At 44.7% G+C, this 144,179-nt stretch overlaps 2 protein-coding genes across 3 annotated transcripts in view; one reads left to right on the top strand and one right to left on the bottom strand.

Moving 5' to 3' along the window:
• LOC145357715 (taste receptor type 1 member 1-like) overlaps positions 1–4,142 on the top strand; it is a 15,935-nt gene extending 11,793 nt beyond the window's left edge. Inside the window, exons 6-7 of the mRNA XM_080211140.1 lie at positions 1,067–1,187; positions 3,214–4,142. Coding sequence (XP_080067266.1) covers positions 1,067–1,187; positions 3,214–4,142 — 1,050 coding nt within the window. The remainder of the gene's footprint in view (positions 1–1,066; positions 1,188–3,213) is intronic.
• A 57,530-nt stretch (positions 4,143–61,672) lies between these two features.
• fam110d (family with sequence similarity 110 member D) lies at positions 61,673–112,028 on the bottom strand. Of its 2 annotated transcripts, none has more exons than XM_080211332.1 (2): positions 111,999–112,028; positions 61,673–63,428 (listed from the first exon to the last, which is right to left on the bottom strand). In XM_080211332.1, exon 2 carries the CDS (start codon positions 63,141–63,143, stop codon positions 62,028–62,030), a length of 1,116 nt encoding a protein of 371 aa, XP_080067458.1. In that variant the 5' UTR covers positions 63,144–63,428; positions 111,999–112,028; the 3' UTR covers positions 61,673–62,027. The 2 variants fall into 2 exon arrangements, with proteins under 2 accessions (XP_080067458.1, XP_080067457.1); XM_080211331.1 differs by lacking the exon at positions 111,999–112,028 and adding an exon at positions 111,738–111,880.
• Between the last annotated feature and the right edge of the window lie 32,151 nt (positions 112,029–144,179).

The raw sequence follows: 144,179 nt of genomic DNA on the forward strand, positions 1-144,179 counted from the left end.
TCAGGAAGGCGAATGGGATGCTGGCCTTCATAGCGAGGGGGATTGAATATAAAAGTAGGGAGGTCTTGCTGCAGCTGTATAGGGCATTGGTGAGGCCGCAGCTGGAGTACTGTGTGCAGTTTTGGGCGCCGCACCTGCGCAAGGATATTTTGGCCCTGGAGGGAGTGCAGAGGAGGTTTACTAGGCTGATACCGGAGTTGAGGGGATTGAGCTATGAGGAGAGGCTGAATAAACTAGGCTTGTACTCGTTAGAGTTTAGAAGAATGAGGGGAGATCTCATTGAGACGTATAAGATGATGAATGGGATGGATAGGATAGAGGTGGAGAGACTCTTCCCGCTCAAAAAAGACAGTAGGACTAGGGGGCACAGCCTCAAGATAAAGGGGAGGCGGTTTAGAACGGAGTTGAGGAGGAACTTCTTCACTCAAAGGGTGGTGAATCTCTGGAATTCTCTGCCCGTTGAAGTGGTGGAGGCTGCCTCGCTAAATATTTTTAAGAAGCGGGTTGATGGGTTTTTGATAAGAGAAGGGATTAAGGGTTATGGGGAGAGGGCGGGAAAGTGGAACTGAGCCACGACAGATCAGCCATGATCTTATTGAATGGCGGGGCAGGCTCGAAGGGCTAGATGGCCTACTCCTGCTCCTATTTCTTATGTTCTTATTTCTTATGTAAGTTTTTCACTCAGAGGGTGGTGAGTGAATGGAATTGGCTGCCGTCAGTGGTGGTGGAGGCGAACTCGCTGGGGTCTTTTAAAAGACTTCTGGATGAGTATATGGGGTTTAATGAGATTGAGGGTTATAGATAGGTCTGTAGGTTGGTAGGTGTTGATGTGATCGGCACAACTCGTGGGCCGAAGGGCCTGTTTGTGCTGTAGTGTTCTATGTTCTATGTTAAGATATCTTCAACCCTCAAGGATCTAGTAGCCATACCTCATCGGCCAAGATAACTTCATTGTGAAGGGATTCGAGTCAAGCCTGATCCTTAACATTGGGAAAGCTGATATCTCCTTAAAGAGTAAATATTCTACATAAAAAATTTACAATCATTATTTTCTTGTTCCAAACAGATTCCTACTTCAAACTGTTCCAGCGAATGCCAACCCGGTCAGATAAAAGTTATTGTTGGCTTCCAACTATGTTGTTTCATTTGCAAGGATTGTGCTGAAGGAACGTTCCAGAGTGAAAATGGTTTGTATAAAGCAGTCTCTACCCAGGTGTTTTCTGTTATGAAGGGGTCAGGGGAGGGGAGAAAGCAATGTGAGGATCATTTTATGATGATCTGGCCAAACGTTTCCAGCCCTTTGTGGCAGGTCTCTTGCAATGAGGTTGGTGAACCACTGGAATCTCCACTCGCAATGGCGGGACTGGAAGATCCCTCTAGTGGGAAGGACTGAATAATACCAGCCTCTGTAATGACACATTCTTCTTTCCAATAAATGTCCTATCTCCAATAAATATCCTCTGGGGAATGCAGTGGAGAAGAAAGGGGGACACTCTTATATGCTCACTATTAATGGGGGCGATTCTCCCCTCCCTGATGTTTTAGCGCAGTGGGCTGGGAGATTTCAGCAGGGCTGGATTAGTAATATCCGTGTTGGGCGTAAAGTCCCGAGTGCGTCTTCCAGTGCCGGATTTCTGGTACCATCAACCCTGGGTCCACTAGCCTCTCAACCCCTCCCCCACCAGGAGAATTTTGCTCCAGTGGGGTTTACAGTAGATCCCCACTGGGCATTGGCACATTGGCAGTGCCAGCCTAGCCCCTCGCACTGCTCAAGGGACAAGGTGCCAATGCCCGGGCAGGGAGTTTGGGGGGGGGTGGTGGCGATTGGTGGGGGGTGGGGGCTCCCACTGCCACTTTTCAGTCAATATCAGTGGGGGAGGGTGGCCAGCAATCGAGGCTGAACATTGGGATGGGGGGGGCAGCCTGCTTGGAAGGGGGAGGTGGTCAGAACTGCAGAGTGGGGAGTGTCGGCACTGGGGTGGTAAAGGGGGGGTTGGAATTGCTAGTCTATGGGGGGGGAGGTGGGAGGTGGGATCTGTGAGGGAACGGGAGATCAGGGCTCTGGGGAGGGGGTAGGTTGATAGGAGGGAGCAGCGTTATGGGAATCACGGGATTGCCAGAGATTGAGTTGGCCAACAATCCGGAGGCTGGCAGTATAGTATTACTGCGTATGCACCGATCTCGGCGCTAACAGATCAGCGCATGTGCAATGACCCGCTCAGTGCTGGCCTGTCCAGTGGGAATAGGCCCTGCCCACTGATTTTTAATGGCATTTACGCTAGTGCACTTAGCGGTGCACAGAACGTGGGAGATTCATTTTCAAACTCCCACTAACAAAATCCATGTGATTTACTCCAGTTTTTACACAAATTCAACACTTAGAATTTTTTTGGGGAGAATCGTCCCCACTGTGTTTATATAATTTGCCTGATTGCAAAACCACAGTAGTTATGGCACAGAAGAAAACCATTGTGCCTCTGCTGGTGCTATGGGTGGCACGGTGGCACAGTGGTCAACACTGCTGTCTCAGAGCGCCAGGAACTAGGGTTCGATTCTTGAGTCACTGTGCGAAGTCTACGCGTGCTCTCTGTGTCTGCATGGGTTTCCTCCGGGAGCTCCGGTATCTTCCCATAGTCCGAAAGACGTGTCCGTTATGTGCATTGGCCGTGCTAAATTCTCCCTCAGTGCACCCGAACAGACGACAGAATGTGGTGACTAGAGGATTTTCACAGTAATTTCATTGCAGTGTTAATGTAAGCCTTACTTGAAACACTAATAAAATGAAATTTAATCCAGAGTCCATCAAATCTGGCATCCTAGAGACTGAGGGCAGATTTCAGATGTTGCCAGATTTCAGACTGTAGGGGTGGTTGGGGCCATGGGCAGTTCTAGACAAATTCTCAATTTGCATCCCCCCCACAACCCCTGTTCTGGCTCCTACAACATCCCACACTCTAACCCTCCCTCACCTCCACCTCTAGCTTTAATTTGTAGCTCTCAATTTTCCAATTTCTCCTGGAATTAAAATCGCTCTTTAACCCAACTTATCATCATCTAACTAACTCTTCCCTCAATCCCTACTTGATGTGAAGCAACTTTGGGATGTTTGCTACATTAAAGGTCATACATAAGTATGCATTATTGTAATCAAGGCATTGGAAAAGATCTAGCCAACCCCCATATTCTTATAGGTTTCTCTGTTTTCTTTTGCAGAGTGCATCCCTTGCGACCTAAACCAGTGGTCACCCTCAAAGAGCACTGTTTGCCACAACAGACATGTGGTGTACCTAAGATGGGATGCCAGCATTTCGATAGTGATAGCCTTGGGGATAGGGATTGGACTCATATTGCAATTGCTGATTGGCGCCATCTTTGCCATTCACCTTGACACCCCTGTTGTCAAGGCTGCGGGCGGGAAGCTGTGTTTTGTCCTTCTGTCGGCCTTGGCCGTCAGCTACAGCAGTGTGTACTCCTTCATTGGGGAACCAAGTGTTGGCATTTGTATCACCAGGAAGCTATTATTCACGGTTAGCTACACAACCTGCCTGGCGTGTCTACTTGTTAGATCCTTTCAGCTCGTGCTCATCTTCAAAATGGCCAGCAAGCTGCCGCAGGCTTACACATATTGGGTTAGATACAATGGGCAGTATATTTTTGTGTTTCTAGCCACCATCATTGAGATTGCCGTATCCTTCATATGGATATTCTCCAAGTTTCCGATCTTTGAGAGGAACTATGATCTTTCCAAAACTGAAGTAATTTTGCTGTGCGGCCCCACAAATCTTTTTCTCTCCCTCCTGTCTATTAGTGGACTGATTTCTCTCAGTTTACTTTGCTTTGTGTTTGCCTACTTGGGAAAAAATCTGCCCAAAAACTACAACGAGGCTAAATATATTGCATTCAGCATGGCACTGGTCTTGATTTCTTGGATCTTCCTGTTCTTGGTGCTTGTCTCCAGTTCTGAGAGTTACATCCCAGGTGTCGAGGCAGCTGTTGTCCTTCTAAATTCCTATTCCATCACTGTCGGATATTTCTTCCCAAAATGCTACATCATTCTCCTTAAGCCGGAGCGCAACACCACGACATTTTTCCAAACATGTATCCAGGAATACACAAGGAACAGGGTAACTCAACAACCATGACATTTACTAACAATCCAAAGCTTTGTTACTCTTCACATCATCTTCCTTTTGTTGACTGAGACCCTCGCTCCAATCTATTGACAGACACAACACCATTATTCTCGAATCAAATCACTTCCTCGCTAAACAAAATATAAAATCCCAATGCTTATCACTGCTGTACGCTGCTTAGAGCACACAGATTATTTTACCTCTCTCCCCTTGCTACCACTACAAACTCCTCAACATATGTTTAAACAAACAACACTTATCTAATAACTTCTAGCAAAGTTGTGGAGATGTCACCACCTAGCCAGGCATGAATAGGGTTTGAACTCCATCTTCAAGCTGAAAGCTTGAAGCTCTCTTCCACAATGATTCTGTCGAAAGTTTCACACTAATTTGGCTGAATCTGTGACAATAGTTACACCTTCCTTGGGATTGTGTGCCTGCTTGTGTTCCTCTGTTCCTCTTTTTGATAGATGTCCATGTTAATATAACATTGTGACAGTTTCTTCAACACCATTTCCCCTGCCTTGTAGAACTCTTCCACCTTTAGTGTCTCTTAGGCACCCCCTCTCACATACAGATCCTTAGACACCCCTCCCACATACAAATCCTTAGACATCCCTCCCACGTACAAATCCTTTGACATCCCTCCCATGTACAAATCCTTAGACATCTCTCCCACATATAGATCCTTAGACACCTCTCCAATATACAGATCCTTAGACATTCCTCCCATATACAAATCATTAGACACCCCTCTCACATAGAGATCCTTACCACCCCCCCAACCCCTCATACAGATACTTCTTTGCATTGTTCAAATTTTAGCTGGTTACATTTCTGTAAAATCCAAAATGCGAGCTATTATTGTATCTCTGCCTGTCATCTTCCTCCCTGCTTTCAAAAAAACTTCCTTAAGACCCTTACCTTAGACTATCAGACCCCATCTCCTGCCTGCTAGGTATCTACTCGACATCCAGCACCCTGTGAAACATCAATACAGGGTTTTCAGAATGTAATGAGCATTTCCTAAATATATACTGTTGCTGAAAACTTCTAATAGTGGCTATCTGTTTCTGTGTATTATTTTTATCCCAAATAAACTTGACAAAATAGTTTTAGCCTGTTTATCCTGGTCTGAATTTTGTGCTAGTTTTCTGCCTTTCAGAAGTGAGAGATAAGTATCCCTTGACACCCTCACTTCAGGTGTAGTATCTATAGAAAAGAGGAAGAATCATTTATTTAATGTTCATAACCTCAGGGCATTGCAAAGCCTCAGCTGTGCACTTATGTTTGTAATATAGGAAACATTGGTCGATGGATATAAGTTGGCCAGGACTCATGGAAGAACTCCCCTGCTATTCTTCAAGTAGAGTCATGGGATCTTTTACACTGCAGATAGTGCAATATCATACTTAAAAGATGGCATTCTTCACTGTGCAGTGATCCCTTAGAGTTGCATTGTGAATGGCAGCCATTTGCCCATGCACAGTGTCTATAAAATAGTAAAGTGCCATCCAGGGCAATTCATAGGAGCACTGTCAAAAGAAAATTTGACACTGAATGATAAGCAAATATCCAGACAGGTGTCCTAAAGTATGATCAAAGCGGTAGGTTTTAAAAAGGCAAAAGGTAGGAAGGCGGAGTGATGTAGAGAGGGAATTCTGGATCCTAGGGGCTATGGGGCTGAAGGCAAGGGCAGCAACTGTCCAAAGGGGAAAGTTACGGGCTCACAAGTCTTGGAATTAGAGGAGCATGGTGATCTCAGATCTGTTGTAGAGCTGAAGAGGTAACAGAGATATGGAGAGGTGGGAGCCATAAGAGGGACTTGCTTCATGTCAACAGCATGGCGAATGATTGGGCACTACCCACAGTACAAGATGGTGCTGGAGCGTACACTCTAATTGCATTTTTTCACCCTATCAGTATATATGGTGCTGAGCTGCCTTCTTGAATTGCTGCAGTGCCTGAGGTGTGTATACTCCCCACTAGATGCTAGGAAGGCAATTCCAGAACTTTGACCCAGTGCCGGTGAAGGAGCAGTGATATATTTTCAAGTCAGTGGAGGCGATGGCCAGTGGCATTATTGCTAGACTATTAATCCAGAAACTCAGCCAATGTTAAGGGGACCAGATTCAAATCCCTCTCCTTTCCTTCATCCCTATGAATGGTATGTTTTGTTTGTATAGCGTGCAAGAAACAATACTTTTCACTGCTTCCCAATACATGTGACGATAATAAATCAATTCAATTCAATGCAATGTAATGCACACAGCTCAACGTTCCCTCATTGTATGTTCTTGCAATTACTCTGGAAATACTCACCAGAGGAAGTCTTGATAAATATAATGAAAATCTCACTGCATAAATCAAACAGAGTGATTCTCCCCCTGGCCCCAAAGATCAGATATTCTAGAACAAGTCACATTCCAAGGCTTGTTGAGTAACACTGCTTTTGATACAAATGTAACAGATAACCTCAGTGGATTGATTGCCATCTTCAAAGAGAAGTTTGAGACAAGGTTTGGTAGAGCTGTACAAAGTCATGAAGGTCTGGGCAGTGTAGATGGAGAGAGGAACTGCTCCAGTTGGCGGATGAGCTGAGAACAAGAAGTCACTGATTCAAGATAAATGGCAAAAAAACCAAGAGTTACACGAGGAAAAATTTTCTTCCACAGCGAATAGTTAGATTTGGAACGCACTGCCTTAGAAAGTCACGAAGGCAAATTTAATCATGGTTGTAGGGAATTGAGTAAACAAACAAAGTTTTTACAGTGCTTTCAGGGTAACAGTGTGTGGAACTAGTTAAGCTGCTTTTGCACATCGAGAGCTGGCATAGATTAAATGGGCTGAATGGTTTCCTTCTATGCTGTAACCATTCTATGATCCTATACCAACAATAACTTATATCTCTTTAGCACCTTTACCATAATGAAGCATCCCAAGGAACATTATAAAATGAAGTTTATGATGCTAAGCCCCATAAGGGGAAGTGATGGCGCAGTGATATTATCACTGGATTAGTAATCCAGGGGTCCTGGGTTCAAATCCCACCATAGCTGATGGTGAAATTTGAATTCAAGTCTTTATTCAAGAATTAAAAGTCTGAAGATGACCATTAAACAGTTAAATATCTATTTGGGTAAGGATGCCCTTCTGGGAAGAAAATCTGCCACCCCTTACCTGGTCCACCTTACATGTGACTTCGGATCCATAGCATTGTGGTTGACTCTTAAGTGCATCTGAAATGCTGTCTGAAATGGTCGAATAAGCCATTCAGTTCAAGAGCAATTAGGGATGGGCAATAAATGCTGGCCGAGCCAACAGTAAGAAGTCTCACAACACTAGGTTAAAGTCCAACAGTTTACTTAGTTCCAGTTGGATTTTAACCAGGTGTTGTGAGACTTCTTACTGTGCTTATCCCAATCCAATGCTGGCATCTCCACATTGTGGCTAGCCAACATTGCCCAGATCACCTGAACAGATTTTAAAAATGTGTTAGGTAACCAAATCTTGGTCAAGGGAATAGATTTTAAGGAGAGTCTTAAAACAAGTGAGGCAGAGAGGCAGAGAGGTTCAGGAGACAATTTCAGAGCTTGAGGCATAGGCAGGTGAAAGCACGGCCACCCCTGTGATACAATTATAATTGATAATGCACAGAGAGACCAGAATTAGAGGAACACAGATATCTCAGAGGGTTATGGAGGTGGAGGAGATTGCAGAGTAAAGGAGGGGCAAGGCCATTGAGGGATTTGAAAATGAGGATGAGACTTTTAAAGTCAAGATGTTGCTTGACCAGGAACCAGTGTTGTCAGTAAGCACAGGGGTGAAAGAGGAACAGATCTTACTGCAGGTTAAGACACAGGCAGCAGGACTTTGGATGATCTGAGATTTGCAGAGGTTAGAATATGAAAGACCAGCCAGGGTGTATTGGAATAGTCAAGTCTAGGGGTAATAGAGATTTGAATGAAAGGTTCCAGCAGCAGATAGGCTGAGAAAGAGAAACAGTCATGAAATATTACAGAGGTGGAAATAGATGACGTGAATACGTGGTGAAAGCTCCTCTTGGGCTCAAATATTTTTAAAATTAATTTATGGGATGTTGGTGCCGCTGACTCAACCAGCATTCGTTGCCCATCCCTAGTTGCCCTTGAGAAGGCGGTGGTGAGCTGCCTTCTTGAACTGCTGCAGTGCCTGAGGTGTAGGTACCCCCCACAGCGATGCTAGGAAGGCAATTCCAGAACTTTGACCCAGCGACAGTGAAGGAGCAGCGGTATATTTTCAAGTCAGCAGAGGCGATGGCCTGGTGGCATTATTGCTAAACTATTAATCCAGAAACTCAGCAATGTTAAGGGGACCATGTTCGAATCCCACCACAGTAGATGGTGGAATTTGAATTCAATAAAAGATATCTGGAATTAGGAATCTACTGATGACTATAAAGTCATTATCGATTGTCGGAAAAACCCATCCGGTTCATGAAGGTCCTTTGGGAAGGGAATCTGTCATCCATACTTGGTCTGGTCTACATGTGATTCAGGAGCCACGTCATTGTGGTTGACTCTCAACTTCCCTCGGGCAACTAGACATGGGCAATAAATGCTGGCCGGCCTGCAGCACCCATGTCCCACGAATGCATAAAAAAATGAGTGACTTGGAGGGGAACCTCCAGGTGGTGGTGTTCCCAGTTCCCTGCTACCCTTGTCCTTCTAGGTACTAGTTGTGGGTTTGGAAGGTATGGCCTAAGTAATCTTCGTGAGTTCCTGAAATGCATCTTGTAGATGGTACACACTGCTGCTACTGTTCTTTGTTGGTGGAGGATCTGAATGTTTGTGGAAGGGATACCAATCAAGTGGGTTGATTTGTCCTGGATGATATCGAGCTTCTTGAGTGTTGTTGGAGCTGCACTCATCCAGGCAAGTGGAGAGTATCCCATCACAAGCCTGAATTGTCCCTTGTAGATGGTGGACAGGTTTTGGGCAGTCAGGAGCTGAGTTACTCATCGCAGGATTCCTAGCCTTTGACTTGCTGTAGCTGCAACAATAGTTATATAGCTAGTCCAGTTAAGTTTCTGGTCAATGGCACCTTGGGATGTTGATGGTGGGGGAATTCAGCAGTGGTAATATCATTGAATGTTCAAGGGGCAATAGTTAGATTCTCTCTTGTTGGAGGTGGTCATTGCCTGGCACTAGGGTGGACCAAATGACACCAAGGTCGCAAACAGACTGACTTAATTTCAGACCATTGTCAGGGACAGGGTCAGGGGGAGTCAGTAGCTGGGAAACAGAATTTGGGACCAAAAACAATGGCTTCAATTATCCCAATACTCAATTGGAAGAAATTTCTTTTGATCCAGGCTGGATGAGCAGTCTGATAATTTAACAATGGTGGAGGAGTTGAGAGAGGCGATGGTGAGGTGGACTGGGTGCCATCAGCGTACACGGTTTCGAATGATATTGCCGAGGGGCAGCACATAGGTGAGGCATAAGAGGGAGCTGAGGATCGGCCCTTGGGGGACACCAAGAAGTAAAGCTGCAAAGAGCAGAAAGAGAAGCCATTGCAGGTGATTCTCTGTCTATGATTGGATGGATAAGAATGGAACCACATGAGAAAAGCAGCCACACCCAGTTGTACGTCAGCAGAGCCATTGTTTGGCCAACCGTATCAAAGATTACATATGGGAAAGTTGAGAAGGACAAAGGAGGGTAAATTTACCTTTGGTACGGTCACACAGTGTGTTATTTGTGACTTTGATAAGAGATATTTCTGTACTTGGGCAGGGGCGGATACTTGATAGAAAGGAATCAAACCTGCATAAATATCAGTCGCAAAGTGAGGGGCTCCAGCATTGCTTTACCCTACTGTTTGATTATGGATGTGTCGTGATGAAAGAAAACCAATTTCTAACTGTAAGCAGAGTCATTGCACGTAATTCCATACACATAAAAACTGAACAATTGCCAACAGTCACCAGTAGATGGCAATGATTGGACATTTTTCTGCACCAATTCACCAAATTGGATGTGGAAGCCTAAAAGGGCAACTCTTCTCCCATTAAAATCTCAACTGAAATCAAGACTCAGTCTCTTATTCGTCCTTCCTTCCCTCAGATTTTCAGCTCTTTTTATCTCAAGAGGGAGTTCTCGGGCAAAGTCAATTGGTTCCATGTGTTCTCAAATTTCCCTTCTTGGTTGCTATGTGTGTTTGTAGTTCAGGAGACAGCTGCTTTTCCGATGTTCTGGTTTAAATTTTTGGCATTGAATTAATATATAAAATTCCTACAGTGCTGAAGGAGGCCATTCTGCCCATTGAGTCTGCACCGACTCTCTGACAGAGCATCCCAGCCAGGCCATATCCCTGTAGTCCCATGTATTAACATTGCAAATTCCCCCTAACCGACAAATCTTGGGACACTAAGTGGCAATTTAGCATGGCCAATCCACCTAACCTGCACATCTTTGAACTGTGGGAGGAAACCTGTGCGCATGTAGGAAACCCATGCAGACACAGGGAGGACATGCAAACTCCACACAGTCACCTGACACCTGAATTGGACTCGGGTCCCTGGCGTTGTGAGGCAGCAGCGCTAATCACGGTGCCTCCGCACCGATGAAAATAATGATTTTGCCAGGGCAGGCACTATTTACCTGTCAGAGACCCCCACATTGCTCTGTTCATGAAAAGACTTGGGAGTCAAAATCATCCTGAGGTACAATCCCCCCACCCCACCCCCACTTCCACCACGCCCCCTTCCATCACCCCCCCTCCCCCACTTCCACCACCACCAAGCCCCCCTCCGCCACCCCCCCACCGCCCCACTGCCCCCCCAACACCACCCCCTAAACACTTTTAGCTTTGCGAATGGTGTTGAGGTATTAATCGGGTGGATTCTCAGAGGTCTTTTCCCAGGGCTGAAATGGCTGCCACAAGAGGACACAGGTTTAAGGTGCTGGGGAGTAGGTAAAGAGGTGATGTCAGGGATAAGTTTTTCACTCAGAGGGTGGTGGATGCGTGGAATCGGCTGCCGCCAGTGTTGGTGGAGGCAGATTCGATAGGGTCGTTTAAGAGACTTCTGGATGACTACATGGGACTTAGTAGCATTGAGGGTTATAGGCAAGCCTAGTAGGTAGAGATATGTTCGGCGCAACTTGTGGGCCGAAGAGCCTGTTTTGTGCTGTAGTTTTTCTATTTTCTATGTTCTAACTGAGGATGAAGGAAACAAAGGAAAGAAAAAATAAAGAAAGGATTAATGGGGTGAAGGAGAAGGGAAAAAATAAGCACCAAATTGTTTTGTTCGTCAGTTAAACAGAGCCAAAGGCCTAAATATAAGATAGTCACTAACAGATCAAATGAAGAGCTTACCTGTAATGTCCTTAGGCAGAGAATGGTGTGAATGTGGAGCTCAGAGGCACATAAAGTGGTTGAATCAGACAGAATTGATGCACTTAAGGGGAGAAGGTTTGAAGAACACTCAAGGCAGACAGGGCAGTGCGGGGAGGTGTAATTATGTGGGAGGACGTCCGGGGGAAGCAAGATAGCAGCACGGGTCAGTTGGGGCAAATGGCCTTGTTTTCTTTAGGTACAGCTATAAATGTTGCTTTTTGCACCTTCCAGATGTCACTTGCAGTCGCACAGATTAGCCCTTCTTCTGGTGTAATGAAGGCAAATTTGTGTTTAAACACAACCACGTTGTGGAACCACGGAATCATCAAAGTGCCAATTAAACCAATTACTACAGGATCATCCTGATGAAAATAAACCAACTGATCACTTGGTATTTCAGTTCCAGACATAATCCACACAAACTCCAGATGAAGATTTTATAAAGAGCCTTTCATGTGCTCAAGACATGCCAAAGCACTTAGTACCTAATTCAGCGCAATTACATCGCCAAATGATAACTGAACATTTATACCAGGTCCATTCACCCAACACCCTTGTGCTGCATTGGCTCACAATCTGAAAAAGCCCCTCAATTTTAAAATTCTCATCTTTGCTCTCAATTCTGCCCCCGCCTTGGCTTCACCCCCTTTTCATTTCTGGAACCCCCTCCAGCCCCACCGCCTTCTGCGTTTCTCTAATTGTGGATTCTTATGCATCTCCGATTTTCCTCACTACACGACAGGTGTCTTCAGCTGCTGAGGCCCTGCGCTCTGGAATTCCCTCCCTAAACCTCTCCATCTCTCTCTCTCTCTGTCCTTCACGACACTCCATTCAATTTATCGCTTTGACCGAGGTCGAAGAATCTCCCAACATCTCCTTGTGTGTTATAAAATTTTGTTTAACAATGCACCCATGAAGTACCGTGGGAAATTTTACTGTTAAAGGCGCCGGCTTTCGGATGAGACATTGGGTGGGATTCTCCGGCCTCCCAGCTGTGTGTTTTATGCCGATGGGAGGTGGTGCATTGTTTGCTAGCAGCGGGATTCTCTGGTTCCACCGCAATCAATGAGAATTCCCACTGACATCACCCCATGGGAAACCAGCTGGTGGGAGTACACTTTGGGCAGGATCAGAGAATCCCGCCGGCGTGAACAACCAGAGGATTCGGCCATTAGGTTTGCCTTTGCTTTGATCAAGAAAATTCCACAGCACTATTCAACAAAGATCCCAGGACTGTACCCAGTGACTTGGCAAGAAAATAATTATTTGGTCATTGACTTTTGCTGTCTGTGGGATCTTGCTATGTAGAAATCAGCCATCACATTTCCCACTTTACAACAGAGACTACACTCAAAAAGTGCTCCATTGGCTGTAAAGTGCTTTGGGGCACCCAGAGGTCATGAAATATATAATGCGAGTCTTTCCTTTTTACATATTAAGGCAAGTTATCGTTAATGACAAACACACTTCAGCAGCGCTGGGTTCAGAGCAGCAGCGAACAGGCGCAGAGGAAACAGACTTTGGGAAATGAGGCATTATCCATTCAGGACAATTGATTGGCCAAGGGCCAAGCATTTGGCATTTACAAAGTAGCACGGCATGGTTTGTGTCTCAGCTGCTTGTGTTGCGTATGATCCTGGATCTCTCTGAGTGCCGTAAGTGCGAAGGTCACAGAGGCCCTGAGACCTGACACCGTTGAGGCTTTCCAGGCTCCTTGAGGGCAATTATTAAGGCATCTTAGCAGCCAGTAGGAGTACAGGCGTAAACTGTACGATACATCCCAGGCAGTTCTAACTGAGGCGCAGGAGGTTAAGCAAGTGGCACGGGCTCCATCCCACAAGCTAGCTTTAAAAAACAAACCCTCTGTTAATGGATTAGAAAGCAGTCATGTAAAGTTATTGATGTTCTGGTTTCAACCTAACCAGCTCAGGGACAGCGCCTGATTTTATGCTCCACTTACATCTGACCCAAACCCAGTCCTGTTTTCTCCAGCTGGCTCGAGTTAAAATAGGAGCTAATTACACATTGTTTCCTTGTTGATTTTCTCCACTGGCTTTCCCTCTCCTCCGCTCCTGCTGCTATTAGCTTCCTGGATCCCTGTTCCTGCTGACCTACTCTGGCTCCCAGCTAAGCAGCACCTTGCAGTTTTCAAGTCCCTACGTAGCCTCACCCTCCTGATCTCTGTAACTCTTGCAGCCCCACAACTGTCTACAATATCTGCAATCCTCCAAATTAAGCCTCTTGGTCTTTCCCAATTTCCATCACCTCCATCATTAGTGGCTGTCAGGGTCTCACACAGTCTGCTGCTACCGTACATTGCTTCACAGAGCCAGGGGAGCTGGGTTCAATTCCAGCTTTGGGTCACTGTCAGTGCGGAGTCTGCTTGGTCTCTGCGTGATTCTCCTCTGGGTGTTCCGCTTTCCTCCCACAGCCTGAGAGATGTGCTGCTTAGGTGCATTGACCCGAACAGGCGCTGGAGTATGGCGACTAGGGGAATTCCACAGTAACTTCATTGCAGTGTTTATGTAAGCCTTACTTGTGACTAATAAATAAACTTTAACTTTACTTTAGGTTGAGGGTTTCAAAGTGGGCCTTAAGGGTTCCGCCTCTATGCTATCTATGCTAAGCAAGACATTGAGACTGGCAAGGGTTGGGCATAATTACATGAAGTTTATTACTTCAGGTCTGCACAGGCCTCGACCTAGCCTGGGTCCTAACAGTTACAGAAGCTGATTTTTTGTCTAAGTGCTTGACTCATACAAACATACATGACCATCTTTATAGATTTTCATGCATGAAATCTTACTGATACAGAGGCACAAACCCTATTGAACATCTGCAGTGGGGATCACAGGCAATACTGAACATTTAACATGGAGACTGTACCTTCTATTCTCTGGTCTTACACATGTCCTAGTGTTGCCACTATGTAGCTTCTGAAAGGTACATGTCATTGTCCACATTGGGTGTGCACAATATCACAAGAGTGACCTTATCTTCAGCTCTCTGGGTCATCGAATCATAGAATGTCTACAGTGCAGAAGGAGACCATTTTGCCCATTGAGACTGCATCGACTCTCTGACAGAGTATCTTATCTCAGTCCCTATCGCCGTGTCCCTGTAACCCCACACATTTCCCAAGCCTAATCCATCCAACCTCTGGGGCAATTTAGCCTGGCCAATCCACCTAACCTGCATTTCACTGGAGTGTGGGAGGAAACCGGAGCACCTGGAGGAAAATCATGCAGACACGGGGAGAATGTGCTGACTCCACAAATCACCCAAGGCCAAAATCGACCTGGTCCCTGGTGCTGTGAGGCAGCACTGCTAACCAGTGTGCCACTGTGCCACCTTGGAATTCCTTCTCTAATTCTGTCCACATCCTTACCTTCCGCCTCTAATACATTCCTTAAATCTTATCTCCTCGAACGATCTGCCTTGGTATCTCCTTTAGCTTGGTTACAATTTTCTCCCTAACCTGTCAAGTGCCAACTGGGATGCTTAATCATATTAAAAGTGTTGGGACAATTTGTTGTCATTGCTATGCTTCATTGGGCAGCCTTGCTGTACTTTACCTAAAGGGACAATTAAGCATTTATGAGTTTTGAAAAGTGAATATAAGTAAGTTGTAAAAGAATCACTTAGATCCAAAACCTTATCTCAGTTTCTCACCACAGCTGTTGCCAGACCAGCTGAAAGTATCCAGTTTTTTTCTGATATTATTAATTATTATTGTACAGATGGGCTGTTTGGCCAAAGTGAAAGCAATCTGGCCTCACCTGATGGGGATAACAGCATTCAATTCCAGCAGGGTTCACTAGGTGATGAGTGGGAGCAGGATCCCCAAAAGAACATAAGAAATAGGAGCAGGAGTAGGCCATCTAGCCCTTCGAGCCTGCCCCGCCATTCAATAAGATCATGGCTGATCTGTGGTGGCTCAGTTCCACTTTCCCGCCCTCTCCCCATAACCCTTAATCCCCTCTCTCATCAAAAACCCATCAACCCGCTTCTTAAAAATATTTAGCGAGGCAGCCTCCACCACTTCAACGGGCAGAGAATTCCAGAGATTCACCACCCTTTGAGTGAAGAAGTTCCTCCTCAACTCCGTTCTAAACCGCCTCCCCCTTATCTTGAGGCTGTGCCCCCTAGTCCTACTGTCTTTTTTGAGCGGGAAGAGTCTCACCACCTCTATCCTATCCATCCCATTCATCATCTTATACGTCTCAATGAGATCTCCCCTCATTCTTCTAAACTCTAACGAGTACAAGCCTAGTTTATTCAGCCTCTCCTCATAGCTCAATCCCCTCAACTCCGGTATCAGCCTAGTAAACCTCCTCTGCACTCCCTCCAGGGCCAAAATATCCTTGCGCAGAGCCCTCTGAGATCATCTAATTCAGCTGGGGGGAGGGGGGGTGGCAGCAGGGTGGCACAGTGGTTAGCATTGCTGCCTCACAGTGCCAGAGATCCAGTTTGATTCCCGGCTTGGGTCACTGTCTGTGTGGAGTCTGCACGTTCTCCCTGTGTTGGCATGGGTTTACCCCGGGTGCTCCAGTTTCCTCCCACAATCCGAAAGACGTGCTGGTTAGGTGGATTGGCCATGCTAAATTCTCCCTCAGTGTACCCGAACAAGTGTCAGAGTGTGGCGACTAGAGGATTTTCACAGTAACTTCATTGCAGTGTTAATGTAAGCCTACTTGTGACTCTAATAAATAAACTTTAAAAAACGAGTTCAGTGTAGCAATTGAGCCTGAGGCTTGTTGTAACTATTATTACCACCAGTCCCCAGGTGAGCTTCCCAAAATTTGCTATCCCAGGTGAGATCCCTCAATATGCTCCTTTCTAGATGGGATGCTCCCAAATGTATATGGTCCGGATGAGAAGGGATTAAATGGCACCCTCCTTTATTCAACCTCCTCGGCTGGTCACAAGAGGATCCTTCCCTCATGGCAACCTTTTCCTAACCACATATATTGGTGTTTTAAAAGGAGCTAATTTGACCAAACTTTCTTGAGTTAAAGAAAGTGTTTAGTATTTACTAAAAATGATCTAAATGATAAAGCGTCTGAATATATACTCACACAGATTAGAAATTAAAATTCATTCCAAAAGTAAGTTTAAGAAGAAGTGCGAATCAGTCTTTGGCTTGTCTGTCAGGAGTAGATGTTGGAATGTTGCAGCCATTGCGATTCGCGATTCCAATGGTGTTGACTTCAGCAGGTGAATAAAATCATAGAATCCCTATAGTACAGAAGGAGGCCATTCACCCATTGAGCCTGCACCGGCAACAATCCCACCCAGGCCCTATCCCCATAGCCTCATGGATTTGCCCTGCTAATCCCCCAAAGCGAAGGGGCAATTTACCATGGCCAATAAACCTAATCCATACATTTTTGGAACGTGGGAGGAAACCATAGCACCCGGAGCAAACCCACGCAGACACGGGGAGAATGTGCAGACTACACACAGTCACCCAAGGCTGGAATCGAAACTGTGTCCCTGGCGTTGTGAAGCAGCAGTGCTAACCACTGTGCCACCCTGTCACCCTGCCAAATTTTGAGATTCCAATGTTCCAAAACGGGAAGCTTCTCTTTGCGGCTTTGCTGACTTGTCTTGCTTCAGCAACCATGGAGAGAGAAAGTGACCTATAAACCCTTTGCATTGGTCTGTTGCTGTCTTTCCCCCGTGTCACACGCTGACACATCCAGCAGTAGTCAACTCTGACCAAGTTTTGCAGCTGGCTTTTATCCCAGTTTTTATATATGCCTGATAGACAAAAATCCAAAATGCAGTCTGGGACATTGCTCAGAGGATATCATACCTGCTGCATTAGTCAGCTCCCATTACCTCCACTGCTCAATGTTTAACCTTTCAGCTATTTTCAGTCTCGCCTTTCCTCTGCAGTAAACTCTTCAGCTTGTGCATTTCATTGTGCTGAGATAGCCTGCAAACATCTTGATATTTGCCTGAGCATTGTTCCCCTCAGCCTGAATCTTCTGTCTCCCACAGTGCTTTATCAGGGATGGAATATATAAAACCACTGAATCCCTACAGTTCAGAAACAGGCCCATTGAGTATGCACCTAATCTCCAAAACAGCATCTCACAAAGGCCCTCTCCTTTGCCAGAAACCCCGTAACCCCATACATTTACCATGGCTAATCTACCTAACCTGCACATCTTTGGACACTAAGGGACAACTGAGTATGACCAAGCCACCGAACCTGCACATCTTTGGACAGAGGGAGGAAACCCACAGGGGAACGTACAAACTCTACACAGGAGTCACCCACAATCAGATTTGAACCTGGGTCTCTGGCACTGTGAGGGAGCAATGCTAACCACTGTGCCACCCCATTATATTCTGTTGTTCTACATAGATTATGTTGTGCTCCAAGGTGCTTCATAGAACCACAGAATCCCTACAGTGCAGAGAGAGACCAATTGGCTCATCAAATCTGCACCAATTCTCTGAAAGAACATCCCACTCAGGCCCTCCCCTTCGCCCTATCCCCGTAACCCCACATTAATCAATCTAACCTACACACCTTTGGCACTAATGGGCAATTGAGCATGGCTGATCCACCTAATCTATGCATCTTTTGACTGTGGAAAGAAACCAGAGCACCTCGAGGTAACCCATACAGACACAATGAAATGCAGGAGAACATGCAAACTCCATACAGTCACCCAAGGCAGAAATCGAGCCCGGGTCTCAGATGCTGTCAGGCAGCAGTGCTAAGCATTGTGCCACCATGTCACCCTGGATAGTCCAGCCTATCGAGTCTGCAACACCTCACTGGGAGAATACTGCCCCACTCCTTCCCCATATTGCTGTAATCCTTTCTTCTTCAAGAATTTATCCATTTCTCTTTTGAAAACTATGACTGAACATGTTTCCACCACCTTATCAGGCAGTGCATTCCACACCATATGTTTCATCGTAATTTGCAGTAAAATAATGCTATCACAATCCGTCAGATCAGCAGCAACTTCCAATCTAATAATCTGATGCGTACACAGAGATTTGCCCATGCTGCAGCCAGTCACAATAGGCTACTGGAGGCTGAAATTCTCCGATCTCATGCAGCCGAAACTCGAGAGGGACCAGAGAATCCCAACAGTGAGCGAAGTCGGAGAATTCTGGCCAGAATCTCGCAGAGCTAAAATCACCCATTCAAGATTCAGTGTTCCAGTGGGTAAGTGGAGTAAACGGTATTATGCAAAGCTGCAGAGACTATTGAATCATGGAATCTTACAGACAGGAGACCACTCAGCCCATCACGCCTGACCAAACTATTGGAAAAGTGTTTTCCAATTGGATCCAGTCCCATAAATTCCTGAGTTAATTTTTGTTCTGTGTTATATTTTCAATCTTCTCGAACCCCACATCCTCTGAGATCTCTGCACTATTTCCAATTCTAGCTCTCGTGCATCCCTGGTTTTGATAAAGCCATGATGTGGGTATGCTGGCGTTGGACTGGCGTAAACACAGTAAAAAGTCTGACACCTGGTGTTGTCAGACTTTTTACTTTGATAAAGCCATCATTCAATAGGCCAAAGTTCTGAGATTCCTCGCTGAACCTCACCTCTCCTGCCTCTCTTTCCTTCCTTTAAGATATTCCTTAAAACCTACCTCTTTGGTCATCTTTGGTCATCTGTACTAACATATGGCTCAGTGTCAAATCTTCCTTGGTTTTGCCAAGTTGTGGGCAAGGTCGGAAAATTCCACCCTTACTCTTTAAAATCCAATTGATCGAGTTTCTTCACCATCTCCAATATTTTTATTTTTTAATGTTTTTTGGCTGGCCAGCATTTATTGCCCATCCCTAGTTGCCTGAGGGCAGTTGAGAGTCAACCACATTGCTGTGGCTGTGGAGTCACAGGTAGGCCAGACCAGGTAAGGTCAGCAGATTTATTTATTTCCCTAAAGCACATTAGCAAACCAGATGTGTTTTTATGATAATCAACAATGATTTCATGGTCACCAGTACATTCTTAATTCCAGATATTTTTACTGACTTCAAATTCTACCACCAGCACTGGCGGGTTTGAACTGGATCTCAAAACATCAGCTGAGTTTCTGGATTAATAATCTAGCAATTATGCCATCAGCTTCACAAAATCAAAGAGGAGAACGTGGGCATCGATTCCTCTACCTTTCACTTACTAAGTGAACTAATTACCTCAAGCTGATGTACATTTTGATTAGAACAAATAGATTGTTCTCCCCCCCAGCATTGCTCTCCACAATGCCTGGAATCATTGTGATGCCTCCCATCCATTGACTCTGTCTACACTTCCTGCTGCCTCAGCAAAGCAGCCAGCATAATTAAGGACCCTACGCACCCTGGACATTCTCTCTTCCGCCTGAGATCACGTACCAACCGACTCAAGAACAGTTTCTTCCCTGCTGTTGTCAGGCTTTTGAATGGACTTACCTTGCATTAAGTTGATCTTTCTCTACACCCTAGCTGTGACTGTAACATTACATTCTGCACTCTTGTTTCCTTTTCTATGAACGGTATATTTTGTCTGTATAGTGCACAACAGACAATACTTTTCACTGTATGTTAATACATGTGGCAATAATAAATCAAATCAAATCATTAGTCTCTGAAGATGTTGGAGGATTGACAATCCTTGGTTGAAACACTGGGTGGCTCTTTAGCAATTTTATGTGGCAACAGGTAATCTCTAAGGTAGGGACCTACTTTGTGGGCCAAAGGGCCTGTATTGTACTGTAGCTTTTCTATGTTTTCTAACAGTATACAATTGAAAAGAAAATGATGCCACGGAAGGAAAAGAACAATCCTGCAGCATAAGGTTGGCACATCAATCATTGACGTACGCTGCATTATATGATTGCAGCATTAGGAACATGGGAGCAGAAGTAGGCCACTCAGCCCCTTGGGTCTGTTCAATCATTCAATGAGATAACGTTTGATCTGATGAGGGATGAGTTTCCTCCCGTCACAAGGGACACTGTGGATGATTGTGGGACTGACGCATCAACAACTGTGCAAACCAATTCTAATGGGAGGTACTGCTCACCTTTACCCATCCCCCACCCCTGTGCATCAGCTTTGACCCCCCTCCAGGCGAGAGCCCCTGATTCTCTACAGACTCTTCACAAACAGTGTGGAATCATTCACTGCAAGGGAAAGACTTTGAAGATGATTCTTTTAAAAATAGAAAAAGTAATTAAAGGGTTTGTAGAGTTTCTGCTTTGAGCACAATTGGGAAATTACATCCAAGAAGTGCCAAAGACGCCCAAATTACCAATAGTTCCAGTTTCCACTAAAATTCAATTGTATAATCGCAACTGTAAAACCTTCAAAGAATCAGTGCGAATGAGCAACATAACAGAATATAATTGTTTTGCTTTTAAATATTCCCTGATGTATTTAAGTGTAGCAACATGATGTGTGTTTTCTTAACACAATTGAAAATAGGCCTATCACAAAAACATTTCTTAACAAAGATATCCAGTTGTCTCTGCCTGTGAATAACCTGATTCAAAATCACTGAACATGTCTTTGAAAAGGAATGCTGAACCATTGAATCATTTCATTAGTCAGTTCCATAGTAAATTATTGATGTAAGAATGTTTGAAATGTGCCTACTAGTGCCGCTGCATCATGAAAAATTAACATGATTGGAAGAATCTCCCTGAACCATTGTGGAATCTTACATTTTCACCCATGAAGTATGGCTAGTTTTGTGGAGGGCAACCGGATCCATAGAGCTATAGAATTATAGAATGGTTACAGCACTGAAGGAGGACATTCAGCCCCTCATGTCCATGCCAGCTCTCCACAACAGCAACTTAGGTAGTGCCACTTCCCCCAACCCTTTCTCTGTAGTCCTGCAAATTTTTTTTCAGATAATTATCCAATTACCTCTCGAAAGCCACAATTCAATCTGCCTCCACCACACATGCTCAGGCAGTGCATTCCTGATCTGAACCACTTGCTCCGTTGAAAAGCTTATCCTCATCTTTCCTTTGGTTCTTTTGCCATTCACCTTAAATCAGTGTCCTCTGGTTCTCATCTCTTCCACCAGTGGGAACAGTTTCTCTCTATCTACTCTGTCTAGCTTCACATGATTTTCATAGAGTCATAGAATCCCAACAATGCAGAAGGAGGCCATTCAGCCCATTGAGCTTGCACCAACAAGAATCCCGCCTAGTCCCTATCCCGGAATTCACTCTGGTAATCCCCCCAACACCAAGGGTCAATTTAGCAAGGCCAATCAATGTTAAGTTTTAAAGCTCATTTATTAGTGTCACAAATAGGCTTACTGCAATGAAGTTACTGTGAAAATCCCTGAGTTGACACATTCTGGCGCCTGTTCAGGTACACTGAGGGAGAATTTAGCATGGCCAATGCACCTAACCAGCACGTGTTTCAGACTGTGGAGAGAATCTGGAGCATCCGGAGGAAACCCACTCAGACACGGGGAGAACATGCAAACTCCACACAGTCGCTGACCCAAGGCTGGAATCAAACCCAGGTCCTTGGTGCTATGAAACAACAGTGCTAATCACTGTGCCACTGTGCCACCCATCTCTGCACTCTTCCAATTCTGGACTCTGGTGCATTCTTGATTTCCTTGGTCAGGTCTTCAATGGCATAGGCCCCAGGCTCTGGAGTTTCCACCCTAAATATTTCCACCTATCTCTCTCACCTCTCAAGTAACGATGCAATTAAAATCTACAAAAGACATCACCAATAGCTTCCTCGCACAGAAGTGCTGGGGCATCATCAAAAGAGCTCAGATAATAACAGTAATGCTGGATGCTATTATAAGTCCTGGGTTTCATCAGCCTTAAACACTTCTCCCCTGCCATTAATAAGCACCTTACATTTGTTGATGATCCTGATCACTGAAGCGGGGGCGGGGGGGATTATTACTGCTGCACATTTACACAAAACACAGCTTGTGGCCTTTACTTTACCTTTTGCTTCAGAGATCTGGCAACATGCTGAGATGGCGCAGAGATCTAACACAGGTTTTGCTGAATAAAGCAAAATGCAGTAGGAACAAAATAAGATAGAAATAAAACCAAATCCTAAAATTTCAGAATGTCTTAGCTGGAAAGGCAGCCTCTGTGGAAAGAGACAGACAGTTAATTGATTGAATTGCAGATTGATTGAATTTTCCCCAAACACAGAACTTCCTTTTTTATCTCCCCCCACCCACCCTCTACGCTCACCCCCTACCCCATATTATCTGGCTCTGAATTTGCCGAATAACTGTTAAACCTCTAACAGCTCACTATTCTAATGAAAGGGCGTCAAGTTTGAACATTCACTCTATTTTGTCTGCTGTCAGTTGGACTTAAAAGGTCCCAAGGCACTGTTTTGGAAAGGAGAATGGAACATTGTCTGGTGTTCTGGCCAATGTTTATCCTTCAATCAACATCATGGAAACAGGAGGTCTGGCCAGAATTGCTTTGCTGAGCTGTCGCAGTGAAGTGGGTAGTGTTGCTTGCCTCTAACCTGAAGCTCTGGGTTTGAGTGCCACACCCCAGAACTTAATAACTGAGAAGAAGGTTCATGATGTGGCCAGCCTTCCGGCATACACCAATGGCAGGTGGTAAAAGTGGGAGATTTTCCCGTTCAGTCATGTGATGGAAAGAAATTGGAGTCTCTTCCATAGCTGCAGGCATGTAAAAGTGTAAGTTACCACTGCAACACAGACTCATTGTGGGGGAGGGTGGAGGGGGTGGGGAGGAGGTGGTGCGGTGGCTGTCTGGGGGAGCTGATGTGGAACGGATTGGTACAAATTACCAATGACCCCTATAGTAACAATAGGATCTATGAACAAGCTTTAAAAGAACACTAATTTATCCATAACTTTCTTACAAATGTCTTCTTTTACTACAACCCTATAAAAGTGTCAATCATTCAGAGCCTTTTAAATATTGAAAGCAAAAATTACAGGCTTCATCCCCTGTGTAAAAAAAACAATATGCAATTGACAGAATAAATTGGACTGCCAGATCTGTCAATCAAACAATATATTTCCTGGGGTGCAGCTGCTTCAACAGTCTGTATAGTGGGGTGGGTTAGCTGTGGGGGTCCAGGGGTTGGGGTGTGGGGATGGCCGGGGGTGGGGGGGGGAGGGTGGATTTCTGCTGGATCGTGATTCACTCAGGGGCACACTGAGTCCAGTCGTTGGTTGGGGGTGTCAGGTAAACTTTGTGGCAGGGATGGGGGATGGAGAGAGTGTCGGGTCCGCACCAGAGGAATTGTTGGTTCTGCTCCAGGGAAGGGGGTCAGGTGCGCTCTGTGGTGCGAGGGTCACAGGTCCTCACATGGGAGGAGTGGGTCAGGTCGACTCTGGGAGGCAAGTTGTGATTAGTGGGTAATGCAGGTGGGGTGCTAGTTGGGGTTGTCGGATTGGGATGGGGGTGATAGTTAGACAGTAAGAAGTCTCACAGCACCAGGTTAAAGTCCAACAGGTTTATTTTGGTAGCAAACACCACTAGTTTTCAGAACCCTTCCCCTTTGTCAGGTGGCTCACCTGATGAAGGGGCAGAGCCCTGAAAGCTAGTGACATTTGCTACCAAAATAAATCTGTTAGACTTTAACCTGGTGTTGTGAGGCTTCTTACTGTGTTTACCCCAGTCCAATGCCGGCATCTCCTCATGGTAATATTTAGAGCCAGGCCTGCGGGTTGGACGGGCTTGGGGAATGTCCATGCTGCTGGAGATCAGCATGTGGAGGGATCCCATGAGGGTGGTGGGGGTGGTAGGGGTGGTGTTGGGAATACCCTGGAGGTTGATTAGTTGGGAGGGAAGAGTTCCGGGATGTGGGTGTATCCAGCTCGGGGTTGGGTCTGGATGTTTGAAGTACTTACTCTAGTGTTAGAAGTGGTTTTATTCCTTCTAACTCTTTCGGATTAAATATTCATGTAAAACTGGCAGAACCACCTGAATTTAGCGATTTAAATGGTTTTAGCACATGGTTTGCACTGCAGTGCAGGTGTCCAGGGGAAGTTAGCATTTCTAGACAATTGCTGCATGAACCCTTACCTGGGAACATCCAAGGGGGATTCCCCAGTGCAACTTTGGAATATTTCCCACCTCTGGCGCTGGGAATCCTGATAGCCCACTACTATTGGTGTGAATTTGCTGTGTGCAATGTGGCTATATTAACTCCCCCTCAAAAATACTCAATTGTCTGTGAAGGACTTTGAGATGTCTAGAATGCTCCATATAAAGTCAAAACTGTATTTCCATTTCCTGGTCAGTTCAATCACAAGTCCATGAAGGGATATCCAACGGTTGAGCAACTATCATAGAATCCCTATAGTACAGAAGGAGGCCATTTGGCCCATCGAGCCTGCATTAACAACAATCCCTCTGAGATCCTATTCCCGTAACCCCACGTACGTATCCTGCTCATCCCCCTGACACTAAGGAGCAATTTAACGTAGTCAACCAACCTAACCCACACATCTTTGGAGTGTGAGAGGAAACTGGAGCACCCAGAGGAAACCCATATAAACATGGTGAGAACGTGCAAACTCCACATAGACAATGACACAAGGTTGGAATTGAACTTGGTCGCTGACGCACTGAGGCAGCAGTGCTAACCACTGTGCTACTGTGCTATCATTTGAAATTAAATTGCTGATTGCAAATAGTAACGTTCTTGAACTTTATGAAATGAGTTTTATTGGTAATGACTACTAATTTGAAATCTGCTGTAGGTGACACTTAATTATTTAAACACCATAACTTGGTGTTAGTCTGACCTCAGCTAAACTCTCCCAATGCAGCGGAAAGATTTGATCGTCTGCTCTTGTGAAAAGCAGTCACGCAGTACCTGTCTGTCTGCAAGGGACAGAGATCTTGGGACTCTTTCAGCATGATACAAAGGATGAGTGACCACAGGCATAAAAGGCATGAGATGCATTTAAATCGTAAACACGCTGGAGGTCTTGGCAGGATAGAGATGAAAGCAGTGGGGATACAGAGTGCATGAATTATATCTGAAGAGAGATCCCAATTGCAGCTCCTTGGGACTGAATGTTGTGGTGGTTCAAAGGGGTAAATACTTAAAGAAGTTCTGTGCTGAATAAGCAGCCTTTGTAACACAAGGAATGGCTGGAATGCTCATTTCTTCTATTCAACAGGAGATATTCCCACCTTTTATTGACTTTGTGATCATCTCTAGCTTGGTAAAGGAGCTGGTTTGAAGTCTGGAGGGGAAGTACAATAGCAGTTTACATTTATGTAGCACCTTCAATGCAACAAAAACAAAACCTTTCACAGGAGCATTGACAAACAAAATTTGACACCGGACCTTGTAAGGAGATATTAGAACAGGTCAGTGTCCTGACCTCCCCTTCCTCAGCTGAAATCATCTCCACTTAACCATGTGTTTTGACCTGAATTGTGACAAGTGTTTGATGAACAAAAGAACAAGACTTTGCCAAGCATACTTTCACCAGGAGGTTAAAAGAAAAATTTAGAAAGCTGGGAATCTGAAACAAAGACGGGAAAGGCTGGGAGTGTTAGGACTTGGAATGCACTGCCCAACAGACTGATGGATACAGATTCATTAGTCACCTTCAAAAAGGAATTGAATTAATACTTGAGGGGAAAACATATTGCAGTGTTATGCGGAAAGAAATTGAGATCAGGTCTGATAAGATTGTTCTTCCAAAGAATCAGCACTAACTCAGTTGGTCGAATGGCCACCTTCCATGCTATACCATTCTATGAAAACTCTGCAGGCCAATCAGTTACAGAAAGAGGCGAGCCAGAGTCATGCTTTGGGTGATACTTATTCCTGATTCTTCAAATAAGATTTGACAACACTCCTGCTGTATGAATCAGACTGTTTAAAATGGATCAAGATTTGAGGGGACTCGGATGAGGTGTTAATAGATGGGGTTGAGTAGATAGGAACATAGGAACAGGAGTAGGTCATTCCATCCCATGCGCCTCTCGGCTATTCGGACAGATTATGGCTGTTCTGTATCTTAACTTCTTTTTGTGCCTTTGCTCCATGTCCCTTGAAACGCTTATAAGAACATAAGAACATAAGAACATAAGAAATAGGAGCAGGAGTAGGCCAAATAACCCTTCGAGCCTGCCCCGCCATTCAATAAGATCATGGCTGATCTGTCGCTGCTCAGTTCCACTTTCCCGCCCTCTCCCCATAACCCTTAATCCCCTCTCTTATCAAAAACCCATCAACCCGCGTCTTAAAAATATTTAGCGAGGCAGCCTCCACCACTTCAACGGGCAGAGAATTCCAGAGATTCACCACCCTTTGAGTGAAGAAGTTCCTCCTCAACTCCGTTCTAAATTGCCCCCCTTTTATCTTGAGGCTGTGCCCCCTAGTCCTACTGTCTTTTTTGAGCGGGAAGAGTCTTTCCACCTCTATCCTATCCATCCCATTCATCATCTTATACGTCTCAATGAGATCTCCCCTCATTCTTCTAAACTCTAACGAGTACAAGCCCACTTTATTCAGCCTCTCCTCATAGCTCAACCCCCTCAACTCCGGTATCAGCCTAGTAAACCTCCTCTGCACTCCCTCCAAGGCCAAAATATCTTTGCGCAGGTGCGGCGCCCAAAACTGCACACAGTACTCCAGCTGCGGCCTCACCAATGCCCTATACAGCTGCAGCAAGACCTCCCTACTTTTATATTCAATCCCCCTCGCTATGAAGGCCAGCATCCCATTTGCCTTCCTGACCACCTGCTGCACCTGCAAGCTGGGTTTTTGCGACTCATGCACAAGGACCCCGAGGTCCCTCTGCACCGTCGCCTGCTGCAGTTTTTCGCCCCGTAAGTAATAGTCCTTCCTACCATTCTTCCTACCAAAGTGGACCACCTCACACTTGCCAACATTAAATTCCATTTGCCATTTCCTGGCCCATTCACCCAGCCTATCTAGATCCTTCTGTAGACTCTCCACACCCTCCGCACAATTTGCCGTTCCCCCAATCTTGGTGTCATCAGCAAATTTCGACACCCTACACTCGGTTCCCTCCTCCAGATCACCTATATAAATGGTAAAAAGCTGAGGCCCCAGCACCGACCCCAACAACAAGAATCTATCAATCTCAATCTTTTGAGCTCCAACTTTTTTCCCCAGCCTTTTGTGGGAGAGTATTCCAGATGGAACTGGAGTGTTTTCATTGATTGAAAAGTCTAGACTGAGGGAAGATAGATATAAGATTACAAACATCAGCTTTAAGGCAGAGCGAGGAGAAACACTCTGTGAGACTGCAGAATGAACAACCTGAACTAGTGACTGGAGCAGAAATAGCGTCAACATTTAATAATAGGGTGGATAGGTAGTTGAAGGAATGGGGAATAAAGTACTGTGGGATTAAAGCCACTGATCATTTGCTTACAGAGTGATGGAGCAAAGAATTACATGTTGTTTTTACCCTCTCAAATGGATGTTCTGAAGAAGGACACATCAGTTTTTTCTGGTATCCTGGGCCAATATTTAGCAACATTAAAGCAAATTGTCTAGTTATTACATCATGTGTATCTAAACCATATTTTACCTGTCATTGAACTGTTTGATGGGACTGTGTAGAGGGAGCTTTACTCTGCATCTAACCCATGCTATACCTGCCCTGGTTTTTTAAATGCTATTCATTCTTGGGATGCGAGCTTCGCTGGTTCGGCCAGCATTCATTGCCCATCCCTAATTGCCCCTGAGAAGATGGTGGTGAGCTGCCATCTTAAACCAGTAAGAAGTCTCACAACACCAGGTTAAATCCAACAGGTTTATTTGGAATTACAAGCTTTCGGAGTGCTGTGCCGTGAGTATTGCACCTGTTGGACTTTAACCTGGTGTTGTGAGATTTCTTTCTGTGCCCAACTCAGTCCAACGCCAGCATCTCCACCTCATCTTGAACCACAATAGTCCATGTGGTATATGTTCACCCACATTGCTGTTTGTGAGAGAATTCCAGGGTTTTAACCCAGCAACAGTGAAGGAATGGCGATATAGATCCAACCAAGATGGTGAGTGATATGAAGGGGAGTTTGAAGGTGGTGGTCCTCCCATGCATCTATTGCCCTTGTTTTTCTTGCTGACCATGGTCAGGAGTTTGGAAGGTGCTGCCTAAGGAACCTTGTTCCTGCAGTGCATCTTGTAGATGGTACACACTGCTGCTACTGTGTGACAGTGCTAAAAGGAGTGAATGTTTGTGGAAGGGATGCCAGTCAAATGGGTAGCTTTATCCTGGATGGTGCCAAGCTTCTTGAGTATTGTTGGAGCTACAGTCATCTAGTTAAGTGGAGATTATTCCATCACATTCTTGATTTGTGCCTTGTAGATAATGGACAGACTTTAATTGTGTTTTGTTGTATGCAGAGCATTAACTGGATAGTCATTCGCATCTTTATAAAAATAGACCAGACAAAAATTGGTTGTTGGGCTAGGGGGTGTATGCTTGTACTATGTAACTCTGTAAATAAATATTAAAGCACAATCTATCCTGCACAAATTGGTTTTCTGGGATTGAACTCTAAGACTTATCCCTGGAATGAACAGCTTTTCCTATGAGGAACAGTTGAGGATTCTGGGTCTGTACATATTGGAGTTTAGAGAGATGAGGGGGGATCTTATTGAAACTTACAGGACACTTCAAGGCCTGGATAGGGTGGACATGGAGAGGATGTTTCCATTAGTAAGAAAAACTAAACCCAGAGAGCACGGCCTCAGGCTGAAGGGACGATCCTTTAAAACAGAGAGGAGGAGGAATTTCTTCAGCCAGAGAGTGCTGAATCTGTGGAACTCTTTGTCGCAGATGGCTGTGGTGGTCAGGTCATTGAGTGTCTTTAAGGTAGAGATAGGCAGGCTCTTGATTAATAAGAGGATCCGCATTATGGAGAAAAGGCAGGAGAATGGAGATGAGAAAAATATCAGCCATGATTGAATAGCAGAGTAGACACGATGGGCTGAGTGGCCTAATTCTGCTCCTATGTCTTATGGTCTTGTGGTGCTGTACCTGACCTGGGAGTGTTTGATGAGACAGTGTAAGATGTGGGGAGGGGGAGGGTTACTCTGTATCTAAACCATGCTGTACCTGACCTGGGAGTGTTTGATAAGACAGTGTAAGATGTGGGGAGGGGGAGGGTACTCTGCATCTAAACCATGCTGTACCTGATCTGGGAGTGTTTGATGAGAATATGTAGATGAAGTTTTATTCTGTATTTGACCTGAGCTGTACCTGCCCTGGAAACGTTTGATGATAATCATTGGGTGAAACGAGTGAAGTGGTCTCCCTGACCAGATTTCCTGGTTTAAAAAAAGGCTTGATGATTTCATCTTTAAAGCACTTTCTGCCACTAACCCGGTGATGGATGGGCATCACTACTGAACAGAGATTGTGTCTGTTCAGCACTGACTGTTCCTCTGAGCCACAGGTTCCCATAATAATGTTTCAGGAACTAACGTTCCTGCCAGCAAGTGTCCCATTAACTCTGCACATTCTTTGACATTATTCTGAAATACCACCTGTTCCTGTTTTAATAACACTGGGGGTTATTCTCCAGGGTTTGATAATTAACAGACCAATTCACCTTTATTTTCATTCCAGACCTTTGAAATGTTACGACTTTTCTTCAAACTTTGACTAATAGGTAACAGCAGTGATTAATCTTCCACTTTGCAAATGCTGACTCTGCCAAGAAAGTATTTCGAGTTTTCAATCCATTGACTTCCACAGAAATGGGCCTCGGCTTGACTCTCTCTTTGTCGTGTCAAAAACCACTTTTCCCTGGTCCGGTTGGCATATCGTCTGCTTCAGAGTTGGAAACTTTCGATGGTGAAATTGTGCTTATCCAAATCTCTGCTGACTACTGAACTCGTACCAAGTGCTCTTCATCCATTACCCCTCTGCTCACTGACTTACCCTGGCTTCCAGTACATCGATGCTTTAATTTAAAATTTTTATCTTATATCTCAGTGCGGAAGGAAGCCATTTAGCCCATCAAATCCCACCCAGGCCCTATCTCCGTAACCCCACATACTTACCCTGCTAATCCCCAGACACCTGGGTCAATTTAGCATGGCCAATCCACCTAACCCACAGATCTTTGGACTGTCAGAGGAAACCTGAGCACCCAGAGGAAACCCACAGAGATACAGGGAGAACGTGCAAACTCCATACAGACAGTGACCCGAGACTGGGATTGAACCAGGGTCCCTGGCACTGTGAGGCAGCAGGTACTGTGCCACCGTACCACCTGGTGTTATATCTTTACGTCCAAATCTTTCCAGAATCCCACCTCTTCCTCTTCCTGTCTCTGTAACCTCCTCCAGTTGTCAAACCTCTGGGAACTCTTGTATCCTTTAATTAAGCCTGTTGTGTTCCCTCTAGCCCCTCTATTAGTGGATTTATGTGGCCGTGACCCTAAGTTTTGGCATTCGTTCCACAACATCCTCACTTCACTCTCTCTCTCACCTCTTTAAGATTCTGCTTAAATCCTAGGTCCTGGACCAATATGTTGGTCCTTTGTCCTAATGCCATTATCGTGATGCCATACTATTATTGTCAGCACCCTCATATCATTATCCCTTCCCCCCTCAGTCACGGGCATCCCATAGCGAGCACCAGCAGATTCACATTACAGGATGGGACTGGCATCCAAACCGATAACCGTTTAGGAAGTTCTGCTACAATAAGATGGACCCTACAACCTCCAGAGCCAAACACTAGGAAAACTCTGTGGAATGTGATTGCGTTTGACTGGCTCATCACTTATTTGTGAATGAAAAGCTACCAGATACGATCCAGTTCTTACCTAAGGGATAAGTTGTATTGATTTTCCCCTCTATTGGCCCAACCATTCATGTCCATCGTAGCACCCTCTGTCTTATCACAGCTGAGAACACCTGAGGGGACTAAACCTGGGATTTTGTTTTTGTTCATTTTTGGGAATGTGACTGTCAAGGCCAACATTTATTCCTTATCCTTAATTACTTTTGAGAAGGTGGTGGTAAGCTGTCTTTGTGAATGGTAGCAGTCCCTGTGATGTAGTGCTTTCTATAGTAATTTAGTACAACTGAGTTAAGAGTTAGCCACACTGTAGATCTGAAGTCACATGGAGGACAGATGGACTAAGGTCAAGCATTTCAGTACCACTGCACATGTGGACGGGATAGTTCTGTTGTGCATTGTGCAGCCTTCTACTCTGCACTGTGTTTATTCAGTGAAAACATGTTCACACGTTGGACATGTTTTCCTGTGGCAGAGGCAGCTCACCACTGGCTGGATCTTCCAGTCCTGCCGATGGTCAGGTCTTTTTGCATGGCTCATCCATCCTGTTGCCAGGGAACCTGCCTCAAGGGGTTGCCTTGGGCAGAACCGGAAGAGCCTGCTGACAAGGAGGGCTGGAAATTCCCACCCGTTGTTTGCCTTTTGGATGAGGTCATAGTCATAGAGGTTTTCAGCATGGAAACAGCCCCTTCAGCCCAACTGGTCCATGCCACCGTTTTTTTAACTATTAAGGTAGTCCCAATTGCCCACGTTTGGCTCATATCCCTTTATACCCTTCTTACCCATGTAACTGTCTAACTGCTTTTTAAAAGACAAAATTGTACCTGCCCCTATTACTACCTTTGGCAGCTTGTTCCACACACTCACCACCCTCTGTGTGAAAAAATTGCACCTTCTGGACCCGTTTGTATCTCTCCCCTTTGTTGAATCAAGACCCCAAGTGCTCTCTTAGGTGCACAGATACAATTCCATGGCATTATTACGAAGAACAGGATATCCCTCAACTAATATTGCTAAAAAAAAGATCATTTTCACATTGTCCAATCTTGCTGTGTACAAGTTAACTGTTATACTCCCTAAATTAGAAGTTATTAGTCTTCTAAATTAGTTAATTGATTAAAAAATGCTTTGGGATGTCATGAGATTGTAAAAGGTGCTCGATAATACAAGTCTTTCTTCATCTATTTACAGACTGTTGCAGCTGTTCAGCCAATTCACTCTGAGCGAGTCGGAATGTATATTTCGATGACTGCTATCCCCAAAAGACAACATTTCAATTTAATCACTTGTAAAAATGAATGAAACCTATAGCATAATTTCCATGGGACTATTTAGTTTGAAAAAGGCAGTGCATGTTTGAGTATAAAAAATGTTGCTGATGTTTAATGTCTGCCTTTTACCTATTCGACTGTGCTTTCGGGGTCCTTTTCTCTTAGTTCTCCTCATGGACCAAATAGCTGGAGAGACAATATTGAGAAAGATAGGGTAACGCTTTGTTTCTTTTACATTCTAGCATTTTTCTGCCCTGGCCTCTGACTCATGGGTATATTTTGGCGGCCCCCACCTCCCCTCAAACTCTCCCTCACCAAAGGTACCATGCAAACGCCTGGCGCTCCACACCCCACTATATCTAAAAAGCAGCATTTTAAGTATGAGCTAATACTGTGAGTGATGGGCAATGGACAGTAAGCAACCAGTGTTCAGCCTGGTCCTGTTCTCCAATTGGCTCACGTTGATCCCCTGAACCAGCTTTGATCATCCAAAAGAGTCAAAGAGGAATCTCCCCAAGTCTTTTCCACCAGTGGCACAGTGGTTAGATTAGCTGCATCATAGCACCAGGGACCCTGGTTCAATTCTGGCTTCAGGTGGCTTTGTGGAGTTTGCACACTCTACCAGAGTTTGTGTGGGTTTTCTCTGCGTGCTCCAATTTCCTCCCACACTCCAAAGATGTTAATTGACCACGCCAAATTGCCCCTTAGTGTCAGGGGATATAGCAGGGTGTATACATATATATATATGGGGTTATGGGGATAGGGCCTGGGTGGGATTGTTGTCGGTGCAGGCTCAATGGGCTGAATGGCCTTCTTCTGCACTGTAGGGATTCTATGATTCTATGAAAATGGCCTGGGTTTTTTCCACATCACAGTGGACATCGCATGTATTTCTCTACATTACAAGAGTGACTATAATCCAATAGTATTTCACTGGCTGTTTAGAACTTTGGAGAATTCCGAACTCCTGAACTAAATACAGCTTCTTTTTGTTTGCTTTGCCATTAGAAATAAACTTCATCAGAATTGACACAACTGGAATGAGACCAATGAAAGAAAGAAAAAATTGTATTTACGTAACACTTTTCACAACCTCAGGTGATCCCAAAGCCTTTGACAGCCACTGAACATCTTTTTCAAGTAGAGTCCCTGTTGCGATGTATAAAACACCACTGACAATTTGTACACAGCAAGATCCCACAAATAGCAATGTGATGGTAACTGCAAGATCTGTACTTTGGAGATGTTGGATGAAGGGTAAAAATTGGGGATCTCCTTTGCTTTTCTTCAGAATAACGTTGTGGGATATCTTATTCTGTTCAGCTGAGTGGGCAGATGGTGCCTTAGTTCAACAACTCTTTTGGAACTAAGACCGCATCTTTAACTGTGCAGTACCCTCTCGATGCCACACAGCTCAGATTTGGTGCTCAAGAGCGGGATTTTCCGGCCACGCTCCCCCCAAGGCCGGAAAATCCTGCCTCAGGTCAATGGACCTTTCACCCGTGTCCCGCCTGCTACAATTCCCGTGGTGGGCAGGATGGGAAAATTCCCCCTCAATCTTTAAAGCGAGACTTGAACACAAAACAATGGCCTGGTGCAGTCATTTTGAAATCATCAATTTCCTCAGAACTTCTCCCATTTTGGGTTTCCTCCAAACACTATGTCAGAGGAAATTCCTAATTTATGCTACTATGACGGTGCAGTGGCACAGTAGTTAGCACTGCTGCCTCACAGCGCCAGGGACCCAGGCTCAATTCCAGCCTTGAGTGACTGTGGATTTTGCACATTCTCTCCCTGTCCGCGTGAATTTCCTTCGGGTGCTCCAGTTTCCTCCCAAGGTCCAAAGATATGCCGGTTAGGTTGACTGGCCATGCTAAATTGCCCTTATGTCGGGGGATCAGCAGAGTAAATGTGTGGGGTTTACAGAAATAGGGCCTGGGTGGGATTGTGGTCAGTACAGGCTCGATGGGTCAAATGGCCTCATTCTGTACTGTAGGGATTCTATGATCTCAAACTGGTGATCTGATATAGGATTTATCCAGCAATCTGACGACAGTTAACAGACTTTTCCAAAAGCCACAGGGCCCATAAACAGGACAAAGCAATAAATAAGAAATGCAGGCAAAATGGATCTGAGCTCCTCAGGCATTTATGGTCTGGATTGCCAGAGGTCACAGGTCATAGCTTGGAGACTCCTGTTCTAAAGAGAGGGAATTCTCTGTTCTTAATCCCCGAGGCAACCCAGTGTGGCTCCAGGATTATCAATCTAACATTGGAGCGAACATTAATTATCCCTGACTGATTGCATTCCAACAATGGTGTGCCCATGGTCCCAGCACAAATTAGTCCATGGAGCGTCTGATTATTTCTATCCCGTGCTAGCCAAGGCACCTTTGTTTTAAAGGTTTCATTGATATAGTGCTAACTACTGTGACTTTCTCATCCATCTCCATTACTCTGTGGGGAAAGTCATCCATTTTTAGAGAAGTTTTCAAGGAGATCCAAGAACAGACCCCATCATGCAGCCCACTTCAAATCTCCACCTTAGTCCCCACCTTGACTGCAATGTCCCCTCCATGCTGATGTTATCATTAAGAAAGTCCACCAATGCCTCTACTTTCTCAGAAGCCTAAGGAAATTTAGCACGTCTGCTATGACTGTCATCAACATTTACAGATGCACCATAGAAAGCATTCTTTCTGGTTGCATCACAGCTTGGAATGGATCTTGCTCTGTGCAGGACCACAAGGAACTACAAAGGGTCATGAGCGAAGCCCATTCTATCACTCAAACCAGCTTCCCATACACTTCCCGCTGCCTCACTTCCTGCTATCTCGGACGTACTTTCTTCTACCTTCTTCCGTCGGGAAAAAGGTATAAAAGTCTGAGGATGTGTACTAACCGACTCAAGAACAGCTTCTTCCCTGCTGCCATCAGACTCTTGAATGGACCTGCCTTGCATTAAGTTGATCTTTCTCTACACCCCAGCTATGACTGTAGCATAACATTCTGCACTCTCTCCTTTCCTTCTCTATGTACGGTGTGCTTTGCCTGTGTAACATGCAAGGAACAATACTTTTCACAATATACTAATGCATGTGACAATAATAAAACAAATCAGATTATCTGGTCGTTTTACATTGTTACCTGTGAGACCTTGTTCTGGTTTGATTGAATTTGAAGTCATGGGCTGGAATTTTACCACCTCGCTCACCACGTGAACTGAAGCGGGGGAGGGGTGGACAATGGGATGGTCTGTTGACCTCAAGTGGGATTTTATAGTTTCAAAACAAGCGAGGCCATAAAATCTGAGCTATGCTCTCTCGGTTACAAGTCCAGTAAAGTTACCATTACACAAATTAAAATCATAGGAACTCTACAGTGTAGAAGGAGGACATTTGGCCCATCGAATCTGCACCAACTACAATCCCACCCAGGCCCTATCTCCATAACCCCATTTATTTACTCTACTAACCCCCTGACACTAAGGGGCAATTTAGTATAGCCAAGCAACCTAACCTGGACATCTTTGGAGTGTGGGAGGAAACTAAAACACCCAGAGGAAACCCACGCAGACGTAGAAAGAAGGTGCAAATTCCACACAGTTACCCAAGCCAGGAATTGAACCCTGGTCCCTGGCACTGTGAGGCAACAGTGCTGACCATTGTGCTACCTTGCTAATGGTGCTCACAAGTTGACTCATAAACCCACCATGCTCTGGATAAAGTAACAATGCTGACAATTTTTTAGTATTGTAGAAAGAGAGAGAAGATGGGCTGAATTTTCCCAGGCCAACAGGGGACCAGGAGTAAAGTTTTAAGATATTTTGTTGGGTCCTCCTCCGAGCAGCCTTGACTCAGGCAGGGTCAAAGCAGCAGAGACAACGGGTGGCATGGTGGCATAGTGATTAACACTGCTGTCTCACAGCGTCAGGGACCCAGGTTCGGTTCCCGGCTAGATTACGGTGTGGAATTTGCTCATTCTCCCCGTGGGTTTCCTCCCGCAGTCTGAAAGGTGTGCTGATTAGGTGCATTGACCCAAACAGATGCCAGAGTGTGGCGACTGGAGGATCTTCACAGTAACTTCATTGCAGTGTTAATATAAGCCTTATTTGTGACACTAATAAATAAACTTTAAAATTTAGTGGCAGGTAATCAATTAGGTCAAATGGGCAAGGATGGAGCTGCCAGGAGCTTTCCAATGACAGACAGAGGCTTGTCCTAGCATTAAATTCTTGTCAAATATCCCAACATAGCTCAGGACATCCTGGAAGGCTTCCTCCTCTACACTGATGGCACAACTGTGACTATGCTACAGCAAGAGCTTCACCATTTTGAGTACCCGCGAAGTCTCCCATCTGCCTCAGCAGTGCCCACTTCTCTCAGTGCGGCTGTCTGGCTGACAACACTGTAGTCCTCCTTTAGACCCTCCTGTGCCCCAGTTCCCCCTGCCATCCTTAACTGGTCAGGTCTTCTGAAAGCGACTTCTGAATTGGCTGTCCCTGGAAGGTCATGACTGCCTCCTCACCAAGGCCACTTCCAGGTTGCCAGCCTGGAATTGTAATCAAAGTCAGGATCACAACCGACTGGGAAAATTCAGCTCGATATTTTTGTGAGAGTCCAGAACCAGTGATCATGGATATGAGGTAGTCAATACCAAACCCAAAAGCAAATTCAGGAGGATCCTGTGGAACTAGCTACCTCATTGATTGAGGAAGATAGCATAGATGAATTCAAGGGAAGTTTAGATGAGAAAGGAAGGAATAGAAGAATGTGTCTACAGAAGTGGGGTGAGAGGAGGCTGGTGTGGAATATAAATGCTAGCGCAAATACCAGTTGTGTTAAATGATGTGTTTCTGTGCTGTACATTCTACGAATTGGAACTGGGTCATAAATGTCCTTCAGGAAATTAAACCTGCCTTATTTAGCCAAATCTGTCTATGTGTGACTCCAATCCTGCTACTTGAATAGGGCTGAAACAAAGACAAAAATGCCAAAGTATGCAGTGGGTCAATTGTAGATTAGATGGTTCAGGGTTATCATCAATGGGGTGTTTACATGACAAAAAGTAGGAGATGTGTTCATTGTATACTCTCAAACTGTCAAGAGGATGAGAACATGTAAGAACCAGTTATATCTGGTGGGGCGGTGCGGGTGGTGGTGGTGGTATAGTTCACAGGCTATTCGTTGTAAAGTGTCTCCCGCCTCTTAGCTTCTATTAACTCAGGGCGTCTCATTGCAGCTAAAGACTGCAACTAATCAGAGATAACAGGCCAAGGATGATTATGTAGGACGATGTCCTCGGGGTGAAAGGGCAAAGGTGAGCCTGGAAAAATCAGCAGCCCGGGATTTATGGATAGGGTTTCTTTCAGATGGTGGGCATTTTCAAGCTGGTTCCTGTTACAAAGTCATAAATCTGGCTCCATGAAGGATTTCATTTCAGCTCTCCAGAGTATCTCTTATTCAGTGTCACAGTCGTCTTGGCTGCGATTGGAAACGGTCATTTAACCCCAGGACATGCTTGTAACTGAGAAGGGTCTGCAGTCGAGTCGAGACTACTGATTGTTGGGCTTCTGGAGACCTATTTGTCCATTAAAGTGCTCCCTACAACAATTGTATTAAATGTCGAGATGGGATCGTGCCTTCATTGAGGTGGGATAGGTTTCAACTCTGGACAGCTTCAAACTAAGCCACAACTTTTTAATTCCGTCATCCAATTAACAAGTAATTGAGGTACTAAAGTAAAGAAGAAAGAAAGAATTTGTGCACTTTCCACAACATGAGGCTGTTCTAAAGTATTTCATAGCTAATGAAGTATAGGATACTGTTTTGAGATTAGTTCCTGTTGTACTTTATCCTGTATCTCCCAGTTAGTCCTACCCGTGGCTATGGCAACACATCTAGTTCTCATTTAGTATTTCAAGAATGCAAACAAAGAATGTCTTCCTCAGATACAATATTGAAATGCTCTGGCTGTGAGTTCCTGCGGAGAATCCAGGCTGACATTTCTATTGCAGTACACAAAGAATGCAACACTGCTGGAGGATCTTTTAGACAAGATATTGAAGTGAGGGTCCACCTGGTCTCTCAGGCGGATCTATCACATGACACTATTTCAAGAAGCAGGGACATTCTCACTAGAGTCCTGGGACCAATATATATCACTCAATCAACACCACATGGAGGCTATGGCCAAGTGGCATTATCGCTTGACTATTAATCCATAAACTCAGCTAATGTTCTGGGTACCCAAGTTCAAATCCCGCCATAGTAGATGGTAAAATTTGAATTCAATAAAAAAATGTCTGGAATTAGGAATCTATTGATGACCATGAAACAATTGTCAGGAAAAGCCCATTTGGTTCACTAATGTCCTTTATGGAAAGATATCTGCTGTCTTTACCTGGCCTGGCTTACCTGTGACTCCAGAGCTACTGCAATGTGGTTGATTCTCAACTGCCCTCCAAGGCAATCAGGAATGGACGATAAATGTTGGCCAGCCAGCAATGTCCATGTCCCACAAATGAATAAAAACTGAAACAGATTCTGTGGTCAACACTGCGGCATGGTGTCACAGTGGTTAGCACTGCTGCAAGCTGTTGTACAGGAAGCTAATGACAATGGGGTAGCACAGTGGTTAGCACTGCTGCCTCACAGCGTCAGGGACCTGGGTTCAATTCCTGGCTTGGGTCACTGTCTGTGTGAAAGTTTGCACATTCTCTTTGGTTTCCTCTGGGTGTTTCAGTTTCCTCCCACGGCACAAAAAAAACATGCTGGTTAGATGCATTGGCCATGCGAAGTTCTCTCTCAGTGTACCCAAACAGGCGCTGGAGTGTGGTGACTAGCGGATTTTCACAGTAACGACATTGCTGTGTCAATGTAAGCATCCTTGTGATACTAACAAATAAACTTCAAGCTCATTTCTGTTCATGGGAGCTGGCATTACAACAACGATTGCTCATCAAAACCGTTTTTAACTGCTTTGGACTAAGGTTTTCTTTCTTTCTGCTTTTTGCCTAACACTTCATTTGCAAAGTGTGCTGTTTTTTCCCCTCTGTAACTGAGGCAGTAAAACCTGCTCAAAGTCAAGCAGTCAACACCTGCAGGCTGTTTCTCATAGGGCCTGGCAGTAATGTCTGAGAGGAAATGAGATCACCATCGTTACAAAGGGCTGTGGTGATCAGTGTCGCTGGGCCAGGTGCTGAGTGCATTCCTGCAGAGCTGTGAAGGGTCCGGAGCAATTCAGATGTTCTCCCCACTTATAGTTAATGGGAGAGGTAAATCAAACCAGCGCCTCATTTGAAAGGGGTTTGACTGAAGTGCTAGAAAGATCTTTGGCTTGTCGAACATATATTATAGAGCCGAGTTTTACAGATCAGCAAGGTCCCTCCACCTGTAGCTGGACGGAACCTGAGTTAACCAACCCCAGAGGGGGTGGGAATGGCTGTTCTTGGCTCCTTCAGGCTTCAAAGGTGAAACAAAATCAGCCTGTTTTCCTGTGGTCCATCACTAACCACTTACCCCTGCTTTACAGCATGTGTGTGTGTGTGTGTGTGTGTGTGTGTGTGTGGTGTTAGGTTCTATCAGTGTATCTGCATGTATTTGTCTAAGAGAGTCTCTGTCAATATTTGTGTGTGTGGCCCTCTGAGTGTGTGAGTGTCTATGCGTGTGTGTGTGTGTGTGTGTGTGTGAGAGAGACTGTCTTTTTCAGTGTATCTGCGTGTGTGCGTGTGTGTGTGTATGTGAAGGTGGGCAAGAAAGAGTATCTGTCAGTGTATCTGTGTATGCCTATGTATCTGTGTAAGTGAGAATCTGGTAAAAAGTCTGACAACACCAGGTTTAAGTCCAACCGATTTATTTGCTAGTAAACTCATTAGCTTTCGAGGTGACCTGACAAAGAGAGAAACCTCGAAAGCTAGTGAGTTTACTATCAAATAAATTGGTTGGACTGAAACCTGGTGGCGTCAGACTTTTTGCTATGTTTACCCCAGTCCAACGCCGGCATATCCACATTATGTGAGAATCTGTCAGTGTATCTGTGTGCATGAGAGAGAACCACTGTTAGTGTATCTGTGCGTGTCTATGTATCTGAGTGTGTGTGTGAGAATCTCTGTCAATGTATCTGTGTGTGTGTGTCTCTGTGTGAGACAGAAAGCCTGTCAGTGAGTGTATGTCTGTGTCAGTGCATCTGTGTGTGATTATGAGTGTGTGTGTGTGTGATAGAGTCTGTCAGTGTATCTATGTGTGGTTGTGTGAGAATATGTGTGTCTCTATGTATGTATGTGTGTTTCTGTGAATGAATACCTATTTATGATTCTGTTTGTGTGTGTCTAAGAGTATGTGTGTGGATGTGCATGTGTGTATGATTTCCTTTGCAGTCCAATAGTCAGCCAACACTCAATGACTGGAGTCACCCATGAAGAATAATTGCTTGGTGGGATACCAGGGAGGCAATATTTGCAACAAAACATTACCCTGCGAGACAGCTCATTTTTGGAAGGGACGGGCAGAAAATTACTCATAATTGAGGACGGTGTCATGTGGCAGATCCCAGAATACATTGCAACTCACCAAGTAATAAAGTAAGATCTGTTCAGAACTGGAGAGGGTGCAAAAAATTTACTGGAATGATAATAGGGGTAAAGGACTGTCGACAATGAAGAGAAACTGGGGAAGAGTTTTCATTAGAGCAGAGAGTTAACGGGAGATTTAGTAGAGGGATTTAAAATCATGATGGTTTTGGTAGATTAGATAGGGAAGGAATCATTCACTGGCAAGAGGGCCAGTGACCTGAGGGCACAGATATAAGTCATTGGCACAAGAGCCAAAGAACAGGTGAGAAAACAGAACTTTTTACATAGACAGATGAACATACGGCCTAGAAAAATGGTGGAAGCAGATATCTATCAAAAGAAACTTGGAGAAATCCTCGAAGGAAAAATAAATGGCAGGTGTGTTCTTTTCATTTGGTTTGAGCACTTTTGATAGGCAAGAAAATATTGGATACAGGGTGAGGAAAGGGCTGCAATAAAAGACTGACTGAGGGCAAAGGATCATCCAATCAGGGAAATGAAAAGTCTTTCCCAATTGGTCATGAGAAGGGAAGATACTGAGAGGATGTTGATGCCGAGTGAACAATGTCAGGCGAGTGAGGGCAAGATGTTTGGAAGTGAGTGCCCATTTGTTAAAACCTCCAGGAATATGTCCAACCAAATTGGCAATCCAAAGCAACTCTGATATCACCAAACACAAAAGCAGATTCCCAAACACAGAATCATCAAAGGCCAAAATAATATAGCACAGAAAAAGGCCATTCAGCCCTTTGTGGTTTTGCCAGTACTTTTTTAGAATCCCTACAGTACAGAAGGAGGTCATTCAGCCCATCGAGTCTGTGCCGACTGTCTGACAGATCATCATGACCAGCTCTAACCCCTGCCCTATCCCCATTATCCGCACATTTATCCCATAAGACCACAAGACATAGGAATAGAAGTGGTCCATAGAATCCCTACAGTGCAGAAGGAGGCCATTCAGCCTATCAAGTCTGCACCAACTCTCCAACAGATCATCTTACCCAGGCCTAACCCTTGCCCCAACCCCATAAACCCGCACATTTATCCCACTAATCCTCCTAACACAATGACGCTATGGGAGAATTTAGCATGGCCAATCCATCTAAGTTACACATCTTTGGACTGTGGGAGGAAATCAGAGCACCCTGAGGAAATCCACACAGACACAGGGAGAGTGCGCAAACTCCACACAGAAACCTGAGTCCCCAGTGCTGTGAAACAGCAGTGCTAACCTGTCCTTTGGTGGCGCTATCCAATCAGTCCCACTCCTCCAGTTCTGCAATTAATATCATTTCTGCTCTGAGGAAAAGTCACATGGACTCGAAACATTTCTCTATTTCTCTTTCCACAGATGCTGCCAGACCTCTTGAGTTTTAGCAGCATTTTCTGTTATTTTATATTGTATTGATATCATTGCATCTTTGTAAAGAACAGCTTTCTCCTTGGTACAAGTGTAATCGCTGTTTGCTAAACATTATCTCCCCTCCTTCATGTGGATTCCCTGTGATCTTTACCTGTTCACCTCAGTCAGGTAGGATTGCAAAGGAGTTCCCACATTCAGTGCCAGTAACCTGATATCCTGTTCAAAGATCTCTCCACTCAGAAATTCTTATCCATCAACAATGTAGATTCAAGGTAGACACTTGCTCTCAACAGGAAAGAGCAGCTTTACGCTGTTTTGATGATTACTGAATGGTTTTTTGATTGAAGGCGTATGGCACCATCGCGGCCCTTGTAAAGCAAGAATGTAATAATCCGACTAAGGGGAAAAAAACAATGACACATTTCATAGAATCCCCACAGTGCAGATGGAGGCCATTCAGCCCATCAAGTCTGCACTGACCACAATCCCACCCAGGCCCCATTCCCACAATCCTCCCACACTTACCCTGCTAATTCCCCTAAGACTAGGGTCAATTTAGCATGGCCAATCTACCTAACCTGCACATCATTGGACTGTGGGAGGAAACTGGAGAACCCGGAGGAAACTCACGCAGATATGGGGAGAATGTGCAAACTCCATACAGTGACCCAAGCTGGGAATCGAACCAGGTCCCTGGTGCTGTGAGGCAGCAGTACTAACCACTGTGCCACTGTGCCGCCCTCTATTTACAGGCTAAAGGCTAAACAGAGGCTTGCACTTCATTGCAGGAGCCAACTCCCAAGAGGATTCTGGAACAGAAACCCCATTTCACCAGGGTCAACCCCACCCCCCCCCCCCCCCCCAACACCCCACCTCCCACCCCCATTCCCTAACTTGTTCCTGGGTCATGTGACCCTTACTTGCAGATTGATCCTTAAAGTGATAATCGCCATAAAGGTCTACCCTAGAAATTTTAATTCATCTGATCAGTCCCAAGGGTGACACAGTGGTACAGTTGTTAGCACTGCTGCCTCACAGCACCAAGGACCTGGTTCGATTCCTGGCTTGGGTCACTCTGTGGAGTCTGTATTTTCTGTCTGCGTGTGCGTGTATTTCCTCCAGGTGCTCTGATTTCCTTCCACAGTCAGAAACGTGCTGGTTAGATGCATTGGCCATGCTAAATTCCCCTTCAGTGTACCCAACCTAGCACCAGAATTTGGTGACTAGGAGATTTTCACAGTAACCTCATTGCAGTGTTAATGTAAGCCTACTTGGGACGCTAATGAATAAACTTTAAACAGATGACTCCAAGCCTGTTGAGCGTCTCTAGCATTTTTCTATTTTTATATCAGAAAGGTTTGACTTGATTTATTATTTTCACATGTATTATCATACAGTGAAAAGTATTGTTTCTTGTGCAGTATGCAGACAAAGCATACCATTCACAGAGAAGGAAACAGAGAGTGCAGAAAGTAGTGTCACAGTCATAGATAGGGTGTAGAGAAGGATCAACTTAATACAAGGTGAGTCCATTCAAAAGTCTGACAGTAGCAGGGAAGAAACTATTCTTGAGTAGATTAGTATGTGACCTCAGGCTTTTGTAACTTTTTTCCAAAGGAAGAAGGTGAAAGATAGAATGTCTGGGGTGCGTGGGGTCCTTAATTATGCTGGCTGCTTTGCCGAGAGAGCGGGAAATGTAGACAGAGCCAATGAACGGGAGGCTGGTTTGTGTGATGGATTGGGCTACATTGATGACCTTTTGCAGTTTCTTGCGGTCTTGGGCAGAGCAGGAGCCATACCAAGCTGTGATAAAACCAGAAAGAATGCTTTCTATGAGGAAGATGAGGAGAAATTACTATTACACACCAAGTTGTTAATGATCTGGAGGTGGTTGAAGCAGTAACTTTCGAAAGAGAATTGGATCTTTACTTCAAAAGGAAACATTTACAAAGTAATGGGAAAAGAGGGAGGAGAGTAAGACTAATTGGATAGCCCATTCTTCTAAGAGATAGTATTGGCACATTGGGCCAAATGTCCTCCTGTGCTGTTAGATTGTCATTCTGATCACTTCCAGTGTCTACAATTTTGGGATTTTTAGATCTCTGAAGGGTACACAGAGGGGATGCATCACTATCAATAATGTATGTCAATAGAACTATGCCATTGAGTAACGGGAGTGGGCCTGGGCCTATATTTGGCAACAGTGCACTCCAGGGCCGCGATTCTCCCATCCCATCACCAGCCTTGTACCAGGGTTTGCCCATGCGCCGAGAATGCATGTGCATCTCCCAGTGCTGGCAAACAGTCGCTGGTCAGACCACGCTGGAAACTGGCAGGAAGGCAGATAAGTAATTTAAATCTTTTAAAAATATATTTTAAATATGTTTTAAATCCAATTATCGGGAACTTTCAGGTCCCGATGGAATCTCCCATCCCGCCAGGAGTATTTCATTCTGGCAGGGTTCAGACTAGCTCCCCAGGTCCGGAGAGCTAGCGGAAGACTCTGCCGGAATGAAGAGGGGGCATTCGGGGCTCCCCAGGGGGTTGAGCAGCAGGGGGGTGGTGCCTCCTGCGCATGGGAATCCTGGCAGTGCCAACCTGTGCCCTGGCACTGCCCAGGGGGCAAAGTGCCCATGCCCAAGGGGCACCTTGGCACTGCTCAGTAGGCGTTGAGCAATGCCAAGGGAATAGGGCCTTTTGTGGGCGTAGCCTAGGGGCAATCGGTGGGGATGGGGAGTCCTGCAGCCAGTCTGCAGACAGGATCAGTGTGGGATGGAGGGAGGGCAGCGACTGGGAAGGGCTGGGGGACTTGGGGAGGGGGCGGTTTGCTGGGGAGGAGGGGGTGTGGATGCCTGCCTCTGGGGGAGGGAACCTGACCCCGGGGAGGGAGGTCAGTGGGGAGGGTGTGGGCCTGCTGGGGTAAGGGGGGGTGGAGAGATCGCCACTGCTGGGGGCGGTGGGCTGTGCAATGGGGCACTCCGGGACGGGGGGGTGGTGGTCAGGGTTGGCCCGGGAATTGTTGTGGGGGCCGCGAGGGGGGCTGAAGGGGCAGCACTGTGGGGCCTGCAATTGAGCTGGCCAGCAAATGAGGAGACGGACAGATCGGAGCCACTGCGCCTGTGCAGAGTTCCAGAACTGTTAGGCTTCAAACCACAGAGTGTGAGATCAAGCCAAGAAGGAGATAATAGGACAGCTGATCCAAATGCTTAGTGAAAGATTGTTTGCTTAGGTTTTAAGGAGTGTCTTAAATGGGGAAAGTGAGGTACATAAGAACATAAGAAATAGGAGCAGGAGTAGGCCATCTAGCCCTTCGAGCCTGCCCCGCCATTCAATAAGATCATGGCTGATCTGTCGCTGCTCAGTTCCACTTTCCCGCCCTCTCCCCATAACCCTTAATCCCCTCGCTTATCAAAAACCCATCAACCCGCGTCTTAAAAATATTTAGCGAGGCAGCCTCCACCACCTCAACGGGCAGAGAATTCCAGAGATTCACCACCCTTTGAGTGAAGAAGTTCCTCCTCAACTCCGTTCTAAACCGCCCCCCCTTTATCTTGAGGCTGTGCCCCCTAGTCCTACTGTCCTTTCTGAGCGGTAAGAGCCTCTCCACCTCTATCCTATCCATCCCATTCATCATCTTATACGTCTCAATGAGATCTCCCCTCACTCTTCTAAACTCTAACGAGTACAAGCCTAGTTTATTCAGCCTCTCCTCATAGCTCAATCCCCTCAACTCCGGTATCAGCCTAGTAAACCTCCTCTGCACTCCCTCCAAGGCCAAAATATCCTTGCGTAAGTACGGCGAGATGCGGAGAGACATCAAGAACGAATTCCAGAGCTTGTGGGGTAAATACTGGTTATGGGGATAGGCCCTGGGTGGGATTGTGATTGGCACAGATTTAATGGGCTGAATGGCCTTCTTCTGCACTGTAGGGATTCTATTCTATGCTTCATGGGATGGGAGGAGATTACAGAGGTAGAATTCTTTGAGAACATTACATGTGCAGTGGACAGTGGGGAACTTGTGGATGTGATGCACCTAGATTTCCAGAAGGCATTTGACAAGGTATCGTGCCAAAAACTGCTACATAAGATAAAGATACACAGTGGTACAGGTATTAGCATGGATAGAGGATTGGTTAACTAACAGAAAGCAAAGAGTTGGGGAGTAAATGGGTGTTTTTCTGGTTGGCAATCAGTGACTAGTGATGTGCCTCAGGGATCAGTGTTGAGACCACAATTGTTTATGATTTACATAGATGATTTGAAATTGGGACCAAGTGTAGTATATCAAAATTTGCAGATGACACTAAATGGGTGGTAGAGAAAAGTGTGGAGAGGACACTGAAAGTCTGCAAAGGGATATAGATAATCTAAATGAGTGGATGAGGGTCTGGCAGATGGAGTACTGTGTTGGTAAATGTGAGGTCATCCATTTTGGTAGGAATAACAGCAAAATGGGCTATTATTTATATGGTAAAAAATTGCAGCATGCTGCTGTACACAGGGACCTGGGTGTCCTTGTGCAAGAATCTCAAGGAGTTGGTTTGCAGGTGCAGTAGGTAATTAAGAAGACAAATGGAATTTTGTCCTTTATTGCTAGAGGGATGGAATTTAAAAACAGTGAGGTTATGTTGCAGCTGTATAAGGTACTCGCGAGGCCACACCTGGAGTACTGTGTACAGTTTTGGTCTCCTTACTTGAGAAAGGATATACTGGCACTGGAGGGGGTGCAAAGGAGATTCACTAGGTTGATTCTGGAGTTGAGAGGGTTGGCTTACTAGGAGAGACTGAGTAGACTGGGGCTATACTCATTGGAATCCAGAAGAATGAGGGGAAATCTTATAGAAACATATAAGATTATGAAGGGAATAGATTAGATAGAAGCAGGGAAGTTATTTCCATTGGCGGGTGACACTAGAACTAGGAGGCATAGCCTCAAAATAAGGGGGAGCAGATTTAGGTACCGAGTTGAGGAGGAACTTCTTCACACAAAGGGTTGTGAATCTGTAGAATTCCCTGCCCAGTGAAGCAATTGAGTCTACCTCATTGAATGTTTTTAAGGCAAAGATAGATTAATTCGTGAACATTAAAGGAATTAAGGGTTATGGTGACCTGACGGATAAGTGGAGTTGAGTCCACAAAAAGATCAGCCTTGATCTTATTGAATGACGGAACAGGCTTGAGGGGCCAGATGACCTACTCCTGCTCCTAGTTCTTATGTTCTTATAGGGAGATAAAAAACCATAGAGGGATTTGAAAACAAAAAATTAGAATTTTAAAGTCAAGATGTTGCTTGACTGGGAGACATAGTAAGTCAGTGAGCATAAGGATGACAGAAGAATGGAACTTGTCTCATATGAAAACCATGTTAAAACCAGCGCAGCTGAGTTTAGGATGACCTCAAGTTTATGGAGTTTCAAGCACATGAGATTCTTGAGCCACTTACCATGGAGAAGTAGCCTAGTTGGTTTCCCATTGACTTCCGCACAGTTTGTAATTTTATTGTACCTTCTCCCAGAGTAGTCTGCAACCAAGGTTCAAGAGTTCCCAACTAAACTTTACAGTGGTGGGTATGTGTATTTCGGCCCTTGGAGTAGATTATCCCTGTTGACTCTCCAATGTTCAGAGTCAACTTCTGTTTGCTGGGATTGTCTGGAGTTTATCTCAAAGTCCACCTTTCGAGTTAGTCCTCACTCTGGTCGTGGATATCTGACAGGATGTCAGCCATAGCTCAGGACCAATCTCTACTCACCTGGATTTGGGCACACAACCTTCATCTCTGGTTCAACAACCACTGGATTTATTTAGTGCATTAAAGTAGTAAGACATCCAAAGGCACTTCACAGGAGCATTATCAAGCTAAAATTGAGACTGGGTTATGTAAAGGGATATCTTAATGGGGAGATGACTTAATGTGTGGGCAAAGTGATAGGTCTTGGGGAATGCCTTGCTTGAAGGAGGAGTAAAGTCAGAAAGCTTTGGGGAGAGAATGTCAGAGCTGAGAACCAAGGTAGCCAAAAGGCACTGCCATCAATACTGGAGTGATGTATAAGATGCCAGAATTGGAGGAGCACAGAGGTCTGGGAGGGTGGTAGGGCTGGAGGAGATTACATAGATAGGGAGGCAAGGCCATTGAAGGATTTGATAAAGAGAATTAGAATTTTAAAATCGAGAAGTGGATGGTCTGGGAATCAGTGTACGTCAACGAGCACAGATGTGATGAGGGAGCGTAAGCGAATTTGAGCTAGGAAAAGAGCAATAGAGTTTTGGATGAATTAAAGGGTCTGAGGTGGGAGGCTGGCCAGCAGAGTATTGGAATAGTCAAGCCTGAAGGTAACAAAGGCATGAATGAGCATTTCAACAGCATGCACCTACATACGAGTGAATTACTTTCCAGTGAAATTGTCTGGGACTTTTCTGCAATATTATATTCCTTGAAAAGGAATGCCCTTCTTGGGACAAGATCAAGCACCTCCATCTCTGTTTGTGTTGTTACAACGAGTTGCATATCTCGTAGAGATTTTTTAAATGTTTACATAATGCCTGATAAAAAGGTTATGAGCAAGATTTGTTCTCTTGGTGACGCACGACGTGCTTGGTGGCCGACTGGTCTAATAAATCACAGGAGTATATGCCTTCCTGTTCTATCATTGCAAAATGCTTGGCTAGCCCTCCAAAGGAACCACAAATATAAGCCACAATTCCACATTCCCAGGACTTTGACAAACAAGAGTTTTTTTTAACTTAAGTTTGAAACAATAACTAATACACTGGTAAGGAATTCAGGAGAAACCACTTTAACGAAAGAGTGGTAAGAATGTGAAACTTGTAACCGGAGAGAGCGATTGAAGCAAATAGAGGTGCCAACCCTCCAGGACTGGCCTGGATCTCTGGGAACGAAAGATCAATTTCCAGGACAGGGCTGTGTGTGCCACCTGGAGAAGCATCATCAGGTCATCAAAATAGATACATTTTTTAAAAATTCTTTGAACATTTCTCTTCAATCTCCCAGCACTGAAATTGAATACATGTCTGGATGAGAGCAATAATTGTATGTTAACCTATACGTCTCTACACTACACTAAACTAAAAAGTACTGAAACATAGATTGGTACAACAGCTGGAGCTTGAACAGATAGAATGAGGGCAGCACGATGGCACAGTGGTTAGCACTGCTGCCTCACAGCGCCAGGGACCCAGGTTCAATTCCCGGCTTGTGTCACTGTCTGTGTGGAGTTTGCACTTTCTCCTTGTGTCTGTGTGGGTTTCCTTTGGGTGCTCTGGTTTCCTTCCACGCTCCAAAGACTTGCTGGTTAGGTGCATTGGCCATGCTAAATTCTCCCTCAGTCTACCCGAATAGGCGCCCGAGTGTGGCGACTAGGGGATTTTCACAATAACTTTATTTCAGTGTGAACGCGAGCTTGTGGCTAATAAATAAACTTCAACTTTATCTTGTCTTTAACTTTGTCTTTCTTGAGAAAGAGAAAAAATAACTGAGGATGAGTGACAAATGGAGGGAAAGAAAAAGAGAGATAGAATCAGAAACAGAAAAGCAGACGGAGTAAGATATGTTTGAGTGTTCAGTATCTTTACCTCAGCCTTTAGGATGTGGGGATTGCCGACAAGGCTGGCATATACTGCCCACCTCTAGTTGCCCTTTGCAAAGGTGGTAGTGCGCCTTATTCTTGAACCATTGTAGCCAATTTGGTGAAGAATCTCCAACTGTGCTGTTCAGCAGGGAGTCCGGGAATTTTGAAGCACTGACACGGTGGCGCAGTTGTTAGCACTGCTGCCTCAGAGGGATCTGGGTTCAATTCCCAGCTTGGGCCAACGTCTGAGCAGAGTCTGCATGTTCTCCCTGCATCTGCATGAGTTTCCTCCAGGTCGTAGAGTCATAGAGATTTACAGCATGGAAACAGGCACTTTGGCCCAACTTGTCCATGCCGCTTTTTTTTTAAACCCCTAAGCAAATCTCAATTGTCTGCATTTGGCCCATATCCTTCTATATCCATCTTACCCATGTAACTGTCTAAATGCTTTTTTAAAAGACAAAACAGCCTCTATTACTAATTCTGGCAGCTTGTTCCACACACTCACCACCCTCTGTGTGAAAAAATTGCCCCTCTGGACACTTTTGTATCTCTCCCCTCTCACCTTAAACCTATGCCCTCTAGTTTTAGACTCCCCTACCTTTGAGAAAAGATATTGACTATCTAGCTGATCTATGCCCCTCATTATTTTGTAAACCTCTGTAAGATCCCTTAGCCTTCTACATTCCAGAGAAGAAAACCCCAATCTATCCAGCCTTTCCTGGAGGGTTGACAACCCAAAGCATTCAACCTTCTGACCCCCTCCCCCCAATGAGATTTTTTCAGTTTGAAATTTTTAAAATCCAGAACATTTTGAAAATGCCCAATCATTATGCAATTCAGAAAAATCTAGTTGGATTTTGGTCTCTCGGCAGGAGACATCAATAATATTACTCCAATTCCCCTCCGAGGTTATCCTGCCTCACATTGTTTTTGCAGGGCAAGAGAGACAAGGTATCCCAACCACAGATCTACTTTTTGTGTTGTCTTCATGTTGATGCAAACATATGACTCACAGAAATAAATAAAAGCAAAATACTGCAGGTGCTGGAGGTCTGAAATAAAAACACCTAAATTGCTGTAAAAATTCAGCAGGTCTGGTTGCACCTGAGGAAAAACAGAAAGAAATCCCACAACACCAGCTTAAAGTCCAAACAGGTTTATTTGTAGCAAAAGCCGCAGGCTTTCGGGACAGCCTGTCTCTTTGTCAGGTGGCTGGGAGTTCTGATCATGATCATGAAGTTAGAGAGATTTCGCAAGTCAAGGCAAGTCATGGGGGTTACAGATAGTGTGACATGAACCCAAGATCCTGGTTGAGGCCATCCTCATGTATGCGGAACTTGGCTATCAGTCTCTGCTCAGCAACTCTCACTAACTGTCCTGTCTGGGGACAATACATACCTCTTTAACTTGTGCTTAATGCTCTCTCCACTTACATTGTCTGTACGTTCAAGACTTGATTAGCTGTAAAGACTCGCATTTCAATTATTATTCGGTAAATTGAGTTTGTGCCTTTATGTGCCCTGTTTGTGAAAAGATCTTCCCACTCACCTGACAAAGGAGCAGCAAGCGCTCCAAAAGCTAGTGGCATTTGCTACCAAATATACCTGTTGGATTTTAACCTGGTGTTGTAAGACTTCTTACTGCGTTCACCCCAGTCTAATGCCAGCATCTTCACTTTATGTCAGAGCCCCAACATTCATTGCTCTTTGCTTTTATTCACCATAAACTAAAAGATTGTGATTGTAAACCCAATAGAAAATTCGGGATAAACTCCATAAGGAGCATTTGAACCATCCCATAGAGTGGGCAGTAAATATAGAATTACATAGCTGACCATTCGGCCTTTTGCTCTTGTGCTCCACATGAACCTCCTCCCATCTCAATCTCACTTATCAGCATATATTTCTAATCAATTCAGTCTCGTACTTCCCTAACATCCCTTTAATACACTTGTAATGCACAGGATTCTCCGGTCGTTCCTGCCTCATTGCCCCTACCAGTGAGGATGCAGAATTTGGCACTCAGCCAAATCTGCGTTGGCGGCAGCCAGACCAGAGAATCCTGCTGGCGTGAATGGCCGGAGAATCCTTTCCATTATAAGTGTATGAAAAGGGAAGTTAGGTAAGCATGAGAAAGAATTGAATAGAAGTGTTGATAAGTGAGATTGAGATGGGAGGAGGTTCATATGGAGCACAAAAGCAGTGGGCCGAATGGTCTGCTATGTAATTCTATATTTACTGTCCACTCTGTAGGATGGTTGGTGAAGACATGGACATGCAAAGTCCTTTGAACACTAAATTCACCCACACTCATTTCTTTCAGTCATTCTCACCATGCGTACCAGGCAGCCAAACCGTGAAAGCAAGGTTCTTTTGCTAATCCTGCAAATTATGGAAATTCTTATCTTCTTCAGTCTTCCCTTCAGTTTAAAATCCTGGAGCCTTTTAAAACCAAAGCTGCTTGAATTCTTTCCTACTCATTCCAATCTTGGCACTGACTTAAAAATGTTTGGGATTTCTCAACACTACAAAGGGTGTGTGTATATGTTTGTGCAGACAGAAGAGTTGGCCCGGTCAAAGTATTAAACTCTGATGTCAGCTTAGAAAAGCAGAGAATACACAGAGTCTCTCTGTAGAACTGACTGTACAGCATCAATTCATCCGACACATTCTGTGAGCAATGGTTCAGAGCAGGAGCCAGTGTTGTGTTGTGTTGTGAGTGACTTTGACTGAGAGATGGTTTGTCGTACCCTGGCCTTTTGTCCAGTCACCCACACTGTACCTTGCCAAGATCAAGTAGAAGATCCACCGTCGCCTTCTCAGGAGAAACCAAGGGTCAAAAATAAGTGCTGGCCTAGCTAATGACTGCCACAACCTGAAAATGTCTTACACTTGGGTAACTCCACAACTGACCCCAAGTCACCGTCCCCCTCCCCCTCCCCCGACAATCCTGTTCCATGTACCACAATTCGTTTGGTGTCTGCACATTCTCTCTGTATCTGCATGGGTTTCCTTCGGGTGCTCCAGTTTTCTCCCACAGTCCAAAGGACGTGCTGATTGGGTGCATTGGCCATGCTAAATTCTCCCTCAGCGTACCCAAACAGGTGCCAGAGTGTGGTGACTAAGGGATTTTCACAGTAACTTCAGTGCCATGTTAATGAAGTCACGTTACTTGAGACAAGAATAAATAAATAACTTTTCAGCACATCTTTTTATTCGGTTTCCCCTCATGTACTCATCCAGTATCCATCTGAAAATGTTTCCAGTTAGGTGAGTTCACATTCTAATGCTTCTCTGAGTGAAGCCTTTTTTGCTTTATTCCCCTACTAGAGTTACCATCAGACATCTTTTATGACCATTTATGATCCTAGAATTGGATTCTCTCACAAGTAGAAACACTCACTCCGTATCCAACTGGCCTGTTGTGTTTGTATCCCCTTGAAGATTAAAGGGGTGATCTTTTTGAGGTGCTTAAGATGATTAAAGGGCTTGGCAGAGTGGATCCAGAGAAACTATTTCCTGTGGTTGATGAGTTCAGAACTAAAAGTCACAATGGTAAATTTACAGCTCAGCTGTTCAGGATTGACGTAAGGAATGACTCCTTTACACAAAGGCGAGTGGAAATTGGAATGGTTTCCCCCAGAATACAGGGCGGGGGGGGTTGCAATTGAAAATGTCAAAACCAAGATGGATAGAGTGGAGTTTTCTGACCCTGCTCACCGGCCGCTTCTTCTGATGTTGCCAAAGTCAACCCACCACACAGCGTATTGTGAGGGCAATATGGGTGATATCAGCAGAGCTGGAAGGTCCCACCAATGGCCTTTTCCTGCTGAAAAACACACTGTGGGGAGAAGGGAGGGTTTGGAAATTCCCACCCAGTGACTTTTGTTAGACAAAGGTTGTTACCCAGCCAAAGAAAGGAAATTGAGTTAAAATACAGAGCAGCCATAATCTAGTTGGATGTCTGAACAAGCCTGAGTGACTGAAAGGCCTCACACTATTTCTACATATGATGTCCCAGGATGGAAAACAAGGGTGGGGAGGCTGGCAAACTGGAAGGAATGGATGCACTGTTAATGAGCTCAGGACTGAGGAGCGTTTTAAAGGTGTTGAGGGGGTAATGATGCAGGCATAATTTTGAAAGGAAATATAGGCCAGAACTCTTCCAAAAGAATTCTAAGTCTCAAATTTGCGTGAAAACGGGAGTAATTCAGTGGGAGTTCAGAGAAGAATCTCCCACACTCTGTACACTGTAGAGGTCACTAGTGTGAATATCATTATAAATCAGGGGGTGGGTCCTAACCCTACTGGAGAGGCTGAAATCAGTGCGCTGAGCAGGCCACTGCGCATGTGCCGATCTGTCAGCGCACTGTTGGTCTCCTGACTGCTGTCTAGTTCAATCACTGGCCAGCCCCTACATCCCTGCATTGCTGGCCCTCTGCCCCCCGACCCCCCCCCCCCCCACCCCACAGCCCGATTCCTGGCTTAATTATTCCCAGGCTAGCTCTGAACCCCCCCTCCTTGCCCACTCTGATTTTCAGCACTCTCCCACTGCCATTCGATTCCCCATCCCCAGAATCCTGACAGCCCCACCCACCCTGCAGCCCTGACCCCCCCAGTAGGCTGACACCACACCCAACAACATGTCTGATTGTTGGCCCTCTTCCTTCACCCGCCGATTGGCCCATCAGGCTCCTCCCCCATCAGGCCCCACCCCCTTGCCACTGCCCCACGCCCAATGGGCAGTGCCAAGGTGCCCCTTGGTTTTTGCTGGAGCCCCAGGCTGGCACTGCCAATTTGCCAATACCCAGTGGGCAAACCCCTGCTGTCTGACCATCTGTGGGGCCCCTATCGCTCCCCCCCCTTCAATCAAGTGGGGTAAGGCTACTAGTTTCCTGTTAGTGGGGACCTAGTTTAATTCCTGCTGGAGTGAACCACTCTGGCGGTGGCAGCGGGGTTGGTGGGGTGGGGGTAGATGCTAGAGGGCCCAGAGACCTGCTATTACATTGAAATGATATTAAAATGACCATTTAAATGGTCTTTGCATCTCCCCGCCTATTTCTGCAGCGGAATTGACACCTCCAGAAATTTGGCACTGGGAGATGCTATCGGGGGCAGGAATGCATGTGCAAACCCCATGAATTGGCCAATGCGAGAATCTCCTGGCCCATTGCACTAAAAAGTTAGCGCAGTGGGATGGGAGAATTGCCCCCATAGAGTGTGAGAAAGCTGGATGATGGTTCGACCGCTAATGATGGAGCAGAGGGAGGGGGGAATACAAATATATGAATGAGGAGCAGGAGTCAGCCATTCGCCACGAAAGGGGGCACAGAACCATAGAATCCCTACAGTGCAGAAGGACGCCATGCTGCCCATCAAGTCTGCGCTGACTCTCCGGTCGAGAGCACCTTACCTAGGCCATTTCCCCCTCAACACCATGACTGTACCCCACTAAACCCCCACAAGGGGCAAATTAACATGGCCAATCCAAGTGTCAGGGTAGGAAATGAAGGGGTAAATGATAGACTTTGGCCTGAAGATTGAAATGAAAGATTTGGAGAATGTGATGGTGAGCAGGTGAGAAAGCTAAATCATTCAAAACAAGGGATCCAGTCTCGAAGGAAACTTTGAATCCCCTAAACTGTCACAAACTCACTTCCTCAACTGACTGTTGGGATTAATGAAAGAGTCGGAGGAGTTTCTAATCTATCAGGCTCTATACAGTTGTCAAGAGGCAGTTCTAAGATAAACTGTCTCCCAAACTGCTGTTAACAAGAATGGAAAATAACACCTCACAGACTGGTACGACTCCAGATTCCAAACAACATCTGGCCAAGTAAGCGGCTGGAGTATAAACAGTGTTCCAGTGACCAGACTGAGGTCAGGCCCCAAATCACAATCTGGATTTAACTCCTGACATTTTGCACTAAACACATCTTGCCTTAGTTTTTTTTTCCATCAGTCCCCTCCACCAACATCAAAACGCTACTTAATCATGGACTCCAGGTGCCGTCCACGTCTTAAAGCGCACCACATTATCCTGAGTTAGTTCCTCCTCAATGTTTTTGAATGGATTTCACTGCTTGTTGAAGAGACCCAGAGAATGAAGTAAAGTGCGCCATAATGAACAGGGAGGGCGACTTCAAGAGAAATATGTGTGTAAAATGTTTGAGAGACTGGAAGGAACTTGATGGTGCGATAGCAGAATGGGTGATTACATTCCTCCTGTTTTTGTTTCGATTTCCGCTGACTTCAATAAAAAAACAAAAAAGCTCCGAGACGTAAAGTGGGCTGACTCATTCTCAGTGTTTTATCTTATCGTACAAATGTCACCATGTACCCCACAAAATGCAGTCAGAGAAAGAGCGGAATTGAGGTGGAGACATGCAGAAAGATAGATACAAAAGCCTGAGGTCATGTACCAACTGGTTTAAGAACATAAGGACGTAAGAAGTAGGAGCAGGAGTAGGCCATCTAGCCCTTCGAGCCTGCCCCACCATTCAATAAGATCATGGCTGATCTGAAGTGGATCAGTTCCACTTTCCTGCTCTCTCCCCATAACCCTTAATTCCCTTGTCTATCAGAAATCTATCTACCTGTGACTTGAATATATTCAGCGAGGTAGCCTCCACCACTTCAACAGGCAGAGAATTCCAGAGATTCACCACCCTGAGTGAAGAAGTTCCTCCTCAACTCCGATCTAAACTGCCCCCCCCCCTTATCTTGAGGCTGTGCCCTCTAGTTCTGCTACCCTTTCTCAGCGGGAAGAATCTCTCTACCTCTACCCTATCCATCCCCTTCATTATCTTATACGTCTCTATAAGATCCCCCCTCATCCTTCTAAACTCCAACGAGTACAGACCCAGTCTATTTAGTCTCTCTTCATAGTCCAACCCCCTCATCTCCGGTATCAGCCTAGTGAACCTCCTCTGCACTCCCTCCAAGGCCAATATATCCTTCCGCAAGTGCGGCGACCAAAACTGCACACAGTACTCCAGCTGCGGCCTCACCAGTACCCTGTACAGCTGCAGCAAGACCTCCCTGCTTTTATATTCTATCCCCCTCACTATAAAGGCCAACATTCCATTCGCCTTCTTGATCACCTGCTGCACCTGCAGACTGGGTTTTTGCGACTCATGCACAAGGACCCCCAGGTCCCTCTGCACCTTAGCATGCTGCAGCTTTTCGTCTTTTAAGTAATAATCCTTCCTACTATTACTTCTGCCAAAGTGGATAACCTCACACTTGCCAACATTATACTCCATCTGCCAGGTCCTTGCCCACTCGCTTAGCCTATCCAGATCCCTCTGCAGACTTTCCACACCCTCCACGCAATTTGCTTTTCCACTCATCTTCGTGTCATCAGCAAATTTCGTCACCCTATACTCAGCCCCCTCCTCCAGATCGTCTATATAAATGGTAAAAAGCTAAGGCCCCAGCAGCTATCCCTGTGGCACTCCACTAGTCACCAACTGCCAATCAGAATAGAACGCATTGATACCGACTCTCTGCTTCCTATTAGACAGCCAACCCTCCAGCCATGCTAACACCTTATCCCCAACTCTGTGCACCCTAACCTTCTGTAGTAACCTTTCATGAGGCACCTTATCAAATGCCTTTTGGAAATCTGAAAACACCGCATCCACCGGTTCCCCTCTGTCTACCGCACTAGTCACATCCTCATAGGAATCCAACAAATTCGTCAAACATGACTTCTCCTCAACGAATCCGTGCTGCGTCTGATCTATCAAACCATTCTTTTCTAGATGCCTCGCTATTTCTTCTTTGATGACGGATTCAAGCATTTTTCCAACTAGAACAGCTTCTTCCCTGCTGCTGTCAGACTTTTGAATGGACATACCTCGTGCTAAGTTTACCTTTCTCTACACCCTACCTTTGACTGTAGCACTACATTCTGCACTCTCTCCTTTCCTTCTCTATGAACGGTATGCTTTGTCTGTGTAGTGCAGAAGAAACAAAACTTTTCACTGTATACCAATACACCTGACAATAATAAATCAAATCAAAAACAGTTCAGCCGAGTTAAAAATACTGTGGATGCTGGAATCCGAAACAAAAATAGAAAAATGCTGGAAAATCTTAGTGGGCCTGACAGCTCTGAGGAATGTTCATCTAGACTCGAAACATTGGCTCTACACTCTCTCTCCACAGACGCTGTCAGGCTTGAGATTTTCCAGCATTCTTCTGTTTCAGCTCAGTTGAGCGCTAAGCTAATCCAGGAAGAGATCAGGACAACGGCAACAGTTCTGCAGACAGTGGCATCGTAAGGCCTGGGGAATTGTAACTCCTGGGTCTCAGCTGGCTAGATCACCTACATCAACTCAGTGGGGGCAGGAAGTCAGGTGACCATCTTACCACCTGAAGGGTTATCATGAGCCAAAGCAAAGACAGCAGCGACAGCTTTCATCTCAATTGGATGACTTGAACACATAAGACCTAGGAGCAGAAGTAGGCCATAGAATCCCTACAGTGCATAAGGAGATCTTTCAGTCCACTGAGTCTGCACTAACTGTCCGAAAGCAATGAGATGAGGAAAAATGTCTTCACCCAGAGGGTGGTGAATCTGTGGGAATTCATTACCACAGAAAGCAGTTGAGGCCAAAATGTTTTCAGCAAGGAGTCAGATATAGCTTTTGTGGTGAAGGGATTCACAGGTAATGGGGGGAAGGCGGATCAGGCTGTTGAGTTGGATGATCAGTGACGGAGCAGGTTTGAAGGGCTGAATGGCCAACTCCTGCTCCTATTTCCTATGCTTCTAAATGTCAGTCTCTTATATTGACATTGATAATCACTGATGTTAGAAACTGTCTCCACTGGTGGGAGGCTGGGTTATGAGAGGGCAGATAATTGGCAAAATACTTTTTAAAGACAGCAAGTTATGATCGGATACAGTCTGAAAGGACGGTGGGAGTAACTTTAATAGTAATTTTCGAGCAAATCTGACAAGTCGGGAAATTGTTGCAGAGTAATGGGAGAAGAGCAGAAGAATTGGATCATTCTATCACAAGTTGATGGGCCAAATAGCCTTCTTCTGTGCTGTATGTTATACGTATTTGATATTTACGGGAACGTGGAGGAGAAAGCAATTAAGGATGGGAAATTCAGAAGTGTAAGTTTCCTGCAATGCTTTTCATTTTATTTCAAGCCAGCTTGATTGCCAATCTGATGAACAAGCTGGCTACCTGCCTCATTGGCACAAAAGCCTGCAGCAAGAGGAGATGATAGCGAAGCAGGAAGGGAGGCAGGGAGAGATATCAGTGCGAGATGGAGGTGTCTTGTGGTCAGAGAAGGCAATTAATTCTGGGGGGGGAGGGTAGGGTTGGGTTTAAGAGGGAAGATTGTTGGGCCCAGATATCACTCTTCCTCATCTGCCTCACATCCAGTGATGTAAATGCATTTAGCCAATGGACTCACCTCTCTTTCACTTGTCATGCTTCCTGGTTACCAGCCGCACCCATGGCCAGGATTTTCCAGCGTTGCCAGCTGTCAATGAATTTTTGGTTAGATCTCCGAATTTTCCATTCCCGACTGCAATGAGTCCTGCTATAGGAGGGACTGGAAAATCCCAGCCAAAGAACAAGGAATTTCTTTACACGGGGTGGTGTGTTACATGGGGTGGTTGGAGCAGAGAGCTGCGATGCATTTAAGGGGAGGTTGATTGATATTCCAGTGAAGAGGAACATGGTGCACGGTTGGGGGCGGGAGGGGAATGGTAAATAGAGTGTAAGGAGATTGTGTGGAGTAAAGACCAGCATAAACCAGACGGGTCGAGTGGACTGTTTCCATGTTGTACAGTCTATGCAATCACACCAAGGCAGGAAACTGGGACACCTCTACAGGCCCAGGAAAGCTGAGCTGGGAGATGAAGCGGTTTAGGGTGTCGGGGCTGAGGGCTCTAGTGACCCCTGCTACTAAGTTCATGTGTGTGAATATTCGGTTGTGAATTGGGTCAGGTTAGGTTGCAATGCAATGGCACCTAAGGTCGTGATACTCACACAGCACAGGAAGATGAAGGAACCACCAGCACTGAGAGGAAAGGAAGAAACATTGAAATTAAAGAGAAATCTTCAGTCTCTCTTCGATGGAACAAACAAACCTGTTATTTGAGTACAATGACCGCATCAGAAACAGAATAAATTAGACATCATTTTTCCCCTTGGCAAGAAATCAACCAAAATCAAACACTGCTTTCATTTTTTTTATTTTCATGAATAAAGTTTAGCTTTGAAAGTAAAAGCTTTAAACTCCTCCAGAAAAAAAATGCCCCTTTACTTTTAGATTCAACTGAGAAATGATTTCCATTTAATTCAATTGTCAGAGTTGTATTTGGGAAGCACTGTGAAGGGGCTTCAGTTTCAGGATCCACACTTCCTTTAACCTCTTGCTGCATGTTTTTTATAATACATGAACAAGTGTTGGTGCAAACACTGGGATTTTGCTTAAAGGTGCCCAATTGTTCCAGGGAGTGGGTTCAAATTCATCCCAGGAAATGAAAGACACTTCTTCCGACATGTTCCCACTAGAGATCAGTCTGGGCAGTCACAATCCAGTGTTGGGTGGGCAACAGGGCTGCCCCTGATTTGACAAACTCACTTGGAGATGGACACGTTGCTACGGTAAAGACTGTTCTTGTGTGGTTGTGTCAGAGACAAAGTGGGGAAATTGTAGAGGAACTCTATCTCTAAATTACACTTTGTATCGAGTGACTGGCATTCTCACCCCAGGGGCAAAAAGTTGTGAGTTCAGGGCCCATTCCAGAGACATGGAAACAAAATTAAGGCTGATACTCCAAATGCACAACTGAGGGAGTGCTGGAGTGTCAACTGTAGGATGGCACTCAAAATCAAGGCCCTGGTCTGTCTCCAGATGAATAAAGATCCCATGGTGCTATACTAAAGAATAGGGGTGCTCTTCCCAGTGTCTGACCAACATTAATCCTTCTATCAGTAACAAAACAGGTGGTTACAGTCACAGTTATATTTGTGAGAGCTTGCTGTGTGCAAATTGGCTAACACATTTCCCATATTACAACAGCAATATGCTTCTGAAATCTTCATTGGCTGTGAAGTACTTCAGGGCATACAATAGAAATCATTCTTTATAATTCATGCTGTATTGGATCTGGGTGTGCTTGGTGTGTGCCTGTGCACTTGGTGTGTACGTGTGTGTGTGTACATGTACGTGTGTGTACACACGTGTGTGTATGCACATGTGCACACACATGTGCATGTGCTTGGTGTGTGTGGTGTGCTTGGTGAGTGTGCGGGCATGTTGAGTGTCCGGGCATGGTGAGTGTGGTGTGCATAGTGAAAGTGGTGTGCTTGGTGTGTGTGGTGTGCATGGTGAGCGTGTGGGCATGGTGAGTGTGCGGGCATGGTGAGCGTGTGGGCATGGTGAGTGTGCAGGCATGGTGAGCGTGTGGGCATGGTGAGTGTGTGGGCATGGTGAGCGTGTGGGCATGGTGAGTGTGCAGGCACGGTGAGCATGCGGGCACGGTGAGTGTGCGGGCACGGTGAGTGTGCGGGCACGGTGAGTGTGCGGGCACAGTGAGTATGGTGTGTGTGACGTGTATGCTGAGCATGAGAGCAGTCTACTCCCTAGCACCCAAGACCCTGACCTCAATGAAAAACTCCAATAAAGGAGAGCCCACTAGCCCCCGTCCTTTCAGGGTTGATACTCCACTAAACTTTGCACTCAGCATCCCTTGCTTATTCAATTACTTCAACCAAAACTTCCAGACCAAAGCTGAACATTAGGTTTAGGAGTTAAATTAAGAAAATAAAACTTCTCAAATATGTGCCAAATGGTTGAGCTAAAGACAGAATCTGTTTCGATTCCCCACGTTATTAACAAGGCAGTAGTGTATTATGGTGAAAAGATCCTCTTTGCATGTTGGGGTAAATTATAAATCTCTCCTCTTTTCCTGTCTACACTGTTGACTCCTTTGGTCCCTCTTTGGCCTTTTTGCAGCCATACAGCCACTTGATGACCCGTGCGTTCCGTTCAATGACAGATATCCCCAATGAGACCTGCTCATGAATTTCTTCTTCATAAAGGCCTTCACCACCTCTGCTGCCATGAGACAACTCGCTGCCATCGCTCTCCGTCATGCTGACGTTCTGAATTCGGGGTGGGATAGAGTCTGAGGCAGCGGGAGAGGAGTTCACCAGCCCGAGATGCTCCGCCACATCCGGGTCAAGCCCGCAGTAATTAAAAAATCTTTCTTCCTCTGACAAGGCCACTGAGTTACGCAAGAGGAGGGCCGAGTTTGAGCATTGCAAAGTCCTGCTTCTCAAAGCCTCTCGGCCACTTGCGTCAGAGGGATCGCTTGGCGGTTCTTGCGTTCTGGTTTTGTGAAGGTTTGGAGAAAAGGAGCCTCCGATTTCTTTGTGGACGAAGAGATTGACGCAATGATTCTCGGCCTTTGTTGCTCCATTGTCACTGAGACGACACATGTGCGACAGTGGAGGGCTACCTTCAGCGAAGGACCTACCGTTCTCCTTCAGGATGATCTTTGGAAACTCCAGGGCGTTCGCTTGCTTGTCCCTCATGGAACCCTGGAACAGGCGCCGGATGAAGTTGTAGCCCCTGGAGTTCTCGTTGCCCTCTGTCTTGCAGTCACGTTTCTGTCGATAAATGATTAAGGAGTCAGGCCTCATGACTCTCTTGGAGGTGGTCCGCCGAGTGACCACAGGGTCGGGGGATGGCCTGTCCGCCAAGATGTTCCGGACGTTGTTAAACTGTTCCAGGTTGGCATTCTCTTTTCTGGCATCAAAGTCTGGGCATGGATCGTCCGCCACACCCGGTCTGACCCAGTTTCGAACAGGGGACTGCGGAGAGGCACAGGGACTGATGACAGGCTCTTGTTTGGTGTTCATGGCTTTCTGGCTTTTAACATACTTGGGCTTGTCTGCTTCAAGCCTCTCAACAGCGCTCAGCGTCCGGCCCCTATTGTCGCTTTCCATCTGCCTGCGTAGGTACTCAGGGCCTTTGTTTAGGAGCCTGAGAGGCGACGGGGAACTAACTGGAGTGACTGGCTTCATTCTCGTCACTTCACTAGCGGCTCAGGGCAATGAGGCAAGTCCAGAGCTAAGCCAAAGCCCAGCATTCAGATGCTCTCTCCCATTCCCAAGTCACCGAAATCAGGTCACCTAAAGCGTTCTAAATATTGTTTTGGAGGGGTTTGAGAACGCAGATTCCTCGGTGATTTCTTTATTGCAGAAAACAGCGCGAGGTAGAGGAAAAAGCTTTCAGCGTACAGCTATCGAGGCACTCGACTCTCAACCGGAACGCCTCATCGAACTTTCCTCTCAGCTTCAGGCATCCTCCTGAAAAATAAATCAAAGTAATGCCGTGGATCAGTTCAAAGCCTCTGGACTTGATTCTAAAAGCTATTTTGTCTCTCGGCGCTGACAAATCCAATGCACCGGCAACACCAGCACTGAGCTGATACTGAAGGTCAGCTGGCTTAGCTTAAAGGCAACCAAATCTCACAATGCACCAGGGAGTGATGGTCTCCGAGCAAGAGGCACACTCACTACACAAAACCCAGTGAAATGAATCCTCTGCAGCCAACAGAAGTAACATGCAATTATATAACAACGCCTTTCATGATCTCAGGATCTCACCGAGCAATTCACAGCCAATGAGGCACCTTAAGGGAGGTCACTGTTGTAACATATGTTGTCAGACTTTTTACTGTAACATATGGAAACATAGCAGCACAGTCTGGGCAGCACAGTGGCACAGCAGTTAACCTGCCTGCCTCACAGTGCCAGGGTCTTAGATTCAATTCTGGCCTCGGGTCACTGTCTGTGTGAAGTCTGTACATTCTCCCTGTGTCTGTGAGGGTTTCCTCGGGGCGCTCTGGTTTCCTCCCACAGTCCATGTGCGGGTTAGGTGGATTGATCATACTAAATTGCCTCTGAGTTTCAGGGAAATTAGCCGCATAAATACATGAGGTTACAGGATAGGGACTGTCGTTGGTGCAGACTCGATGGGCCAAATGGCCTCCTTCCGCACTGAAGGGATTCTATGATTAATCAGCATGCAGCTCTATCCCATAATATGATAATGGCCCAATATTTTCTCTTTAGTTCAACGGAGGGAGACACGTTGAGCAGGTTCCCTGGAAGAACCACAGTCCATCTGAAGGAACTACCCCACTTAGTGCCATGGATTTTTTTGAAAAATCTCTACTTGGGAGGCCAGATGGGTTTAACTCACTTTGGCATCTTATCAAAACGATGGCGCCTCTGACAGTGCAGCACCTCCCTCAGTGCTGCACTGGATTGTCAGCCTAGATTCTGTGCTCAAATCTCTGGAGGAGGACTTAAATCTGCACAAACTTCTGACTCAGAGTGCTATCTGTGGCCACTATTACTGAACAAACCCTGAGAAAAGGTCAAAGCTAGTCATCAAAAAATGTCATGCCAATAGCTTAAAGTTTTTTAAAGTTTATTTTATTAGTGTCACAAGTAAGCTTACACTGCAATGAAGTTACTGTGAAAGTTGGTAATACAGTGCAGCACAGAGATACATTTAATCAACTTGTTATATTTGGAGTTAGGACGAGAGTTGTGTGTGTGCCTGACAATTTTTATCACATTGATCGGAAATCCTCAATGTTTGAATTGCAATTAATTATTTTGAGATGGACTAACCGTTAAACGGGCAGTTGGGCAGCACCTCTGACACTGCATCAGTCCCTCGACACTGCATCAGTCCCTCGGCACTGCACTGTAGCGTCAGTTTATTCACAAAAACAAATTACCTTTATCTCATTGCTGTTTGTGGGAGCTGGCTGTGTGTAAACTGGTTGCTGTGATTCCTACATTACATTCCCCTAAGAGGCAGTGTGGGCATAATGGGCCAAATGGCCTTCATCTTTGCTAAGTGAATTCAGTAACTTGCTGAAGTGTGAGCTGATAACAGCAGGTCAGAGGCATTGAGTCCTGAGTGAACATCGGTACCAACAACCATTTTCCTTACCCAATGAGATTTAAGGTTTGTGAAAGCAGTGGACAAACAACTGTGTAGGAAATGGGGTGAACCAGAGTCAAGTCATAACAGAAAGAGAGGGGAAGAAAGATTGGATTCGTGGACAGAAATAGAGAGAAAAGAAAATTAAACAGAAAGAAGCACATTTTAAATTTTTTAAAACTCTTTAAGAATGATATCCTACCTGCAGTAAAGAAGTTCGGTAATATTAATTGTACAACTGGGTGGCACGGTGGTACAGTGGTTAGCACTGTTGCCTCACAGGCCAGGGACCTGGGTTTAATTCCAGCCTCGAGCCCCTGTCTGTGGAGTTTGCATGTTCTCCCCATGTCTGCATGGGTTTCCTCTGGGTATTCCAGTTTCCTCCAACACTCCAAAGATGTGTGGGTTTGGTTGATTGGCCATGCTAAATTGCCCATTAGTGTCAGTGGGACTAGCAGATGAGGGGTTACAGAAATAGGGCCTGGATAGGATTTGTGGTCAGTGTAGACTCGATGGGCCGAATGGCCTCCTTCTTCACTGTAGGAATTCTATGATTTGCAACTTACAGGGTATTTCATCTTTGTCACATATTACATATTATCAGGAGCGCCATTAACTATACGGTTATATTCTTAGAAAATTTTGGCCAAATGATTACGAAAGTACTTCATCAGCTGTGAAACATTTTGGGACAACATTACATAAATGCAAAGCTTATTTTTTTGATTATTGACGCAAGTTGTGGTTTGAACCCACAACCTTCTATCATGTTCCAAGGGCAAGAGAGGAACCATTTGCATTGAATAGTTATTTCAATTATTGTTCATTCTACTGCCCAGTGCTAATTAACCAATAATATCCTTCCACAGAAACAGACTAGAAATTTCATGTTTTTTGACTGTGCTGTGTTCAACTCCCTCCCTGCTTTCTCCCCTCCCTATCTCTCTGTAAGCACTCCCAGTCTTTCCGTCCATGACCTGGGTTCTGCCAATGCTGGCCATCTGAGGCACTTACATCCTTCGCCTCGAAATTGGCAGCTGCTGATTGGTGCGGAAGCTCTAGAATTTCTTCACCAAACCTCACTGCTGCTCTTTTGTTAAGGTGCTGGGGTGGCACAATGGTTAGTACTGCTGTCTCGCAGTGCCAGAGACCCAGGTTCAATCCCCAGCTTGGGTCATTGTCTGTGTGAAGTTCTCCCTGTGTTTCCTCCGGGTGCTCCAGTTTCTTTCCACAGTCCAAAAATACGCAGCTTAGATGGATTGGCCATGTTAAATTCTCCCTCAGCGTACCCGCACAGGTGCCGGAGTGTGGCGACTAGGGGATTTTCTCAGTAACTTCATTACAGTGTTACTGTAAACGTACTTGTGACAAATAAATAAACTTTAAACTTTGCTTAAAATTGAGCTCTTTGACCAAGGGTTTGATCACCTGCCCTAAGGTTTCCTCTTTGATTTGGTGTCTCATATTGCCTGATAATGTTCCTGGGAAATTATAATAACGTTAAAGGCGCCACATAAATGAAGGATGCTGTTGTTGTTCAGGAGACCTCACAACACAGTGACTAATATTCAGTACCACTAAAAAAAGTCACCGGCTGGGATTTTCAGGCTCTTTCCACCGGCAGCATCTTCCGATCCCATTGACATTCCCCAGATTTCCTGGCAGCGGAGATTGTGAACACTGGGAAACCCCGTTGACAGCAGAGAAACAAAGAACAAAGAAAAGTACAGCACAGGAAGAGGCCCTTCAGCCTTCCAAGTCTGAGGTGGAGAGACTCTTCCCGCTCAAAAAAGACAGTAGGACTAGGGGGCACAGCCTCAAGATAAAGGGGAGGCGGTTTAGAACGGAGTTGAGGAGGAACTTCTTCACTCAAAGGGTGGTGAATCTCTGGAATTCTCTGCCCATTGAAGTGGTGGAGGCTGCCTCGCTAAATATTTTTAAGAAGCAGGTTGATGGGTTCTTGATAAGAGAGGGGATTAAGGGTTATGGGGAGAGGGCGGGAAAGTGGAACTGAGCCACGACAGATCAGCCATGATCTTATTGAATGGCGGGGCAGGCTCGAAGGGCTAGATGGCCTACTCCTGCTCTTATTTCTTATGTTCTTATGTTCTTATTATGATGCCCTAGCTAAACTAAAGAAAAAGCCTTCTGCCCTCACTGGATCCATACCTCTCTATTCCCTCCCTATTTATGCATCCGTCCAGATGCCTCTTAAATGTTGCGAATGTGCCTGCTTCCATCACCTCCTCTGGCAGCCTGCTTCAGACACCCACCACTCTCTGTATAAAAAACTGCCCCCACACATCTCCCTTAAGCTTTCCCCCTCTCACCTTGAACCTGTGCCCCCTTGTAACTGACACTTCCACCCTGGGAAATAAGCCTTTGACTATCCACCCTGTCTATGCCTCTCATAATTTTATAGATCTCAATCAGGTCTCCCCTCAGACTTCTTTAATTAAGAAAAAGTGCAGTCCATTGTTACTTGGGTTAATGCAGCAAACACTTTGCACTCAGCACCATTTCAAAACTAACAATTTATGCTGCTCCTAATCAGGTTAATTTACTGCTGGGTGTTGGCCCAGAAAGCTGGTGAAAACTCCCTGCTTTTCTTCAAACAGTGTCTAGGCAGCGTTAACAGCATTCTGGCTGCATAAATATCTGAATACAATCCATTTTTACAGGGAGGGAAGAAAACATGAGGGTGAAGCAGAGACAAGTCCACACACGTCTGACAGAGAAACACAGCGAGACTGTGGGGATCAGGATATTGAATTCAGTGATCAGCCATGATCGTAATAAATGGCGGAGCAGGCTCGACGGGCTACTCTTGCTTCTAGTTTCTATGTTTCTATGTAGAATAATCTGCTCAGAGGATGAGAAGGTGCATGTTGTGGAGGTGGGGTATCTGGGGAGGCAAAGAGGTCACTTGTATCAATTGGAGCGAGGCTATGGGGTGACCAAAGTAAAGTTTACTTATTAGTGTCATAAGCAGGCTTACATTAACATTGCAATGAAGTTACTGTGAAAATCCCAAGCCACTATACTCCGGTGCCTGTACACTGAGGGAGAATTTAGCATGGCCAATGCAGCTAACCAGCATATCTTTCAGACCGTGGGAGGAAACGAGAGCACCTGGAAGATACCCATGCAGGTATGGGGAGAATGTGCAAACTCCACATAGACAGTGACCCAAGCTGGGAATCGAACCTGGGTGCCTGGCGCTGTGAGGCAGCAGTGCTAACCACTGAGCCACCGTGAAAGGAAACAGAATTCAGAACCATTCAAGCACATTGACCGGAAATTCTCCAGAGAATCGGGCGCTCAGGCAAATCTCCATTCACTGCAGCGAGACCAGAGAATCTCAATGGTGTGAATAGCCAGAGAATTCCGGGCATTAACATCGAAAACATATTAAACTGTCATATCTTCATACTATCACCCAATTATCCCTCAACATTGTAAACCACTTGAAGACACAATTGTGCAACACTCCAGATAATCTTAGAAATAGATTTCTTTCAGAAATGCTCATCGCCATTCATGCAATTCAGTTAACATCACTTTGAAGGACACAGAGCCCAAAATGATTTACAAGGACAATACCAGAACTGAAAGGTTACGACCACAAAAGGAAAGAATGAATAAGTTGGAGCTCATGTTTCGAGGAAAGAGAAGGCTGAGAGGGCTGGCCTCATAGAAGCCCTACATGCAAAAGGAGGCCATTCAGCCCATCAAGTCGGCACCAACCACAATCCCACTAACCACAATTCCCAAAACCCCTCATATTTACCCTGCTAATCCCCCTGACACTAGGGTTAATTTAGCATGGCCAATCCACTTAACCCACACATATTTGGACTGGGGGAGGAAACTGGAGGAAACCAACGCAGACAGGGAGAGAACGTGCAAACTTCACACGGACAGTGACCTGAGACTGGAATTGAACCTGGGTCCCTAACACTGTAACGCAGCAGTGCTAACCATTGTGTCACCATGCCACCTTTTGGGGTTTTTAACATTATGATAGGGTCAATATAATCTTAAAATAACTCACAGCCAAGAGGAAGCCTTTTGAGCTGATGTTTCTGTGTAGGCTTTTGGGTAGAGCAATCCAAATATTCCTATTCCCCCACTCTTTCCTCACTCTACTTTTTCCCTTAAGTTTTCACCCAAATTAGGAGGTCATGTGGGACAGTGGGTAGCGTCCCTCTCTCTGAACCAGAAGCTTCAGGCTCGAGTCCCAACCCAGGATTTGATGGCCAGGGAAGCTACATTCATAACATGGTCAAAGAGGCTGAGTGTCAACCTGCAAATCCTTCCACACACGCCAATGGCTGGAGGTAAGAGTGGGAGAGGCTCCTGGTCAGCCCACGCTTGATCCGGAGCGGCACCCCTCTATGTATGAGCCCCAGGCAGCAGACTAGTGACCTGTTCCGGCAATTACTGCTATGGAAATGGACAAAAATCTGCCTTAGTGCACCACTGGGTGTGTGAAGAGAATGGGAAATTTCACACAAATACATTTTGAAAGTTACGATTGAATCTGCTTCTGCTACCTGAAGAAGTCATATGGATTTGAAACGTTAACCCTATTTTCTTTCTCAATAGATGTCATCACACCTGCTGAGTTTTTCCAGCATTTTTCTGTTTTGCCTCCTCCTAACCTTCTCATTTAAAAGAGAACAATCCCAGCCTCTCTCATCTCATGATATAACTGAACTCTCTTAACCCATGGGGAACTATTCTAGTAAACCTCCTCTGCACTCTCTCCAAGTTCTTGACATTCTTACTAATGTGCATTGTCCATAACTGTACACAATATTTCAGCTAGCGCTATAACCACTGACTTAGAATCGCAGAATTGCTACAGTGCAGAAGGAGGCCATTTGACCCATTGAGTCTGCACTGACAACAATCCCACCCAGGTCCTATCCTTGTAACCCCATGTTTTTACCCTGCTTATCCCCCGACTCTAAGGGGCAATTTAGCATGGCCAATCAGCCTAACCTACACATCTTTGGAGGGTGGGAGGAAACCGGAGCACCTGGAGGAAACCCATGCAGATACAGGGAAAATGGGCAAACTCCGCACAGAAAGTCATCTGAGGCTGGAATTGAACCCAGGTTCCTGGAGCTGTGAGGCAGCAGTGCTAACCACTTTGCCGCCCACATATAAAGGCTTAAAATAACTGGAAAATCTGGTAGCATGCATTTATTATAAACCACAGTTTAAGTTATGCCGCCACTGTCCAGGATTTACGCATAGATGACCCACATCTCTATGTCTTATTACTGCTTTGAAATTGTACCATTTTGTTAATATTGCCTCTCCAGTCTTTTTCTGAAGTATCTATCTTTGATTTCTCAACAACCACTAACGCATTCAGCTATGCACTTATTGAAAGGTGTAGCAGGCTCAAGGGACCATGTGGCCTGCTCCTGGTCCTATTTATATTCTCATGATAAGAAAATCAGAATATCCGAGTATTATTTAAACGGTGACAGATTGGGAAATGTTGAAATACAAAGGGATCTCAATTTCCTTGTACATCAGTTATTCAAAGCAAGCACGCAGGTACAGCAAACAGTTAGGAAGGTGAATGGTACATTGGCCTTCATTGCAAGAGGACGTAAGTAAAGTAATGTTTATTTATTAGTCACAAGTGAGGCTTACATTAATACTGCAATGAAATTACTGTGAAATTCCCCTAGTTACCAAAGTCCGGCACCTGTTCAGGTCAATGCATTCAGTCACTTGAGTACAGGAGCAAGAATGTCTTACTGCAGCTGCAAAGGGCCTTGGTGCAACCACATCTGGAGTAATATGCGCAGTTTTGGCCTTCTTACCTAAGAAAGGAAGATTCCCCAAATTAATCATTGAAATGGCAGAATTGTTGTATAAGGAGAAATTGGGTCAGCTAGGCCTGTATTCACTGGAGTTTAAAAAAATGAGAGGAGATCTCATTAACACATCTAAAATTCTGACAGGGATGGACAGACTGTACGTAACAATGAGGTTTCCTTTGTTTGGGGGATGTAGAACAAGGGCTCACAGTCTCAGGATACAGGATAGGCCATTTAGGACTGAGAGGAGGAGAAATTTCTTCACTCAGAAGGTGGTGAACCTATGGTTTTCTCAACCACAGAAGGCTGTGGTGGCCAGGGCACTGAATATATTTAGGAGGGAAATAGATAGAGTTCTAGAATTTAAAGTGGGGAGAGAGCGGGAGAAGACCATGGAGATTGAGGGTCAGCCATGGTCACACTGAATGGTGGAAAAGGTTCAATGGGCCAAATGGCCTAGTCCAGCTCCTATTTTCTATGTTTCTCTGACACTTTAGTATTCAGTTTTAATTATGCGCTTTCAATGCCACAATGAATGTCAGGATTGCACGACAATTTGATTTATTTCTTTAGCATATGTGTAGTCACAGAGCCAAGCAATGTCTTGTTTGTGGTTGGATGGAGTTTGTTAAGCTTGCCTTTAAGTTTAGTTAGCAGACACTCTTCAACAATGTGAGTCATTGTTTGGACTGCACCACAGCTGTAGCCTTGATGACAATGATGACCTGCTTACCCTCCTTCTGCACTGACAGAGATGCTGGGAATTGCCAACATTGTGAGCTGCTGAGACACAAGGCAATTCTCAGGCATAAATGCAAGTCTCCGTCACGAGAGTCTCCCTCCTTCCCTGCTGCCTCAGAAATGCAGCCAGCATAATCAAGGACCCCATGCAACCCAGACATTCTCTCTTCCATCTTCTTCTGTTGGGAAAAAAATTCAGAAGTCTGAGGTCACATACCAACCGACTCAACAACAGCTTCTTCCCTGCTGCTATCAGATTTTTTAGCAGACCTACCTTGCATTAAGTTGATCTTTCTCTACACCCTAGCTATGATGGCAACACTACATTCTGCACGCGTTCCTTTCTGTTTCTAAGTCTGGTATGCTTTGTCTGTAGAGTGACAAAGAAATAATACTTTTCACTGTATGTTAATACATGTGACAATAATAAATCAAATCAAATCAGATTGCCATTCAGTGAAGAATACTAAACTCGTAAACTTGAGCCTCATCCAAAGCTGCATTGCACTGATCCTAATTCAGGCCCATCCCATTCACTCAATTACCCCCTCGCCAACCTCACAGAATCAGAGAATCCCTACAGAGAAGAGGCCATTCAGCCCATTGAGTCTGTATGACTCTCTCACAGGGTATCTGACCTAGCCCCTCTCCCCTATCCTATTCCTGTAACACCACACATTTTCCATGGCTAATCCACCTAACCTGCACATCTTTGGACCTTTTAACCTAGGTAGGCTCACCGTCTAACAACACCTTAATTTAAAAATTCTTATGCTTGTTTGCAAACCCCTTTAATAACCTCACCCCTCTCCATTTCCCCAACCTCCTCCAGTCCTACAACCCTCTACACTGATGTCACTGAAGATCGGGATCAAGTTCCCTACTGTTCCATCTCCATTTTACTTTTATCTGTTTCCAATAAAAGTTTTTGTCCTGGTTTTGGCCTGACATTTAAACTTATCTCCCACATTTCCTGTTCAGAACCTTTTTTTCTGTCCTGTTAAACGGCTCCAAAGTGTTTCTTTCCCCTTGAGTGGGAATCTGTTTAAAACAGCACGCCACAATGAGACAGTTTATAGAGCATGAAACCACAGGCTTTTTGACCACAATCACTTTCAAACCCCATCACCAGTGCTATCTTTGTACTTTCTCTTGCTTTTTATAGTGACTGACATAACACAGCCTAATTTTTCATACTCCACCCTCCATGTGGGAAAGACATAGTTAGAAAATGAGAACAAATATCAAAGCAGAGGATGACTTTAATTAGACCCTTGATGCTTTACATAGAACTACATTGCATAAGTGGTACAGAAACAGGTCATTCCGCTCAATTGGTCCTCCCAGCCTATTTCCTCATCTTGAGGACTAATGGTTTATGTCAAAACAATGAAGTGTACAGATTATTGGGATAGCACGGTGGCGCAATGGTTAACACAGCTGCTCCACAGCACCAGGGACTCAAGTTCAATTCTGGCTTTGGGTATTGCAGGTACAATTTTGTCTTTTAAAAAGCATTTAGATATTTACGTGGATAAGATGGGCCAAACGCAGGCAATTGGGACTAGCTTAAGATTTTAAAAAAGGGACTGCATGGACAAGTTGGGCCGATGGGCCTTTTTCCATAGTGTAAATGTCTATGACTCTCTGGAGTTTGCACATTCTCCCCGTGACTGCATGGGTTTCCTCTGGTTGCTCCAGTTCCCTCCCACACTCCAAAGATGTATAGCTTTGGTGGATTGGCAATGCTAAATTGATCCCTAGTGTCAGGGGGACAAGCAGGGTAAATGTGTAGGGTGAGGGGAACATGCACAGGTGGGGATTCAGTGTCCTGAGGAGGTCCAAATCCAGTTTCAGAGAGCTCCCTGAAATCCACCTTCATTTTCAGGAGGTCTACGTTCTTTCTTCAATAGTGGGTCAGTGATGCTGGACGCATTTACAATGTGGCACCAATATAGTATGTTTACTTGCTGGCCACAGTAGCAGGAAACACTCCACGTTCCCGCCCTCAGCATCTTCTTCAGTCCGAAAATAGGAAACTCCACCCATTATTTTTTAAATTGTTGGAACATTTCTCTTTACCAGATATCCAAGTATTGAAAATGGGGGAAAGGGTTGCTTGGTTGACAGTCAAACATCATCAATTGGGTTATGAGTCATTTTGGTTTCCAATTGACTTAGGAAGGTAAGACATGGATGGAGGTGTTGGCCGACAAATGGCTGGAGCATGGGGGAAAGTCATGTGATGAAACCTCCAGGAATGTCGGTTATCACAGTTTGGCCCTCCCTGGTGGTGAGTTACTTTTTGCCAGAAATGGAATTTTGTAATGAATATCAGCACTGCTGGACTAGGGAGGAGATAAGAAAGTCAGCAGGGACTCTAATCTGCTCTTTGCTACCATTGAATACTTGAATATGTAGACAGTGGGGGAAGTAGGGAAGGAAGGATAGGACCAGGTTCAGCTGTGCACCCCTGTTAGATATGCATTATGGAGGCTCAGACATAAGGAATGGCAGCAGGGTAAAGTAACAGAGTACGCCCAGTGCACAGACCACAGAATCAGTGCCTTCAGGAGAAATAATAAGTAAGTCTGTTTTCCTATTCAGAATACAATACATGTTACAGGGTGTTCCACAGAATAAGACCTCTGGGTCAAAATGACTTTGATAAAGCAGTCTGGGTGGTTCAGCCTCTTGATGCATTACCAACTGGTAGCATAACAGGGTTTATGCTTTCCTGAATTCTCAAACACTTACTGTCATGACAAGGCAGCACTGAAAAACTACAGTGCCCTGGCAACTGGAATTCTCATGCAAAAAGGCACTCACGACTGAAAGGCCTTTTGCATCCAAGAAACGCAATGAGGGATTGAAAATTAAAGGAACGCAGTCATCTCACGGTCCTAGAAGATCCGAGATGGATGACTGTTTATGTCATAGGATCAGTGCAGCATAGAGGGAGGCCATTCAGCCCACTGAATCCATGCTAGCTCTTTTGGAGCAATCCAGTCAGTCCCATTTCCTCTTTCGATCCCCATAGCTCTGCCAGTACTTTAGCTGCTCAAGTCCCTATTTTTTTGTAAGAGTCGATCATTTCTGCATTCACCACCCTCGTTGGTAATGAATTCCCTGTCATTAACACTCTTTACAGAAAAAGGATTTCTTCTTCACATCCACCTGCATCTCTTGCCCAAAACTTTAAATCTGTGTCCGTGAGTCCTTGCACCATCAGTTATTGGAACAGGTTTTCTTTATCTACCTTATCTGTACAGTTCATAATCTCTGCACAACTCTATCAGATCTTCCCTCAGCCTCCAGCCCCAACCTCACTTCCTAGCTTTGTAGCCATGTTCCCCAATTCCTGCTGGGAAATCTCTTCTGCATCCGCTCAAGGACATTCACATTCCTATTGAAATTCCTCAATGTAGATTCCTCTGCCCAAGAAGCTTGAACCAGCTGTAGTCCCAACAAGAATTGGATAAAATCTATTTCTTTTCTCTTGATAGATATGGAGAAACTAAGAGCATAAACCATTCTTGAACTTCAAAACTCAAAAGGCTACACCGAGATATTCTGAGGAAGTACACCTGGAGTTACCTTGTCCTTTTGAAGTGTCTTTGCATGGGACCCATTTTCCCTTTCAATTCCCTTCCCTTCTCCTGAAGTTAAGAGTCTGTCAACAGAATCACTTGAATCCTCAGATTCTGTAAGCACGCTTTCTGGATGTAGGAGACCCCAAAGCTGACAGAGTTTCTCTTTACCCATCTTCAACACATGTCCCTTCCAGCAGGAATTATTGGAAATCTATCAGCCTGAGTTTCTTTTCTAGATCAGGGATTCGGAGAACGACCCCAGCTTAGCTGAGATCAAGTAGTTTATCACTGCCCGTGGATTGTATCTGATTTCCCCTGTGGTCTGTGTGGCTAAATGATCCCAATGCTTTTTCCAACATCAAGCCCCTCCTATTTAGAGTCATAGAGGAAACAGGCCCTTTGGCCCAACTTGTCCATGCTGCCCTTTTTTTAAAACTACTAAGCTAGTCCTAGTTGCCCGCATTTGGCCCACATCCCTCTACACCCATCTTACCCATGTAACTGTCTAAATGCTTTTTAAAAGATAAAATTGTACCCGCATCTACTACTACCTCTGGCAGCTTGTTCCAGAACTCACCACCCTCTGTGTGAAAAAGTTGCCCCTCTGGACTCTTGGATCTCTCCCCTCTCACCTTAAACCTAGTTTTAGACTCCCCCACCTTTGGGAAAAGATATTGACTATGTCCCTCATTATTTTATAGACCTCTATAAGATCACCCTTTGGCCTTCGACACTCCAGGGAAAAAAATCCCACTCTATCCAGCCTTTCCTTATAATTCAAACCATAAAGTCACTAGCATCCTAGTAAATCTTTTCTGCACACTTTTTAGTTTAATAATATCCTTTCTATAACAGGGTGGCCAGAACTGTATACAGTATTCCAAGTGTAGCCTTACCAATGTCTTGTACAACTTCAACAAGACGTCCCAACTCCTGTATTCAATGTTCTGACTAATGAAACCAAGCATGCCGAATGCCTTCTTCACCACTCTGTCCACCTGTGGCTCCACTTTAAAACAAGCAACGGGCAAGAAGGATAACCTTTTAAAATGGCAGCAGAACTACTATTTCCGTTTATAAAGGCAAAATACTGCAGATGCTGGAACTTGAAACAAAAACAGAACATGCTGGAAACTCTCAGTATGGAGAGGTGATGGTCTAGTGGTATTATCACTAGACCATTAATCCAGAAACTCAGCAAATGTTCTGGGGTCCCAGGTTCAAATCCCACCATGGCGGATGGTGGAATTTAAATTCAATATAAGAAATATCTGGAATTAAGAGCTTACTGATGACCATGAAACCATTGTCGATTGTCAGAAAAACCCATCTGGTTCACTAATACCCCTTTGGAGAGGAAATCTGCCATCCTTACCTTGTCTGGCCTACATGTGACTTCAGAGCCACAGCAATGTGGTTGACTTTCAACTGCCCTCAGGTAATTAGGGATGGGCAATAAATGCTGGACAGCTAGTGATGCCCATGTCCCGTGGATGAATAAAAAAAAGTCTGACTGTAGAGCAAAATTGTGTCTGGATGCGTCATCCTGATTGGCTCTATTCTCTCTCCACAGATGCTGTCAGACCTGCTAAGATTTTCCAGCATTTTCTCTTTTTGTAGTAACTCCTCTCAACTGTCGAGTTTCAAATTCTGCCACACAGTCCTTTTTATTCTGAATTCTGCTGCCTGTATCCTAACACACACCAAGTCCCGTTCACCATGACCCACTGTGCTCGTTGGCCTACCTAGCCCAAGAATGCTTTAATTTTAAAATCCTCAGCCTTAACTTTGAATCCCTCCATGACATTGCCCCTTCCTTTAATTGTAATCTTGTCCAAACATACAACTCTCTGAGATCACTGTCCTCCTCCAACCCTGGCCTCTTACACATCCCAGACTCTCATCACTCCAACGCGAACCAAGCCGTCAGCTGCCGTGACCCTAAGCTCTGGATTTCCCTCCTTAAATCTTTCCATGTCTCTTTCCTCTGTAAGAGACTTCCTGAAACTTACCTTTCTGACAAGGCTTCTGAAACTTTGTCCTAATATGTGACTCAGGGTCAAGTTATATCTGATAATCCCATACCATGGGATTGTTTACTATATAAATACAAATCGTGGAACTGCAGATCTCGGTTACCAAGAACTGTGCGTCATGTAGATGTAATGTAAATGAACAGGATTTTCCTGGTACAAGTTCTTTACAATTCATTGTCATTTCTTGATTATTTAAATGCTCGTGGTGTTAGCAATAGTAATCAGCTATTCATTTGGCTCTGACTCTTTGACCTCAGTTTCATTGACTGAAGACCGCAGACTTGTGTACAGATTTTCAATCACATTTTCAATGGCCTGTCAACCACGTAACCAAATGGCCAGAGAATCATTAGGCTCGGTGACCCGATGCGACCGAAGGACTCGGGAAGAGAGAGATTCATTGACCCCAGCTGTTCACTTCCTTTTATAACCCCCAATAAAAACTGCTTGAAATCGCACCTAAATGAGGTCCTTCGCTGCATTTCAAGTTCTGATTTATGGTAGGCCCTCAAACTCTGCATTTCAGGAATTAGAGACTGCGTTTCATGAACAAAAAAAAAGAGACTTGCATGAAAATTCTCAAAAAGGAAGCCTAAAGAATGGTAACTTTGCAAACATGATTTAGGGTAAAAGTTGTATGAACAGAGGTGAAAACACTACCTGATCTGATTCATTATTGTCACATGTATTGGTATACAGTGAAAATTGTTTCTTGTGCGGAGTACAGAGCATACTGTACATTGCGAAGGAAAGGAGAGGGTGCAGAATATAGTGTTGCAGTCATAGCTAGGGCGTAGAGAAAGATCAACTTAATATGCGGTAGATCCATTCAAAGGTCTGACAGCAGCAGGGAAAAAGCTATTCTTGAGCTGGTTGGTACGTGATCTCAGACTTCTGTTTCTTTTTCCTTATGGAAGAAGGTAGAAGAGAGTATGTCCGGGGTGGGTGTACTAAAGTACTTGTATAATACATGTATTACTATATGTGTAATAAAGTAAGAAAGCCAAAACAAAACTCGTGTGTCGATGTAGGTGCTGAATGCAGGGTCTTGGTCCTTCACCTGGTCAAAGAAACCATCAGGCAGTTTCATTACCACAATCGCCACTTACTAGGGTTACCAACCCAACTTGGAGTCATTCCAGAAAGTTTCTTTGCATGCCATTCCGCCTCCAACCCATATTCATGCCATTGGTCATTTGGCACGTCCAGCGTGTGAGTAGTGCCCTGCTTCTCACAGTCCGTGAATGAACAGACTCTTGACCAATTGGATGATTCTTGGCTTTGGGGTATATAACCTTTTCCCACACCTCCAAAATGTTTATAATAAAATATTTAAAGGAAAATAAGAGCTTTTTATTAAATGTATCTAACAATTTTGATTGGAGGGGTTGTGAACCCCTCACTATTTATCTCATGATCGGGAGTTGTGTTTTCAGCTGGCAAGGGTCCAAGCTTCAGAATTCAATTCATCAAATTCATTTAATTCATCCTTTTCTCCTCTTTTAAGACCCTCTTTAAAACATATCACACTGACCAAGCTTCTACTCACCCTTCCTAATAAGTCTTTAAGAGTCAGAGAGGTATACAGCACAGAGAAAGGCCGTTCGCATCTGCGCCAGTCAAAGACAAACCACCTAACTATTCTAATCTCATTTTCCAGCACTTGACCCATGGTCTTTCATGTCTTGGCATTGAAAGCGCATGGTCTCTGGCCTTCCAGCCATATGTGTTCCCCGCCAGCAGGAGGCGGCACATTGTTTACTAGCAGTAGGATTCTCTGGTCCCGCTGCTGTCAACAGGAATTCCCACCGACGTCACCCCACACTGGGGGTAACCCATAGGTAGCGGTGCACTGCTGGCGGAACCAGAGAATCTTGCCCGTGTGGCCCAAATCTAAATACTTCCTCAATGTTATGAGGGTCTCTCCCTCTACCACCCTTTCAGGCAGTGAGTTCCAGACTCCCACCATCCTTTGGGTGAAAAGGTTTTTCTCACATCCTCACTGAACCTCCTGCCCCTTACCCTAAATCTATGCTCCCGGTCATTCCCCCAAGGGGAAAAGTTTCATAGATGTGGTTTATGTGGCTTGGTGTCAGATTTCATTTGAAGTCACCACTAAGTGCCTCGGGTTGATTAAAAATGTTGAAAGGTGCGACATAAATACAAGTTGAAGCTATGATCCACACAATTTGCTATCCAATAGGGGTTGTCATGAGTGGCTCCCAGTCTTGTCCACACACATAACAGGGATGGGATAAGGAATTGGCCAATTTTCCACCCTCACTCCTTGTCCCAAACACAGGGCTAGTGACTAAACAGAAATTGAGATTAGCCAACAGCACGCAGTGGTGTCAACTGTGGTTCACAAGGTCCCAGGTTCAAATCCCACTCCAGGACATGAAGATAAAAGTCAAAACTGACATGCCAGTGTAGTATATAGAGGGTGTTGCGGGATCTACTGAGGCAATGCCTGCTCTCTCAGGTGGGTACAAAAGATCCCATATTACAATTGCCGTGAGGACAAAAGGGAATCATCTCTGGTGTCCGGGTCAATATTTATCCAATCAATATTACAAAGCAAATTATTTGGTTGTTTATCACATTGCTGTTTGAGAGAGTTAGCTGTGTCCAAATTGGCTACCGTGTCTCCTATATTACAATAGTGACTACACTTGGAAATGGCTGTAAATTTAAGCACTTTGATGTTTGGTAGTTGTGGCTGGTGGTTTTGAAAGATAGGCTGCAGGCGTTGAAGTTCAAACAAACAGCTTTATTAAAAGGATGTTAACACTGCAAGCTGCTAAGACAGACTGCCCCTTTGCCCATGCAAATTGCCAATGATATCCTCAATGACTTCACGTGGTTGCACTCTTAAAGTACCCCTGTTCCACTGAAAAGCTGCCAGCAAGAAGGGACTAGAAATAACATGAATACACAACAGTTGCGAAAAATGCCATCTAAATGCAAGTCTTGCTTTCAGGCCAGTGATTAAATCTGGGACCTGCCTGATTTCCATGACTTACTGTAACACAGGGCGGTGCCATTATCCACAAGGCCACCTGGGGAGCCTATAATCAACTGTTACTGCAAAGTGAGCAAGTTGTACTTTCCATACCAAATTTATAGCCCAGGGCAGCGCTTTCAAAGACTGAAGCCAAAATCATGAATATATTAGGAGCAGCCCAAAGACAGGGAGAGAGAAAGATGTCATGCCTGCAAACTGTGCACTCATTATCCAAGCCAGACTGACATGTTATTATATCAGAGCTAAATGCCAGGGGAAAGTCCTGGTTAAACCTAACTCACAATCACTGGTTTACCACTGTGCATTATATCCAAGGGTTTAAAAAAAACACATATAAAAACTTCATCTGTATTGTGCCTTTCAAAATGTTGGATGTTCCAAAGATATTTTTGGCCAATAACGATCGTAATTTAGGAAACATGATAAACAACTTACGCACTGTAAGGTTCTATATGTGTTAATAACCAGATCAGCTCTTTAAACAAAAGTAATATTGCTTCCCTGGCCGGCACACAAGGAAGAACACCACTTTCTTCAAAATAGTGCCATGGGATCTTTATTTCAACCTGAGGGGGTAGATTGGATGCCTGTTCAATTCTCAACTGAAAGCATCTCCAACCCATGTAGTGCTCCTTCAATACAGACATGGAGTGGCAGTCTATCTTGAGTCTCTGTATAGGGCAGCACAGTGGCACAATGGTTAATACTGCTGCCTCACAGCGCCAGGGACCCAGGTTCAATTCCAGCCCTGGGTGACTCTCTGTATGGAGTTTGCACAATCTCCTTGTGTCTGCAAGGGTTTCCTCTGGGTGCTCCAGTTTCCTCTCACAGTGCAAAGATGTGTGGGTTAGATGGATTGGCCACATTAAATTGCCCCTTAGTTTCAGGGGGATTAGCAGGGACAGCTAGGGTTGTGGGGATAGGGCCTTGATGGGATTGTTGTCGGTCAGGCTTGAAGGGCCAAATGGCCCCCTTCTGCACTGCATGGACTCTATGATTCTATGATTCTAAGTCAGACATGAATGCACTATTTACCTAACAATGTCTTATGGGGCTGTGTCATGAAGTAACCAGGAACATGAAGCATTGGGAGATATGCAGCAACACTGAATGAAGATAATGATTGCGATTCTTTGTGAAGGGAGGGTTGGCTTGTAAATGATGGGACATTGAAGAGAAATTCTTCAAAATAGTGAAATAGGACCTTTTATGCCCACCTGTGAGAGCAGATTCCTATTTATTGACAACAGCTCAGCCTTCAACACCATTACTGCTACAAAACTCATCTCCAAATTCTGTTGGCTGGGATTTGGCTCCTTCCACTGCAACTGGATCCTAGATTTTTGAACTCACAGACCTCAATCAGTAAGGATAGGCAAAAACACCTCCTCCCCGATCATACTCAACACCAGTATCCCACAAACCTGTGTCCTCAGCCCCTTACCCTACTCCTTTTACATCTATGACTGTGGCCAACTTCCCCTAAAACTCAATTTTCAAGGTTGCTGATAACACCATAGTGGATTACATCTCAAATAAACAACAATGAGAAGAAGTACAGGAAAGAGGTAGAGGATCTGGTGAACTAGTGCGATGACAATAATCTCTCCCTCAATGTCAACAAAATTAAGGAGATAGTCATAGAATTCAGGAAGCACAGTGGAGGACAATGGGGATGAAGTGGAAAAGGTCGAGGGCTTCAAATTTCTTTGCGTCCAGATCACCAACAACCTATTATGGTCGCTCCATGCAGACGCTATAGTTAAGAAAGCCACCAACACCTCTACTTTCTCAGGAGGCTAAGGAAATTTAGCATGTCCACTATGACTCTTCGCTAAGACTCTCAAAACTTTTTCCTAATGCACCATAGAGGGTATTCTTTCTGGTTGTATCACAGCTTAGTATGGCTCCTGATCTGTCTAAGAATGCAAAAAGCAAAAGGTCATGAATTTAGCCCAGTCCATCACGCAAACCAGCCTCCCATCCATTGACTCTGTCTACACTTTCCACGGCCTCGGAAAAGTAGCCAGGATAATTAAGGACCCCATGCACCCCTGGATATACTCTGTTCCACCTTCTTCCATTGGGAATAAGATATAAAGTCTGAGGACATGTGCCAACCGACTCAAGAACAGTTTCTTCCCTGCTGCCATCAGACTTCTGAATAGACCTACCTTGCATTAAGTTGATCTTTCTCCACACCTTAGCTATGACTAACACTACATTCTGCATTATCTCCTTTCCTTCTCTATGCACGGTATGCTTTATGTATAGTATGCAAGAAACAATACTTTTCACTGTATATTGTACATGTGACAATAATAAATCAAATCAGATGGGAGTTGGAATTTTTCCAAAAGCTAGGCAGCCCCACCACCTGCCATTGGGATTGCAAATGGGAGCCAAACCCCGATGGGTGGGCAGAAGGACCCTGCGTGGCATTTATTTGTTTATGGGATGTGTGAGTCTCTGGCAAGGCTATAGGTACAACACATCCCTCATTGGCTCTGATAAGGTGCTGCCTTCTTGAACTGCTACAGTCAAAAGTATTATTTCTTGTGTATTGTACAGACAAAGAATATTGTTCATAGAGTACATAGGGAGAAGGAAAGGAGAGGGTACAGAATGTAGTGTTATAGTCATAGTAGAGAAAGATCAGCTTAATATGATGTAGGTCTATTCAAAAGTCTGATGGCAGCAGGGAAGAAGCTGCTCTTGAATTGGTCGGTATGTGATCTCAGGCTTTTGTACCATTTTCCCAACGGAAGAAGGTGGAAGAGAGAATGTCCGGGCTGTGTGGGGTCCTTAATTATGCTGGCTGCTTTTCCAAGGCAGCGGGAAGCGTAAACAGAGTCAATGGCTGGGAGGCTGGTTTACGTGACGGACTGGGCTACGTTCACAACCCTTTGTAGTTTCTTGCCATCTTGCTGGTAGGGTGCATTCCTGGAGATTTCATCAGGAGACCCCCTGTCAGGTGCCCTGCCCCCACAGTGACAAGTGCTCCACCTTCCCACAGGGATTGAGAGTGCAGGCAGACCTCCTTGTTATCCATTACCGGATGACTCTCAACACTCAGTTCAGCATTGTTTCCCCTATGTCTAATAATTTAAAAAATAAAAACTTATTACTTTCAAATTTGTTTCATGTTTATTTTTCTCCTGGGTTTAATCTCCAGATGTAGAGATGCCGGCGTTGGACTGGGTTAATCTCCAGGACATTGCAAAGAGCAATTATAAATTCCTACAGACTTCACAACCATTCAGTCAGGCCATTCAGTGACCAGACAAAGTAAAGAATGGGCTTGGAATAAAAAGAACTTTATTTTCTTCCAGAAGGTTCTCTGAACAAGTCTGGAATTCCAATTGCAATGGTGAGAGCTGTGTTTTTCAACGACCTTGAAGGAATCGGTTGTGGTTCCTCTCTCTTTAGCCTGCTAGAGAAACTAGTGTAACATGTTATAGACCCGCCCAATCCCCCAACAGCAGGGTCTTAAGGTGAATTAAAGGACGTCACCACCACCAAATGTCCATAGACTGAGGGATTTGGGGTTGTTTTCGTTAGAAAGAAGGCGGCTAAGAGGGGATCTTATTGAAACATATAAGATGATTAGAGGTTTAGATAGGGTGGACAGTGATAGCCTTTTTCCTCGGATGGAGAAAGCTAGCACGAGGGGGCATGGCTTTAAATTAAGGGGGGGGGTAGTTATAGGACGGATGTCAGGGGTAGGTTCTTTACCCAGAGGGTGGTGAGGGATTGGAATGCCCTGCCTGCTGCAGTTGTAAATGCGCCTAGTTTGGGGGCATTTAAGAGATCCGTGGATAGGTTTATGGATGGAAAGGGATTGGTTTAGATTAGAGGGTCATTGTTTTTTAACTGGTCGGCGCAACATCGTGGGCCGAAGGGCCTGTTCTGCGCTGTAATGTTCTATGTTCTATAACCTTTCAATCTATTAGCAGAGTGGTGGGAATCTTACTGGATAATCTGCCCTTCTTTACCTGAGCACATCACTTGATCAGCATTGAGTATTGTGCAGTGGATGCTTGGACTGGTTTTTGTGGAAGCAGCTTCTCAAAACTAGTGGCAAAGATTAGTTCCTGAACTTTCCATTCCTGGGGAGAACATTTCCTCCAGTTGACACGTTTTTTTTAAAGAATGCATTTGCTACTTTTCCACACAAGGCACAAACACTCAGTGAGAGCATCTCCACCCCTTCCTGTTTCCCCCAAGGCACTGTGTTTAAAGACAATGAACTTATAAAAATTCATTCCCTTCTCATTAGGTGAGAATTCACACAGGGAGAAGAAGCAATGTCAACAAACTCGCACTGTCAGGGACAGGATGCATGGGTCAGTGTAATCCTCCATCCAATTCATGGTTTTACATGTGGCTCCTCACTCTGTTTCCATGGCCACTCATAAGACAACAACCTTGCATTTATATATCCCCTTTGACATAGCAAAATCTCCCCAGGCTCACAGGAGTGTTATGTATAGTTTTGGTCACCCTGTATTAGGAAAGACACTGATAAACTGGAAAGGTTGCAAAGAAGATTTACAAGAATGTCAACTAGTGGGCCTGCGTTATAGGGAGAGGACTTTATTCCTTGGAACATATTGAGGTGTACAAAATCAAGAGGGGCAGATAGGATGAATGCACATGCGCTGGAATTCTACACACGCCCACCATGGAATCAGAGTGGGCAAGGGATGAACCTCTGGAATTTCTGGTCTTGCTCAAATGAAGTGGCAAATTCCCGCCCATAATCTTTTTTCCCAGAGAAGGGGAATTGAAAATTAGAGGGCATAGGTTTATGGTAGGAGGGAAAAGATTTAAAAGGAACCTGAGGGGCAACTTCTTCACAAAGAAGGTGGTGCTTACATGGAATGAGCTGCCACAGAAAGTGACTGAGGCAGGTACAATAGCAACATGTAAAAAACATTTGGATCAGTACATGGGTGGGAAAGGATTAGAGGGATATGGGCCAAACATGGGCCCACTGTCACTAACTGGGAGGGCACCATGGACTGGTTGGGCTGAAGGGCCTGTTTCCATGCTGTATTGCTCGATGACACTCTGGGCGGAATTGTACCAGTTCACCCGTCTGTCAGTGGAAGTGTTGGTATTCAGAGAATGAAAGTGTAATGCAGCACAGATCAGAGGAATTCCGTGGCTAGAATTTTTCAGCAGTTCACACAGGAATTCTCCGTCCTCACATGTGGACGGGTGGGGTGGGGGTGAGGGGGAAGGGGACATTTGTCCTGTGGGATCTAGACTGGCTCCTCAGTTCCTTACCCATATCTGCCCTTCCCACCCCCCAATGTTTTCTACTTCAAGCATTTTGGCAGATAATCTGTTTCGGTGATGTTGGTTGAGGGATAAGTACGTTCCAGGACACCAGAGAGAACTCATCTGCTTATCTTCAAAATTATGCATGAGATGTTTGCCATCAGCTAAAAGGGCAGCCTTGGGCCCCCAGCTTAATGCTTGATCTGAAAGACTGACAGTGTCGCACTCCGAGTACTGGACTTAAGTAGCAGTACAGATCACGTGCTCCAGTCCCTGGGATGGGATTTGAACCACCAAGCTTTGAATCCAGGGCTCCCTGCTGAGCCAGATTTAAGATTATTCAACAGCCACTTCCAATTTAGAGAATGAAGGGAACATCGTAACACAAGCAGTTTTAAGAGCAGATGCTGGAATGAATCTTACAGAAAATAATTAGCCATAGCTACTCAGTGGCTAAATGTACCACCCAGTATCGTATAGTCAGAGCAGCCAGGAATGTTCATGGTGCAATCCTGAATGTGTGCAAAGTCACATGGGCTCAGCTGAGTGATAGTGTAGGGGCTACCATTTCACCTACCATGGGGTAGAAGAACCAATTGGATCGTTCTTTCAAAGAGCTAGCATAGGCATGATGGGTCAAATGGCAACCTTTTGTGTTCATTTTATGGCTAGTTGTAATTCTCCTTCTAGGCACCTGTCCCGTGGCCTCTGCTGTAAAGTGCATTGACTAGGCCCCAGCCCTCTTTGTAAGCCCCTCCTCCATATCGCATTATCCCACTTAAGCTTCTCTTTGAAACCCACCTCAAACAAAAAGATTTTGAATATGTAACACCTTTCACAACTGCAGGACTTCCTGAAGCATTTTACAGCCAACAAAATGCTTTCTGAAATCTAGTCACTGCTATAAGGTAGCAATGTATACAGCAAGATCCCACAAACAACTATGAAATAAATGGCTGCATAATCTCTTTTAGGTATTGGTTCAGGGAAAAATATTATTCAAAACAGAATCATTAGAATTCTACAGTGCAGAAAGGGACACTTGCCATTGAGCCTGCACCAACAACAATCCCATCCAGGTTCTATGACCGTAACCCCATGTGTTTACCCTGCTAATCCCCCAACACCAAGGGGCAATTTAGGGCCAATCAACCCTAGCCCGTACATCTTTGGGAGGGAACCGGAGCACCTGAAAGAAACCCATGCAGACATGGGGATAATGTGCAAACTCCACACAGCCAGTCACCCAAGGCTGGAATTGAACCTGGGTCCCTGGTGCTTGAGGCAGCAATGCTAACCACTGTGCCACTTCAAAGGGGAAATAAATTCTCTGTTTTTCAGATAGGGCCTAGGATCATTTATGTCCATCTGAGAGGCCAGAAGGGGCTTTGGTTTATTGCTTCACACAGTTAATTTTTCAGATTGGGATAGATTGGGCTCGCCTGTGACATGATTGAAGACTGGTGTGTCTCATACACGATGAATAGACAATTGGATCAGAACTGGTTGGGAGCACGGGGAAAGTGTGGCTAGTGTTATTGGAACCTATACCCCAATCAGAGCCCAGGCCTAAGAGAGGAATCTTAGAAGGAACTGACTAAAGTCAGCAAATTTTCCTGGGAAAATGTTGCATAATGAAAGGAATCACTGTCAGAAAATCATCCGAAATTTAGTGATTCTCTTCAAATTAGACAAGAAACCCAAGTGTTTTTTTTTTCATTTTTGTATTTATCGCCTATCCTTAACTGCCCTATAGAAGGTGGTGATACCACTTTTTTGAATCACTGCAGTGCATGTGGTATAGGTACTGCCACAATGCTGTTTTCCCTTAGCTATTTAATACAATTTGTGAAGCCATTTCAGAGGGCAGTTAAGTGTCAACCACATTGCTATAGATCTGAAGTTTCATGTAGGCCAAACTGGGTAAAAGTGGCAGATTTCTGCCGCTGTAGCACAGTAGTGGATCAGATGGGCTTTCATGACAATCCAGTAATTTCATGAACATTATTATGAATGAGTCCCGCATCTTATTCCTGGTTTATTTATTAAACAAATTTAAATTTCTTCCAGCTGCCATTTGAACTCATGTCTCCAGAAATCAGGCCTGCATTGCAACAGGCCAGAACTCTCCATTCACCTGACGAAGGGGCTAACCCGAAAGCTTGTGAGTATATTATCAAATAAATAGGTTGGACTAAAACCTGGTGTTGTCAGACTTTTTACTGTGTTGCAACTTCATGGCAGTGTTAATGTAAGCCTACTTGTGGCACTAATAAACTTTAAACTTTAGTCCAGTAACATTATGCAAGCGCTGAAGTGGTTAAGAAGTCAATGATGTAAGCTGAGCTGAGATGCCAGTTCTGTGATCAGGTCTGGGACGGCAGAAAGAGAAATTTAACGTTGAGTTGGAACTGAACTGCATGTGGTAAACAAGGAGCTGTCCAGGGGGGACTACCACATAGCAGATCCAAGAACAGAGCCTTTATAGCACCTCAAGCTCGATAAACCTCTAAGATCTCTGTGCTCCTCCAATACTGGCCTTTGTGCATTCCCAATTCTCTTTGCTCCTGCATTGATAGCCGTGGCTGCAGCTGCTTAGACCTTAATCTCTGGAATTCACTCCAGAAATAACTCCTCAGAGGCCAGTGTCACTTCACCAGATTCCCTTTATTCACAAACTCCATTCCACTCCTCAAGTGCTTCAGCTACAAATTCAGAGTCTACGTTGCCAGTGGACCTGACAATCCTAAACCTGAGGTTCCCTGATTGGACAGACAGTTATGACCAATCTTTTTGGCTAACCAATTAAAGATATTGACGTTTATTTATTAGTGTCACAAACGGGCTTACATTAACACTGCAATGAAGTTATTGTGAAAATCCCCTAGTCGCCACAGTCCAGCGCTTGTTTGGGTACATGGAGGGAGAATTTAGCATGGCCAATGCACCCAACCAGCACATTTTTCAGGTTGTGGGAGGAAACTGGAGCACAAACTCCACTCAGACAGTGACCCAAGCCAGGAATCAAAACTAACTCAAATTAACGAGGGAGCAAATTAAAAGAGGCAGCTCCCAAAAGGAGGGAAACCCCCTGAAACAAAGGGCAAAATGGAAAGGAAACTTAAAACGTCTAATCAAAATGTGATTAAAGAGGTCGATAGTGCACCCCAGCCCTTGCGGTGCCCAGTGGGCACAGCAGGCAATTATGACCTCAAGCAGGGAGTTCAGATGCCAAGAGGCCAATCACATGGATCTTGTTGAAGTCATTATAACTCCCTGAACCTTTCCACCTTTCTCCTTCCCTTTAAGACACTGCCTCAAACCTGCCTCTTCAATTAAGCTCACAGTCACCTTCCCTATCATCTCCTTATGCAGTTTGTTGTCAAATTTTGTTGCTAACACTCCTGTAAAGCACCATGGGACATTTAACTGTGTTAAGTACGTATAAATATTGCCCAGCTACGAGGACACGTTATCAATTTGTGTCATATTCCTTTAGAAGAGGGATTTACTGAGGTGTTTAAACTGGTTTAAGGGGTTCAGCCAACAAAGTATAAGAAATTATTTCCTCCAGTAGGGGAAACCAGAACACTTTACTTCACAGAAGGTAGTCAAAATCTGAAACCCCCTGCCCAAGAAAGCTGTGGATGTTGGTACTATTGGAATTTAAAATGGATTGATAGATTTTTCCCTGGTAAGACTATGAAGCAACCACTAGGTAAACTAAGCAACCACTAGGTAAACTAAGCTAGGTACAGAATAGCCACAGTATAATTGAATGGTGGAACAGGCACAAGGAGCTGAATGGCCTCATGTTCCTATCTTTACAAACTAATGTGCACTGGATGCCACCCCTTGCAGTGCAGCAAAGATATTAAGTAAATCTTGTTTCTTTGCTCTGTGGCTAAATATTTTTAAGACGCGGGTTGATGGGTTTTTGATAAGAGAGGGGATTAAGGGTTATGGGGAGAGGGCGGGAAGGTGGAACTGAGCCACGACAGATCAGCCATGATCTTATTGAATGGCGGGGCAGGCTCGAAGGGCTAGATGGCCTACTCCTGCTCCTATTTCTTATGTTCTTATGTTCTTATACCCACACTTTGCCAGAAGATCTCTATCAGTAATGACCTTTCCTGCTCCCACACCATTATCAATACCCTGGGAGTTACCATTGACCAGAAACTGAACCATTCTAGCCATGTAAATAATGTGGCTAGAAAAGTAGGTCATAAGATAGGCATCTGGAGTGCCATAAGCATAGACAAGGATCATGGGTGGAGAGGGGACTCACAATGTTGAAATGGCGGCGCAGGCTTGTTGGGCCGAAGCGCCTGTTTCCCATGCTGTTGTTCTTTGTTCTTTATCTGTGGTGAGTAACTCACCTCCTGACTCCCCAAAGTCTGTCCACCCTCTACGAAGTGAATGTCAGGGGTGTGATGGAATACTCTCCACTTGTCTGGGTGAGTGGAACTTCACTTACACTCAAGAGGTTTGACTCCATCCATAACAAAGCAGCCTATTTGATTGCTACCCCTTCCACAAACATTCAGTCCCTCCACTACCGATGAAGAGAGGTAGCTGTAAGTACTGTTTACAAAATGCACTGCAGGAACTCACAAAGTTTCCTTAGGTAGCATCTTCCAAACCCATAGCTACTATCATCCACAAGACAAAGGCAGCAGATACCTAGGAACACCACCACTTGGAAGTTCCCCTCGAAGTCACTCACCAACTTGACTTGGAAATACATCACCATTCAATCACTGGGTCAAAATCTTACCACTACTTCTCTAACAGCATTGTGGGTGTACCTACATTTCAAGGACTGTAGCAGTTCAAGAAAGCAGCTCACCACCACTTTCTCAGGAGCAACTAGACATGGCAATAAGTGCTGGCCTAGCCAGTGAAGGCCACATCCTGTCAATTTTTTTCTAAATGTAATAAGACTTTGAGGACCATTCCTTGGCCTTTCGTTTTCTTCATGCTTGCCCTTGATGACAACATCTAAAAACCAAAGATCAGGTTCTTGGTGTTAACAACTCCTCACTCTACCTCTGCTCCAACCCTCTCTCAGCCCATCTACCACCTCGCTATTGTCACTCTGTTTGTCAGACTCCCAGCCCTGGATGAAATGCAACATCCTCTGGTTAAACACTGGATTGAACAAAACCTTTGTCTTCACCATGAAAATCATTTTCTTGCCATGGATTCCATCTGTTTTCTCGCATTCAAACCATGTTTGCAAACTTGACTTTATGGGTGGAATTTTCTCAGCCGTCCTGCTACAGGAATTGTAGCGGGCGGGACAAGACGGTGCAAAGGTCCATTGACCATTTTCCCATCTTGGGGCGAGTGTGGCTGGAAAATCCTGCCTTATGTCTGACCCATAGCTGAGCTTCCAAATCCATTACCTCTGCCTCGCAACCTTCCCACTCCATAACATTGACCATCCCTAAACTTACCTACTGCCAAAACCCACAGCCCAAGATTGTCTTACCTCCAGACTTGAGAGGGTGCTGAGGTAGGTTGCCTCACATCCTTTAAAATGTATCTGGATGAGCACTTGGCACATCATAACATTCAGGGCTATGAGCCAGGTGCTGGCAGATGGGACTAGATGGGAGTTCAGGTGTTTCTAATGTGTTGGCATAGACCCGATGGGCTGAGAGGCCTCTTCTGTGCTGTATGATTCTATACTCATAACCTACATTAGCATCAGATCCCCGGTGCCTCCATTTTAAAAATCTCATTCACAATGTGTTTGAATCCCTCCATAGCCTCTTCCCTCCCTAAATTTGTCACATCCTCTGAGACCTTTGCCCTCCTCCAAATTTGACCTGTTCACATTCCCCAGCCTTTTCATCCCTCCACAGGCTTGTCCTTTCTCGGCTGTCAACAAAGTTCTCTTCCCAATGTGCACGCAACAGATTGAATCACATGGGATCGTGGAAATCTGGAAACTCACCGGAAAGCTGAGGGTGCAGCTTTCAAGGTTGGCATGGTCAGATTTTGGTTGGCTTAGAGCATCGAAGAGCAGAGGCGGGTTAACAGACTTTGCCATGGCCTAATTATAGTAGGAAGCCTCACAATATCAGGTTAAAGTCCAACAGGTTTATTTGGAATCGCAAAGCTTTTGGACCACTGCTCCTTCATCGGGTGAGTGGAGAGGTAGGTTTCACAAACACGGCATATATAGACAAAGATAATACATATGCCGTGTTTGCAAAGCCTACCTCTCCACTCATCTGATGAAGGAGCAGCGCTCCGAAAACTTGTGATTCCAAACAAACCGGTGGGACTTTAACCTGGTGTTGAGAGACTTCTTACTGTGCCCACCCCAGTCCAATGCCGGCATCTCCACCTCATGGCCTAACTAAATAGCGGAACACATGGGAGAGGCTGAATGGCCTCTTCTTGTCCTTATGTTTACCTGTAATTTGCTCCCTTAACCTCTCCACTTTGCATTCTTCCTTTAAGTTGCTCTAGAAAGGCCACTTCCCCTGTCTAAACTTTTAGTTGGCCATCCTAATATTCTTTGGCTCTCTGTCAAATATTGATTCTGTCAAGCATCATGGGATGACTTTTCCTACAATAAAGATGCTATATAATGCAAGTTGTTTTTTTACACCACAGAGTCTAGAACACCTGGAAAGGATAGAGTGTAGAAATTCTGGAAAGAGACAACAGATCTCCCCCTTCTAAAACGCTCGCATTTTGCTTCAGTGTCAAGTTTGGTTTCTTTTATTCGAGAAGGTACAACTTTTAAAAACCACACCAAAGTGAATGCGTGGGAAATTTACCTTTTAAAATGTGAGAGTGGTTGCACAGTACCCTGCAGTTCAAACATCAGGTGGACACATGTTTCCTCCGCAGACTGTCTCTCTCATGTTTGGCCGGGAGGTCCAGGATTTATCCGCTGCTCGTAATCGGCCAGAATAAAGTCATTAGTTTCAGGTAATGAGGGGCCAGCACTGAGGCTCCTGGGATCTGCCCTCCACACATCAAACAGTGGCTGCCTCCAGTACAGCGAGCTGTTCTGAAGGTGCATTACTCACACAGGAAAGAGAACAAGAACAAAACAGCAGAGGAAATGAGGGGAGGGTGAGAGAGAGAGAGAGAGAAATACAGAGTCGGTGCATGAAGGACAGAGAGAAGGGGCGAAGAAGGACAAACAGAATGAATGAGAAAAAGGACAGATGGCAATGAGAGAGGGACAGTAAAAGAAGAAAGAGAGGGAAACAGACCTGGGAGTGAGAGGGAGGAATTAGGAGAGAGGAGCCGTAAGAGGGAAAAATAAAGTGGGTGAAGGAGAAAGTAAAGGAGGAGAGAGAGAAAATTGAGACAGAGTTGGAGAGAGAGAGAGAAAAATAGAGAGGGAAAAGGAGGGAGAGAGGAAGAGCAAGAGAGGGAGAAAGAAAAAGGGGGAGTGAGTGAGGAAATGAGTAAAGGTAAAGTTGCCATAGTCCCAGATAGGCCACAAGCTGCTCTGCTCTTTGAGGGAGAGAGCTGACTAATGGTGGTTTAACCTGAGGGTCACCACCTTAGGTGAAGATTGAGAAGGAGGGCCTTCATTAATATTCTCATCCGGTATGGGAATTGAACCCACGCTGCTGGCATCATTCCACATCACTAATCAGCTGACTGAGCTAAACCAAAAGACCCCAGAAGGAGGGTAATGAAAGACACTAAATGACCAAATGAAAGGCAAGCAAAGGAATGGAAACAAGTCAACACTTGTTGGAGACAGACCGAACCAACAATGAAACCCATTGGGTGGGATTTTGACCCCACACTCTTCATGCACAGGTTCAGCAGAGTAGGGTCAAACTCCTGGGAGATTCAAAACGCATGTACACTCCAGTGTGAATGCAGTCTTATTTTCATTAGCCCTCGAAAATGATGTAATCAGGTTTATGGCCATTATTGGTGAGAACTGATTTTAATATATTTTAATAAATTTGGATACAATTAAGTCACCTCCTCACCAAATTAACCCTTCCCTCACAGTTTATTCACACCTTACCGACCTCACGTCATGTTGGTGAAGTTCTTGAAAGGTATTTAATAAACCTGTTGACGGGATCCCCCTGGGGGCACAAAGGTAAGTATAGCCCCTGGGGTGAGGGTCATGGTCAGAAAGAGTCCTGGCACTGCCTCCAGTACTGCTCTCTGCCACACCTGTGCCAAGGGCTAGTTCTAGTGGGATCCCATGGAGGCGCGGGGAGCGGGGGTTCATTTATCTGTGGTTGAGGGGGGGGTTAAAAGAGAGTGGGCATTGAGGGGGGTGCTGATGCCTGTGATGATTGTGAGAGAGTGGGAGGGCGGCCTCTGATACTTCTGTGGAGTTAGGCAAAAGTTATTTCTTATGTTGTTCTGATGGGGCACCCTATTAAGATGGTGTCATAGAGCGACAGTGTAAACCAGGCCCACTTTTTTTTAGTCTGAGAGGCTCAGAATCTGTTTTAAAGTTTTTTTTTAAGTTTATTTATTTAAGTCACAAGTAAGGCTTACATTAACACTGCAATGAAGTAACTGTGAAAACGCCCTAGTCGTTCACAGTCTGGCACCTGTTCGGGTCAATGCACCTAACCAGCACTTCTTTCAGAATGTGGGAAGAAATTGGAGCACCCAGAGGAAACGCACGCAGGCACGGTAAAACGTGCAAACTCCAACACATAGTGATCCAAACCAGGAATCGAACTTGGGTCCCTGGCGCTGTGAAGCAGCAGTGATATCTACTGTGCTATCCATCCGGAGGGAAAACTGGTCTGCGGGGCTGGAGAGGGTCGTGTCAGTTTTCTATACGAGCCTGACAGGTTGAAGAATTTTGGTAAGATTGCACCCTGCCCCGACCCTAAGGCGAGCAGAAATAAAGGTTCCATTTGTGAAATGCTTATGTCCACATGATGGATTCGCCTCAGAAGAAATACAGATTGAAGACTTCAAAAGAAATTAGAAACGATTGAACATGAAGAAGAATCAACAAAAAGAATGAAAGCTTTAGGGAAGACATTACAACAGCAAGATGAAATGACTGACAGCAAGCTTGGAAAAGAAAAGTCGCAAAAGTGAAGTTAAGGAGAAGAAATTAATGAGATAACGTTGACCTCCATAAAGAGGCAACCAGACCATAAGACCAAGTCCAGGGAAGAATTGAATCAGGAGAATAGGAGCGTGAAGAAAGGAAGCTTGAGAAATTAACTGACGTTAATTGAAATTGACAGCAGAATCAGCAATTCAGACAGAGAAAGAAAGTATAGTACAGGAACAGGCCCTGGCTCTCCAAGCCCATGCTGGTCATGAAGCCCTAACTAAACTAAAAGAAACTTTCCGCCCTTAACTCGAATCATATCCCATTATTCCATGCCAGAACAAGATTGCTGAAATGGTTATGCTTATTGGAAAGCAGCTAGTCTGCATGGAACAGCTCTGCGCAAGACTATATTTGGAACTGTAGATAATTAAAGCCTACCAATGTTTATGTTTGCACACACTAGCCTCAAGATCTCAATGATCCCATCATTACTGTAACAATAAAAAACCTATATTAAGTACACAATATGACATGGTGCCACACTGTGAAATTTGTCACGAATCAAGTTAGATCTCTGAAATTATTATCTCTTGAGTCTGGACTCCTGTCATACCCAATAGGCATGGAGGGATGGATCATTCATAAATAAATGAATCGCTTGAGAAATACAGAGGAGCTCCAGCAGTCAGTGTTACCATCAAGAAGCGTTTTTGAATCTGATCGATCTGTTATAGACATAGCTGATGTCCCTGTGGCAGTAATAATGAACTGCCTGTGCCAGAGGAGGTACTTGTTGTTGCAGTTCCTGTTAATGTTGATCCTGTGGAAGCATCTCAGACTACAGAATTACATCATCCTACAAAAAACCGAACAAACTCACAAAAATTCTATTTTTTATTGTCCAACTTGTTTAGTTAGAGTTTAGGACTGAGTAACTTGGTTATTGAAGATTATACAAAAGAGTTAAAAGGGAGGAAAGATGTGGTGATTGTCTCTTTAAAGGATAATTAGGCAGAAGACGGTCACCCGGCTTGGGGGAGTCAATTGGGGCAGAGATTGGGTAATCACCCCTGAGGATGGAGCCCTCCCTTGGGCAGAAGAGTCTGCAGGCATGTAAAGACTGGAGCAGCCCATCAGCAGCTGGGGTGGGGCGGAGGCTGCCTGCCTCTGTGCAGTTTTTCCCTTGTTAATAAATACCTTTTGTGTTCCTGATAAAGTCTGTGAGCATGCATCGCCCAGCAAATGGTGGATGCATGAATGTCAGGCAGCACATCACACAGCATTGCTCACTTCTCGACCCTTGATGTGTAAAATAATAAAGAAGAGTTCAACAGCTTCCTTTCCCAGCAAAGACCTTAAACAGAAGTTTACTTGTAACTTCAATCTGGCAGGCTCCTCAGCTGGTTCACATAAAACTTCAAAAAGCAAAGCTGCCTGACGCAGGTCAGGACTGATGTAAACTCCCTTTGAATTATGCACACCACCCAATATAATCTGTAATTGGAAACTCCGCAACCACCAGGCTGTCCGTCAAAGAACACCACATCCAATCAATTATCCTATCCCATCTGAAAGCTGCCAATCAACTGCACTGCCCCAGACTAGGTCTAATGCCTTTGATCTATGCCAAGGTGCCCTACAGGAACATCCAAATAAAATCATCAGGGAAGGCACCTCTTCTCTTATCTCTGGGCAAGGTGTCAAAGTGTACACGCTGACCGGGATCAATGGTGAATTGTCACAAAGGAGCAGTCATTCTGAAGTGGACTTTTCTCTCTGCATGTTAATTATCTTGCATTTATCACGTAGATGTGACTGATCCTACACCAATGTGGCCACTTTATTTGGCTGAAGAATCCAAGACAAGAAATACAAGTACTTCTTTTTCTCAAAGAGTTTTACACAGCTCCCAGCAGGTTGGTCTCAGGTAGCTAGAAAAAGCCCATTGAATAAATGTGAGGGCTCAATCTAAGTTGACACACGTAACACGATACTAAGGGAGTTGTGTACTCTCAGAGGTGCCACCTTTTGGACAAGACATTAAAATCGAAGCTCCATCTGTCCTCTCAATGGATGTAAAAGATTCAACTGCACCGGAAGGGAGTTTTTCCCTGCGTCCCGGCCAATATGTATCAGTCAAACAACAGCACTGAAGCAGATGACCTGGGTCATTTGTTTAATTGTTGGGTGCAAATTGGCAGTCACATTTCCTGCACTTCAAAAGTACTTCATTGACTGTGAAACTGTTTGTGAATTTCCTGTGATTGTGAAGAGTGCTATATAAAGATTGTGTTCATGTCTCCAGAGTTAGACTTGAACCGACAAAGTTCTGACTCAGGCGAGACTGCTGACCGCTGAGCCACAGCTGACGTAACTCTGGATAAAGTAACAATGAGCAACCAGTACCTGTGGAGCTGAAACTCAACAAGAGGCAGTTTCTTCTGGGTGAGGACAGCAAACTGCAAGTGAGATAAAGACACGTTTACACAATCTGATGCCACATTTCGCTGACTTTCAGCTTCTCAAATCAGGGTATCAAGTCCACTGTGACCACCAACACCTCTTTAATTTAATGCGTTAGGACAGGAAATCAAAATGTCAGCAGTAGGTTTTAAGAAGCAACCTACAAGATTGAGACAGAGGTTTAGCAAGGGAAATCCAGAGCTTAGGGCCCAGGTACTGAAGGAACTAACACAGTGGTTAGCACTGCTGCCTCACAGTGCCAATGACCTTTGGTTCGATTCTCGGCTTGGGTCATTCACTATTTGTGCAGAGTTTGCACGTTCTCCCCCGTGTCTGTGTGGGTTTCCACTGGGTGCTTCTGTTTCCTCCCAGAGTCTGAAAGACGTGCTGGTTAGGCGCATTGGCCGTGCTAAATTCTCCCACAGTGTACCCGAACAAGTGCCGGAGTACAGCAATTAGGGGATTTTCACAGTAACTTCATTGCAGTGTTAATGTAAGCCTACTTGTGACACTAATAAATAAACATTCAAACAATTTGGAGCAATGCACGAGGCCAGAACTGAGAGCACAAATCTCAATGGTAGAAGGATTGGATTTGGTGACAGAGGGTGGGGGTGAGGGGTGGGGTATGAGCAGTGGGGAGGGGAGTCTGTGAAAGGTGTGACCGTGAATGGATTTGAAAATTTAGTGGAGGACTTTAAAAATCGAGGTGTGACCAGACTGGGAGTCAATGAGTGTTGGCTTAACAGGAATTGAAAGTAGGGGAGCAGAGTTTTAAATGAGCTAAAGTGTACAGACGGATATGTATGGTCAGCGGGATTGCAATAAGAATAGTAAAGAAAAGCAAATGCTGGAAATACACAGCAAGTGAAATGAAAGGTTATATTCGAAACATTAAAGTTGTAAATTTAGAATCATAGAATCCCTACAGTGCCGAAGGGGGCTATTCGGTCCATCGAGCCTACACCGACCATAGTCCCATCCTGACCCTATTCCCACACACATTTACCCCGACAAACCCCTGACACTAAGGTCAATTCAGCATGGCCAATCAACCTAACCCGCACATCTTTGGGCTGTGGGGGGAAACTGGAGCACCTGGAGGAAACCCACACAGACATGAGGATAATGTGCAAACTGCACACAATGACCAGAGGCTGGAATTGAACAAAGTTCCCTGGCGCTATGAGTCAGCAGTGTTAACCATTGTGCCATCATGTCCCCTGTGAGGAAACTGTTCTTTAGCCAGGATTTCTGTGTCTCCATCTCGCACTGTGAACAGACACTCTCTCCAGAGGGCCCCCGTCATTGATGTAATGGCCCTGTTTTAAACACTTTACACAATTGTGAACCAGTCAAAACCACAGGTTAGCAAACAACAGCTGGAAATACTGAGAGGAAGAGGAAAGGGAGAGAATGTTCAATAGTTACAGTTAACCAGTCAGTGTGACGTACAACATTGCGGACGCTGGAAGTTAGAAATACTAAGCAGGTCAGGCAGCATCGGGGGAGAGAAATAGTTAATGCAACTGGCTATGGTTCCCATTCGGAAACATGTCTGTTTTTAGACACAGATGCTCAGAGACCTGCTCACACAGCATTAGTTTTGTTTTTACATCCAACTGGATGTTGTTAAAAGGTGCAGCCACATCTAGACAAGCAGTCCTTCCTGCAGCAGGAGGTCGTGGGTTCACGTCCCACTTAAATGTTTGGGCACATAGTCAAGGTTCCTGTGCAACATTGAGAGAGTGAACAGATTTTTTATAAAGTAACTAAGGAAAAACTGTTACCAGTGGCAGAAGGGTTCGTAACCAAAGGGCAGAGATTTAAAGGTGGTTAACAATAGTAATCAAAGGTGACATGAGGAGACTTTTTGTCACTCAGCGAGTTATTGCGTTCAAGAATGCACTGCCAGGTGGTTGAAGCAGATTGAACTGTAACATTCAATAAAGAATTGGGTAAATACTGGAGGGGAAAATGTACAGGGCTCTGGGGAAAGAGCAAAGTTAGTGGGGCTGAATGTGGTTTCACAAAAGAGAAATGGTGTTTGGCAAATTCATTAGAGCTTTTTTGAGAATGTAACTGGGAAGATGGAGGGGAGCTAGTAGGTGTAATATAATTCAATTTCCAAAAGGCTTTTGCAGTGCCAAATAAAAGGTTAATAAACAAGGTGCATTGAGCTGGGGGTAAATAATCTTACACTTCCCAACATTATAGCCCTTCAGCCACTTGTTACCCACTGACTTAACCAGTCTATGGGTGGGATTTTACGGCCTCATCCGTCCTGAAACTGTAAAATCTCAGAGTCAACAAAACTTTCTATTGTCTGGCCCTCACCCGCTCCAATTCCCGTGGTGTGTGGGACAGTAAAATTCCAGCCCATATCTCTTTTCAGCCTCTTTGTGACTTCCTCACAGTGTTCGTTCCCACCTAGCTTTGTATCACCTGCAAACTGAATAGTCAAGGTGCAAGGAGTTGGGGGTAATATTTTTAACATGGATAGATGATTGATTACTGGACAGGAAGCTGAGAAAAGCCACGAAAAACTGAGCATTTTGAGGTTGGCAGAATGTAACTAGTGGAATGCCGCAAGGATTGGTGCTGGGGCCTTGGCTGTTTACAATCTATATAAGGATTCAGACAATGAGACCAAGACCAACGCATTCAGGTTCATTTCTGGCCTCGGGTGACTGTCTGAGTGGAGTACATATGTTCTCCCCACGCTGCATGGATTTCCTCTGGGTGCTCCGGTTTCCTCCTATAGTCCAAGGATGTGTGGGTTAGCTGGATTGGCCATGCTAAATTGCCCCTTAGTGTCCAAGATACGTAGGTTTGATTGAATTAGCAACGTAAATGCGCAGAGTTGGGGGGATAGGGCCTGGGTGGGATGCTGTGTCGGAAAGTCATTGCAGATTCGATGGGCTGAATGGCCTCCTTCAGCATTGCATGGATTCTATGGTTCTCTGAGAGGATTGTCCTATGGTGAGAGGCTGAGTAAATTGGGTCCATTCTCTACAGAGTTTAGAAAATGTAGGATAATTTTGTTGAATCCTACAAGGTTCTGAAGTGGCTTGACAGGATAAGACACCGAGAGGTCATTTCCACTGACTGGGGAATCTCTAGAACATAGGAGCACTGTTTCAGGATAAAGGGCCGATCGATCATTTAGGATTGAGATGATTGTGAATCTTTGGAATTCTCTACCCCAGAGGATTGTGGATGCTGCATCATTGAAATGTTTAAGGCTGGGATAGACAGATTATTGGTCTCAATGCATCAAGGGTTTTGGGAAATGGTGGGAAAGTAGAGCTGAGGCAAAAGATTATTCATAATTTTACTGAACGTGGGAGCAGTATAGTCTACTGCTCCTACATCACCATTCTTTTAAAAAGGCAGCAGAAGCCAAATGGGCCAAATGGCCTCACTCTCTGCTGTATTATTCTTTGACTTTGTGCCACCTTTTGAAGTTAAACAGTAGTCCTGTCTGTTCTCTTGAGAGGGGCATAAATCAACCTCTCTGTTGTTTTTAAGGATGACCAATCTTTATCTTTTCAGGTACTAACTAAGCCACCTGTTCTTTCTCTCCAATGCTTTCTGCTTAAGTGTTTTATCCCCTTCTGCTGCAAAAGAAAACCCCTGCTGTAAACGTGCGGGGCATGCTAAAGAGCATTAGTGAGGAAATCCCCACAGTCAAAATTTGCTCAGGAATCTGCAGCTGCTCAGATTTGTGCTAAATAACTCGAACTTCAGAAAACATCTGTGTCCAAGAGGGCGATTAGTGTCTGGTTTTCTACCGGATAAATCCCAAGTAACATGGAGTGGTGAAAACCACACCACAAACCTTCTCTCGCTCTATTTTAAAGGATGGTCAAACAAGTCTGGAATTGAAAGCTCGGGTGGGATCTTCTCAAAAAATGACATTAGGCACGGGATTCTCTGACTGTGTTCGGCCCAAGATTGGAATATCCCACCCGAGGTCAACAGACCTCAGTGTGGTCCATGTCCCGTCTGCTATAATTCCCGTGGTGGGCGGGACGGTGAAGTGTCACGACGGCAAGAAAACTGGAACAATCCATGCACGGCAGACCAGACAGCAACCGTCCCACACTCAGTCATGTTTTAAGAGAGTGGTGAGTTGTGTGCCGGTTGTGGGAAGGATGGGGCCCAAGCACACCAGTCAGCTTGGCTGTAAAGTGATCAAGCACCATTTTGAAAGGACACCCTGATCTCACTGTGCACTGGGAGGACACCCCACCCCTCTGCCCTTCTCCCTGACACAGACTGCCAGCACTGGGGCCTTGCTGCCCTCCCAATGGGTTCCCTTCGTGACCCCTGACATGCAACTACCGCCCCTCATGTCCCAACCCTTCACATCACCACCCCCCCCACATTGCCACCCCCGTCATAGCCCCCAGTCAGACCCCACCCCCACTCAGGCCCCACCACCTTGATATTACCCCAGCACACTGGGGTTCAGGGTGGGGACTGCCCAACCATATCCCCGACCACTCAGGTTTTCAGTGGCCTCCGAGCACTCCAGCTTGGCCATCATGCCTGGTGCCCCCTAACGATTCTAGTCAGGCTCATGTCACGTCTGAGCATAAGATCCTGGGAGCTGGGAAAATCCTGCATCGAAAGGCTAAACGTATTTAAAATGCTACATTAAATATGCTAATCGGCTTCACACCCTTTCTGGGCAAGATCCGGTTTGCACCAATAGCAAGGGGCCAGATTGATTGCAAACCATTTGGCGGCAGGCACAAAACTCGTATTTGGGTCTGCAAACAATTTTCTGGGAGTGGCGCAATCTACGCCAGGTGTGGCGCGAGCAGAAAAATCGCCCCTTTAGTCTCAGTAATAACGCCAATGAAATTATCACTGATTGTCATCAAAACTTTAGGGCAGGAAATCTGCCATCCGTGCCCAGTCTGGCCAATGTGTCACTCCAGACTCACAGCAATGGGGTAGACTCTTAGTTATCTTCTGAAATGGCCCGGAAAAAAAAAAATCACTAATTTTAAGGGCAACCTGAGATGGGCAACAAATGCTGCCCTTGCCTGCGATACCCACAGCTAATGAAAGATAAAGAAAAAAAATTGGTGCAAACGCCAGCAGCAATCTATTATTATCATACTGGCATCCACATATTTGCATAAAAAATTAATTTGCATTTATACAGCACCTTTAGTGTAGTATTTTACTCCAAAGTACTTCACAGGAGTGGATGTCAGATAAAATCTAACACCAAACCACGTGGAAGGACAATGCATGGAAGGAGGCCTTTCATCTGTGCTATGGTGGTTCTTTACCTATCCACACCCAAGCTCTTTCATCCTAGCCCTATAAATATTTATCCAATTTCCTTCTGATAGTTACTGTTTAATCTTCTTCCATCATACTTTGGGCAATGCATTCTATGTCGTAATAACTCACTGTGTAAAGAGATATTTGGACCAAAGGTTTTCTTTCAAAGGAGACAGGTGGTATGGTGGCATAGTGGTTAGCACTGCTGCCTCAGTACCAAGGACCCGGGTTCGATTCCTGGCTTGGGTCATGGTCTGTGCGGAGTCTGCATGTTCTCCCTGTGTCTGCAAGGGTTTCCTCCAGTTTCCTCCCACAGTCTGAAAGACGCGCTGGTTAGGTGTATCAGCCATGCCAAATTCTCCCTCAGTGTATCTGAACAGGCACCAGAGTGCGGCAACTAGGGGATTTTTGCAGTAACTTCATTGCAGTGTTAATGTAAGCCTACTTGTAATACTACAACTTATAAACTTAAACACATATCGCTTCTCAGCCTTTTAGCTAAGATCAAGTGTAGTATCAACGTGCTGTGCTTGGTTGAAGCCATTAGGTGTCATTTCAGCTTCATTTGAAGCAATTTTTAAAAGCGGCGTCTCGGCCTTTTGGCTAAGATGCAAATGAGATCAAGCCTTGGAGGAGGAGCTATGCTTACTCCAATCAGCTTGAATCATGCAGATCAAGCCCAAGACAGGAGGTGAGAGCTCTGTCTTGTCAGCTTGGATCGGGAACAACTTGTTGAGACTCTGAATTGGACTTGATTGCATGGAATTGGAATAAAAACAAAAAAAAAGAGGAGAAAGGGCAGAAAGCCAAGAATTCCAGAGAGCTCCAGAACTTGGGACTTGGCAACTGAAGGCACAACCACCAATGATGAGGAATTTAGAGATGCTTAAGGAACCAGAGTGAAGCAATCGCAAAGGATTGTAGGGCTGGAGAAGGGTACAGAGGTGCAGAGGAGGAAGGAGGAAAATGAGGGTAAGCTTAGTTAGGGTTTTGGATGAGTTTAAGGTTAGGGAGGGAAAAAGATGTGATGCTGGCCAGATGAGTTATGGAGTAGTCCAGTCCAGATATCACAAAGGCGTGACTGAGGGTTTCAGCAGCAAGTAAGTTGAGGGAGGAATGAAGACAGGTGATGCTCTGAAGGTGAACATTAATGGTCTTGAAGGTGAAAGATTACAGACCTAGCGTCAGTTTAGGGTCAAGTCAGATACCTACATTACGAATGGTCAGGTTCAGCCTCAGACAATGTCCAGGGAGAGCAATGGAGTTAGTGGTGAGGAAACAATTGAAATAACTCCTCAGAGGTCAGTGTCCCTTCACAGGTTCCTTTTATTTACAAACTTTTCTCCACTCCTAAGAGTGCTTCAGGTACAAAGTCAGAATCCAGAGTGTCAATAGACCTGACACTCCTCCATTTGTACACAGGTTAGACTCTCTTATTGAGCAGGCAATCATTACCTTAATCATGGAGCTCATGCTCCAAGAGGCCCATTTCTTGGGCCTTATTGAGATCATTACAAGTTTAACGCAACTTTTTTCAAGGTACAAACAATAATGACATTGTGCAAGCCAAATGTGCATGCACAACCTTTTCTAATGTCTTTCTGGTCGAAGGAAGGAATTACCATGCAATCCCAGACTTGGTACCTTAGATTCACTTTGTCTCCACTTCAGTGTTGGTCTAGGCAAGTCTTGGGCCTTCACCAGAAAGTTCTCAATAATGATGGTGAACTCTGGAATGAGCTTTAAAATCAAACATCACTATGTTTTATTAAACAGCTTGTTTCTGTCGGGGAGCGCAAGTAGTTTAGAATATTCGGTTTTTTAAATTTTTTTCTTGGGTGACTGTGCAGAGTCTGCACATTCTCTCTGTGTCTGCGTGGGTTTCCTCTGCATGCTCCAGTTTCTTCCCACAATCTGAAAGGCATGCTGGTTAGGTGCATCAGCCATGCCAAAATCTCCCTCAGTGTACCCGAACAGGCTTCGGAGTGTAGCGACCAGGGATATTCACAATAATTTCATTGCAGTGTTAATGCAAGCTGACTTGTGACACTAATGAATAATTAAACTTAGAAAAATAAATGAGCTCTCTCTCTCTGTTCCTTCAATCTGTCCACTCTGTGTTTATCTTCTGACTATGACCAGATGTGACCTTTCAGAGCCACACTGTGCACGACTCCCCCACTCACCAGTTACGACTTGTTGGCTAGAAGCCTTTCGGGGGATGACAGTACATTTTGTTTTATTTTCAAAAACAGAGGTTTTATTCTGTGGATCTGGAGACAGAATCTGCAGCCTTGCTCCCACACAATGCACCCATGCCCTTCAGATATACCCAAACTGACGTAATATTGTCCCACAATAAAAACCTGCCCTGCGGCATTTGGGAGTGTAACACTTACAGTGGCTGATTTTTATGATGGTAATACCCCTTTCTCTTGCCCCTCACATTTCTCCATAGCTGTGCTTGCTCTGTGTGGGGATAAGGTGCTACGGGTATTGGGTATCACAGATTTTTCGGCACACTTTGGGTGCACAGGAAGCCATGGGGGATTATCACATATTACTTAACACATTGGAAATGAGAAGGATCTGAAATAAAACAAGAAAATGCTGGAAATGCAAACCAACGACTGAGTAAATAGTGGACCAGTTGCCAACATTCTCGCCTCTGGGTTAGAAACATGAGTTCAAGTCCCTATTTTAGCACAAAGATCTAGGCCGATAAGCAACACTGAGGGAGTGCTGCACTGTCAAAAGTATTTTGGATGAGATTGTAAATGGAGTCCCAGTCTGACCGTCGAGTGGATGTAAAAGATCTATTTCAAAGAAGAAGAGGGATATTCTCCAGTTTCCTGCTTAATAATTAATTCCTCATTCTTCTGTGATTCTAACTAGCAGATAAAATGGATTAATTTATCATTACGCCATTGCTGTCTGTGTGACATTGCTGTACACAAACAGGCCACAGAATTTCTCTAAATTACAAAATGGTGACTGCACTTCACAAATACTTCAGCAGCCATTAAATGTTTTAGGATGTCATGAGGCTGTGAAAGGTGCTACATTAATGCAAATTCTTATCAGCTCCATGAAGCGAAACACTGCTGTCTCAGGTGAACACCCTTTCTTAGAACACTACAAATTCTGATATAAAAACAGAAAATGCTGGAAAAACTCAGCAGCTTTGACTGTGGAAGGGGAAACATTTAATGTTTTGCAACTTACTGAAACAATCATAGGATCGCTACAGTGCAGAAGGAAGCCTTTTGGCCTGTCGAGTCTGCACCAACCACAATCCCACCCAGACTCTAAGGCCAAAATCCCATGCATTTACCCTAGTCAGTCCCCCTGACACGAAAGAGCAATTTAACATGGCCAATCCGCCTAACCTGCACGTCTTTGGACTGTGGGAGGAAACCGGAGCACCCAGAGGAAACGGGGAAAATGTGCAAACTCCACACAGGCAGTGACCTAAGCCGGGAATTGAACCCAAGTGCCTAGAGCTGTACCATGCCATTGTGCCGCCCTAGCTTCTTCGGAGCTAATGCTGCCGTTATATTTCCAGCACTTGCTTCATGCAGCCATTCTCCATGGGCAACATTAAATTGAGCATGGCAGTTGGCTATTCCACTGCAAAGGTATCACAACTCTGTTGTATTATCCAGAAGGAATCAGGAGCTCACAATTAGGATAAATGTTTTCCTCATTGAAACCAGGCCTATTGAAGCCAATGCATTCCTCCTGTCCCTCGCTGCTTCAGCCCCTTCACTCAGCATCATCATAACTGAGATCCGCTGACACAGCACAGCCCAGGGATGGTGCCGCAAGACCTTTTCCAATGTTAATCTGTGCTTGATTGCTACCCGTTCCACAAGCATTCAATCCCTCCATTACTAATGCACAGCAGCATCTGTGCCATCTACAAGGTGCACTGCAAGAACTCACCAAGATTCCTGAGACAGCACTTTCCAAAAGACACAACTATTGCCATCTAGAAGGACAAGGGCAGCAGACATATGGGGATACCAGTACCTGCAGTTACCCCTCCAAGTCAATCACCATCCTAACTTGAAAACATATCACTATTCCTTCACTGTCGCTGGGTCAAAATCCCGAAACTTCCTCCCTAACAACATGGCGGGTGTACCTACACTTCAGGGACTGCAGTGGTTCAAGAAGGCAGCTCACCATCACCTTCTTAAGGGCAACTAGGGATGGACGACAAAAGGATATGCTGAGAGGGTTAGAGGAAGCAGATGGCTCATGTGTAGCATAAACGCCAGCACAGACTAGTTGGGTCGAAAGCCTTATTTCAGTGCTGTAGATTTGACGTACCTTTCATAGACTCACTACAGCACAGAAGGCCATTCAGCCCAACATGTCAATGCTGACTCTTCTAAGGAGCAATTCATGTACTACTACTCCCCTGCCTTCTCCCCACATGCCTGCTCATTCATCCATTAAATATAGAAAATTCTACGGATCAGAAGGAGGCCACTCTGCCCATTGTATTTGTGCCAGCCCAAAAACAAACCACGCACAGCTGAATCCCATTTTCCAACAGTTGGCCCATAGCCCTGACGTTATGCAAATTCAGGTGCATATCCAGACACCTTTTATAGGAATTAATGGTGGCTGTCTCTACTATCCTTCCAGGTGGTGAATTCCAGACCCCTAGCATCCTTTAGGTGAAAAAACATTCCTCATCTCACTCCAATCCTACTGCCAAGCACTTTAACTCTATGCTGTCCAGTCACTGACCTCTCTGCTAAGGGAAACAGGTCTTTCCTTTCACTCTATCCAGGCATCCATAACCTCGTACACTTCAATCTCCTCTCAACCTCCTCCAAGGAAAACGACCGCAGCCTAAGTTTCATTAGGACAGAAATCAACTTCCTTTTGTTTCAAAATAAACTATTCTTGCTAAGATCAGTTAACACTAACACGACAACATTTCAAAACAAGAAACATTTGACACAATCCCACGGTCCCTCCATCCAGGTTTCACTGTATTCCCGATAACATTTTGATTGGATGTCATCTTAGGATGCTGGTGGAAAGGCAGAAAAATTCTTGGTGGGACACTTTACAGAAATAAACACAGCTGTGTAACTGGTAAAAACACTAGATAAAAACCTGCTGAAATCTGAAAAGAGCACAGCAGGTCCCTCCGTACGTAACAGCACTGGGGGAGCACCTTCACCACACAGTGGGTCAGGAAGTGGCTCACCACACCACCCTTCTCAAGGTCATCTAGGGCCAGGGCAGTGACACTCACATCTGGAGAATATATTAAAACAAAGGCCAGGTAACAGCTGTACAGGGTGAAACAAGGGATAACATTGCAGATCAAATATATTCCATCTTAACTGGAAGATGTCATAGAATCTCTACAGTTCAAAAGATGTCTTCACCGTCAACGATCTCACCCAGCCCTATCCCTACAACCCCATGTTTTAACACCGTTACTATCCCTGTCACTAATGGGCAATCAACCTAACCCACACAGACATGGGGAGACCATACAGACTCCACGCAGTTTCCCAAGGCCAGAATTGAACCTGGGTCCCTAGCACTGTGAGTCAGCTAACCACTGTGCCACCCAGCACCAGTTAAAGATTAACCACTTTTAAGCAAATACAGAGCAAGATTTAAGAACTTAAGCGTCGACTGCTGTTACTTTTTATTTTTTTAAATTTATTTTCAATATGGACTTCACTGGCAAAATGGGCATTTGTTCCCCATCCCCACCTGCCCTTGAGAATGAATTTTTCAAACGGCTGCAATCTGTGTGATGTTAGGTTTGAGGGTTTTATCCTGATGGTGATGAAGAAACACATTACACCTCCAAATGAGGATAGTGATAGAGGGAATTTGGAGGTGATGGTGTCCCCATGCTCTTGCTGCCCTTATCCAACTAGTGGTGGAGATGGCATTTTTGAGGTGGGGTGCTGTCGAAGTTGCGCCCAAATCGCTCTCAGCCTCTCATTAAGGCAGCCCTTTGAGGGGCTACTGTCTCTACAACCCTCCCATTTCCTCCCCTTCCACCTTTTGGAGGTCTCCAAGGCACTTTGAGAGGCAAACTGTCAATACCAACAAACACTCATACCACTACATAGATAACGCAATGCAGACAGGGAAAGTTGTTGCAGAGTAGGAGCAGGAGTGGGCTGGTGGTTGGTTTGAATATTTTTGGCTTGTGTGCACACTTCCGCTGTCCTACCTTCTCCCCACTGAAGCATGATAAGGTTTGCAGTTTGAGACTTTAAGTCATAATTGTGACTATTTCAAGTAACAGTGTGTGGCTAAGCATAGATAAATCCAGATCTACATTCAAAGGTGCAGCATAGACTCCCAGACTGGCAACGCTTCAATATGAAAATTCTCACACTATTTTGCAAATCCCTCCAATCCCCTGATCCCTCCCTCTGTAATCTCCTCCTGCCTTATAACCCTCCAAGATCCAATTCTGGCCTTCAGTACATTCCCAAAAGTGCTTCACAGAAGGGATTGAAGGGTTATATGCTTGGGGCTCACCCCAAGTACATAATCCCATCCAAACCATATAAGCAGATATTAAGACCAAAGCATAGTCAAAAGAGTTAGGTTTTAAGGGTTATTTTGAAAGTAGGAGGAGAGAGGCGGAGCGGGTTAGGGAGGGAATAACAGAGTTAAGGGTCTTGATAACTGAAGGCACAGTGCCAATGGCAAAGGGAGTAAAATCAGGGATGCTCAAAAGTATAGAATTGGAAGAGATCTAGAGGATCTTAAGGTTAATTATCATTTAAAAAAATCTATTAGCTCTTGAGATGATGGCATAGTGGCTGTGCCAGCCTTTATTGCCCTTAATATTGTTCCTGAGAAGGTGGTGGTAAGCTGCCAATACTTGAACCGCTGCAATCCATCCACAGTGCTGTTAGGAAGGAAACAGTGGGTGTATGTAGACCCACAGTGCTGTTAGGAAGGAAACCGCGCTATGAGATATTTATGACTGAGAGAGGAAGGTCTGAAGCCAAGAATAAAAAGCTTGAAGATAGTTTCAGCCTTTTTTTTAAACCTTATCTCCATTTCCTGTTACTCTTTTTCCAGCAAATTGGAATTTCTAATCTAAAGTCTCCAAGTTGTATAAAAGATGCTGCATGCTCTACTGAACAGATCTGGATGTTCCTGATGGAAGCTGCAAAGTTACCCAATACAAGACTATAACAATGGTTGGAATCATAGAAACCCTACAGTGCAGAAAGAGCCAATGGGCCCATCGAGTTTGCACCAACCACAATCCCACCCAGGCCCTATCCCCATATCCCTACATATTTACCCGCTAATCCCTCTAACCTATGCATCTCAGGACGCTAAAGGGCAATTTTAGCATGGCCAATCGACCTAACCCGCGCATCTTTGGACTGTGGGAGGAAACCGGATCACCTGGAGGAAACCCACGCAGACATGAGGAGAATGTGCAAACTCCACACAGACAGTGACCCAAGCCGGGAATCGAACCCAGGTCCCTGGGGCTGTGAAGCAGCAGTGCTAACCACTGTGCTAACATGCCACCTATGGTATAGTAGCACATGTCTATCACAGTACGGTAGAAGACCCAGGTCTATCTAGCTTACCTTCTATCATCCAGGTTCATCACCTGATAACCACTTTAAATGGAGTCATTGGCCAATCATAGCAATCGATCGCTATGATTAAACTACAACAGACCAAAATACAAGGCAAGGGAAACCCCTAGTGCAGCCATCATTCCAATGTCACCTCCAAAACATGTGCAGCTGGGATGTCAGTACAGCTTCTGGTGGACAGTTTAAGATGGGTTTCAACACCATGTAGGATATAGGGAGGGAGTCAAACAAATACAATGAGCTCTGGTTCCTGCTCCTGGTCACAGTCTACTGAGCACAACTGAAAAGTGTAGGCATCAGCTGTAATGCAACACAAGGTCGAATAGCCAGGCAGTTCTCACCATGTATGTGATGAATGGTCAGCTATAATCATAGAATCCTGACAATGCAGAAGGAGGACATTTGACCCATCAAGCCTGCACCATAGATCATCATAGATCATAGAACCCTACAGTGCAGAAAGAGGCCCTTCGGCCCATCGAGTCTGCACCAAACACAATCCCACCCAGGCCCTACCCCCATATCCCTACATATCATACGGACTAATCCCTCTAACCTGTACATCCCTGGACACTAAGGGACAATTTCTTAGCATGGCCAATCAACCTAAACCGCACATCTTGGGACCATCAACAATCCAATCCAGGATTCCCATGTATTTACTCCACTAATCCCCCCGACATTAAAGGCCAATCTAGTATGGCTAATCCACCTAATCCACACATCTTTGGACTGTGGGAGAAAACCGGAGAACCTGAAGGAAACCCATGCAGGCACATGGAGAAGGTGCAAAATCCACACAGTCACCCAAGGACCAGAATTGAAGCTGGGTCCCTGGTGCTGTGAGACAGCAGTGCTAACCACAATGCCACCCCAGCAGGTAAGTGCTCCAACTGCAAAGGGGCAAAAAAAAGCTGGAAGCTTCCAAATCACGAAGCTTTTGCTTCTGGTTCCACTCCAGGGACGTGAGCACACAATTCAGGTTGACACTTCCCAGGTGGTACTGAGGGAGTGCTGCACTATCAGAGGTGTCGTCTCGTGGATAAGACACTAAGCCTCGTCTCCAGTCTCAGATGGACATGAGTGATCTCATGGCAATACACCAAAGAGCAGGGGAATTCTCAATAATTATACCTGAACCAAGCACTCAACAGGTATCTGGTTATTTTCGAACTGCAGTTAAGTGGAAGCTGGCGGTGTGTAAACTGACTACTGCGCTTTGTACTTTACAACTTCAGAAAGTTCTTCCCGACTCTTCGAAACATCCTGCTTAAATGTAAATCTTTCTTTCACGTCCAGCTAGAATAATCAGGGTAATAAACATTCTAGACTGACACATTCGCCCTGTAAGATTAACAAAACAGGATCCTGTCGAACTTCAATCGCGCAATTAAATATTGATTGAACTTTTGCCGTTAGTTTTATCCTAAATGTCTGAGAAATGTATGGGGCAGCAGCAGCATGAAGTTAAACAGTAGCTGCCCGCAGGAACCAGATTCATTTACTGTGGGTACACCCAGACATATGGTCAAGCATTTAGCCTGTTTAATACAACAGCTTACAGGGCACACAAGACATCAGAAAAGAACAGTCACCTGGAAGGCACAGACTGAGCTGGTTAAGTCAACACACTTGTGATTAAACTCTAAGCCTTACATTATGGCCATGTTATTGGTAATTTACAGTGTAAAGACGCACTGACCACCAGAAAGCAGGCTGCGACTCTGACCATCGTTGGGAATTTCCAGCAGCAAGTGTCCTCTCGGCGCCCCCTCTCTGGTCAACATTGTGTTAAAAGCGCCACTCTTGCACGATTACACTCCAGAGACAAGCACTGCCGTGAACTAACTGTAAGGCTGTGTCATTGCAGACTTAGGACTGAACCACCACCACCAACTGGAGCCTCCCTTCCTTCCTTCCCCGCCTACCACCGCTGCATCCCCAACAGGAACGCTCCACTTACTGATCCTTCAGAGGCGTGTCTGGAAATCCGACGCCACAGGGGAAAGAGTCAGCTTGAGGCTTTGCCAACCCTCCAGGTGTGCCTCAGGGTTTCCAAGAATTAAAAAAATTAATATCCAGGATTCGCAAAACCCAGGGAGAAAGAAAAGTATTGAACAAATTGCGCTTGTTTTCATTCTCTCCTGTTTACCAGCTATAAACATTTTGGACATGGGAGAATCATTGAACTGGGGTGTAATATAGATTGTTTGATTTTTATTTGGCCCAGGGGAGGCCATTCTCGGCGAGGATTGGCACGTCGTGTGACCAAAGGCAGCAGTCTGGAGGTAGAGGTCATGTGATTAAAGCACGACTAATATATTTGATTTGGTTTATTTTTGTCACATATATTAATGTACAGTTTTATTTCTTGCGTGCTTTACAAACAAAGCATACTTTTCATAGAGAAGGAAATGAGAGGATGCAGAGTGTAGCTAGGGTGTAGAGAACTATCAACGTAGTGCGAGTTAGGTCCATCCAAAAGTCTGATGGCAGCAGGGAAGAGGCTGTTCTTTAGTAGGTTGATAGATGACCTCAAACTTTTGTATATTTTTCCCGATGGAAGAGGTGGAAGAGAGAATATCCAGGGTGTGTGGGGTCCTTAATTATGCCTGCTACTTTTCTGAGGCAGCGGGAAGTGTAGACGGAATCAATAGATGGGAGGCTGGTTTGCATGATGGAATTGGCATCATTTATGACCCTTTATAGTTTCTTGCAGTCTTGGACAGAGCAGGAGCCATACCACGCTGTGGTACAATCAGAAAGAATGCTTTCTATGATGCATCTGTAAAAGTTGGTGAGAGTCGTAGCTGACATATTTAAGAGGATGGCAGTTCTCTTCAGTATCCTGGCAAATACAACACCCCTCTCCCCCACCCTTCCTCCCATCTGACATCTCTAAAACAGATATCAAACCATTATCACATTGCTGTTTGTGGAATCTTGCTGTGTACCATGAGGCTGTCCTGTTTCCAACATCACAGCAGTGCCTACAATTCTAAGAAAAGTAGTTTGTTGGTGGGACAGAGCTTTGGGACATTCTGAAGTCATAATGGTACAGCTCCTGCCCTGACCAAGACCGCAAGAAACCACAAAGGGTCATGAACATAGCCCAGTCCAACACTCAAACCAGCCTCCCATCCATTGATTCCATCTACACTTCCCGCTGCCTCAGAAAAGCAGCCAGCATCATCAAGGATCCCACACACCCCAGACATTCTCTCTTCCACTGGGAAAAAGGTATAAAAGTGTGAGGTCACATACCAATCCACTCAAAAACAGCTTCTTCTTTGCTGCCATTAGACTTTTGAATGGACCTACCATATATTAAGCTGATCTTTCTCTACACCTTAGCTATGACTGTAAGACTACATTCTGCACACTCTCCTTCTCCCTTATGCACTCTATGAATGGCATGCTTTGTCTGTATAGTATGCAAGAAACAATACTTTTCACTGAGTCCCAATACATGTGACAATAATAAATTAAATCGAATAAAATCAAGGGTTTTCTTTGAAGAAGCTGTGTTTCTAATATGGATACAATGGTAGAGGAAACTCCATTTCTGCTTTCAGAAGTGTGTGTTTCACTCCTCCTGTTGGCTGAACTTGGTAAGACACTTGTAAATTTCCACAGGTGAAGAAATAGGATACGGTGGTGATTGTAAATTGAGGTTTGGGCAGCGGGCATAAATTCTCGTTGTGCTGAATGTCGACCTGGAATTCTTCTGAGATGTGAATGACACCAGAGGGCCCCAACTTAAGGCTATTGGCACAAGTGCCCGAGAGTAATTAGGGGAAAATTGTTCAGTAAGAAGTCTCACAACACCAGGTTAAAGTCCAACCAGTTTATTTGATTTCGGAAAGCTTGTGGGATTACTATCAAATAAACTGATTGGACTTTAACCTGGTGTTGTGAGGCTTCTTACTGTGTTTACCCCAGTCCAACGCCAGCATCTCTACATCATGAAAATTGTTCAGTACAGCCCTTTGAGAGCACTGTGCTCCTGCAGTTCTGGCCTCTTGTGGGTCCTAGATTTTCATGTGAACATCTATTTAGGTTAGGCCTCAGCAGGAATGCTGGATGGGATTTTCCAGCCACTCCCACTTCAAAACCAGAAAATCTCGCCTGAGGACCTTTGCATGATCTGCGCCCCTACCCGTGGGTGGGGGGGACGGTAAAATTCAGCCTGTGTCTAAATCTGGGTGCCATATTATGAAGATGATGGAATTTCATGAAGGGAATGGTACCAGGGATTCAGTTACATGGAGCTGGGATTAATCTCCTTAAAGCAGAGGAGATTAAAGGACGATTTTAATAGAGGCTTTCAAAATCATAAAGGAGGTTTTAATAAATAGTGAGCAACTCTTTCCACCGGCAGGTGCCTGGTAACCAGAGGGCCCTGATTTAAGGTCATTGGCACAAGAACCCAAGAGTAATTGGGGAACAATTGTTCAATGCAGCCCCTGGAGATCACTGCGCTTCAGCAGTTCTGGCCTCTTGAGGATCCCGGATTTTCATCACTTCACCACTGGTGGCCATTCAGCATCAACGCTCTAGTCTTCAGAATTCCATCCCAAATCTCATCACCTCTATCTGCCTCTTCTCCCTCCTTTAAGATGCTCTTAAAACCTACCTTTCTGACTGAAGTGTGGAGATGCCAGCGTTGGACTGGGGTAAGCAAAGTAAGAAGTCTCACAACACCAGGTTAAAGTCCAACAGGTTTATTTGGAATCACAAAAGCTCTGAAAGCTCATGATTCCAAATAAACCTGTTGGACTTTAACCTGATGTTGTGAGACTTCTTACTTTCCTACCAAGGTTTTGATCATCTGGTTTAAAATCAAGTGTGGTTGGTGTCAAACTTTGATAATACTCCCATGAAGCATCCATGGATGTTTTACAACATTAAAAGTTCCAAATAAATTAGAGTTGTTGTTGCTGTGATCTGGAACCCATTACCTGATAGGGTGACGGAAGCAAATTGAATTGCAACATTCAACTGGATAAATCATTGAAAAGGAAATATTTGTAGGGCTGTGGGGAAAGAGCCATAAAGGGATGGGGTGAACTGGATGGCTCTTTCAAAAAGCTGTCGCAGGTACAATGGGCTGAAGGGCCTCCTTCATTGCTGTATAACTCTATGGGGTCAATTGAGTGGCAACTGGAGTTCCGACTTTGTGATTGTTACAGCCAGTTTGGTGCAAGGGACCCTCTCTCGCCACTTTGTACTGAAAGCCTCACTGCTCAGTCAGTCCTCCACAGGCCAACAGTGCGTCTGCACTGTGTTTTCTTCTCTCCACATGGGGTTCAGTCCAGAAGCAGGCTGACCGAGTCTTTCCCACCAATTTCATAGTGCGAGATGTCAACTGGGACATCTTTGGTAAAATAAAAAAAATTCAGAAAGAATTATTCTGTGTTCCTTACCTCTTCCATATGGCCTCAAGGTATACGGCATGCTTGTCTTCATCGGCCGGGACATTGAGTTTAAAAATTGGCAAGTCATGTTGCAGATTTATAGAACTTTAGTTAGACCACATTTGGAATATAGTGCTCAATTCTGGTCACCAAACTACCAGAAGGATGTGGAGGCTTTGGAGACAGTACAGAAAAGATTTACCAGGATATTGCCTGGTATGGAGGGCATTAGCTACGAGGAGAGGCTGGAGAAACTTGGTTTATTCTCACTGGAACGACAGAGGCTAAGGGGCAACCTGATAGAAGTCTACAAGATTATGAGAGATATGGACACAGTGGATAGTCAGAAGCTTTTTCCCAGGGTGGAAAAGTCAATTACTAGGGGCATTGGTTTAAGGTGCAAGGGGCAAGGTTTAAAAGAGATGTCCGACGCAAGTATTTTACACAGAGGGTGGTGGGTGCCTGGAACTCGCTGCCAGAGGAGGTAGTGGAGTCAGACACAATAGTGACTTTTAAGGGGCGTCTGGACAACTACATGAATAAGATGGAAATAGAGGGATATTGTCCCAGGAAGGGTAGGCGGTTTTAGTTTAGTGGGACAGCATGGTCAGTGCAGGGTTGGAGGACCAAAAGGCCTGTTCCTGTGCTGTAATTTTCTTTGTTCTTTTTTTGTATGTGCTTTACAACCAATAAGTAATTTTCAAAGTGTTGCAAGTAGGAATTGCAGTAGCCCATCTGCACACAGCAAATTCCCACAAACAGCATGATGATAGTGACCAGTTTAGTCGTGTTAGTTGAGGGATAAATATTGTTGTGAACAATGGGGAGAATTCCCTGCTCTTCGTTAATAGAGTGCCATGGGGTTACCCAAGGGGATAGACATTGTCAGCACAATAGAAGCTAAATCTAGTTTTTTCCCCCCAAAAAATACTTTATTCATACAGTTTTTAGAAGTATATTACACATCCGTTCAAAGTTTATAATATGTAAGGTGCAAATCAAATCAATTCCTTCCAATAGTGCATGCTTCTTCATTACATGTCACACATACAGCAGAAGTTTCTCTAGTTTCCAGCCTTTCAGTATAATATGGCTGAACAGCTTTAGACAGTGGCCTTTCTCCTTTTGTACATCTCCCAAGGCATTGCTCAGGGGTAACCCAGGCTTTATAGCATCATTGCAATGTTTAACTGCGAACCTGGCTTTTCCCTTTAAGGCTGGCCATCCCATGCAACCTTCGACTTGTTTTTCAGATTGCTGTACATTTCTACTTGGAGCTTGCGTACTTGGACATCACCTTTGCCCCCTCTGGCACGGTGATTGACCAGTTCCCTGGCAGCAGCAGCTGCAAGACAGGCAGGATGTTTTGGGAGCTGATGGTGCTGTGCTTGTTGTAATGACAGTTTATTTGATAGTAATCCCACAAGCTTTCGGAAACGGTGTTCCTTCATCAGGTGTGTGAGAACCTTCCACACAGCCGCCGAAGGAACACCGTTTCCGAAACCTGGTGTTGTGAGACTTCTTACTGTGTTTACCCCAGTCCAGCGCCGGCATCTCTACATCTTGTTGTAATGGGCCAGGCGGGAAGCCTCAGCCCCGACGCGCTGACGAACGAGAGTTCATGATGCTCATGGCCTTGGAGGAGATGCCAGTGTGGGAGTGAAGCTGCTTCATCTCTTTGTAGATGTAGGTATAGATGGTATAACTCTCCTTCCTTGACTTCCGCCTTTCCGCTCTTCCTTGGTGGGCCCAGTGGAAGGCAAGTTTAAAAAAAATGATTTCTCCCCACCTCAGCATTAAGTGAATTTAGTAGCTTTCACTGCCTTGTTCTGTTGTGTCTGCTTTTATTTATAAATATAAAATTAATCTCATTTGCAATGTCCTTTAGAAACATAGAATCCCCACAGTGCAGAATCATAGAAACGTAAAATCCCCAGAGTGTTCCACATGTTCTTGCCACCTTTCCTGGAATCTTGGGCTTTCTTGTCACCAGAGCAAACCGCAGAGCCTTTGAGGAAACCAATCAACTCGATGCTCGCTCGGGTCAGCCTAAGGCCACTGATGCTCTAGATTGGCTGATACTGCTTGTTAACCCCAAGGTCTGGGTGTGATAGAAAGGATCATAATCACACCATCAGGCTGTCATTATCTTTTTTAAAAGATTTACTAGGATGCTACTGGGACTTGATGGTTTGAGTTATAAGGAGAGGCTGGGCAGCCTGGGACTTTTTTCTCTGGAGCGTAGGAGGCTGAAGGGTGATCTTATAGAGGTCTATAAAATAATGAGGGGCACAGATCAGCTAGAAAGTCAATATATTTTCCCAAAGGTAGGGGAGCCTAAAACTAGACAGCATTGGTTTAAGGTGAGAAAGGAGAGATACAAAAGGGGCAATTGTCCAGAGGGGCAATTTTTTCACACAGAGGGTGGTGAGTGTCTGGAACAAGCTGCCAGAGGTTGTAGTAAAGGCGGGTACAATATTATATTTTAAAAAGCATTTAGACAGTTATATGGGTAAGATGGGTATAGAAAAATATGGGCCAAATCGGGCAATTGGGTTCAGCTCAGGGATTTAAAAAAATGTGTGGAATGGACAAGTTGCGCCGAAGGACCTGTTTCAATGCTGTAAACCTCTATGACTCTATGACCTCTATGTATTATTCTTTCAACACTTTACGATGTGATCCCTGCAAGATGGATGTTTATACATGAAACTTCAATCTATGCAAAGGTTGGATAGATTGCTAAAGGATTGCTTATGGTGGCATGGTGGCACAGTGGTTAGCACTGCTGCCTCACAGCACCAGAGACCCAGGTTCGATTTGGATGACTGTGTGGAGTCTGCACATTCTCCCTGTGTCAGCGTGGGTTTTCTCTGGGAGCTCCAAAGATGTTCAGGTTAGGTAGACTGGCCATGCTAAATTGCCCCTTAGTGTCCCAAGATGTGTAAGTTAGGGGAATTAGCCATGGTAAATTTGTAGGATTACAGGGATAGAGCGGGAGGTGGGCCTGGTAGGATGTCCTGTTGGAGAGTTGGTGCATATTCAGTGGGCCCAGTGACCTCCTTCTGGGATGGCACAGTGGTTAGCATTGCTGCTTGAGAGCACCAGGGACCCGGGTTTGATTCCCGGCTTGGGTCACTGTCTAAGTGGGTTTCCTCCAGATGCTCCGATTTTCTCCCATTCTCGAAAAATATGTGACTGATGTTGATTGGCTATGCTAAATTGCCCATTAGTGTCAGGTGGATTTGCTAAGGTAAATGCATGGGGTTACGGGGATAGGGATTGTGGTCGATGCAGACCTGATGGGCCAAGTGGCCTCATTCTGCACTGTAGGGATTTTACGTTTCTATGACTCTGCACTGTGGGGATTCTATGTTTCTAAGGGATACTACAAATGGAATAAATTTTATATTTATAAATAAAAGGTGAGCAGACAACAACGGAATAAGGCAGTGAATGCTACTAAACTCAATGCTGAGGTGAAGAGAAGTAATTTTTTTAAAACTTGCCTTCCATTGGAGCCTGAATTTATTTTTGTGTTAATATGTGTTTTTTTATTCTCTTTCTCCCTCTCTTGTCATTTTCACTCTCATTACTTCTGCCAGCTCACATCTGCTCCATATTACACACTTATTAAGCCTGAAAATTGTTGCTCATCACTGGAGGATTGAACTCACATTTCAGCATGGAGCAGTCGATTTCATGTTAAACCACTTGACGGACTCACTGGGAATCTGTATTTGAACCTTCAAGCACAATATTACCGTTCAGCTGGTCCAATCTCACAACTCAATTGCAATGTGGACATTAATGGTGATTTTGTGTCGTTAATTTTGAGCCAGGCTTTGGTAAGGGGTCAGAAACTGGTCCCTTAGGTCCATGTGTAGGCATCAGGCAATTGACATTGCAGTACCTTTTACACAGTTTAAACTTCACAGGATCAGTATCAAGCAATTGACACCAAAACAGATAATGAGGGCAATTGACCAAAAGGTTGGTGAAAAAAGTAGTTTTAATGAGTGACTTCAAGATTGAGAGAGAGACAGAGCTAGAGAATTCCAGAGTTTCCTAGAATCATAAAATTCTTATAATGCAGAAGGAGGCTATTTGGCCCATGGAGTCTGCACTGATCTCCAACAGATCATCTCACCCAGGCCCAGCTCCTGTCCTACCCTCCTAACCCCTCACATTTATTCTACAAATTTCCCCTTACCTACTCATCTTTGGACGCTAAGGGACAGTTTGAAAGTAGCCAATCCACCTGCATACCTTTGGACCGTGGGAGGAAACCGGGGCACCCGGAGGAAACCCACAGAGACATGGGGAGAACATGCAAGCTCCACACAGACAATCACCCAAGGCTGGAATTGAATCCAGGTCCTGGTGCTATGAAGCAGGAGTGCTAACCACTGTGCCACCCTTAGGGGCTGGATAGCTGAAGGAATGGCTGCCATCATTGAGTGATTAAAATTGGGCATGCTCCCAATGCTGGAATGGCAGAATTATGAGAGGGGGGAATATGTGCAAGGTTGGCGTGTTGGTGAGGTCACACAACAGTGTTCCTTCATCCTTATGTTGTGTAGTTTAAAAATTCCCCCAAAAAGATATGAGAAAGCCTGTGCTATCATGGGGCAATAGCATAATCGGCACTTTCTTCTCCTGACCATTTCTTTACTTTGTTCTCCCGAAATGTGGATACAGTACCATGGGAGTTAACATCCTCCAGTGCAAGACTGAGCAATGAGTGTTGGCAGAGTATTAGATGTTGTGGGCTGCTTCAGAATTAATTTTAATTCTGTCCTCACTTGAGGGTGATATACATATTCCTGGAGGCTGAGGGACAAATATTTGCTAGGACACTGTAGAAAAGTCTTCTTGAATAGTGACGTGAGAACTCCTCCATCTATCCAAAGGTGTCACTTCTGACAGCGAGGTCTCCAAATACAAAGTAGCAGCTTTTACATTTTCTTTTGATTGGAGAGCAGGGCAGGAGAGTGACATACTTGAGTCAGATCTTAATGTTTACATTGTTCAAGCCACTGACGTATGCAGATCAGTTATCCTTTATGACTTCTTGTTTCAGTGGGCCTCCTTGTACTCAGCATCCTGCATTCATTTTAGAAATTGAACTGGTGGAGCCAGTGTTATTTGAGGTTTGTTGCAAACACGCAACTGTGCACGCAGAGAATTATCAGATCCAAACAGACTGCACCTCCTTCTGTATTTAATGATCAATCATCCGCACCAAACTGTTGGCGTGCTGGACGCTAACTTGTAACAGGGAGACAGCAGGAATGTGTCAGTGAGAACCAACTAGAAGGTTATAAGGAGCACTGGGAAAGACAAAATAATAAAACAAGATTTCAGCCATAAAATTGCTCATCAGAATCACTTCTTATCTGGTCGAAGACCCTGTCACAAGTGCTATGAATAAAATATGTCACAGCCAATAGTGCAGATGATTTGTCTCTCCCCACTTGTGAGGCCCAACCCTAAGTCAAACACTGACACATCACTCTTTAAAGATGCATATTCCCAAGGGAATGGTGAGGGCTGGAGCATTAATCATTCACACCTCAGAGCTGGATCTGAATAAAGCCTGGAGCGCAAACTGATCACAACTAACCTAATTGGGCAAGCTTTGAGTTTTTTTCTCTGCTCCTAGTGAATGTGTCCACACACCATAGCACAAAACTGCCTCCTAGAGTCAATGTGATCCTATTAGTCTCAATGGGAGAGGTGGTATTTGGGACATGGAAAAATGTCTCATTGGTTGGTGCTGAGGTACATTCAGCAAAAAGTCTCACAACACCAGGTTAAAGTCCACCAGGTTAAAGGGTTGGACTTTAACCTGGTGTTGTGAGACATTTTACTGTGTTTACCCCAGTCCAACGCTGGCATCTCCACCTCATAGCTAAGGTACATTGACAGAGCAACTGTAAGCACTGACTGCTTGAAGTGGAAAATATTCCCTTCCCAATATTAACTTGCTCAGAACAAAATTCAGTAGGGGAAGTGGGAGACAAAACTTCTTAAAAATCTGTTATAAAGTTCAAGTAACTTACAAAGATTACTTATGTTGCTGTGTAAAAAAAAGCTAGCTGAATTGTACGTAATGGATTTCTGCTGCTGTAGATCTCAAAAAAGAATTATTGGTTTTTGTTTCTGCAAGTGACCTTTCCACTTCTCTTATTGCCGCCCATCTGTTGATGGACCTCTTCACCTATAACAGGATCCAGACCCTGCAGAGACCTAAGACTAAGCTGATTGATACGATCTGTACTTCAGTCCAAGCCTCGAGACATTTCCTGTGTCAAGGGGGTCTGTGTCATATTGATGGGGTGGACCAGTTGAGGGTCAACAGATAGGAAAGATTTATGACCTGATCGAGGATAAAGGTTATGTACGGCCATATTCTGAGAGGAACTGACCTGTTTTCAATGAGTGGGGCAGGTCATTCATTAATAGGAATTGGTCCCCATCCTTTGGCTGCATCAGCGTGGTCTCCTTTGCAAAAACATGTTTGCATCTCTTCCACAAAAGTTTTTCAATACAGAGAATAATTCTTCTTTAAAAAAAAGCTTTATAATTCTCTGCTTGGCTCTTAGGTTACACACGGATGGCACAGTGATTCAATGTTATTCCACAACATCAGCGCCACTGTCTGTGTGGAGTTTGTACATTCTCCTCGTGAGTTTCCTCCGGATGCTCTGGTTTCCTCCCACAATCCAATGACGTGCAGGTTAGGTTGATTCACCATGTTAAATTACCTTTTAGTGTCAGGGGAATTAGCCTGTCCCTTATCTCCCTTGTCAATCAAAAATCTCTCCAACCTAGTCTTGAATCTACTGGGTGACAGAACCTTCATTGCTGTCTGTGGAAGAGAATTCCAAAGGCCACTGACCCTCTGAGAGAAGAAATTCCTCCTCGTCACTCTTAAATAGGGGACACCTTTGTGTGGATGGGCCTGGTTAAGGTGCTTTCAGAGATTCGGTACAGACTCGATGGGCCAAAGGACCTCCTTCTGCACTGTAGGGATTCTATAATTATGGACGCAGGTCTGTGGGACAGAACAAAGAATATTCCTGTCTTATGTTCTCGGTCTGATGTAAGTTGTGAAGTTCGGACACTTACCTCTTCCTTTGCATGTACAGATGCTGAGAATCCAGCTGCACACTTCCAGTGTTTAGTCTTTCTCAGTTACAGCATTCTTCATATTTTCCTCTCTTTGTGTCACCAGGCTTTTTATACACAATTGAAGCTGTGGGCTAGGGGAACAGTTTTAACATGGGCAGATTACAGAGGCGTATAACTCAGCATGGATGGGATTGTACCTGACTCTGGTTACAGTTCAGCCATCACTATAATGGATTTGCCAGAGAATATCCATTACCCTCAGGATGATGCCTGAAACCTGAATATGTTACACAGCTGTAGAATTCCTGCTTCCTGTTATGTGTGGAAATGTGGAAGAAATTGTTATAAATCTCGCGGTGAGCACTGAGGCAGTTCCTGGCTCTAATTTGGAAAAGCCACACTTTGCTTCCATTGTATTCAGCATCTGCAGTGTACAGTTGAGAATCCAAAGGTTTCACTCAGTGTATTTGCTCACTCGCTACACCCCAAAACTTTTAACAGGGCTCATTTATATTGCTGCCAATCTTAAGACAGTTTTGTGGGTGGCACGGTGGCACAGTGGTTAGCACTGCTGCCTCACAGCGCCAGGGACCTGGGTTCAATTCCGGCCTCAAGTCACTGTCTGTGCCGAGTTTGCACATTCTTCCCATGTCTGCTGGGTTTCCTCCAGGTGCTCCAGTTTGCTCCCACAGTCCAAAGATGTGCAGGTTAGGTTGACTCACCTTGTTAAATTGCCCCTTAGTGTCGGGGGATTAGCAGGGTAAATATGTGGGGTTACGGGAATAGGGCTTGGGTGGGATTGTGGTCAGTGCAAATTCGATGGGCCGGGTGGCCTCCTTCTGCAATGTAAGGATTCTATGATGATGATGCTGATGATTGTCTTTTAGTTTTTCTCAATGATCTGACTCCTGACTCCAATCAGGAAGTGTCAGTTCAAGCTGCAAAACCAGGATTAAAGTGCACGACCTGGGCTGGAAATCTCGTGATGTGCTGAGCAAATGTGACATTGTCTGAATTACAGATGAGACAGATGTTGAAGATTCACTGGAACAGATAGGTGGAACCTTTGTTCTCTTGTGGCTCAGTGCAAGCTGAGGGGAGACCTGATAGAAATCTATAAAAATTACAAGAGACACAGATAGGGTTGACAGTCAGAATCTTTTCCCCAGAGTTGAAATGTCTAATGCTAGCAGAGTTGCACTTAATTTGAGAGGGGGGAAGTTCAAAGCAGACGAGAGGGCTAGGTTTTTGTTTGCACACAGAGTGGTAGGTGGCTGGAACACACTGCCAGTGGTAGATGTAGACGCAGATATGATAGGGGTGTTTAAGGGGCTTTCAGATAAGCACATGATTATGCAAGGAATAGGGGGATATGGACCAAGGGTAGGTAGAAGGGATTAGTTTAATTTGGCGTCATGTTCGGCACAACACTGTAGACCAAAGGACCTGTCCTTGTGCTGTACTGTCCTATGTCACGAAAACATGAATTCAAAGCCCATTCCAGAGACTTGGGCTGGATTTGCAATACCATTGGGCTCAAATGGAGGTCAAAAGCCTGCACTATTGGGAAACATACTGTGATTTCCCCCAGTGGTGCCAATTAATAGCCAATTAAGGACAGTGGTAGGAGGCTCAGTTGAAGGCTTTCCAGTTTGAAAGCAGCAGCACATGGGAATCTTTGCAGGACCAAACACTGGGCCACAACATGAAGTTCAAATACTCAGTTGTATTAGTTTATTCCGGTTTGCTTACATACATACATACATTGTAAATGGCGACAAGAGTGTGCTATTACACTTCTCCCTCATCAATGAAAAAATACAAAATATTCAATAAATGAAAACAAACCTTTTGCTATGACATAATGGTTAGTACTTCTTGTAGCCGTCCTCTCATCCAGGTCTGCACTTGTAGTTAGACTATCCAGTCACTGGGTTAATCCATGAAGTGCCAATGTTGTATTGTGTATGTGGAGTCACGGACAAGTAGGTGTTCTGTCCATTGGATTATTGACTTTAAGAATCCTTCAAGATGTTATTTGTCAAAGTGACCAGTATCAACATTTAAGTTATCTTTCCTTCAATAATCTAACAGTGTTGTTAAGGCTGGTTTTATCAATACTTATTCTTGCCCTTTGATGAATGTGTTGCTCAATGACTATCAAGTACCATTCACTCATAACAGGTCTTCTCTTCTATCCTGACATTAGTGTTACATGACGGGTATCTGAAATGACAGTTTCAGTAGAGCAGATTATTTCAACCTCACAACAATCGCTTATCAAATAAATGATTAGGTCCAGGTGCTTGACCTGTGTGTAATCTACAGTTGCTTGAGTGTATTTAATATATTCTCAGGAAAAAGTGGGAGATCAAAATCCATTGGTTGTTAATCAGTCTTGGGTGTAGCTGCACTCCTGCTGTTGATTAAGGTCCGAACTTTGTTCTGAGCATGAGATACTTTAACCACAACTATTAGCTGGAAGAAACTTGCTTCATTTATGGCATTTCAGTCCCCTTCAATTTTCTCCCCTCCTCTGGGTGGCATAGTGGTTAGCACTGTTGCCTCACACCACCAGGAACCCAGTTTCAATTCCAGCCTTGGGTGACAGTGTGGAGTTTGCATATACTCCCTGTGTCTGCTTGGGTTTCCTCCGGGTGCTCCAGTTTCCTCCCACACTCCAGAGAAGTGAGGGTTAGGTTGATTGGCCTTGCTAAATTGCCACTTAGTGTCAGGGGGATTAGCAGAATAAATATGTGGGGTTAAGGGGATAGGGCCTGGGCAGGATTGTTGTTGGTACAGGCTTGATGGGCCAAATGGCCTTCTTCTGTACTGGAGGGATTCTATGGTTCTATTCTATGAAAATACTGCAGATGCTGGAAATCTGAATTAAAAACAGAAAATACTGGAAAAAACTCAATGGATCTGGCAGCATCTATGGACAGAGAAACAAGGAAATGAGACATACGCAGGAAAGTGGGATTAGCGAGCTTTTAGTTATAGTTACTGCCGGTGTAGACTTGATGGGCTGAAGGACCTTTTCTGCACTGTATGACTGTGAGAGTTAACGTTTCAGGTCCAATGTAACTCTTCCTTGGAACAGTGTTCAAGTTTCATACAACTTATGTACATTTCTTGTTTTTTATGTGTTTAAAAATATAAATTAACGAAAGGTTTTCCTGTTCCTAAGAGGATATAGCTCCTTTCTTGACCCAAGCTTTCAGAACTTGGAGAACAACCTGGAGCCACCTGCGTCTGATTCTTGGAGAGGTTTTCTCCAAAAAAGACTGATTTTTGACTTTGAACTATTGTACAATTTTTATTAATAAATGCCTACTGTGTTCACTAATGAAGTCTGTGACAGTGCATTGTCACACTGCCTTGAGAGGTTTCACTATTTTAAAAGCACTACAGAAATGCAAGTTGTTACTGACATTGAGACGTGAGCTGACTTAATATCATGAATTATGGAGCGTTGGAGTTGCCAACGTGGGATTGTTGCAACTCACTAAGACTGCCAGCCCAGAAGACTGATCGAAAAACAAGTCATCTCAATGGCTGTTCTTAAAAAGTCTTGATGGTTTTACAGATGGCTGCCAGCCAGTTATACAGAGCTTATGTTTGGGAAACTTAGCCTCATGGTCCCAGATCTCACACAATGAAGAGGCAAACAGAGAGCTTCATTCATGGAAGCTTTAAAGAAAAAGAAACTCTTAAAAATGACAGAGAGAGAAGGCTTTACAAAAGAAGATGGCCCCAACCAGATGACAACTCTTCAAATAAAGTTCCTTAATTGTTAAAATTCCCAGAAGAAAGTTACAATGAACTGAATCTTTATGGAGTAGGGTTGTCACCCCACGGCTAATAAACAATGTGGAAGAAATTCAAGAGTGGGTATTCCGTAAACAGTTTGGACACTATTTGAAGAGCGTTGAGAAAGGATTTTGAAGCAAACATAAGATTCCGTGGTTCCTGGGAATGTAAACCCAGTGAGTACAAGATTCTACTCAGTGAAAGGTCCTGTTTAGGAGAATGAGGAGGAGGAGGGGGAATGGTTTTCACTTATTTATGTAGTGTTTTTAATGCAGTAAAAAAAACCCAGAACTCTGAACAGTAGAGTTAGCAAACAGAATTTGACACTGGGCCCCAGACATAAGATGTAGGAGCAGAAGTAGGCCATTCAGCCCGCTGAGTTTGCTATGCCATTCTATTACATCATGACTGATCTGAAACAATCCTCCGCTCCACTTTCCTGCCTTATCCCCATACTGAATCGCTTACTGATTAAAAACATACCTATCTCAGCCTTGAATGTACTTAATAACCCTACATCCTCTACATCCCTCCATGGTAAAGAATCCACAGATTCACTATCCTCAGAGAAGAAATTCCTCCTCATCTGTCTTAAATTGACGACTCCTTACTCTTTGAGATTATGCCCTCAGGTTGCAGACTCTACCAAAAGGAGAAACAACCTTACTACCCTATCAACACCCCTGAGAACCCTGTGTCTTAATAAGGTGGCCTCTCGTTCTTCTAAACTCCAACGAGTACAGGCCCAACCTACTCAACCTCCCAGTAGAAGAAAATCCCTCTATCCCCGGGATCAACCTAGTGAACCTTCCCTGGATTGCCTCCAATGCCAGTATATCTTTCCTTAGGTAGGGGGCCAAAACTGTTCGCTGTTTTGCGGTCGTGGTCTAACTAATGCAATAACAGGTAACTTGGGGCCCTATTTTACCATTTTGATTCTAAGTACTGGGCAGACTTGAAACTGGGAGTGTTTCAGATCCGACTTTTAGACCTGTTCGGAGGTGCCCCCACACGCACTCTGCCTGCAAAATATCTGTGGGCGGGGCTTAACAAACTATGCAGCTCCGATCTGCACATGTGCAGAATAAATTGATTGAATGCCACTCCCCTGCCACATCCCTCACAGGCCAAATAATGCCTCGCCCTGGCCCCCACAAGATTACTGACCCCTTTATCTCCCCACCTCTTCCGCCACCCAACATGATTGCAGGGCCCCTCCCCCCTTGCCCATCACTGATCACAAGCCATCTGACACGAACCCCCTTTCACCGCCCCACCGACCTCAAGCAGAGGGCCTTGGATGCTCGACACTTACCTCCTCGCTAACCCTCACTTGAAGGTGTGCCTGAATTGGACTTCTGTGGAGCGTGTCTGTTTTGCACCGATTCTGGATTGGCAAACGCAGTAGTAAAGGGGGAAGAGCTGGTAAGGTTGGGAGTGTAGCTCATTAAGTCAATTGAAGTACATGCAAATGCATTTAAATGGCTGTCCCACCTGTTTCAGGCACGGTCCCAATTGTGGCTATTTTCAGGCCTTGGTAAAGGGGGAACTGGCGCGGAGGCGGACGCAGATTGCACCACTCGCCTCACACCCGACTTTACCAAGTTTTCGCGCCCGAAAATGAGCGCAACACATTGGTAAAATCGAGCCCTTGGTTAATGGGAAACAGAAAAGAGCAGAGAGGTTTGTGAAGTCTGCAGCTTTTGTTTTATTCATTTGTTGGACATGGGCGTCACTGGCTGGTCAGCATTTATTGCCCATCCTTAGTTGTTTGAGGGCAGTTGAGAGTCAACCACATTGCTGTGGTGCTGGAGTCACAGGTAAGCCAGACTAGGTAAGGATGGCAGATTTCCTTCCTTAAAGGACATTAGCTTCAGTTTATGCCCTGGGCAGCTGAAGATACAGTGAAGTGATTAAGATCAAGGATACGCGTCATACAAGAAAGTTGTTGGTGGGTTGAAGGGCTGGAGGAGGTTATCATGAGGGGAAATCTTAGAGATGTTAGGATGAAGTTTGCTGGACCGGGGGACAGTGAAGTCAAGGAGCACACAGCAGGTGATGGATAATGCAACTGTTGATACTTTAAAGTTTGTGGGGGTCTTATATTGACAAACCTGACTGAGAAATACAGAAATATTTGCTGCATCTTTTGAATGTAAGAACTGAAAACTGGTCAGGTTCCCTCCCAGGTAAGCACTGCTTCCTGATAAATTCTCTACTCTGGTTTTTGTGCGGGTGGTGTGGTATAGCTGGTTCCCTTCACAGGCCAATCTGCTCCCATATCTTTTGGTTGGGAGAACAATATTTGTGCTCTGGTTATGAAGAGATCAGAAGTTCTCCGTTAGGTGGAATGGCCGTGCTAAATTGCCCCTTAGTGTCCAAAGGTGGTTTGTGGATCAGCCATGGTAAATGTTTAGGGGGAATAGGGTATTGGGGCGATACTTGGTGTGATGCTGTTTCAGAGAGTGAGTGCAGACTAGATGGTCCGAATGGTCTCTTTCTGCACTGTAGGAATTCTATAGATTCTATGGAATCTATCTAACCTTCCCCACACTCATGATACTTCCTGCTCACCACCACATCCACTCATGTTCATAATGTCCCACCAGAGGCAAAAATTAGCCGTTACATCTCTGCGCTAGAGCTGGATTTAGAATATTTCCTTTTGCGACCTAGTACATGTGCACATGCATGTGTGCGTGCGTGCTTGTGTGTGTGTGTGTCAGTGTGCATCTGTGTGTCGGTGTGCATCTGTGTGTCAGTCTGTGTGTGTGTATGTGTATCTCAGTGTGTGTGTGTGTGTGTGTGTCAATGTGTGTATGTGTGTCAGTATGTCTGTGTGTCTAAGTGTGTGTCAGTATGCGTCTGCTTGTGTGTGTCAGTATTTGTCTGTGTGTGTCTGTGTGTGTATCAGTATGTGTCTTTGTGTGTGTGGCTGTGTGTCAGTGCGTGCCTATGTCTGTGTCAGTGAGTGTCTGTGTGCGTATCATTGTGTGTGTCAATTGTGTGTTTGTGTGTGTATCTGTGTGAGTGTCTGTGTGTGTCCGTATGTGTGCGTGTGTCAGTGTGAATCTGTGCTTGTATCAGTGTGTGTCTTTTTGTGTGTGTCTGTGTGCATGTGTGTGTTTGTGTGTGTATGTGTGCACACATGTGTATTTCTATGTTTGTGTGTATCAGTGTATGACTTTGTGTGTGTGTGACTGGATGGCCTACTCCTGCTCCTATTTCTTATGTTCTTATGTCTGTGTATATGGGTGTGTGAGTTTGTGTATGTGTATGTGTGTGTGCATATGTGTGTGTGTATGCGTGTGCAGGTGTGTTTATGTGTGTGTGTATATGTTTGTGTATGTGTGTGTGTGTTTGTGTATGTGTGTGTGTTTGTGTGTATATGTGTGTAGGCTTGTTCGTGTGTGTATGTGTGTATGTATGTGTGCACGTGCGTGTGTGTATGTGTGTGTATGTATGTGTGTGTGTTTGTGTGTGTATATGTATGTCTATATATGTGTGTTTGTGTGTACATGTATGTGTGTGTTTGTGTGTATATGTGCATTGTGTATGTGTGTGTGTTTGTGTGTGTGTGTGTATGTGTGCACATGTGTGTGTGTTTGTGTGTGTGTGTGTGCTTGTGTGTACATGTGTGTGTATGTATGTATGTGTGTGTGTGGATGTGTGTGTGTGTGTGTGTGTGTGTGTGTGTGCAGAATAAGCTCTGGCATAGACCAATTGGGTCAGATGGTTTGTTTCTGTAAATACCCTGTGATTTAATGTAATTTGTCGCTTTCTTTAACCCGAGTATATTCAACAAACACTTGAGGCGAGAACATTCAAATCGCCCTCACTGTGAGAGATTTGTCATTTTATGATTAACATTTTATTGGAGTACAACTAATGACAGGATATTTGTTTTATAACACAGTAGCTGAGATTCCAGTGACAGATGGCCCTGCAGCCAATCAATTGGTTTGTGACACTGTGTGAATGTCTGTGTGTGTCTTTGTGTGTGTGTGTGTGTGTGTGTGTTTGTGCATGTATCAGTGTGTGTCTTTGTGTGTGTGTCTGTGTGTGTGTGTGTCTGTGTTCATGTGTGTTTGTGTGTGTGTGTATGTATATTTCTGTGTTTGTGTGTGTATCAGTATACGTCTGTGTGTGTATGTGTATTCCTGTGTTTGTGTGTGTATCATTATATGCCTGTGTGTGTGTGATTGTGTGTGTGTATGTATGTGTGTGTGTGTGTATGTATATTTCTGTGTTTGTGTGTGTATCGGTATACATCCGTGTGTGTATGTGTATTCCTGTCTTTGTGTGTGTATCATTATATGCCTCTGTGTGTGTGTGTGTGTGATTGTGTGTGTGTGTGTGTGTGTACATTTCTGTGTTTGTGTGTGTGTCAGTATACGTCTGTGTGTGTGTGTATTTCTGTGTTTGTGTGTGTATCATTATATGCCTGTGTGTGTGTGTGTATGGTCCCCACCATTCTCTCCATTTACTCAATAAATTCCTTTAATCATCTACTCAATAAATTCCTTTAATCGTCTTAAACGGTTCAATTTGATCACTTCTTACATCTGCTACACTCAAGTGAATACAACATTAGTTTGCGCAACTCGTAATTTAACGCTTCTAACCTCAGTGTATTACTCTGGTGAATCTGCAAGGCAGCCGCACACCCCCCCATCCCCCACCCCTCCCAACCCCCCCATCCCCCCACTCCTCTCACCCCCCCCCATCCCCCCACTCCTCCCACCCTCTCCGCTTCCCCCCTTCAAGGTTAATCTGAGAGGTGTTGCCCTGACCAGAACATGTGGGGTCTCCAGAGCTTTATTCAACTAAAATATCATGAGCCAGCACCATCAGGAGAGGAAGGCCACAGACTGAAAGCAAATGAACCCCTCAGGCTTTCCTCAGGTGAGGGGAAACAGGGTTATATGTATGTGTGTGTGTGTATATGTGTGTGTGTGTTGTGTATGTGTGCATGTGTGTATGTATGTGTGTGTGTCTGTGTGTGTATTTGTGTTTATGTGTGTCCGTATGTGTGTACATGTGCATGTATGTGTGTGTATATGTGTGTGTATGTCTGTGTCTGTGTGCATGTGTGTGTGTGTGTGTACATGTGTGTGTATGTGTGTGTGTTTGTGTGTGTGTGTGTGTTTGTGTGTGTGTGTGTGTGTTTGTGTGTGTGTGTGTGTGGATGTATATGTGTGTATGTGTGTGTGTTTGTGTGTGTGTGCAGAATAAACACCGGCATAAACCAATTGGGTCAAATGGTTTGTTTCTGTAAATACCCTGTGATTTAATGTAATTTGTCGCTTTCTTTAACCCGAGTATATTCAACAAACACTTGAGGCGAGAACATTCAACTCGTCCTCACTGTGAGAGGGTCGTCATTTTATAATTAACATCTTATTGGAGTACAACTAATGACAGGATATTTGTTTTATAACACAGTAGCTGAGATTCCAGTAACAGATGATCCTGCAGCCAATCAATTGGTTTGTGACACTGTGTTACTTGTGCTTACCCCACTTAACTGATTAAACAAGTTGTGTTTGGAGAAAGAAGCAGGCTGCATTTCTGCAGCGCCTACCACAACTTTCGGGGGTCCCAAAGCATTTGCAATGTGTGAAATACTATTAAAAAGCAGTCACTGATTTAATATGGAAAATGGAACTGCCAATTTGTGCACAGCAAGCTCCAACAAATAGAAATATGGGAATAAGAAGATCAGCATTATACTGTGCTGATTGAGGGAACAGTGTTGGGTAGGACAGGTATGCTCCCTTAATACACTGGAGTGTCAGCATGGACTGTGTACAAGTCATAGAGTCATAGAGATATAAAGCATAGAAACGGGCCCTTAGGCTCAACTCATCCAGGTTTCCAAATGATGCCTTGCTGCAGTTATACAGGGCCTTGGTGAGGCCAACCTTGAGTATTGTGTGCAGCTTTGGTCTGCTAGTCTGAGGAAGAACATTCTTGCTATTGAGGGAGTCCAGCAGGGGTTCACCAGACTGATTCCTGGGTATATGAAGAGACTGGATTGTCTGGGCTTGTACTCACTGGAATTTAGAAGAATAAGAGGGGATTTCATAGAAACATCTAAAATTCTGACGGGAGTGGACAGGTTAGATGCGGGAGGAATACTCTCCATGTTGGATAATGCAGAACTAGGGTCACAGTCTAAGATTAAAGGGCAATCCATTTAGGACTGAAATGAACTTCTTCACTCAGAGAGTTGTGAACCTGTGGAATTCTCTACCATAGAAAGCTGTTGGGGCCAGTTTGTTAGATATGTTCAAGAGGGAGCTGGACTTGGCTCTTGTGGCTAAACGGATCAACAGGTATGGAGAGGAAGCAGGAGGAAGATACTGAAAGTGCATGATCTGTCATGATCATAATGAATTGTAGTGCAGGCTCAAAGGGCCGAATGGCCTACTCCTGAACCTATTTTCTATGTTTCCATGTTTCTAAACTGAACTTGTCCCATTTGCCTGCATTTGGCACATATCTCTCTAAACCTTTCTCATCCATGTACCTGTCCAAATGTCTTTTTAAATATTATAATTGTACCCACATCTACCACTTCCTCTGGCAGCTTCCATACACGCACCACCCACTGTGTGAAAAAGTTGACCCGCAGACGCCTTTTAAATCTTTCCCCTCTCACCTTAAACCTATGCCCTCTAGTTTTGGACTCCCCTTACCTGGGGAAAAGGCTATTCACCTTGTCTATGCCCCTCATAATTTTATAAACCTCTAAAGTCCCTGGAATGGGACTTTTACTCACACTGTTTTTTCTCCAAGGTGACAGTGTGACCCATTACTCTCTTAATTAGCTGCTCTGCCTTGAGCTGTGGCTCAAGGCCTTAATGCCTATCTCTTTGACCAAGTCTTTGGTCACCTTACATATCTCCTTACGTAATTTTGTGTCAAATTCTGACTGAGTAGTTTCCTGTGAAGTGTCTCGGCATTGGGGCTAGGTTCAGGGCTAGTCTCCAGTGAAATGTCTTGTGGTGTCTTGCTGCATTAAAGATGCTATAAAAATGCAAATTGTTGTTGTCGGTGAAGACGCACTATATTTGTGCCACTCAATTACATCATCACTGATCTGTGTCTTAACTCAATCTATCTGCCTTAGAGTCATGAGTCATAGAATCATAGGGTGGGATTTTCTGGCCGCACTTACCCAAGACAGGAATATTTCATCCAAGGTCAACGGACCTTTGCATGGTCCGTGCCCTGCCTGCTACAATTCCTGTGGTGGGTGGGATAGGAAAATTCAGAACATAGAGTTTTACACAGTAAGCAAGAGGCCCTTTGGCCCGTCGTGTCTGTGATGACCATCAAGCACCTATCTATTTTAATCCCATTTTCCAGCACTTGGTTTGAAGTCTTGTATGCTATAATATTTGAAATGTTCATCAAAATCCTTCTTAAATGATGTAAACCTTGGCCACCCTTTCAGGCAGTGATTTGGGTGAAAAAGTTTCTTCTTAAATCTCCTGCCCCTTACCGAAAACCTATGCTCCTGTTTTTTGATCTCTCTACTAAGGGGAAAAGATTCTTCCTATCAATCCTATCTATTTCCTTCCCGATTTTATATACCTCAATCAGGCAGCCCTCAGCCTTCTCTGCTTCAAGGAAAACAACCCCAGTCTATCCAGCCTCTTGTCATAGCTGAAACATTCCAGCCCAGGCAGCATCCTGGTGAATCTCCTTTGCACCCTCTCCAGTGCAATCACATCCTTCCCATAGTGTGGAGACCAGGACTGCACATGGCACTCTAGCTGTGGCCTAACGAATATTTTACATAGCTCCATCATTACCTCCCTGCTCTTATGTTCCTTGCTTTGGGTAATAAAGGCAAGTACCTCAAAAACCTTCTTAACCATTTTACTTACCTGCTTTCAGGAACCTATGGACATGCACCCTCAGATCCCTCTGGTCCTCTATACTTCTTAGCCTGGTACTATTCATTGAATATTCCCGGGACTTGTTAGTTCTCCAAAATACATCACTTTACACTTTCCAGGGTTAAATTCCATTTGCCACGTGCTCTGACCCGTCTGACCAACCTATCGATATAGCCCTGTAATCTAAGATCACAGAATTGTTACAACACAGAAGGCCATTCAGCCCATCGTGCCTATGCCAGCAGTTCCAAATGTCCTTGCCGTACAAAAGTCAAATCTCAGTTTAGAAATTTTCAACTGATCCCGAAAAAGGTTCTTTTTTAGGAGGTGGGGAGAGAGTTCCGGATTTCCATACTTTTTGTGTGAGGAGGTGCTTCCTGATGTTATCTCTGACTAATCTAACTCTAATGTTATGGCTATAGCCCCATTGTCTCCATTTTCCCCACCATTGTCTCCATCTACTCAATAAATTCCTTTAATCACCTTAAACGGTTCAATTCGATCACTTCTTACATCTGCTACACTCAAGTGAATACAACATTAGTTTGCGCAACTCGTAATTTAATGCTTCTAACTTCAGTGTATTACTCTGGTGAATCTGCAAGGCAGCCGCCCCCACCCCCATCCCCCACCCCTCCCAAACTACCCCCCATCCCCCACTCCTCCCCCACTTCCCCCCTTCAGGGTTAATCTGAGATGTGTTGCCCTGAACTGAACATGTGGGGTCTCCAGAGCTTTATTCAACTAAAATATCATGAGCCAGCACCATCAGGAGAGGAGGGCCACAGACTGAAAGCAAATGAACCCCTCAGGCTTTCCTCAGGTGAAGGGAAACAGGGTTATAATCATTAGAAGGGTTCAGAAATGAAGATTGCCAGGATTTGGTTGCAGATCTGCTGCAGACCAGGAAGTAAGTTTTCTTTTTAATGATCTAAAGTAGCAAGCAAGGGAATGTGGTGAAATCAAAGAAGGTTGGCCCACTGCACTCCCTCAGCAGCTGAATAAACAGACAGCTACTTCACTGCTCAGTACATGGCGCTGGAAACCAGAGAGAGGTGAGTAACCAAATCACTGTAAAATCAACCCAACTAAACCAGCATTTCATTAACAACAAAAGCACACAGTTCCTGGCGACAAGGGGGTGAGGTGAGGGTGGTTGGGCAGGTGCAGACATTCATCAGATAAATTGGGGGGGGAGGGGGGGTATACTCAAAGTGGACCATAGTATTGACTGTAAAGCATTTTGGGATGTCCTGAGGTTGTGAAAGGTGCTATATAAATGCAAGTTCTTTATTTTCTCTGTTGCAGTGGTGTCCTGAACATTAGTTGATAAAGGCAGGTCAAAGACTATAACCAATAGAATTTTTAAAAGGTTGGCAGATTGGAGGCTGGGAATTCTGCAGCGAGCAACTCTTCTCCTGACTCCCTCGAGTTTTTCAACCATCTACAAGGCACAAGTCAGGGGTGCGATGGAATACTTACCACTTTCCTGGACAAGTCAATGGTCAAGAAATTCAAAACCATTCAGGGCAGAGCAGGCTGCTTGATCAGCACCCCATCCACAACTGTAAACATTCACTCCCTCCACCACCAACTCATAGCAGCGGCCACGCGTACCATCTACAAGATGCACTGAAGCAACTCACCAATCCTCCTTCAACGCCATCTCCCAAACTCAGGACCTGTCCCACCTAGAAGGGTGAGGACATCAGAAAACCATTAATTTCAGATACCCCTCCTTGTCACACGCTATCTTGATGTTAAAGTAGATCATTGTTTCTTCATCACCGCTGATCCCAAATCCTATCTAACAGCACTGTGGAGGGAAGGAGTGGGCAATATCTTTGCCACACAGACTATAGCCATTCATTAAATTGTCACATCTCCACCTTCTCCAGGGCAATTAGAGATAGGCAATATAAACCAACCAGATTCATTGTCTGATTGTTGCGGGGGGGGGGGGGGGAGGGCTGATTGTTGTCTGGTGGTGGGGGGTAGGCCGATCATTGTCTGGTTGGGGGAGGGAGGCAGGCCAGATCATTCTCTGGTGAGGGTGTGGGGAGAGAGGAGGAGGCGGGTCAGATGTTCCTCTGGGGGGGTGAGGGCGGGGAAGTGAGGCCAGATCATTCCTGGGGGGCAAAGCAGTGAGGCCAGATCATTCGGAGGGGGGAGAGTGAGACCAGATCATTTGGGGGGTGAGGGAGGCAGGTAAGATGTATCTGGTGGGGGGGGTAGTGGGGAGAGGGAGAAGGCCTGATCACTCACTGGTGGGGGGGGGTGTGGCAGATGGATCTCTGGTGGTGGTGGGGGAATTTGGGGGGGGGAGTGTCCACTGCCACTCTGCAGGTGATTGGTGGGGGTAAGGGAGCAGGGGATTGCGATCAGTCTGGGTAGCAGGTTGGGTGGGTGGATAAGAGGGACAGTGATGTGTGGGGACCGTCACTCCTGCTTTTCGCTCCCAGGCTGCTTTCTCCGCTGTCTGTGGCCTGGGAGCGATCTGACAGGGGTGCGCTTTTTCAATGTATTTTCTAACCGTGCGTGCGCAGTTCAGAGCTCCGATTGTTTCAGGCGCGCCAGGCCCCGCCTGATCAGACCTGTGATTTTTTTTTCAGGCTAAGTTCTAATGGGGGCGCCTGAAAGCAGATTCCCAAGTCAGATCTGAATTGCGCCCAGATTCAGCACTGAGAATGAAAATGGTAAAATCAGGCCTGTTGCTTGGTGACTCAGAGGTGGTGTTTCCATGTGTCCACTGCCCTTAGAGCTTGAAGTGGTGGCAAAGGTCCAAGGCTTGGACATGCCTGAACGTTATTCTGTTCAGAATAGATCCAAATCAGATGCTTGAGTAGAGTATTTTCTGTCCACGTTCCTTTATGCTATTGTCCTGATACAGATCTTACTGCTGATGCATGGAGGAGGAAAGAGGAATCTTCTCCCTTTCTGACAGAATATCTCGGATAAAGATCAAGAAGAAAGAGTCAGACAGAGTATTCAATGCAGAGAGGGTGTATGAGTTAGGAAGGAATGTGTAGGATAGAGTAATTGGAACTTAGTAAGAGCAAGCGAGGGGGCGATCAGAGAACAGTGACTGGAGCATAACTTTGTGAATCCTTGAAGATTGCTCTGGAGACTCCGGCAGGACTCTGCGGTGAGCAAACCCAGGAAGAAGAATTGTGCAGAGCGTTAAAAATGATCTTTTTACTCATTTCCTTTGAACATTTGGTTTATTGGTTGTGAAAATAATCAAGAATCATTCAATCAGAGATTATGTTCATATTCTGATTGGGTTGGGAGGTCAGATTGCATGCTAGGCTGGATATGTCAGGCAACCAATAGCTGAGGAGTTTGGGGTGGAGTGGTTGGAGGCAGGAAGTCATGTGATGAAATGACCTTAGTAACATCCAATCAGCACTGGCAGTCCTAACACAGCAGCATGGATGAGATGGAGAGTCCTGAAAGAATGAGGTAGAGCTGGAGATTTAAAGTTAGAGGTGAGAAAGTGATGAGGTCTATCACGCTCAAATGTTCCTGTGAAATACTCTAGTTCTCCGCTGATAACTCCTTCAGCCTTTCCTGAAAAGACATATTCTTGAATTTCTTTTAGGTGTGGACTTGGAAGCCTAGTTAAAGTGCACCAAGATGGCATAAAAGATCAGTGACCTGAAATAGTCACTGTCCACAGCTGTTATTTGATATAGTTGGGCCTATGAATTGTATGAATAGTATTGAATTGTCCTGACAGAAGTTGTGTTACAATCCAGCTGATGTTACTACTGAACATCAAGGTCCCAGAATGGAACCCTAGCTCGTAACTTTTACTTTTATTCAGAAATGTGGATGCACAGTCACAGGATTGCCAATTAGCTTTTTACAAAAAGAGTAAAACATTTATTAAACATGAAAAGGTTGATTATAATACAGTATTCCTTCAGCCTTCTCTATATCTTCACAGATTTGAAAGCAGTGATGGGCAGTCTGGGTGTCACATGTGGCCCATCTGGGTTTTGTGTGCGGCCAACAAGACGTTTTGTTGTAACTATTGTCACGTTCTGCTGAATTCTGTCCATGTAGTTGTTTCCTAACCGGTATAACTGAAGTGATACGCACATAAAGCAAGGGCAAGTGAAGTGTGATGCGTGCTAATTGCTCACATTGACTGTGAGAGCTGTGTGCTCCCTCTGTGCCCATAAATAAATATTTCATTTATTTTTACCATTGAAAGTTGATTAATCATTTCCTATAATTCGTTATGAAATATTCAGTGTGTATTGAATGTATTTAATCTTGTTCATGGGGTCATTGTTAGTGAACAAGCCCAATTTCAATCTTGAAGCCCATTCACTAGCCTAGTTGTCCATCACTGTTTTAAAGGATAGCACGTCTTACAAAATGTATCTCATGCTATAATGTTCTCATCAGGTATACAGTCCCCATAAACCAACTGTGGTCAGACACACTCCACTCTGAAACCAAGTGGCAGGCACCACCCAATACAGCTTCCATAGATTTTTCATCAAATCCCCCAGGGGCTTGTCACACTGTGAGCCAATTGGTCTCGATTTCCAAACAGATGTTTCCCAAACTCCAGTCCTGACAAAACACATCTTGGAATCTTCTCCCAAACATCGCTTTCTTTCAGAAACTTCATCACAGATCCACATCCAGACTTTCAAATTCTCCTTTCCAGTTTTTCTCCATCTTGGATTGCCATATGTATTCAAGCTTCCACATGATTTCTCAAGTACCCAGTCATGCCAACATGCCAGTCTGTAAAAAGGTATCAACTGGGTAGTATGGCCAAGTTGGGCCAAAGAGCCTGTTTCCATGCTGTAAGCCTCTATGACTCTATCACCAACTTGATGATTAGTTCAGATGTCTGCTTCTCGCTTCAGCTCTGTCTTTAACTGGGAGTCTCTCTTGTTTTCATAATCCAGAATGCACTGCTTGTAAAGGCAATAGAAACAGATTCAATAATAACTTTTAAATACTTAAAGAGGAAGATGGGCACAATGGGCTGAATGGCCCCCTTCTGTAAGGTTAGCATCTATGATTTTATCATCCATCAATTATGAATAAGAGGTGATTAAAAACACCCCCTTTTAATTTGTTTGATGAAGAATGTTCCCTTCATTTTCTTGAGATGTTTCCGACACCAACTCCGGATTTTAAAGCTTATAGTTTATTTATTGGTGTCACAAGTAGGCTTACTCTGAAAATTCCCTAGTTGCTACATTCCTGTTTGGGTACACTGAGGGAGAATTTAGCATAGCCAATGCACCTAACTAGCACATTTTTTGGACTGAGAAGAAACTGGAGCATCCAGAGGAAACCCATGCAGACACAGGGAGAACATGCAGATTCTGCGTAGACAGTGACCCAAGCTGGGAATCAAACCTGGGTCCCTGGTGCTATGACACAGCAGTGCTAACCACTCTGGCACTGTGCAGCCCCACCGGATTTGGTCCCCATTTAGCAGAATCTCTAACTCATGATTTGATTTGATTTATTATTGACACATTTATTAATATACAGTGAAAAGTATTGTTTTTTGTGCGCTATACAGACAAAACGTACCGTTTGTAGAGAAGGAAATGAGAGACTGCAGAATGTAGTGTTACAGTCATAGCAAGGAAATAGAGGAAGATCAACTTAATGCAAGGTAAGTCCATTCAAAAGTCTGACAGCAGCAGAGAAGAAGCTGTTCTTGAGTTGGTTGGTATGTGACCTCAGACTTTTGTATCAGGAAGGTAGAAGAGAGAATATGCGGGTTGCGTGGGGTCCTTAATTATGCTGCTGCTTTGCCAAGGCAGCGGGTAGTGTAGACAGAGTCAATGGATGGGAGGCTGGTGTGCAAGATGGATTGGGCCATATTCATGATCTCTTGTAGTTCCATGCGGTCTTGGGCAGAGATTTTGGCATCAAGTAAAGGTAAACTGGGAAGAGTGACTCACGGACACGACTATCCCAATTGCAGTTCTATTCCACTAGGATCTCCTCGGCCATGATTAAAGCATTTTTAAAGCTTCAAGATTGCTGAGCAAATAAAGTGCAAGTCTGGCCAGCTGTTTACCGGTGGAGAGCTGCCTTGAGGCAACATCTGTTTATAGTTACTTTGATCTCTGCCCATATCCTGTGAGCCACTGTTAGCTTTCTGAGTAGGTCCAGGTAGATTTTATACTCAGTTTATTTTCTTCTGACTATTAGTCCTTTCCTCTCCCATCCCACCCTCGGTCAGTGCCACATGTTATTATTTGTTATTATCTGACCAAGACTGCAAAAAAGTACGAAGGGTTGTGAATGAAGCCCAGTCCTTCAGGCAAACCAGCCTCCCATCCATTGACTATGTCTACACTTCCTGCTGCCTTGGAAAAGCAGCCAGCATAATTAAGGACCCCACACACCCCGGACATACTCTTTTCTACCTTCTTCCGTTGGGATAAAATATAAAAGTCTGAGATCACATACCAACCGACTCAAAACCAGCTTTTCACCTGTTGTCGTCAGGCTTTTGAATGGACCCACCTTATATGAAGTTGATCTTTCTCTACACCCTAGCTGTGAGTGTAACACTACATTCTGCACCTGCTCCCTTTCTTCTCACCTATGTACTCCATGAATGGTATGCTTTGACTGAATAGCGCAAGAAAGAATACTTTCCAGTGCATCCCAATACACGTGACAATAATTAATCAAATCAAAAAATATTTTTTCTGTTTATGGGAGATCTGCTGTTCATCATCCAACCAGACAGCAGGGGGAGCAGGGGAGCAGAGTTGGTGATTCCTGTTGATCTCCAGCTACCCACTCCCAAAGGGACATATCAAACCTCTATTGGCCTCTATTTTTAGCACAGTGGCTGATGCATAAACTTTAAATTGCACCCCCGCACCCAACCACCACCCCCTCAGCCCAAGGAGCCATGAGCCTCAGGTGCAGAACTTGCTAAGAGTTGTTGCTGGCCAAGCTAAATTTTTACTAGGTAATCTGGAAGCTTTGTTAATGTAAAGTTGTCACTGAAAGTCTTATTTATATGGAAATAGGAGTTAGATCCATTTCTCACCTCAACGCTGTATGATATTGAGCAGCCACTGACCCCCATGATTTTTTTGGGATAGCAGTAAACAGTGAATCTGTGGCTGTGATCTCCCCCTTCCCCCTTCCCCCTTCCCCCTTCCCCCTTCCCCCTTCCCCCTTCCCCCTCACTCTGTCATCTGTCTGCCTCTTGCCTGTCTCTATTGGGCACCTCTCCTCTCCTTTAGCTGCTTCTGCAACCTCCCTAGCATGTGCAACCCCACTTGCACCCCTCTCCTTTCTTCCAGATCTCTCTTGTCCCTTTCCTGCCTGTAAACCTACCCATGCACATCAAGTTTTAGACATGGTCTAAGATGCACACCCCAAGAGAAGGACGTTAAGTAAAAGGCAATGTTGTAGTTAGGTGGAAAGACAGATAATGCTGGAAATATTCAGTCTGTTTTATTAACCTGTTGAGGGTTTGCAGTATTTTTGTTCCAAATGGGGAAGTAGGAGGAAAGAGGTCAGGTATTAAACCTCTGGCCTACATCTCAGAATTGACAACCCTAGTTATGTGCATGTGTTTCTGGGATATATGGTCTGCACCTTAGTATATGTTTGTTTGTGCGTGTATTCATTTGTCTCTGACTGTGTCTGTGTGTGTGGCTGTGCGCATGTGCCTAGGTGGGTTTGTGTCTGGCTGTGTGTCTGGGTTTACATGTCTGTGTGAGTGTGTGTGTGCTGATTGTGTTGAATACAGTGAGGAATCAGAAGGTGGTGTTTTTTTGCAGAGAGGCCAGTTTCACTGAGGTCACCAAAACACAACCTTCACTTTATTAGGCTGGGAATTGCAAACAACCACAACTAAACAAAGGAAGCTTGAAGAGACGGATAGTCACCAGGGACTGGCTGTCCCAGTGGCAGTTTGCTGCAGAATGAGGTAAACACACTCACTCATGTTCCTGTTTACCCAGTGATTCATCCATCACAGCCAGATGGCAGTACAAGAGTATTGGGAATAATTTTTATTGCTGGGTCGGTGGGGATGGGGTTAAGTTAAGGGCACTGTTATATTCTCTTTATGGTGCTGTCCGATAATTTAGTTCACTTGGCTCCAGCCGAACTCTAACTCATTGCTTGGAAATGTGTGAACGTACAGAACTGGCAAAGCATCCTCTGTCTCTAAGTCCACCTCAAGTCTTCAAGCTATTTTAGTTCAGCAAACGATTTCCTTGTTAGTATAGTGGTTAGTGTCCCTGTCTGTCATGTGAGAGACCTGGGTTCAATTCCCTGATGGTGAGCTTATTGCCATTTTTTTGGCTGGCACAGTGGTTAGCACTGCTGCCTCGCAGCGCCGGGGCCCATGTTTAATTCCCGGCCACTGTCTGTGTGGAGTTTGCACATTCTCCCTGTGTCTGCGTGGGTTTCCTCTGGGTGCTCTGGCTTCCTCCCACAGTCCACCAGGTTAGGTGAATTGGCTATGCCAAATTCTCCCTCAGTGTATCCGAAGAGGTGCCAGAGTGTGGCGACTAGGGGATTTTCACAGTAACTTCATTGCAGTGTTAATGTAAGTCTTCTTGTAACACTAATAAATAAACTTTAACTTTAAAGTGTGCTTTGTGGTGCTGTTAAATGGATGGTTTCAGTGATACTATCATATGTCAGAGCTGGGATCTCCAATCCTCCAGGATCGCTCAGGCATCTCCAAGAATTGAAGATTAACCTCCAGTAGGATAGTTCTGCCTCAAAAACATCATCGGGGCAAGAAAAGACCTTAGCCATTCACCTTATCTATGCCCCCCATGATATTATAAACTTCTATAAGGTCACCACTCATCCTCCTACACTCCAGGGAAAAAAGCAGTCTTGCTATTCGGAGACTGTTATCTACTCAACATACAGCTGTGTATTTGAATGTGTGTAACGTATGGGGAGGTGATGGCCTAGTGGTATTATCACTACACTATTAACCCAGGAACTCAGCTAATGTTCTGGAGACCCGGGTTTAAATCCTGCCATGGCAGAAGGTGAAATTTGTATTCAGTAAATATACCTAGATTGAGAATCTGCTGATGATTGTCAGGAAGACCATCTGGTTCACTAATATACTTATGATAAATGACCAGGAATGATTTTAATCTACATAAAAACTTTAAAAAATCAGATTGGCAGTAGTAGCCAGGATGAGGAGTTCATAGAATGTTTTTGAGATAATTGTTTAGAGTAGCACACTCTGGAACCGATCAGAGAGCAGGTTATATTATGTTTGGTATTGTGTAATGTGACAGGGTTAATTCATGATCTTGGAGTAAAAGAATCCCCGGAAGTAGCAGCGACCACAATATGATTGAATTTTACATCCAGTCTGAAAGGGAGAAGAATGAGTCCAGGACTAGCATTTTAAACTGAAATAAGGGAAACTATGTATGGGCATGAAACTGAGCTAGATTAAGTGACCTGAGACACTATGCTAGAGAACAGATCAGTAGAGAAGCAGGAAAACTCAGAATAAGTATATTCTTGCTGTGAAGAATTCTAAAGGGAGGACCCGCCATCCATGGTTAACTAAAGAAATTAAAGAAAGCATCAAACTTAAGGAAACATCATATAACTGAGCAAGGATGAGTAGAAAGTCGGATGATTGGTCAGAATATAAAGAACAGCAGAGAATGACTGAAAGGTTAAGCAGGAGAAGGAAATTGGAGTATGAGAGGAAGCTAGCTAGAAATGTAAAAATGGATAATGTAAAAATAGCAAGATTTTTTTTACAGCTATCGCATAAAGGAGAAGAATAAGTAAAGTGAGTGTTGGCCCTCTAGAAGAGTGAGAATGGGAGGTTAATAGGGGATAATAAGGAAA

Source organism: Carcharhinus amblyrhynchos, chromosome 24, assembly GCF_965287045.1.
Source record: "Carcharhinus amblyrhynchos chromosome 24, sCarAmb.v2.hapA, whole genome shotgun sequence".
In the NCBI taxonomy this organism is placed as follows: Eukaryota; Metazoa; Chordata; class Chondrichthyes; order Carcharhiniformes; family Carcharhinidae; genus Carcharhinus; species Carcharhinus amblyrhynchos.

Bases quoted from the DNA above. Each gene is read 5' to 3' on its own strand.
- fam110d (XM_080211332.1), bottom strand. From the start codon at position 63,143: ATGAAGCCAGTCACTCCAGTTAGTTCCCCGTCGCCTCTCAGGCTCCTA.